We start from the raw sequence: 144179 nt of genomic DNA, 5'->3' as shown, positions 1-144179 counted from the left end.
TTCCCTGACAGCCTTGCCTATGTAATGAGGAAAATAATAATGACATGACTGGGCTTTCTCTACGCTGACAAGTGACATCTTGAGTTTTAAGAGCCTGCAGCATATTATCTGCAGGCTGTAACGCTCAATGGGCTTTGCATTTCACACATCTAACTTCCCATACACACGCTCAGAGCAGGAACCCAAAGAGATGCAAACTGTGTGCTGTTAAAAGAGAACCCAGTTTTTGGATGAGGGTCAGTACCTACTTACAGGCTGTGTTTTAGCTGAAGGTGCAAAGACACTTCAAATAATGAGCTGATCAGCACATCTAGTTAGGCTTGCAGCAGTTTTAGGGTTGATCCATGTAAAGTTTAGTACATTAACAGGGCCAAATAATATCACAGCAAAGCTGAAATCTCCCCAACATCAGTATTGCTAAACCAGGGAAAAAATCCTACCTTTTCCATTTGCCTAATTCTCTTTGGTTTCTTTTTCCTTTAAGACACTGCCATTGAAGTTTATACATCACATCACATCATCTAAGGGAACCTGAGAGGAAGAGTGAACATTAGCAAGTATATGTATGCATCTTACTTATCTATCTGTTAACTATTGAAGAAGCTGCACATTATCAAGATGGGCTCTAGCAGAGTGGTTAATTTTTAAAATTTTTTTAATTATTTTTTTCTCTGGTACACCAATCCCCTGGAAAGCTCTCCAGCAAATCACAGGCATGGCCATGGATATACACTAGCAGGCTAAAGGCTGGAACCTCAAAAATCAGCGTAAACCAGCAGGTTCTAAACACACCTGGTCAGCAAGGACAGTCAGAAGTACAGTTCAGCTGCAAACTCGCATCCTGCGTTGCCATGACTGTGGAGAGAACAGTTGTGCACAGACTGAAAGGGTTTATCCTGTCTACTGAATGAAACAACAGTCTATCCAGGGCTGCTGTTGACAATTCTCAGCAGTAAAAGTAGCTGTTAAATCTTGAATTAGTTTGAAGTCAGGCTCATTAAATTTGGAAATGAGCTACAAAGATGTTTTCAAAAATGATGAGAGAGTGAGTCAATTTTTAATTACTTATCAAGGAGGGGTTTTCAGAAGAGGTCATCTTCACAACAATGCAAAGCAATAGATGTAACACATTTACAGTTGGTTTTGTTTTCATGACAAACACCCAGAATCTGAAGGGAGTACAGAGATCAAAAATGGCTTGCTTTGACCAATATTTATGCAATATTCTGTCTTCCAGCACAAAGACAGAAAAAAAGCACAAATGTAATAGTCTGTCCTTCTTAAAGAAAACAATCCATATATTTATATACAAGCAAAAATAATGAGACCTTCTGTTCAAGTCAGCTTAAAAAACTTCCTTCCTCTTCAATCATACAAAGACATGCTTTGGTCAAAATCTGGCACTTGTAGAGCAAGTTCAACTGCTGGAAGATTCTGCAGGTTGTTACTTGTAGCTCTCCTTGTTCATTCTCACTTTTAATCTGGCTGCATCCATCCAATGACAGTAAATCAATAGCAACAAAGTGATGCACTGAAATTATCATTCATGCCAGCATGTTTTATGGCACTGAGTGCATTAGGTTCTGGCTTGCCTTGGAGCTGGAGCTCACCCTGGGCAGCTGCTCCCACTGACCTGCTGGGGTTCCTAAGCAGAGGGCATCCCTGCCTGGCAAGGCCCTGGCAGCAGCAGTGTTAGGAGGAGCAGATGCCCACACCACCTGCAGTGAATTTTGGGAGGCAATTTCCCTTCCCCACCACCTTTAAGCAATTCCTCCTCCTCTGATGTAGGTAATCCAGAAATCTTTGTTAACATGTGCAGAAGCTTTTTGTTTGTTTGTTTGCTTATTTTGTTTGGGTGTTTTTTTAGGGAAATATCTGTCCATATATTATCTCATAAACAAAGTGCTACCTTATACCTCACCTCTCCATGGGGGTTGCTCTCTCATCCCACCCGTCTCTGTGATCAGGAGACCTTAATATAACCTGAAACATAAATAATGCACATCACACAAACACTTTCTCTCAAAAACTTGGGTCTGGCTTTACCAAGTATCTTTTAATGCATTTCATTCGGACCAGAGGGCATCCCTGTATGTACCAACCCCTTCACACAGTCATAACCACAGGACCAGATGGCTTTCGACCTTCACCTCAACACCACTACCAAACCTGTTACACCATGACCTGCTGGCACCAGAGTGTTCTGCCCAAGGCAGCAGAGTAGATCATCCCCACCACAGAGCACCACTGGGTGGTTGCTTTCAGCAGATGACAGGGGATTTTTATTTCCAGAACAACAGAAAATGGAGATTTTGAGGCTATGAGAAAACATGTCAAAACGAGAACCTTTTGCCTCTGAATAATTCTTTTCTTTAAAGTTACATTAGCTTCAATAACAAATAACTGGGGAAAAGAGGCTTCAGTAAACCTAGGAAAGATGTGACATGACACTTCAGCATAGAGAAAGAAGTGATGTGTGAGAGAATGGAGAAAGGAACATTTTACATTTTTACATCTTATTATAGTACACATATCATAATTATTATAGTATTACACAGCTGAGCTCCCTGATTAGGCCAAACTGGGATTTAACCCTGACTTTCAATCTTTCCCTCACCTTTCCTCCTTTGAACACAAATGATTGGTATTGTTATTCCAGAGCATGAGACCTGGATATATGTGCTAGTACTCAGCAAAGAGATTGCAGAACATATCAGTACCAACAATGTTGTCTGCCACATTGGTGAAACATCCTGACATATTTTGAGGTGCATTTCAGTGACAGTCTGGCTTCACAAGGCCCAAACCAGTTTATTTGATTATTTTCAGGGCATATTCCCTCAGCACACAAACGATATCAAATTCTGACAACCTATTACTGAGAAGTATATACTTTCTGATAAGATGATCTAAGGCTCTGAATTTGGAATATTTTCTATGTTACTAGAATTAAAAGTATTGAGAATGAAAAGTTCCAATTAATTCAATCCCCAGTATAAGGTTTCACATTGTCAATTTTTCTACTCAGAACCAGAGAAGTGACAAAACCAGTTAAAAGAAAATAAGAAATAGAACTTAGCTCTAAGTACCACAACAATCTGCAATGCTCCTGTGGTTTGGTAAATGTAATCTCCTGATAGACCTCGCTTACAAGGTTGCCTGTCTGAAAAAAGTAAATCATGGAGTGATTAATTAGAAAACATATCAATGAATAACTTAAAAGAGATTCTAATTTGAAAACTAAGTACTGACCATATTGCCTCTTATTGCTAGAAATTCTGAAGAAGCTACCAGAAATCAAATCCACTTTTACTCTTTTAAGGTTGAGCTCTGCTATAAAGAAAAGTCATGAGGAGAAATAATTTTTAATTTTACTTTGGTTAAGTATCAACACAGAATGTTTATTATAAACTCTTGAATTTGGAGGCTTTCACATTTCATTCTAAAGGCTTATCAGGACTTGGAGATTTTTAGGCTCAATTTCAAAGGCCAGCATCAGCTTTTAAAGCTTTCCAAAGTGTCATGAAGAATAAAGCTGCATGATTTAGGTGGGTAAGTGAAGGTCCCAGTAAAAACGCATTGGCTTCTTCATAATCCTGGAAGGAATGGCCTCCAGCACTCCCAGTTTGAATTTCAAATTCTCCAGGCATCTAAACTTGTAGTCTTCCCAACATCTCCAGCATTTCGTTTTCCTCTTTTAGGGAAAGCACCAGCCCCACAGCCATTTCTTGGGATGCAAATCAACAGGCATCTGGAAACTACTGAGGCACAGCCCTTGCTCAGACCCAAGGGAAGCCTTCAGCAAAACACTACGGGATATATTTTTTCCACTTCTGGTTTTTTGAATTTGCCTTGCCTGAAGGACACGGCGGCACTGGCTGGACCAGAAGTGCCTCCCCCAGCCCCCTTCATGCCTCACTGCACACGCTCCTGCAGCAGGTGGGGGACAAGGCATGAATTATCTCCAGATGAACCTGCTGCTATTTCGCTTACTAACTAAAGCTCAAACCACCAAGCTGGTACATCAAAGACGATTCCACTACCTTCACTTTTAGTCAATTTATGAAGAAGAGTGCACTTTTTTAAAACACAGACCAAAGGTACCCAGCCTCAGCAGATGGCACAGAAATATGCACTGCAAGTGCACAGATCCAGGCTCCTGCAGCTCTGATTCCATGGCAGTGAGTTCACTTTCATTCCTGCTCTCTCTCTCAGCTTATTCAAAGTAGCTGCTCATAGACTGGTCTGTGCTTCTGCTTCCTTAAAATGCTCATCAGATGTGTCTAACCTTACCCTGCATTATCTCTTTCACCAAGATTTAACTTCATGCAGAAACTGGCTTATATGTCTGTGTCCTAAATCTGGGTTCCAGATTGTGGGCTTGTACAACTAATGTCAAAAAGTTAAGTGTTGTAACACTTAAATTCAAGATAACTTGGATTTTTATTTTACCACATTTTGCAGCCTCCTACTAATCCATATAATTATTTACATCTCAATATAAAATTCTTAATTTAAAGTACAAAAAAGTACCAGGAAGAAAATAGCTTATCTATGTTTAGACCTAATTCAGGTTGATATTTTTAAACATATTCATAAATATGGCAATTCAATTTCTAATCCCAAATCCATCAATATATTTAGGTTATCCACTGTTTAGACACTTCACTTAAATCAAAATCAGTGGCATTCAATGGTACCAGTATGTGAACAGACCCTTATTATGATTAAGTTCACATGAATATTCAGTATCTGCTGTATGCAGGGCTTGCTGCACAACTCATTAGATCAGAGAGTTGTATATATGGAATATTTGTGACCTTTGAACAGTCACAACTCATTCACAGCAACTTGCTACATTCATTCTTGAAACTCTTAGTGTGCCTACACATCCCTTATATATACTTGTTAGGTACATAGGCCCACACACAGAGCACACACTGTACATGAACTGCACTCTGGTGATACAGAGCACTGGATACAACAGCATTTGTGCAGAAACTATTTACTAAGTTAGAAGACTTGGAAGATTTACTACAATGAAAAGCAAAGTCATGTCAGGATGTGGTTGGTTTGATAAATAATGGAAGGAGATTTCATAACACAGAACTCTATTATCCCTTCAGCATAAAGTGTGAGGGAGAAGGAGAGCTAATAACACAGTGGCATAAATTCCTCCTAATGGAGAGGCAGGCAGATTCTTGCCCCAAGGGAAGCAGGGTTAGGGTTTGTACAAGGACTAACAGCTAGGAGTTACTCCAGGTTTACCAGCTGGTGAAGAACTCAGCACAGCCTGCCTTTGCCACTCATGCTGTGACAGTAGAAGGCACTGGCAGAAGGGGCACAACTGGAGGGTGAGGCTGCTCAGATCCCAGACATCAGAAGCTACCCAGGCTGCTTGATAGTCCCCCGGCCAGCTCTGCACTGTTAGCAAGTGATGATATAGTGCACAACTTGTCATGATTTCATTTAAAAACCAAATCAATAAATGAAATTACATTATTCTCGAGGATTGAAAACCCCTTCAAGGCTTAGCTGCTGTCAGAACACCACGCTTCTGGGCATAGGGCTGGAAAAAATACAGGAATTTGTGGTGAAAACAAAATGCATTTAAGATTTTTTAAAAAGTTTACTTCATTCAGCCTGCAATTCTGTTTTTGTAACCCCTCAGGGTTCAGCCACGGTATGTTTTGTCAGTTCTGTCTCTTCAACCATCGACCACTGTCTTCAGGTTCATTTCTGAGCGGGGACGTGGGGGTGTGATGTAATGAATATATGCAGTCTAGTTGTTTGAACGATTCAGTGTTATCTGGGTATCCCTGTGCCATCTATCATCTGGAAATTTAGACTGCTTTTCAGATCACTCAAAGGAATTAGAGCTCTTCAGGACATAATTTCTTACCCTGCAATTTATTTCCCTGGCAAAAGCATAAAGAGAAATTCAATCTGTTTTCACTGAAAGTCCAAAAAGTATTAGACTAAATACTTACACTCAGACAGCTGTACATAAAGGTGTCTGGCTCCACATATCTTAATTTTCTTCTCCTGAAATCAAGAGTAATCATTGTGTGGACGTGGTATAAAAGCATGTTGAAAGTGAGCCTCAGCTCAGCCGAAGCAGAGATCTTTTCCTTTTGATGCAATACAATACAATCAACGTCTGTGGGAAACAAAAGTTTCTCGTAAGGGCTTATAGAGCACAAATAAAAGAGCGGCCCAAGGGGTGGATAATCCGTTTACACAGAACTTACTGTACTCATGTTATCAAGAGGAAAAACAGCAGCAGAAATTAGGCTGAAGTGAAATTTCATTGTAGTATTGGTAAGTAGGTGATCAAAGAGACCACATTGTGTTGAGAACCCCCACTCTTGGCAGGCTGCTGGAGAGCACTGCCGGCACTTGTCATCTCAGCACACACAGGGCTGAGCAGGTACTTTCAGGTTCCATGTTACAGTTTCGCCTGTCACTGAAGGCAGCCAAAGTCCTTGAACTGCTACTGCTCTTACAAAATCCCCCAGGAGAATCTAGTAGCAACTAAAAGGACCGGGAGGATTAAGCACATTGGAAACACTCTACATACTGTAATTTGAAACACTCCAACTCCCATCTCCTGCCGTCGCCTCTGTGGCAGCAGCTGCTCACACTGCTGCCACCACTGTACCTGTACCTGTCACCATCCTCTCCCTCATGACATGGGGTCAAGAAGGAACAGCAGCAGTAGAAAAAACAGAGTGGTTTTTTTTTTCAAATGGCCATTTATTAATGAGCTAAGCATTCCTTGGTTAATTATTTGTTAACTTCCCTAGGTCTGACCATGGTCCCAGGGGATGCCCACTTCTGTGATATGTAAAGCTCTGAAGTACTATCCCCCCTGTCTGTCCCAGCAGCATTGCATCATAAAATACAAAATTTTCTACTATGTTTGCAATATGGTCTAGTTGCCATTTCTTTTAACAATACTGTGCCCTAACATGAAGCATCTATTGTTGCTTCAGTCATACAGTTGCTCAGATCAAATGTTAGTAACCTAGACTGACATCAGAGGACTGAGGTCAAAGATGTTTCCTCAGGGGCACAAATGCCTGTAAATAACTGTATTGTGTTTAAAGGTCCGAGAGCAGCTGCTTTATCACTATCACCTGTCCAGCGCCTGCCTTAAAAGTGCTCTCCTGTAAAGAGGCTTCAACTGCACTTGCTTTATTCAACGGCTAGTATGGAAACAGATTTTTATCCCACAGTAGCTACTGTCTGGAGACATTTGCTTGGAATATACTTAATTAAAAAAACAAAAAAAGCCTTAAGAGAAATAACCCCATTATATTTCTAAATCCATCATTTTGGTCATAATTCTGCCAATACTTTATGGGTATTCCCTTGTAGTGTTTGCTTAATACAGAAATCAGGTTGTCTTTGCATTCAGGGAGTGTCACGGACCAGCAGGTGTTATTCTGAGCAAGGACTGACAAACCACAGGTTGCCATTTCACCATTACAGCATCCTCGCTCCCCGTGCTCTATATTCTCTATTGCTATTGCCAAAGTAATGAAGCATCTGAGATCAAAGATGGTAAAAAATTCAGTATCACTGCTATGGATTCTTCTGTTCCAGCTGCTTTGCTTCTCAGTTCAAATTACATTCCTCTGCATAGGCACAATATCATAAGCTATTGCATCAGAAGTGATTAAGATGTTATAAAAAAATGAAGGATTATCAAGCTGAGGGAATCCTGGCTGGTGTAGAGAGATGAACAGATGAGTAATTGTGATTGTGTATGTAAAATAAAGAAGTAAAATACATCTTCAACAAAATAAACCACCAGCTGTGACACAAATTAGCATTCATCTCTTGACTTTCCTGCGGCTACAAAGACTTACCTCAGGCGAAGATGTTTCATGGTTTAGCCTTGTCATGTATCATCAGTAACTTCTTTACAAATTATCAACTGTCTGCCCTTGTGGCCAAGAAGGCCAATGGTATCCTGGGGTGCATTAGGAAGAACATCACCAGCAGGTTGAGAGAGATGATCCTGCCTGTCTCCTGAGGCCCGGTGAGGCACATCTGGAGTGCTGTGTCCAGGTCTGGGCTCCTGGGACGGGTCCAATGGACAGTAACAAAGATGATTAGGGACTGAAGCAACTCTCTTACAAGAACAGGCTGAGGGAACGGGGCCTGTTCAGCCTCAAGAAGAGATGACAGAGGGGATATCTCATCGATGTCTGTAAGTGTCTGGGGAGAGTGTCAAGAGCTCCTCTCAGTGGTGCCAAGCAATAGGACAAGAGTCAACAGCAGGAAACTGATGCACAGGAAGTTGCACTTCAATATGAGAAAGAACTTCTTCACTATGAGGGTGACCAACCACTGGAACAGGTTGCCTGGGGAGGGTGTGAAGTCTCTGTCACTGGAGATACTCAAGAACTGTCTGGTTGCAATCCTGTGCCACATGCTCTGGGATGATCCTGCTTGAGCAGGGCGGTTGGACCAGATGACACCCAATGGTCCATCCCAACCTGCCCCACTCTGTGATTCTTTTCTACGTCATTACAATTGTCTCTTCACAGCAGCATCAGCAACACTCTTCAACATACACGCAGCCTCCTCCCCTGGTTGTCCTCAATTTCAGCCTTATACTACAGTGACTCTCTCATAAGACAGTCTTTCCTGAAAAATGAAACACATTTGAAACAGAAGTTATTTAGAGCTCTGCCAGTTATTCACCAAGGATCTGACATATTTGCTTTAAATAACTGTTCTTCCTCTTCTAAACAGTTTTGGCTTTTATCATATTTAGCAAGCAATAAATTTTCCAAATTCTTAGACTCCATTTCCAGCCCTTTACCTTCCTGTGCCTACTGTTCAATGCTTCCATATAATGAGACTGTGTTTTCTCACAGATAATGCTCCAAAGAGCAAATGACAGCTTTTCAGCTCTCTCACATGGCTAACAGTCTCAGTTTACTAGGAATAAATGACTGCACCCCTCATTTATCACACACATTGAACATGTGCCTTTGCATTTTTCTCTCCAGGTCAGCTGGAGAAACCACAAGCCAGGCAAAGACAGAGGACACAAGCAAGTGCATGTATACAGGTAGTGTTTAGCACAAGAGTAACTACTCTGCAAAGTAGCATCGCTCAGGTAATTCTTCACAATCCAGCAAACACAATCTACAGCTCTAGAAAAAACTCTATAGCAAAGTCCAAGATTCCAATACTAAATCAATACCCTCCAGGAACTGCCTATTCTGTACTTTAAAACAGATATTTTCTAACAATCCTTTTGCATTTCAAACAAATTTTCCATTCCAGGCAAAAAGAAAATGGCTGAAGTCAAAATGTGTCCCAGTTAACATTTGCCAACACAAAGTGACAGTAGGTGGGTATTTCTTGTATATTTACAGCATCATGACTTGCAAGGTACTTGAACACAGGCATCAACTGGGTCATCATGTCCAATTCTCTGCTGTCTCAGGCAATAACACTGTATAAATCAGTTCATACAGCCTACTTGATGGTTCTTACACCACTAGCAATCCCTAGATAACATATTGCTTTATATAATGTGTAAAACTGAGTATCAAAAAGTATCAAAACTGTGACAGTCTCTACTTCAATAAGTTTCCTACCTGTATTTGTGATGCTGCAATACACTTGTAGCCCTACATCACACCAATAGAGCTACTATAAGGTAACAAAGCAAAAGAATCTAGTTAAAACGTTGAGACCAGTATCACCTTGTTTAATTTATATGTTTAATATTCTAGTTTGCTAATTATCTACTTGCATACACAGCCTTCTCAGGAGATCATGTTATTAAAAGTTAGTTTGCACATGCTAATGATACACCCAGCTACCTTGCCAGTTGTACATATAATTGCCATAAATGGCACAAACAAAAAATTTTGGCCATCTACCAGCTAGAATTACCCCATGCAGATTTTTGAAAAGCTGCTTCCTATCCTGCACATCTTAGACTAAACTGTTGCCAGAATAACACAAGTCAAACTCCACTCCTATGAATCCCTGTTTGAAAGGTATGTGAAAAGATGAGGAGGAATACCAAAGAGTGTAAGTGGACTTGTGTCCAGTTATACTGGAGTCAGTTTCAATGGATTCAGTGAAAACAGTAGATGATGCTTGGATTGTTTTCCCCCTGCTTTCCAGCATACTGACATATGCTGAGCTTTATTGCTTCTGAAAGCATCCTTGCAGCCATTCAGTGAGACTTTAAAACCTTCCAGTGACGCAATCCTTATTGCACATCAGTTGTTATTGAAATCTCTCATGCATACTTGGGTTGAGCAATGTTAAATATGGCTAAAAAATGTTACTGTGCTGATGGCAATATTATTCACATTACAACTCTGCCAAGAGACCCCTCCAGGCTGAAGCCACACTGAGCCAGACACTGCATGTGCTGATAGCAAGAACTCGTGCCTAGCCCTGGGAACACACCATTCTCACTGACCATGCAGAAGAAACAAGAGGAAAAGTGAAGTTACAATATCTTGCTTAAAGGTCAAATCACATCTTTTGAATCACAGGCCAGTATCCCTTAACAAACTTAGTCCTTTAGCCTGGATATGCACTGAGCAATGAGACACAACACAGAGCAAAGCTACCTTAAATCACATCTCAAAGATTTCTTCAGTGCCTGCAGGCTCTCAAAGTCATAGTCTTGGTGCTGCATCCTCCACTTTTAACCCTCAGCAGTGCCAGGTTCTCCAGATGGGAAACACCTAAGGTGCAGTGGATCTCATAGTCCCTCTGTGAACAGAAGTACAGAGCCTGCCAAACTCTCCCTCCTCCCTGTCATTGGCAATCTTGCTGCAGACACAAAATGCAAAGTGGGGGAAACTGAAGGACCCTGCTTGTTGGGGTTTTTTTGTTTCCTCAGAACCTGAGGAAGTTAAACCACTTCCAATGGGCTAAACCCATTCACTCAGTTATATTATCTGACATTTCATCCATGTTTCTGTTTCTAAGAGCAACAAAATCCCATGATGGAAAAAATGAATGAGCACTCTCATCCTGGTTATCCCACTGGACACAGAGACTGACTGAAACAAATGCAAAGTAAATTGCCTATATAACATCAGAGGAAGCTGAGTCCCACAACAAACAAGCATTAAATCTGCTTTTTCACTACCTAAACCCCAAGATCTCCAAGAAAGAAATAACAAAAGAATGTTTAAAAGCATGCTGAGTTACAGCCTGTTTAGAGGCCTACTGTGCAAGGGTCTACCACACAAATAAATATGATGATTTCTTTTTTTCACTTTTCAGAATGGATTGAGGTAAATGAGACTATTTTAACTCATTCAAAGCTAAAACAGCCTGTCTCGACAGTTCCTTCAGAAATATCTTGCTTTTCTCTATTACCTTCACCTGTAGCATAGCTGCCCTCCTGCCATAAAAGTAAGCACATTACTGTAGTCAGCAAATGACACAATTCTACAATATCACCACCTCTGTTTCAACCCACTCTTTGAGGAATTATTAGTTTCTTCACCACTGAGAACACTGCTCATATCATGTACATTTCAATGCTACCACCTCAGATTCAGAATATTTACTTTGCTTTTATGTCCCATTTTGAATATGTGTTCGACTCCCAACTCATTCACTTCTCAGCACCTGAACAGGCAAACACACCACGGTTCATCTGGATCATCACTAAGTCTGCAATTCAGTGACTAGCTCCTCCTGCTGATTCACAGGCTTAAAACTCAATAACCACCACTGGTTTCACAATTTTCAAAGCAATCTAATATCAAAGGGAGTCATTACATGAAGAAATTGTACTTCCTACAAATAGTAAACAAGGTTATTCAAAGATACACAAATACAAACTCTTGCAAGAGGCAGAAAATTAATTTCTGATCCATGCACAGCTGACCTAAGCTGCAGGATGACAATTTACACTTGTACAAGATTGGACATTCACCCAGTATTTCTGTTGCTTGCACTGCCTGATAATTTCCTCCACAGCTTGTGTTGCTGGTATCCATGGCAGCTGCTCATCTCACCAGGGGCCTGCCCAAAGCACCCCCTAAGTGGGGACACAAAGAAAGTATGTACAGGGTAGAGGGAAAAAATAGCACTCAGAAGGGCTTGAAGTCAAAAGGGTTGCACTTTGATATTTAATTAGAAAAAGCACATTAATTAGAGAATATCAAAAGTGAAATAGGTCAGAAGACATAGACATAAGTGATAATTAATGTACCACTAAAATAAATGCTAAAAGCCAAAAGCAAAACAACCCCCTAAACAGTAATTCTGTCAATAATGAGTAAATAGTGAATCCTGCATGCTACTGAGGCTTTTTTGCCTGTGTTCTCCTCATGTACAGGCAATAGCATTATTAAGAGCCAGTCAAAGGATATTTTGGCACTAGCCATAGAGCAGCAGAGAAGAGATCATGTCCTGGGTGGTTTGGGTTTTTTTCCCCAGGAATTCTTTCCTTAATTCTAGCTTATGCCAGCTTTTCCTGAACATAATTCAGTCACAGAGAGGGAACAAAAAATGTTACAAAAATTTCAAATTAAGATTCCACCAGTGAAGACAAGTATTTTGAAGTCAGTGTCTCAGCTAGCAGAGGCCAGGGCTGGCAGGGAGCACAGAGGCAAAGCCAGTTTACCTCCACAGAAAACTTCCAGACTTCAGGCATCACAGGTTTGGGGATTTATTTAGGCTGGGAGACTGCTAGTGCGGACAACCAACACAGTTACCAATAGCATGGAAACCTCCCATGGCATTTCTAGTACAAATTGGAGCAAGGGAATCCATCCCTCAGTACTGCACCCCCTGATTACCTGCACGGCTTTTTCCTCCTGAACTTCCTCTTGCAGTAAAAACTAGTGGAAGGTGTGAAAATAAATGTCTGACCAAACAGTTGTATAATAGGAGGCCATTAAAGACTCTGACTAGTTCACAGAGAGAGACCTATTGTTTACAGTACAAGATTGATTAAGGCGTAAAACAATGTTTTATAGGGCTGTTTCTGTCACACTTTTAAAATCCTCCACTAGAACAAACGACATCAAGAAAATGCAAGTGCTGTATTTCATAGATGAGGTAATTGAAGAGTATCCAGTTAGCAAAATCATTGAAAAAAACTGAAAACTTGTCCCTAACTGCAAACCTGAGAGAAAATAAAGCTGGGTAGAGCAATTTCTGTTACCACTACTAAGAGATAAGGCAGGAATTTCATGGAGAGGATTAATAACAAAGCAAAGCAGACAGGTTATCACAATGTTTGAGATGGTATTTTTTTCTCCATTTTATTATTTCTATTAATAAACTAGGCCAGAGAGTAAGACACATGGTTTGAGAAATTATCCTGATCATCTACCTACTTTTGAATTGTGACAAAAAATACCACTGCAGTACCTCACATGAAAGCCAATTAATTTCCTGTAGCAAATCTCAACAGATCTATGGGATCCAGGAACAACTTGAAACTTTTGAGCTGAGACAGGCTGTGAACTCTTGTGAAATACTTTTTCTGGAAACCTGGCACCTGTATATCCCATAGTCTCACACGCCTCCACATCTCCCAGAGATGAGATTCAGTGCAATCCCAAGGTCCAGGAGGTCTGAGTAATGATCTTCCTTCCAAGGTGCTCATTAGAAAGTGCTAATCCTTTTCATGGGTAGGTGGCAAAGTAAAAGTTGCTTCCAACAGCTTTATTACTAATTTTTGCATTCCCTTTACTCCTATTTTATTTTCATCTGTTTTGAATTGTCTATGATTAAAACAGGAGGATAAAAAAAATACAAAACAAAACCAAAAACTTACTTGAGTGAGTTATAGAAAAGACAAAAACCCAAACCAAAAAAATTACAAAATTCTTGCCTGAGAGGAAAATTTGTAGAAGATTTTACTTTCACTAGTAACTCATGAAGCACTGTAGTGATTAGCCATTAATTATCCATTAATAACAGAACTATTTAATCATCTTAAATTGGATGGGTGCTTAAACTTGGGGAAAGTCTTTTGGGAAGAGTACCTTATAAACAGACACTTTGGTTTTGCTTTCCTTTGAGGACTCAATTCCTAATTCAAAATCTATTAAGGCCAGCACTTTCTGCTCACAAAATATGAGAAAATAGATTTTTTTCCCCATTATTTCAGAATCTGAAGTTGCATAGCATCTCTTTTATCTAAAGCTCTCCCTTCAATATTTGATCAGGCGGGGCCTTGGCCTGGTTGGAGTGTAAACCAATCAATAGCAATGTTTCTGCACCTTTGCTAGAAAAGAAGAAATTCCACAGTGAAGTCTCTGGGGGAAATGTCAGTATAAAGCAAATTTAAAAATCATCCCCATCAGGTCTGAATATACAAGCCAAAAGAAAGTACTTTTCTATTTGCTTTTCTGAGACTGAAAGGTTCAATAAATGCCAACAGATAAGAATTTGTTGAAACAAACTTATTCTGAATTCAAATCTTTGAACAAAATACTGTGCATTCTATGTGTGTTTTTTCCTCCTTGCTCTTGCACCATAAGAAGTTCAAATCTCCCAGGCAATTGTATCATGTATTAAATCTATAGAAAAAGGGGCTTGAACTCAAATCTCTCTCTCATTCAAACGGAAAAAGCAGTAAAAGCCTAAGCCTTATGTTTCAAAACTTCAAGCCTTCCTCTTGAAACTTCAGGACAGCTGAGATCACCTCCTAGGGCTTCACAGGAGGAAAACCACTTCAGGCTGAGAACATGTTCAGGAAGCTGGTCCTGACCCCTCCTCGAGCTCTTGCCCTGCTCCTTTCTGTCACGTGCATCTGCTGTGTGAGCTCTCTGCTAACACTCCCTCAACTGCATCCCTACTCTAATAGAAGATCCTTCCCCACAGCCTTCCTTCCTCTCATTATAACAAAACATGAGGTTCTTGTGATGTTCTCAATGGTACTGAAAAATTTTGAAAACTGATGAGCTATGGCTGTAACAAAACCTGAATGCCAACTGCTGGGGTGGAATTTGAGGATCTACCTTGTACCATTTCCTAAGCATGGGCTTCCATTTCTGATTTCTCCTGCCTGCAGAAACAGCACAGTAATTCTCAGGTCTGTATGAAGTTTAATCAATTAAGTTTGAGTAATTTGTGTCTTTAAAACATCTCAAGATTATTATACAACAGGCAGTATAGAGCTGCATCAATACATTAAGTTACATGAATTGCATTTGCCCAAGACTAACTAGAAGAACAAGAATTTAAAGAGAGAAAGTGTGAAAGTATTAAATAAACAAGTCCTTAATTTAATACTACAAAGCAACATAGTTAGAGTTATTACAGCCTGAGGTAACTGATAAACAATCAGTATTTCACCTGAACAGATTTACTGTAGTGAAATTACTGAAACTACAATACCCAATGCTGTTCTTTAGAGAGAATTGAATGCCAGGGAAAGCACTTTTTTACATAAGCACTGCCTTGCCTATAAAGTTAACACAAACACCCTGCTCCAGTACATACCCAATTATTTTAATCAGATACTCCAAGCAACCCCCCCCAGCCATGTACATTGTACCCAGCGACCACACTGATAAGTGCTGATCACAAAATGCTAATTGCATTCCATTAAAAATACTGTACGATTTCAAATACTGTATGCCATTTCTCTCTAATTGGTCCAAAAGGAATACTATCCCTTACCTTTCGTTTCCATGTGAAGTTCAAAATTGTTCCGGAACTTGACAAAGACAAACACTTTGATGTTTCTTTGCATTAGGAAAATCTTTACCCAATAAATTACAATTATGTAAATATTAGCCCCCTTGGGGTATAAGTGCCTCTTTGAGGCATAAGATGATTAGAGCAGGAAAATTATTAGATTTGTCCATGACCATGCTATCCCTTCCTTCCTCAGGAAATTCTGTTATCAAAGAGTTTAATCCTATTCCCACTGAAGCAAGTAAATTTGGCCACTGAGTTAAATGGAAAGAAAATTCATTTCCCCTATTCAGGCAGTACCCTAAAATCCTAGATGATGGTAACATCCCTGGCACGAATATTTAGCTACAGTTTTTAACACTGTCCTTTCACAATTGTGAGTGCTTTTACTGCTAACCTTCCCTTTCTCCTGACAGGAAATCTCAAGCTTATCTGAAGAACAGCAAAATGTTGCTAAACTCAGGACAGCAAGGACACACCCCCCATGATCCCACACCGTGGTCAGTGCAGAGGCATTGCCTGTGATGAGGCAGCACAAACAACATTGCTTTGGACATGAACACTGAGTGGGTGATGGCTTGAGCTGCTGCTTGCGAGGCTGCGACAGCGATTACAGGCTTTGTGTGAGACAGGCAACGTGGCTGCATGAGAACAGGAGGGCATACAAAGAAAAATATGTTGGTTTTCGTAACTCTGATTACATCAACAAGCTCTTCCTGTCCCCTTTGCAAAAGACACAGTTTGTACTCTGCTCCTGGAGGCTTTATATTAGGCTTAAGAGTCTGAGGCAGCAAGTAGCTTCCCTCCTTTGCTTGTGTGATTATAAAAGGCTCCAACAGAGTTTAACCTCCTCTCCCTCGGAGCAGACCAGCTGGCTTGTGATTTGGTGTAGCTGTTTCCCTATAGGTTTTCTCGTTGTTGAAAACCTTAAGACAGACATTCTCAAGGTATGCAAAGGAAGACAGTGCCTCTTACCAGCAAGCACCGTGGATTTGAGCCTGTTTGTAAACGTACCAGACTTCAGTGACGGAAGGAGGAAGCATTATCTGAAGTTTAAAAGTAGATGCCTAAGAGAGTATAGTCTCCTGAATCATTTACACATAACTGTTCTGAAACACATTTAGAGGAATGAATTAGGGTAGAGATTACTGTGGAGTTTTTAAGGAAGGTTGTTGGGTTTTTTTTATACATAGAAAAAATGAAAAGTGAATGGTGCTACATGTTCATATTATACCAGAGAGCAGATACCCACTTCACCAAAGGATTACAGTACCTTATGTGTCCAGTACAGAAATAGGACAACATGCCAGATTCCAGATGTGTAGTGAAGCTTTGCAAGTTTGAACCATTCTCCAGAAGGAAGATTATGATTTCACAGGTTTCAAGTCTTGTCACCTGCTTTCAGTCCACAACACCCGCTTAAAGTATTTTTTACACACACATGCCTACATGAAACTAATGTATTTCTTTAGAAGCACAACAATATTATCAAGAATGTTGGGCATTGTCTGTGTATTTTTAAGGACCTGGCTCTGAGGGGGGTTTAGAGGTTGAAAGTTAATATGTAGTAGTATATACACTGAACTTCAGGAAACTTCTGGGTAGGGCTCACAGAAGTGCTCAGCCAATGCTTCACTTGCTTTATTGTCCTAAAAAACCCCTGTGCCAAATGTACTTGATGACAGATATGTTGAATCCATGAGGTAGTGTGTCTACACTGAAGGGGAAGAGCAGCAAACCCCATACCCTGAAGTTAGGACTCTGCTCCTGGTTCAGATAAGGGTCATAAAACAATAACACAAAGTTATTTTTCAGGAGCAGTGAACCATATACTGTTGTTCAGCAGCCTCTTGATGAGCCACTTTAAGACTAATTCAGGTTAGGACCCAAGATCACTCACATTTCTGTGTTGGAACATCAAGGTCAGCAGTGCTCCTGAATTGATACCAAACTGATGGACCTAGAAAAGTCATGGAGCATTATGGGAATATTTGATGTTTATACCATCAGATGAGGACTCTTGCCAGACCAGTTGTGGAATGCAGGTTTCACTTGTATTTCCATTTTGTTACACACACACTAATATGTGTATATATAGATATACTTACTATGTTACACACAGATTAATCTCATTTCCCTCCCTCCCTTAATGCATACAGAATTGGTACTCATGAAGATAATTTTCTAGAGTTCACCATGAAGATATTAAGCCAGTGGTGTGGTGTCTGCTGACCTGAAGAGCAGCTCCCACTCATTTGATCCTACAATTTGCCAATTCTGGAAGCAGTACTTGAGTATCTGCAAAAAGTTATAAGTTTTGCCCCAGAAATCCCTTGCAGCAGAGAGGGAGAGATGAACTCCCAAGGGCTGCAGAAGAACTCTGGGAAGGAGGATATTCCCCTACTGCCAGTGACCCACAGGTCTGGCTCTGCCCCAGTGCACAAGCCTGCTGGAGTATCTATTGTAACTGATACATGCACTTGAGTACAAAGGAGATTAAATTATCTTTCTAGTCTACTGAATATGACTCAGTCACTCAACTTCTTTTTAAAAAAAAAGGTTTTGTAGAGGAAGAGCACAAAAGCTCTGCCAATCATGTTTGTTTAACTTGCCCCAGAACCTCCTTTATACAAGAGAAGCTGTAAAATATTCTTTTCAGCTTGTTTACCTGAGGTTTCACAAACTCCATAGCATTTTGAAAGTCTAAAAGCATATAATGAGAATGTCTTTGTGAAGCATCGCTAAAGAACTCGAATACATTTTCACAGTGGCCTGTAAGTACCTTCCTTTAACAGGTAATTTTAGCATGACAAATATTTTACAAAACCTTATCTTGACAGCCTTCCTCAGGTACTTCGCCTCTCCACTGCTGGCAGCCCCTTGACTGCAAAGGAAAGCATACCCAGAACTCTTCTAACTTGAGAAACATGGCTCTGCTTTCTCAGGAAAGGAATGATCCCCCTCTAGAGAGATGACTGCAGGTACATTCAGATATTTATGCACCATTCAAATCGAGAATTTGTTCAATCTTACTATTGCGTGATAAAGTTGACTAAGATGAAAACTACAGACTTTGGCCCAGTCAGTCTAACACAGTGGGTATTTCAGAGAAATCCATCACATGCACTAAAATGACCTCCACACTGCAATTAGTGCTGCCAATAAGCTGCTGCTTAACTCCATTCTTATTGTGCTTACTGAGGGTAATATAAATTCTGCATCTGATTTTATCTAATTTCAATGTGCCCTTTGCAGGTTAAGTTAGGGAGAGGAAAACAGGATCTGCTACTTATTCTGTTCTCTTCAGTAGCATCTCAGAGAGAAGAAAAATCAAACAAGCTGCTTTAGCAAAAATAAAACATTTGGAAGCATGCTTTCATTTTTCCCATTTCTTCAGCTTGATAGGGATCTGCCAATGCTTTATACTGTAACTACTTGCACTGCTATGAATTTTAACTTTCTCAGCAGTAGTATCACATGCTTTTAAATTGCTTTGGAAACTTTCTAGCCAAACAATGCTATCTGATCTTAATCAACTTTCCTCATCCTTTTTCAAAGTGTTGATATTGTACCAATGTACAAATCTGCAAATATTGTGGCAGCTGTTTGGACTGTTACGAAAAAGAAAAAAATACATTTAACCAGCATATATTGTTAATTTGTGGCCTTCAACAAATCAGTATCAAAAACATGTTAGCACAAAAAATATAATAAATGAAAATCAAAGGTCTTTACGACTATTCACTGCTCTTGACAAGTTCCATCCTCACTTACAATTCACAAGATCTGGGATCTATCTTCCAAATGTCAAAGCTATTTCTCTGTACCATTCCTCTCAGCAATGCAGCTTCTCCTCTCCTGGTGATTTTCAGATAGCCCAAAATTTCCAAATTACAAAAATAAGAAGAGCTGTTTTGGACTCCATTCTTTCTTTTCCTCTGTACAGACAAGAGGAGAAGTTTGACTTAAAGACAATTTCTCTATGCTTATACATTTGGTAGCATTCCTTAAATAGACACTAGGTGATGTTTGTTACTATAATAATCAAAAGACAACAGAACAAGGTAATAATATCTTGCTGTGAGCAGACTAAACTTGATTCCCCAGTACAACCAGGTAGCTTAAAATCTGATATATCTTTCTTAAAATTAGAAGAGAATAGACCAAAACCAGCACTAAGAGAGCTCTTGGGATACACAGGTTGGAAGGAAAAGTAACTACATTAGAAATGTCCCAGATCCCTTTCAGCAGTGAAAATTAATGGAACATTGTCAATTAGCCTGAAACACTTAGTATAATGTATTTAGAATTTGCATGATAGATGGTTTATGTAACTCCATAACAAAGCTCAGCACAAGAAAATTGGTTTCTTCAACTTCTGTAACTATGTTCTTCACACAGATAAAACAAAGAAAAACTAAAATCCATATAACAACATTTTCCAGGGATAAATTTGGGCATTTCCTCCTGCATTTAGACTTTCAAATATTATCCATAAAAAGGCCTTGTTAAAAAGCCCAAAGGGACAGTCTGAGCCTATGTGCAGCTCACATGCCTAGCAGTGCCTCAGCAGCAGCTCATGAGCTTAATTTAAACCTGGGTCTCAGACTTGGAGAAATGGGTTCTAGATTTCCAAAGCTGTCATTGCCATACTGTTCTCTCCAGGCAACACCATCAGATAAGAAACAGGTGAGTGACAAGGCAATTCAGTGAGCTGCACTGAGATCGTGGGCTCTGGGCAAAGTGTCAGCATCTCACTCAGGAGATGGGCCTTGCCAGAAAACTAAAGGAGAAACTTCCCCCTGGCTAAAGACACTTTTCTTCCTGTAAAACTGCAGTAAGAGGACACACAGGACTAAAGATTGGGTTTGTGCAATGGAAAAAATGGCTTGTGATTTATGAATAACATCTTGGGACCCAAATTAAAATACCTCAAATAACTGAGGGGGATTTTTGGATTTGGACTACAGGGAACTTTAAAGAAATCCCTAGTCCTTGTACCATCTTTAGACTAATTCAATATCAGTGTGTTCCCCAATGCACCTTCAGCCATCTGGCAAACTCCTTATGGAGGAGGAAGTCAAATACATAATACATTTAAAAATATAAACTATTCATCAACAGGCAAGACCTCCCTCGGGTTGCTCATTAAGAAGCCACATACTGGTACGGTTATAAAGTTGTAACTGAATGTCTTGTCTTCACTTTTACACGATTCACTTTAGAAAGAAATGAAATTAAACCAAACTTAAGTTCCTCCACTTATACCTGCTTTCAAATGAAAAAAAGACTTGTCTTGTCTGATCTGAACTTTATGAAAGGCCCTGACAACACCTTTGTCAAATAAAACTTTTTATTGAATGTGAATTCATTTCTGTTTGTCACCAGTATAGCTCCCCCTTTTTCATGAGTTTTGTGCTATTAAGGGTAAAATCAATGTTGTGTGATTTCTTGAGTGTAGACTTCCCCCGCCAAAAATGACCAGTGACCTGAAAAATACTAGAAAACCTAGAGAGACCTACAGATGGTCCTTCTGTGGCAGTCCAAGATGTTTAAAATCACCCTCCTCCTTGTGCAAAACCCAAACAAAAACAAATAAAGCATCAGATGCCATTGCATATACCACAATTGCACACTCAGTTTGTCACTTCTAATCACATAATTAAATCACAACCAGGTTACACGAAGCAAGACACATTATCAGGTCCCAACTGTTCCCTTGGAGAAGAATTTTGAGCTGGGGGCTACAGAGTATGTGGGAGACTTGTTAGCACTATCTTCTCCCTACTTTTCCTGCAAGGATATTCCTACAGTGGGTGCAGAACCTTCCCAGAAACTTCTCATGCCTGCCCGGAGCTGGAGCAGAGACCACCAACAGGTAAATGCAAGGGATAAGGCCAAGCTGAGACTTGGACTGAGAGAGCATGTGGGATAACTTGCCAAAGGAAATGAGCAGACTGGTAGAGTTTCAGGTGGAGAGAAGACAGGGTGGCCCAAAGAGAAGGCAGGTCAGCTGAGGCAGCATGGGCTTACCTTGAGGAGGACACTGCAGTGGTGTGGAGAGAAGAGCTAGTGGAAAGAAGTCAACCACAGAGATTGAATTTGAAGCTAGATAGATTTGAAACAGATGAAATAAAAAAAAAAAAAAGAAAAAAATATGTTTATTTAGTTCTCTGTATACAATTAAAACATAAATCATCTCACTTCATAAATTACTCTGGACAAGAGTCCCACTTCCTAAGATATTTAGATCTACATAAATTCAGTATCAAGGCTATGGTTGATAAAATATTTTTTAAAAATTCACTCCATACCAAACATTCATAATGCACTCATTCAAATGGGCCTGAAGATGATGAAAATACTGTTTTCCTATCTACAGTTTTGAATTCCATATTTAATAGTGGCATTTATTAAATATTAATTTGGAAATGCATAATTTACACCCATGGTTATCATAGGTGAATAATTCTGTCATTAATGACCTTGCTTGAGTGTTTACCACTATTCATGACACCTTAGTCAAGTGAAGGTTTAATTGTATAACTCTTCAATATGCCTGAGTTTGCCAACAGTATTGACACCTTCCATGTTAGGAATCACTAAGGTGCCCCTGTGACCACACCTGGAAGCCACCAAGAGCCCAAGGTAGAAGGAAGTCAAATTCCTTCCCATCTACATCCCTGGAGATATCATAAAGCAATGGAAAGGCCTGCAGGAATTTATGATGAGAGGGAGTAAGAACATTTCTATATCTGCATTAACCAGAACTGATTTTATGAATGCCCCACATCCAGCTCTGTGCTGAGCCAAGTTAGGCTGAAGCACCTTTGGCAGTGATTTATCCCAATCTATTGGATGCTGCACTGAAGCAGCCTGTCAGTGGTCACTCAGACAGTAACCAGAGCTCAAATGAGACAGTAACTAACAGAGGAGTTGAAAAAACAGTTTTATTTGAGACAATTCTTTCTTCTCAATTTGCAGTTACTGAGGTGTAGAAGACAATATGGGACATGGATTTTAGAAAGAAATTACCAGGAGGTGAATACATAAGAATTGACTGGTGTACAGGCACTTATTGAGCTGCAGATGCCAATATGAAGCTGCACAAAGCAAGAAGGATATCTCTGGGCTCCCTGGTTGGTGCTCCTGGCTCAGACCTGCCTGGCCAGCATGAGCAGTGCAATGCAGAAAACTCCCTGCCCTGCATGGATCTCTAAAGAGCTTTGAGCCTGAGGTCCTGCTGCATTTCAATGCGCTGTGACATGGGGAATAATATTATTTCCTTACATTAGCAGGTGATGCAGAACATTCATGTTGGATTAAGCATTGAAGTCAATGTGAATTAAGAATTTCCACTTTAGGATTTCCAATTTATAACTTCATAGGGTCAGATACCCTGAACAAATTAAATAGGTATTAAAATCCCATAGGAGGGAGGGAAGGGAGGGAAGGAAGGAAGGGAGGGAAGGGAGGGAGGGAGGAAGGGAGGGAGGGAGGGAAGGGAGGGAGGAAGGGAAGGGAGGGAAGGAAGGGAAGGGAAGGGAAGGGAAGGGAAGGGAAGGGAAGGGAAGGGAAGGGAAGGGAAGGGAAGGGAAGGGAAGGGAAGGGAAGGGAAGGGAAGGGAAGGGAAGGGAAGGGAAGGGAAGGGAAGGGAAGGGAAGGGAAGGGAAGGGAAGGGAAGGGAAGGGAAGGGAAGGGAAGGGAAGGGAAGGGAAGGGAAGGGAAGGGAAGGGAAGGGAAGGGAAGGGAAGGGAAGGGAAGGGAAGGGAAGGGAAGGGAAGGGAAGGGAAGGGAAGGGAAGGGAAGGGAAGGGAAGGGAAGGGAAGGGAAGGGAAGGGAAGGGAAGGGAAGGGAAGGGAAGGGAAGGGAAGGGAAGGGAAGGGAAGGGAAGGGAAGGGAAGGAAGGAAGGAAGGAAGGAAGGAAGGAAGGAAGGAAGGAAGGAAGGAAGGAAGGAAGGAAGGAAAGGGAAAGAAAGGGAAAGAAAGGGAAAGAAAGGGAAAGAAAGGGAAAGAAAGGGAAAGAAAGGGAAAGAAAGGGAAAGAAAGGGAAAGAAAGGGAAAGAAAGGGAAAGAAAGGGAAAGAAAGGGAAAGAAAGGGAAAGAAAGGGAAAGAAAGGGAAAGAAAGGGAAAGAAAAAAAGAAAAAAAGAAAAAAAAGAAAAAAAGAAAAAAGAAAAAAGAAAAAAGAAAAAAGAAAAAAAGAAAAAAAAAGAAAAAAGAAAAAAAAAAGAAAGAAAAAAAAAGAAAAAAAGAAAGAAAGAAAGAAAGAAGAATATAACTAAAAACCATTCCCAGTCATTTGCTTGTAACTTATGCAGCTCAAATACTAGAGGGCAACTGTTGAATGAACAGATTGAATTTGCATGTTTCCCTCATTTAGTCCTTTTCCTACAACAATCAAGGAAAACAGCAGAAAAAAGCCCAGCAGCAGAGTTTCATTTACAATTCCCACCCTTCAGTCTGAGGTATTACAGACAAATAACAAACCTTTTAACATTTCCAATGCTGCCATCTCCCAGTTGTAAGGCAATCATAAAATGCAATGGAAAATATCTTTGAAAATGTGTTTTGAAATTTGTAAGCAGTTACACTGACATAAGACTGAGGCAGTGCCACTGAAATCCATTAAGTTTGACTGGCACAAAGTTGGACAAGATCACAATAACAATGTCCAAAAGTTTGCAAGAAGGAATGTCAAATATCAAGCTTTAAATTAAACCTTTTTGATTTCCATTTTCAAAACTTTAAAAATACCCTCTAGCAAGTGGCAAATGATCAGCTGCAAATGCCTCATTCCCAGGCAGCCACACAGTTTAATTCCACAACCTTCTTGCTTCAAAATTAACAGTCAACAAAAATTAATCATGTGTTCTTAACTTAATCTGTCATAGAAAAATTCCTACATCCACATCAAATGAATGGTCTTGTGTTGAAAAGATTTTCTGGTGATTTAAGAGTCACTTTCTGCAAGTTGAAATTGAAAAACCACCAATAGCACCAATTTTTCTTCTTTTATTTTCTGTCTATAAAATACACCAATACTGGATTGAGAAAATAATTATCCATAATGAACCATAAACTAGCTGGAAAAATGCAAATAGATACACAAGATAACAAAAAATACTTTCTTTCCAAAAGTATCTGAATGTATTCACTTAATTTGTATTTAAAACTCCCTGAAATGTCATAAATTTGAACTTCTGGCCCACAGATTTTGGCCTGAATACTGAACATCTCTACCAGGCCAACCTTCATATCTTATCCATCTTCAAGGGAGATAGAATGCAATAAAAAATAGTTTCTCTTCCTTAAATTAAAATCCAGGCTAAACCAGCTCCAGTCACAAGAAAACTGTGCTTTTTGTTCCCTGTCCTGAGAGATTTCCCTGCCTAAAGACAAGGAAATATCCTCTTCAACCCCTGCCCTGTTTACTTGTGTTGTTCATCTCTTTCTTCTTACAAGGGAGTGCTGCCAGTCCACAGTCAAGAGGCACCTCTGCCATCCAGGCACAGATTCTGCCTGTACTGGTGTTATCAGTGCCTGCTGCATCATGAGTCTCCTCATGCCAGGGATGGTGCTTGCAGCACCTCACACTGATAAGAAAAATTCAAATTAGGCCACAGAAGGGTCCATGTGATGCTACACGACCATGAAAAGAGACAAGCAACCACCTGGCCTGCTTTTAACTGAGAGCAGAGGGTGACAGTAAGAGTTCAATATCCTCTTCATTTCTGTACTGTACATTATCAAGGCACAAAATAGGGAGATTAAATAAACACAGACATGTACAGCATGTAACAAGCAGAAGGGAGTCCACGATTTCTGACATACTCTGGTCCCTGCCTTCTACAAAGCTTGTAATCTAAGGCACAAGATATGTAATAAGCAAAAGTAATAAGTGTCAGAGTAAGGGCATAGGTATCAGATTTTAGTTTAGATTTTCTGCATACAAAAATCCCTAAGCAGAATGATTCTAGAGTTGAGTGGTACAGCATATATTTGAAAATACAGTAATGTATTACTTTAGTCACAAACAAAAGTAACTTTCTCAGTTTCTGTAACTTCTTTTACAGCAGCCTAAAGTGACTAACATATAAATAAATTCTAGGAACTGTCAATCAGATAGTTCCTGTGTAATCTGTCCTAAAGTGAGTGTGTGAACTTCTCTCCAGTCTGATAGACGTAGTGTGAAATACTGTAAAAAAGGAGAATCACATTTTACACTCGAATTTTCCACTGATTTATCAATAAGCTGGTCTAATGCCACTTTTTCTAACTCCATGAGGCCACATACCACACTGCCATAACCCAGTTTGCAGCTGAGGTGACAGCAGAGAGAGCACAGCTTTTCCATATGTGGCTTGGCAATGCGTGATCCAGCCTTCGGAAGTCAGCAGCTCCTCCTTCCCGCTGCTAATGAGCAGGAACTGTGCCTGTGGCAGGTAAATGCTGTGTCTCTTCTACCAACAAGTACAAAACAAAAGCATGTCCAGACCAGAGTCCATCTAGCCCAGACCTGACCCAGTCTGTACCTGGGTTTTTTTTAAGGATTTTATAGAAGCGACTGAGAACTGAACACTTTCACTGGAGGCTGTCAGGCAGTCCCCAAAATTCCCCTTTTCCAAACTGCCTTTCCAGTTTTGCTACTGCCCTCTTACTACATCCCTCTTCACCCCACAGCATTTGCTGCCACACTGGCAGTACCACAGCAGCTCCGAAAGACTCACTTGTGAGAAGAGCACGCAGCAAACTGCTTCGTGCTGAGTATCACTGACACTTCAAATCCTGACTCTGCTCCACTTTTCTGGGATCCTGCTGTAGCTGAAACACTTAAGAATGCTTTGCAGTGCTCTCAGGAAAGGGAGAGGAGAACAAGGCAGTAAGAGGATGCTCAAGGAAATACACAAGGAAAGTAAGGAACATTGCGATGTGTTCTCCCAGCACACGGTGATGTGTAGCTCGGGCCAACTTCTGAGACAGAGAACATCTTTATACTTAGCCTTAAGAGAGTTCCTCATCCATTAACTTCTTTGATCTGCTCTTGAAAGCTGTGTAAGCTTTCAGAATTTATGTTGTCTTTTTGCAAAGATTTCCACAGCCTGATTACATTGGGTGAAGAACACAGAAGCAAAAATGAAGATTAAGCTTCTGCTGTGGGCTTATTTTCTCTGAGTGTTCCTTCTACACCTTGATCATCTATCAGCCTTACTCTCTAGCTTCCTGATTCTGACATATTTGAAAAAAAAAAAGAGTTATTATTCATCTTTTTTCCCAGTCCCCTGTCTCATGCATTTATATTTAACCTTCTAGAGTCAACCAGTCATTGTATCTTTCCCATTTGAATGCAGATTTGCCCCTTAGTAGGATATTTCTTTTTTTCAGTCCCCTTATTCTCCTCTAACAACAACACTTTCTAATTTTGTTTTCCAAAACATTGTGATAAGTAAGTTAATTCTGTTTTTCTAGTTTGGCATCCTTGGATGGTTCCCATCCTGCCTGTAAAATATTTATTTTGGTTTTAAAACAATTCAACATCTATTTAAGTGTTAACTGCCAGAATTTTAATCACTTTTTTTATTCAGGTAAGTCTGTCCCTCCTGTGTAGACTTCTGCTACTCCAGACACTTCCCTAACCCTGAAGAAATTGCTCCCCTCATCCTTGTGGGCTCTCTCCACAATTCCATCTGCACATGGAAGCTTAACCACTCCATCTCCTTACCTGTGCTTACTTGCAAGTGGAACCCCAGGCTGAAGACTGTAGGAAAGAGTCAAGTGCAGTATGAAAATCTCAGCCTCAGGTGGCTGTGACTATACTGGCTATTTCCATTATGCCAGGTTAAGCACCACAGTGTGGGACCAGCGTACTTGGGGGAGTTTGTTACTGAAGGATGTTCCTACCTGGCTTGCCCTGTCCCAGTGCAGCATTTCTGCCATGCCAGGAACTCAATGGGCTGATCCAGGACACGCAGTGGATCGTATTGATTGAGTCCATCATCAGCAAATTTGCTGATGACACCAAGTTGGGAGGGAGAGTCGACCTGCTGGAAGGCAGGAGGGCTCTGCAGAGGGATCTGGATAGACTTGAGAGATGGGCTGATTCCAATGGGATGAAGTTCAATAAGGCCAAGTGCCGGGTCCTGCCCTTTGGCCACACCAACCCCCTGCAGCGCTCCAGGCTGGGCACAGAGTGGCTGGAGAGCAGCCAGGCAGAAAGGGACCTGGGGGGACTAATTGACAGGAAGCTCAGCATGAGCCAACAGTGTGCCCAGGTGGCCAAGAAGGCCAATGGGATCCTGTCCTGGATCAAAAATAGCATGGCCAGCAGGCCCAAGGCAGTGACCCTTCCCCTGTACTCTGCATTGGTGAGGCCACACCTTGAGTGTTGTGTTCAGTTCTGGACCCCTCAGTTCAGGAAAGAGATTGAGGGGCTGGAGCAGGTCCAGAGAAGAGCAACAAGGCTGGTGAAGGGATTGGAGCACAAATCCTATGGGGAGAGGCTGAGGGAGCTGGGGGTGTTTAGCCTGGAGAAGAGGAGGCTCAGAGGTGACCTCGTCACTGTCTAGAACTCCCTGAAGGGAAGTTCTGGCCAGGTAGGGGTTGGTCTCTTCTCCCAGGCACTCAGCAATAGGACAAGGGGGCACGGGCTCAAGCTCTGCCAGGGGAAATTTCAGTTGGAGAAGATCAGAAAAAAATTCTTTCCAGGGAGAGTAATCAGGCATTGGAATGGGCTGCCCAGAGAGGGGGTGGATTCACCATCCCTGGAAGTTTTTAAACTGAGATTGGCTGTGGCACTGAGTGCCATGATCTGGTAAAGGGACTGGAGTTGGCCCAAGGGTTGGACTTGATGATCTCGGAGGTCTTTTCCAACCCAATCGATTCTATGATTCTATATTCCTTGCTCTCACTCATCAATGTTAGCAATGTTTCTGCATGTGTTGACTTTACTTCAGAGCACACAGTTGCTGTCATTGCTGCCTTGAGAGGCAGAACCAAACACTGTCCAGGGAAACATCATAATGTAAGAGTGGAGGACTATGGAAGTGTTCATATTTCCCTTTGAAACATGAAGCCATGACACTGAGAAGTGTAACCTCTTCATACCAATTTTTGTCTGCCATTTGATTTATTTAGAAGCAAATCTCAATCCTTTTTTCACTTACCAAACCACATAGTCTCTGAAGATTTATATCAAAGGACTACTGATTTGTAGTCCACTAAGTATGACAGCAATGACACCTCAACTTATCAGTTGTATGGGGGGAAAAAAGGAGACAAAACAGGTGTGCAAAAGTAAACAGCAGTTTGATGCTTATTAGAAACAAAGCATGCCCTGAACTACAGTCCACACAACAATTTAATCAGCAGGGAACACAATGGCAAATGAGGGCAAAATTAAGCCCCAGTGTTAATAAACATTTGGCAACCTTTCATTTGTTTCAAAACAGTGGCTTTCCCACCACTTACGTAGAACCAAAGCAGTAGTAAAAATATTGTTATCTATTTCTTTAAAGCTACAATAAGTATAGAGTAGTACAGGAAGGATCTAAAGAGTAAAGACACTTTGCCACCACTACACCTATGAATTTGAGACATCCTTATCAACACCCTGCTGATTCAAATGCTCTTAAACGAGAAGCTCTCCCAAAGTCATCCTGTAGCTTTGAACCAAGACGTTTTTCACACTCTTTTCAAATGTGCTTTCCCTAAGCAATCATTACTACTTCAAATGAAGAAAAGGAAGGAATAAAAGTTCAACCTCTCATTGGTGCTGGAAAGCATCTCATGATTCTTTCAATGCAAGAGCAGGGATTGGATTAGAAGGGAGTAAATTCTCCCAACTAAATGTAACATTTGGTAGATACTAAAATGGCATTTGTGAGTTAGTACTTCCAGAGCAAAACATACACAAAGGAAAAAATGGGGGAAACTACACTGGAGTCTGTGCACACAAAGTAATTCAATATTTTGCCCCCCTCATCTGCTTTATTACAGAAACAAGTGGCTAAATAAGCAGAATTGTGATTTGTCACTTTTATTGTACCGTATTGTATATTTTATTTATTTTGTTGTGTTTTAAAGTTCTGAGTTTGTGAACACAAGTAACAGCAATGACAGTAACACTTCCTAAGTTTTAGTCCTGTCAAACATGAACAAATTATTATAGTTGGTGGTCCAGACTTAAAACCTTATTAAACTATGTTGAATCCATGCACTAAAGTGCCTTTCCCTCCATCTTCTCATTAGTTTCACAACAAGGATGAGGCTTTCTTACTATCAATTACCTCTTTGTAGTCAGATTAATTTCTCCCATTTTGGACTTTGTTTTTACAGGTATTGTCTAGAATAATGCCAATAATACAGGAATAATTTAAAACATTTTAAACACAAAAAGAACTTCTACAGTGCCCAAAGAAATTTCATGTTATAAAATTTGCTCAGATAGTTCTCAAATAATGTTAAAACAATACAAAGGAAGCACAAGTAGATCCTGTGCTAAAGCCAAAGGGTTCCTCCAGAGCTTGCACTGTATTGTTTTCTGGGATTCTACACTGAATACAAATTTAAATACTGGAAAAGCAAAGATTAAAGGATTCTTCATGTACAGCAAACTGTACTATAGAGACAGAAATAAGGAAATTTCTATTACATATTAGATTAGATACAAAATAGTAATCTTTGATCTATTAACCCAGTTGCCTTGATAACAAGTCTGCTTTCATTTTTGATTTTGTTCCTGAAGTCCTGTTCCTCCAGTAAGTTAAAAGCTTTTGAGTCTGCTTTAATTCAGAACGCTTTTTGCCTATTTTTGAACTCACATCTCAAGTAAACAGGCTTGTTTGCATGATGAGTGCTAACAGCAGTCCCCATGAACACAGTTTTTTACAGGCAAAACACCGGTTGCCATTCAATATTACTTATTCATATTACTTCTATGAATAATGAATGCAACTTACCAAATGCTGAAGAACTTTAAAATGCTTTATTATTCTTAAGAGCCCGGAAACACTCTGAGGAAAAAATATATATAAAAGTATGATGCTCCTTTAAGTATCTATTTCTATTTAACAATGCTAATATTGGTACTTCACGCTTTTAGCAACAGAAGCCCATGTTTATTTAATTACTAATAGCTCACAAAAACCAGAGCATGGTTCTATGTTGATCATATCTACGTTATGCTAAAAAAATGGTTAAGAAATGATGATTCTTACTCACCATTATGGTTTCCACTGGATGTTCAGTCATATCCGTGTGTAGTTTATTTATTTACAGAAAATACCAGTATGTATGGTACTCCAGCCAAAATGGAGATACAGGAGGGTGAGAATAGATGGATTTTGCAAGAGAGCCCTGGGGATTAAGGAAAAGCAGCCTCTGTTATACACATGCCAGTTTAAGTGAAGGCAATGGGTTTAGTGCAGGGCTACTTGACAGCCTGTTTTTCACTTATTGAAAAGTCTGCAGTGAAAAATTCCCACCATCATTTTTGGAGCCCAAACTCAATTTAGCAAGGATTGGCAAGCAAAGTATCTGCCACGCTTTTGCATTCTTCTTTAATGCTGGCAGTAAATCCTTACACACAGCCCATTCATTTGGCTCTCCCCAGGCTACAGACCATCATGCAAGTTGGCACTTCATTCAAGGAGGTAACTGCAAGCGGTCCCAGGGTTTAAACACCCCCAAGTTGGAACAATTATGAAAGCACAAGCCCCTTAGAGACTCTTAAAATTATAAGAGAATGCCACAATCAAAAGCCTATTAGTGTTGCACTCAACAATCAAATATTCTTGCAATGTTCCTTTGGCCACATTCAGACGACTCTGCTGGAGCCCAATTACTTCTGCCAGGAGGAACCAATGAGGCTCTCTCTTCTTCCTGATTTACAGAAAGATCAACAACAACATTCCTCCTGGACCTTTACCTTCTCCCACTTTAGCTCTCCAAATCCACATGATTTTACTATCAAGTTCTTTTCACAGTTTATACCAGAAACAAGGTTTAAAAAGTTTTTGACCCAAACATTAAGAAAGGTAAGCAGCTTGTGAACAAAAGGTTGGACCATTACTTTAAAATACAACAAATATTTTTGAAGATTGTAAGTACTTGAGAAATAGGTATGCTGTAATATATCTGTTCCTGTCTGCTTCAAGTTAATAAAACTGAAGGAACCAGATGTCTTTGAGATTATTGCAGATTTTCACTGTCTGTAACAATCAAGCCACAGTAGGGAACTTATGGGGTAAGAGAAAACTGTAAACTTAAATTTCAAGTGCATATAAACTAATCATATATTTAAAGCATACACTACCCATATCATTTTGTAGTCATTGTTCTATCAAGTTATTTTTTTAAGGAAATACACTTATTTCCTTAACGAAAAGAGTTTTGAATTGAAAAATCTTGGCAAGACATTAAGGCATAGTCCTCAAAAGAGTACTTTTAAAAGCTCAATCCCATGCCAGAAATGTCACAGCAGAAGCAAGAGAGACAAGCATGCAAAGCTCTTAGCATTTGAGGGAGAATCTGATAGCATGTGGACAAAACTAAGGGGATTTTTGAAAAGCCCAAAGAAAAGATTTGCTGTTCATTAGAGAGAAGCAGTCAGTAGTTTTCAGATAGAAAGGCCATTCAAATATTGTAAGTTTAGAGATTGGTCTTTGCTTTGAAAATCAATGCAAACAGCCAGAGATTCAGTAATCTAATAACAGAGCATTCATATCTCCAAGCAAAATCCCACGGGCCCTTCCCACCTGGAGCATGTCAGCTCTGCACTCACAGCCTGAGGTGTGCAGTTAAAAGCAGCACTGCTTAGTGCTCCTTAACTAACATTTCCCAAATGCTCTGGATCCCTGTCTCCAGTTATCAGATTGAACTGGGCTCCCACACGAGTTTCAGTAGGAATGTGCTCTCCTCAGGGGCACTTGGCTCTATGTCAGGTGCTGGGAACACGGTAAGAGACAGGTTTCTTCTGTAATAATGGTCTTTCATCAACAGAATCATGCTGCCTATTACCACTAGAGAAAAAATAATCATATGGAGCCACAACAGCCTTCTGTAAATCCAGCATTTTAAGGATCACAAAGCTGTACAGCACTTCTATCAGAAACCTCCAGGAACTCTTTTCACAAAAGAGATAATTTACTTAATTTAGTTACAGTCTATGGGCACAGGATTTGGAATAACCATATTTCACTTTAACATTCCATTTTGGGTGTCATAATTAGAGGGAAAATTGTTTTAGAAATAATACTTAAATAAATTTAAAATAAAAGTTCACAAAATAAGCCTTATTGATATTCCTAAAAGAATTCCTGAACTGACGAAAAGAAATCTACCAATGACCCCTACTACCAAATGTATAAAGAGCAATGAATAAGGTTATATCACTCGAATTAAAACCCTCAATACTGACCAATACAGTTCTTCCCAAATGTTCTTTGGCAAATTCTCCTGCTTCTGTCTTCATAACACATTGATTAACATAGTGGTTATTTTTACACTTTTGATTAAAGCAATTCATACTTCTGAATTTGTATAAACCTTTAGACAGCTTTAAACAAATGAGGCTCTACATGAGCAACAGTATTTTTTGCAGTGACAATAATTGCTACTGTCATTTAAATGGGGCTCAGTTGGCATTTTCTATTAAACTGTTACAAAAGAGAATCTTTTTTCCATTTAAGTTTTTGTTCTTAAGGTATGGGCAAAATTAATTCTTAGCCAGATCTAAGGAAATAAGATTTATGTATTGAAACTCTATCACTTCAATGACTTGTAAATCCATTTGCAACTTTCCATGAAATGCAATGGAGACGGAAAAATCCCAGGTATTGGAAGTGCTTATAAACTTTATAAGGTGTTCAGAGACCTTTCCAGTCCCCAGTGATGTCAAGAAAGGCCACAGGACGAACTTACTCTCCAAGAGCTGCAATATGACTTTAGTTTTCAAACATGAGTTCTACCTATTAAGGAATAACTTGGTTTTTTTTAAACTTTCTGACCTTACTTTTCATCACCAGAGGAGTGCTTAAGTGACATCACATCTCTTACTGCTTAGGCAGCAATTGATACAAAACATCAGTTACAGGAAGGCATTGTTCAAAAGCATTCTGTCTAGCTATCTGAGCAGCACTCATGTTTCCAGTTCAGTCCTCAGGTGGCAGATTTCTGGCCCCTGCTGAATGTGAGATACCAAACATTTCTTTATCAACTACCTGCTGAGTGCAAAGGTGAACCAAAGGAACATCCCTTTCACTAAGCTCTCTAGATCAAAATTTTACATTAAGCATCAGAAGCTTGCTTAGACTGCAGCCACCACGTGCTTTCTAGATAACCAGGGGATTTTTCCCTCCAAAGCTCCTTATCCACCCTCGTGCATGAGCACTAGATGTGTTTCAGTGCTATTTCACAGGAAGGTTCACCCCCTGCACCTTTGGCAAACAGCCCAAGGTAATACTTGAACAGGAGAGCAGCACTGACGTTTGGTGGAATTTCATCACAAGGGAGAAAATCCATCCTTACTTGAATCAGGCAGCCAGGGACCTGTCCAATTCTAAATCATCACTGGAAAAAATAACAGTTTATATCATAAACAGCTGAAATCACCAAAGAATTTCTTTTTTGTATGTGTGTGTGGTGTTTTGTTTTTGGTTTTTGTTTTTTATGAATATAACTGAAAGACGAGGTTTTCTTTCAATTTATCTTTGAGAAGAGTGAACAAACTGTTCATAGACTATACAAACAAAAGGGTCTCCAGTTTGCCCTCAGCCTTTGGGAATACATCTCTTACACAGGCACACACTGCTAACAAACAGCTGATTCTTAAAAGCACTTTGATTACGGTGCATGCTGATTCATGGATGCTTACTAGAGAAGACACCTTGGCCTCTCAGGATCTAGATATCTGAATCTAAACATAATTACAGTTATTATTCTAATACTTGCTATCCAACCTTCTCTGCCGGAGACTGCAGCCATAGATCAAAGAAAGAGGCAGCAATGTGACATCAAGCATTGTTCTTTTTTACAAACAAAAAGTTGCCCCAAGTATACAAAATGCCTTTGGAAACTGAATTTATTAATCATAGTGAGATTTTCAAAGTGTTGTTTCCATTTCAACCAGTAAGGAACAGAATTCAGAGAAAATAGTTCTGGCTGTGACCATAATTAGGCCTGTAAGAATCACGCTTTTTATAACATTCCAATATAATGTCTTACACTCTAATAGAGACTGAAATTCTATTTCCTGTAGTTTCAGGAACTTCTACCTCACTTCAAAGCTGCCTTCTAGAGCTATCAGTATCGATATTCAAATGATTAATGATGATCAGAAGCTTCTTCTGACTTCTATTAATTGCCCAAGAGCACTTGTGATGGCAATGGTAAGATACACTCAGCCCTACCATGACACAAACTGCACCCCGGGGCAAAGTTGTCCACACCGGTTTGTGTTCCTAAGTAGTCTGGCACAGCAGTAAAGTCTGAGGCATTGACTTCAAACACTTAACAGGTTTGCCTGTGCAAGCTGCAGTTGTAACAACTAACCAATATTCAACTAATAAATAAAACTTAGGGATCATCTCTAAAACAGAACTATAAATGACAAAGTGCAAATACATTTAATTGGTCCACATTTCATAGGAATTGGATTATATTAAAAATAAAATCTAATTTCTTATTTAATAACCAAAAAAATGTGCAACAGCAAAGAGTCAATGGTTTAATATAGAAAAATAAAATTCCACTGTATCTGAAGCTAAGAACATTTACTGCAGGGTTATTAAGACTAAAAATTGAAAAATGGACTCCTAACAACATTCTTTTAAGTCTAGACAGTGTATTTTACTCCCTCTCTCTCACACACAATTAACCTGGGAAAACTCTGGTGGTTTTCTAAGTCTTGATGGTTTCTTTATGTACCAATATATTTCTTACTATTGACAGTATGTGAGGCCAGTAAAGTACATTCAAGGCAATAAAAGCTATTTTTAGAAGGCAAAAAGAACAAACTGACAAGGGGGAAAACTGCAGCTATGAGAACTTATAAGAACATATGCAATATGTAACAAACCAGGTCATCCTTGTTGGAATGAACTGCAAACATGAGAGCATTAAGCAGAGAGCTTACAGAAAGGATAAGAAATGAGGCTGCTAGTTCAAGGGAACAGACAGACTGAACTGTAAGCTACTCATTTTCACTTTTCAGTTGCACACATCACAATCCATTTGTTTTAATAGTTTTAATTCCCTTATTTTAAAGCAGGTCTCTACAGCTCATTCTGATGCCTAACATGGTACTGTCTCTCTTTTGCTTTCTTCTCCCAGTTTTGAGGTAATTTCTTTAAACATCCTTCACTGATTTGATTTGATTTCGGTTTTATATTCTCTTCACTTTCATACTAATATCACATCTCTGTATTTACTCTTGTCCCAGATGCCTACATTATCTCCTTTATCATGGAATTTATCTTTTCATCCTTAAATCTACTGATGTGCTCTCTAGTCTAATTCCTTTTTGCTTTCTGTGATGCAGCCTGACCCTTTTATCAGCTATGCCATCACTTTTCTGTCATTCTTCTCTCTCCAAAATGACTCCTGAGAGACTGAAGACCTGAAACTGAGATCCCCTGAAGATCATCAGTGTCTGGAGAAGAAAAATTACAGTTCTTGACATCTAAAAAGATCCTCTTTCAAGGCTCTTCACTTTTAGAGAACCAGAGAGTTTACAATACCATGAGAGTATTCTGCAGCTGTAGTTGCATTTGATATTCTTTTGGGGAATGTGAGGACTTGAAAACTCTTTTGTTGCTTGAAAATCTAAGTAACTGAATGATGAGAGGTGACTCATTAGCCTCTCCCAGCACAAAAGAGAAGAATCACAGGAGGCTGGAAGAATAAGGAACAGCTAAAAGGAATAATGCTTGTCTACTAGTACTCAAAAAACAGACTATATGGGCATGTGAAAGCCTGCCAGTCAACTGGGCATGAAGGTTTTTATAAAAAACCCGAGAATGGAATTTCAGTGTACGGTCACGTGAAATGAGTTCCTGGGTAAAATAAAGCCAAAATTCAGTAATAAGCCTCAGAAGTGTCTTTAAAGAGAGCATATATTTAAGACTGCAGTGAGTTATGGCTATGTCCAAAGTACAAAGAGAATCTCTCCTGGTGGTTTATGACACACATTAAATTATAAATTAACAGATGTCAGTGAGTATTTTCAGAAAATACCTTTAATATCCTTCAAATCAGTGCTATTCTAAAGAGACATCATTTTTCAACACAGAACAAAATCACTCTTAATCCTTGCGTAGCTTCAACAACTCAGCTGTTAATCACAGTGTTGTGACATATATCTCCCCATATAAAAAGCTGAAGTATCAAAAGAAAACAAAATAAAAATCATAGCTGATCAGAGTTATGATGTTTTTAAATATTCCCACTTGAAATCTAAACACAACTGCACTTGTCAGGCTTTTACCCCTCTATTTCATGGCACATAATAACCAAGAATCAAATCCTTTCAGTTTTATCATCTGGCTGTTCACTGTATAATCTATACACAACAGTAATCTCTCAGAATGTCATCACACTAAACTAGAGGTACCAACATATCACTTGTTACAGGACTCAAAATGCCCTTTTGGCTTTTCCCTGCTTCAGAAGAGAGAAGCAGATCCATCTTGGGCATCACAAACTCTTGCCAAAAAATTTGAAACCATTGTCACCTCTTATAAAACCAAGCAACCTAAAAATACTATTAAATGTTTATCTTGCCACTACCAGATGGCATGTGGTGGGGCAGAGCGTGACTCCTGGAGGGTGCCCCAAGCCACAGCACACCAAGGAGCCTGCTCACCTCCCACCAAAGCAGAAGGAAACTAGAGAACGCTTTAAAGATAAACCTGGGCTGGGTTTCACATCATGCACTCTGATACACCAGAAGGGAAAAGACAATTCCTCAGACAGATTCAGTGCCACTTACAGTTCCACACCCAGAAACACATTAAGTCTCCCCAAAAGCAATGGGATGAGTGAATTTTAATGATGCTCACACACACATGTACCTCTTCTTCACCATATTAAACAGCCTTAAAATCAAGTCCCATTAAAACTGGTTTCTTAAATCCACTTATGAAAACAAACAATTTCTAATACTTCCTTTGTTCTATAGACATCATCCTTAGTCTCTTCATCCTTCAAAGACACACAGATCCTTCAGGTTATATCACAGTGGAATGAGGCAGACTGTACATACAATACATACTATGTTAACATCATAAAGTTGTCAGCGTTAAATACTGACTACTGACATTACACTGCTGGTCACAAAAACATTCTTTCTTAAATGAGAAAATGCATCTATTTAATAATATATAATAGATATTTACTTTAAATCAATGTTTTAGTATCAAGAGTTTCAGAAAATGAAAACATATAATTCCAAGCTAACATAACGAGGAGTATTTTAGGATATGGGATCAACATGTTACCCTTGAAAAAAAGGCTTATTTCAGGACTTTTTAAAGTGGCTTCTGTCCACAGGATCCACACCATGGTTCTGGTTTTGTCTCTCCTTTCAGGCTGCCATGCACTTTCAGCTGTTCTGGGAATTGAGAGAAAAGCTTTTACTTGAATATTCTTTCAAAAAGATAAAACAACATTCTTGTTATAAGACAATTTTTGATCTATGAATAGTTATCCACAGTTCTCCCAAGGGGTCAAGTCTTGTACACTAATCAACAAATTACATCCTTTTACTAATATTGATTAAGATCATACATTGCTTTTGAGATTGATTATCTGAAATGATACAGGAAAGGGTTGGGTTAAAGAATGAAGTAGAATAATGTAGATAAAAGCATAGTATGTCTACAGTACTGACTATGTTTTTTCTTTTTATTTACTTATAAAAATATTCTACATGCTGAAGCTATTTTTCTACAAAATTTCTTCCAGGTGAGCAATTACAATCCTTTAGGTTTCTTCTCTAAGTTTATTAGGTATTGAGAGAATTATCTTGTAATATCTTGTCACGATTTCCCCGCTGTGCAATCTTAGCGTGCTTGTAACTAAACATCACTTCTAATGTGGACTCCTAATTACCAGCTGTATTGCAGCTCAACCAGGGAAGGGATTATTAATGCAAAAAACTTCCTCAAAGGTTAATGATTAATAGGAGGGAAATCACAGTACTTTTTTTCTGTTTACATTCAAACCTCGTTAAGTATCATGTTTTGAAGAGGCTTTTAACTTTCAGTTGGGTTCATTGTTACTGCTGCCAGTTGGATTTTACAGTTCTCTCAAAATACTCTATTTATTGTGTACATTACTACACCCTCCAAATGCACACAGTGTGGTTCTGACCAAGCAATCAGGTATGGCATAGCAGAAAAGACTGCAATAGCTGCACAAAAAGCTTTCTAATCACTGTACTATCTCCTGAAAATGTAATAAAGTTTCCTTTCGAGGTGGAGGAGTAGATCTATTGCTATTGCAAAGGCTGAAGCTACTCTAGACAACAACAAAGTGACATTAGGAAGAAGTTACACATCGTCTTGCAAGGTCAACACAACACCAAAGAGAGAAGTAAATATAATCTCAAATTTAAATCATTATCTTCTATAAAACCACCTACTGTCCATGCACATGATTTGAGAAGCAGTCTCTAGTTATGAACTCCTTCAGGTGCCAGTGGTTGCACTGCCAGCACTTCACTTTCTACCAGGTAACTTCAGACTCCTGCACTGAGAGTGGGTGTCACAAACTTTATGAGAGACCTCCTTCCTGAAGGAGTATCATAGAATCATAGAATCGATTGGGTTGGAAAAGACCTCTGAGATCATCAAGTCCAACCCTTGGTAAAACTCCAGTCCCTTTACCAGATCTGGCACTCAGTGCCACGGCCAATCTCCGTTTAAAACCCTCCAGGGATGGTGTCTCCAAATATAACATTGTGGTGGCTATTATTAACTTTTTATAACATAAATCATTTAAGGTTCAGTATTACTAAATGTCCCCAATGCCAACATCTTTCTACTACAGTAAATACGAAACTGGAAATATTAAGGGCAGGGATGTAGAAATCCACTGTATGTGGGATTTAGGCAAGCAGTTTATCCAAGGAATGACCTGCCTGAGCCACAGGAGCCAGTTATTTAACCAAGAACAGAACAAGTGCCCTTTGGTGGAGCAGGAGGAACCACAGCAGGCGTGGGAAGGAGCCAGCAGAGTTCATGTCTGCACTGATGGCTAAAGCAGCAACCAGTTTGAACACAAAGAAATACAAGCCAGGGTACAAACACAGAGATCCCACAGACCAAGCTCCATCTGTTGGCGTGGGTGAAGTGGAGGGATGGTAAGCGCACTGATGGTTGTTTTCACCTCCAAACTACCACCAGCAGTTCTGCAGAGGAAGAGGCATGTTCAGCAATCCCATCCAGCAAACTCCATTTGCTCCCTTCCCCATGGGGTGAGGGTTCAAGGTTGCTCTGGGAAATGACACTTGTGGCAGGTATTGCCCACTGGAAAACAAGCAGGTGTCCTCCTGGATCAAAAATGTCCCTCTGAAAAAGGGGTAGTGGAAATGCTTTCCAAAAGGAAAATGTGAGTTTGACTGATCTTATCAGACAAGAAGGTGCCTGGGTTTACATCTGGAAAGGACTGCATATCCAGTTGATTCTGGCACACTCTGTTCCTTTTTGTAGTGCTTCTCAAAACATGGAAACAAGCAAAAGTTAACTAGAAGCTAAGGATGCTAATATAAATGTAATTTTCCTTCAAAAATTGCTTCCTGTAAATTTCAAACGTAACAAAAATTATATGCTGAAAAAAATTTAAAAAGTATTTGTCAGTTACTGTTGAAAAAGTGGGGTTTTTGAGTCTAAACACCCATTATTATTATTATTTATAATGTAAAGCACAGGGATTTCACAATCAGAAACAAGTCATCACATTACCATAAACTTAACTCACAAATTCTTTTTCTCGAATCACTGCATTCACATTCAGAAACGAAAAACACCTTTTTCTATTTTCATTATGCATCTGAATATCCTTTATGAAAAGTTGCACCCCCAACATGCCATGCACTGAGAACACACACAATCAGCATTTCACCAGTGCTAATTTCTTTATTCCTTTTGGAAAATGTCAGGTACCAACTAGATCTCTTTTTCTGAGATAGGAGCTGCTTCCCAAAGTTTATACCTGAAGAGTTTTCCCTGACACTCAGAGTAGCCTGGCAGAAATGACACAAAACAACTAACTATTAAAACATAAGTTATTTTACCTTCACTCTTTCTTGCCTACAGCATTAACCACATATCTAGTACAAAATTGTGGTGCAGCTTAGAGATTTTTTTCCCCTATTTTTGTATACCAACTTCCCAAAGAGAGAAGTATAACTTTAAAACAGCCTAAAGCATAAAACTGTGGTCTTTGTGCTATCATAAATACAGACAGGACTGCTTACTACCCTTCAGGGTGCCAAGAGAATTCACATGTGCAGTGTTACCTTCACTTTATCTGAAGAAAGCATTTTATAGCATTATCTGTTTTTACAGTGACTTTTAAAGATAGTTAAGTTTTAGCATGCTTTTCAACAGCCAAATGACAGCTTAGCAGAGGATTACCTGGTCTCCTCTCTGTTGGTTATTTCTTATTCTCACACCAAGGAACACTGCTCTGAAAATGCTGGTAGCACTGTGTAAACATGACTGATTATTTGCACTGCTGCAATACCATATAGCAGCCCCAGCTCTGGAATTCATGAGCAGACATTCTGACTGAAGGATTCCCCAAGGGCTGGGCACAGCAGCCTCCCTCCCACAGTCATTAGTGTGAGGCATTAGACAAAGCACATGCCCTTGTGCACAGCATGGAAAGGGAGCGACCTGCACAGCACGTTTTGTACCAGCGAGTCCCACTAAGCAGTGCCTTTGCATCACAGAGCAGCTTAATAAGAGGACTATCTGGCATGATGCAGCTGCTCATGACAGCCCTCCCGGACTCATCTGACAGAGAAATTAAAACAGTGTGGTGCAGAATAATGCAAAAAGCCATATGCCTGCTTCTGTGCCTAAACAAAGCATGGGATCATTTTCCAAAAGCCCTTTCCCAAATCTCTCTGGCTGCTGGATGATCATTGTGAGTACCTTCATCTGGATGCTCCCAGGTAGTGCACAAGCATTAGAGAGGGAGCTGCAGAGTTCTGTGTGAAGCCCATGATTAAGCAAGCTAATGATCTGAGATGATGATCTGTGGCAGAACTGGTTTCATTTTTTTTTTTTTAACTGGCTTTAGAATTCTCAAAGAAATGTTTTGCATTAGAGAGAAAAAGGCCCTGGTAAGTAATTTGCGCTTGCTGATAGATGTTAAATGCCTCTCAAAAACCATATGAGTCCCTGAAATGCTACAGATTATTACAGCCAGCATTTCTTCCAGTTAATGTATCCAACCAACAGCAAAAATCAGAGAATAAATTTAAGATGGAAAAGGACCTTTGGACTTCATACAATCAGATACCTTCCTTCAAAGCAAACCAGGGTTTGTCAGTCAGGACCCTGGAAACGGACAGCAGTGATTTCAGCCCAACTGTGTCTCTTCCAGGACTGGAAACAATAATGTGCACAAGTAGTCTCTTAGAAGGGTTTAAATTCATGAGATTTTAAAACCAAAAAAGGGTTCATTTTATATGGCACCAGTCTCAGCTGCTGTAGCCCTTGCAAAAATGCATATAGAAAACAACTGATATTTTAAACACAGACTAAATCATCTGGGAGTTCTAAAAGCCTGGAATGCCCTAAATTGAAATGACCCAAGAGTACCTCCCAGCAGTGAGGGTTCAGCTCCCCCCTGGCTTCCCTTTCCCTCAGCCTCCTCAGAGGGGTGACATTTCCAACAGCTCCTTCTCCTGCAATGAGCAGTGCCGAGGCCGCGGGCACCGTGTGGCTGTGCAGCAGCTCTGGGCTCTGACCAGGCAGAGAGAACTGCCTGGTAACATCAACTGTGTCTGTCCTGAGTGAAATACCAACACAGCTACAGTGTACTTTCAGCATACCCAGCAAAAATACCCATTCTTCCTCGTGATTTGGTTTTGTAAAGCATTTCCACAGTAAACAAACATTCCTGATGGGAACTGTGTCAACAGGATTGTTGAAAACTGTTGGACCAGACACCCTGATCACATTTTCAAACTCCTTTACAATCTTTTTTACAAAAAAAAAAAGGAGCTATCAGGACTTTTTGCCATCTGATTATTACCTCCATGTAAATTTTTGCTTATTATATGGTTTAGTTTTAAACTTTTATTGAAAGGAAAACATTGTCCCTTGAATAATTATGAGACTTTCTAAAATAACATTTCCCTTTCCTACCCATATACTCATATGCAGGCTTTACTTCCATTGGAATATTCATGGGGTATAAATAATAAAAAAAGCATGAAAGCTGCTAGAGTGTAGGTAGAAAATTTACTCTCCTTTTTAGTTCTTAACTTTCACTTAACTTCCTTATAACCGTACAATAACTCGCAGCAAAATCTGTCCTTTGAGGAAAACCTCTGAGCAGCATTTCCAGTTAACAATGTACTCCATCTTTTAAATCTACACACTGCCACAGGATATTAATGTAACAGTCCCATCTCTGATATCATCCACTGCTGGTTATTAAGAGCAGGAGCTGGGGAAGGTAAGAAATTTTTGCAAAATTAAGTGAAGGAAAATTTTTGTGCTTAAGCAGATGGTATGTGCAGGAAATTTTAAAACAAACTTAATTCCAGTCTCTCCCAGGACAGTTCTCTCTGCACCAAACATAGCCCATTTTCCAAAACATTGTTCTCATTTACTTCTCATGAGCTGGGTAGATTTCCACAGGCTCTTAAATTTCATTTGAGCCTCTACAGACATGAACCGAGCAGACAAAGACTTGAGCTAAAAAACCCCAAAACGACAAAACCACAACTGTAAGAAATGAATATTTATGTTCAAAAATTATGGCTCAGATAGTATTTTCTCCAGACTGCTGAGGGTTCTTTTAGTAACTAATCAGCAAACAAATATTGCCTTATAAACCATTACTACTCTATCTGCATAATTAATAGTGTACAGCATTCTTGAAAAAGTACAACTCAAGGTAAATCTACTAATATTTTGTGAATAATTTAAGGACTAACCCTCTCAGAGTACTGTAGTGTAGCTTTGCTATTTATAGTAACCTGAATTGAAATAACACAGCTTTATTCATAGCCTGGTGGCTAACCCCAGGATTTTCAAAGCAGATAGTGAGCACTTTCATGAAGGTTTGGAAAAATTAGAATATTTCCAAACTCCTTTATAACCTCATTTTGCTTCACAAAACTTTGATATGATGTTTTATTCCAATTTCTTTTCCCTTTTTAAGCCACTTGCCAAAATACAATGGACCCTCTCCAAAGTCACAAAGCCAATCTTTCAGAAGAAGCTGTTAGCAATCTAGGAAAAATATTTATATTGTGGATACTCTTTGGGGGAGACTTCAGAAGTTGACTACAAATAGCTTACAAAACTTCTTTTGCAAGACTGCTGGTGAATGTTTTTGCCATGTTTGACTTTCCCCTGGCAGAGCCAGCACAACAGGACATGCTGCTTAGTAAGTTAGTCATCGTGAACATCTTTGCCTTTTAGAGCACAGAACATTAAGTTAAACTGAGCTTGCACTGCGAAAGGCATCAGAGTTTCACCAAGAGACTTTTACAAGATGCAGTCAACATTTGACGTTACTTGTCCTTTCTTCAACTAATATGTTCTGACATTACATTGCTACAATAGAATCAGTCATCCACGTCTATTTTTAAGCTATCCAGGTTTAGAGTCAAATGATCCTTCCATTACTATAAATCTGATTCTTTTAAACATAACAACAAGCAACTGTATTATTAATTCATTCTAATAAAACAAATCTGCTTTCAAAGCAGTGACCCCACTGAATCAGGTGAATGGAAGGACTGGTAAAAAAAAAAAAAGGAAACAACAAGAAAGATTTTCAATGGGGTTGCCATTTCTTCCAAATGCTTTGGACCAGCCATGAGGCCTTGTCTGACCCACCTCGCCTGATTAAAGTCCCAAAGGCATTGAGTTTAACAGACTGAAGTGCCCACTTAGCATGATTCTGACCATTCTCCTATGCCTTGAACGACTCCAAGATGCCTCAAGGATAATACAATGCTGAAAACCACTATCCTGCTTCATGACATCAAAGCAAGAATGACAACAAATCCCAACAATCTTTTCTAGCAGAGTTTTGTGTTGTAGTTAAGTTTTAGAGCTAAATCCTTTCAGACCAGTTTGCAGAATAACAGACTCACAGAACCAACATTTATCACAGAATCATAGAAAGGTTTGTGTTGGGCAGGACCTTTGAAGTTCATCTAGTCCAACCCCCTTTCAGTGAGCAGGGAACGTTGTTCAGAGCCCCATCCAACCTGGCCTTGAATGTTTCCAGGGACAGGGCATCTGTTTCTTCCCGTGTTTCTCCACCCTCACTGTACGACATTTCTTCTTTATATCTAATCTACCTCTTTCAGGATAAAATCATCACCCCTTTATTTCAACATGAAATACTAAAAAGTCTGTCCTCACCTTGTAGGCCTTCCTAAGATACTGAAAAGCCACAGTAAGGTCTCCCAAGAGCCTTCTCCTCTCTAGGCTGAACAACCCCAACTCTGTCAGCCTTGGGCACAGGGACTTCACTCCATCCTCCCTGTGTGTCTGGCACAAGCTCAGTCCAAAACTGGATACACAACTACTCGTTTTGCAAGCCCTGAACAGAGGGGAAGGGTGGGAATAGTGCCAGTTTCACTCTTACTAACACAGCCCAGGTCACACTGCTCAACAGAAAGAAACTAGAACATATTTAGGATCCTACAGTTGTACTACGTTACAAACACACATTGTTGCTAAACCTTCAAAAATGTTTTATTTGAAATAAAACTACAGTCTGTAAATAATGTGAGCAATTACTATTTAAAAACATATAGAAGGCAAGGAATAAAATCCAACAGAAAAGACTGAGCAGAATTTTCCCCTTGGGCACAGTCTTTAGTAACAGATTCGGTCAATCATTCTTTGAAATTCTGCCATCAGGACAAACAGAACATGTGTCCAGGAAATTTAGAGTGATGGTGCCTTGAAAACAAAGTAAAGAGCCTTTCTGAAACATTCATATCTCTATCAGGCATTTAACAGATGTCTCTAACTCCTGAGAGAACCAGATGCAAGGACTGGAACAAGATGCTCTGTGCATTATTCTCTCACCTCCCCTGTTGAAATTCCTGCCTGTGTTCACGCAGGTAACAGCTTTTATGCTCTTACAAACATCACTGAATCAAAGTGGTTTGAAATACAATGGTAGCTGTGCAATAGTTATCCAGCCTAAAGGGGAACTCACAGGTACCTCAGAGGAGGCTTTGCTATGCCAGGACAGATGACTGTGGAACATTATTTAATACCACTTAGCATGTGCTGCCCACAAAAACTTTTCCCCATCCTGCAGCAAACTGACATTTCAGAGACCCATGGGCCCAGTGTCTTTGCCAGTTCCAGCACTAAAAGTGGGCTGCACACAAGTCAAGTAAAGATGTACAGAAAAATGAATTACTGAATTATTCCTAGCCAGATGATACAGCATTGCTCACCTGCAAGCATGTTTTGATGGCTTTTGGTGGTCCAGCAGGTAGTCATCTTTGAAGTCTAAAAAAGACACTGAAGATTCCTGTGTCAATCAGCCTCAAAGGCAAAGCTTTGCCAAATCTTTCTTGCATGTGCAAGAGAAAGTTTCAGGAGTGCAGAGAAAGAAGAGACAGAAGCTGCCAATGTAGAAAAGACAGAAGCAGCATTTTTTTTCTAGCAAGACTCCACTACATATTTGTAATTATATTTACTCAGAAATAATGTAGGCATTTAGAGTGATAATAAAATTACAAATGCAGTACATTGCAAAAAGCGTTTCCATAGCTATTTCAGTGCTCTTCATAAGATGAATTATTAACATCATATTACTGCATTTTTGCAGGCAGGACTGTGGATTCATGAATTTACCACTGACAATACAGAAATGCTGTGCACATTTGCAAGCAACAGTCTTAAAATGGTGGCAACAAAGCAAGAGCATCTCTTGTTTGCAATTGTTAAAAGTTAAGCATCATCCTGTCAAGGAGAAACAACACATGATTTTACTTCTTTCTAACCCAGACAGTTCAAATTTTCAATGAGAAGTACTGTCACAAGTTATTTACAAGTGGGCCACACAGACTTTCCCTTGCCAAAATTATTCAGCAAACGTGTAAATAATTTTGAAAAGCATCTGGCTCAAAGTTATCAAGTTTTGCACACGGATGGCATTTTATGCAAATTGCCTTGTAAACACATCAGTATGTCTCAAAATAAGACATATCAATGGACAAACTGTTCTAAGTTTACCAGCTGTAGCAGATGGCAGGATGCAGAATGTCTGCAGCCTGCCAGATCGAGGGCTTCATCTCGAGAGGGCAGCCTTGGAAGGCGTGGCACAAAGGATGCCAACAGCCACTGCTTCCTCCCCACCCACCTATCCTTTTCTGCTTCTACATTCCACATCCAAGTCCAGTAGATTTAACTGTCAAAAAGATTCAGGTATGAAAAAAAGACATTCAGACCTAACCAGGCAGTCCAGTAAGGCTGGCCATAGTAACAGGTAAATGCCTCAGCACATAGGTGTAACTGCTACTTAAATGAAATACTCTCTGGCAAAGACCAAGAGCATCTCTGGGGGATAAAAATAAGAAAAAGGTATATGAAACAAAGTAAATCTTGAGTAGGATTACTTACTGCTGGAAATCTGTAGTTCTGAAGCCTCCTGAGCCTCATCATGAGGCTACTAGACACTAGACCAGGCTACCATTCACTCTGGCTCTACAATTTTTTCCTCCATAAGTCTACCAAATTACTTTTTTAACTCTCAGTTTTATCCTCTACTGCATCATGCAACAGTAAATCCCACAACTCAATTGACTATTTTAAAGAAAAACCATACCAAAACATGCTCAAAAGCCCCAAATCTTTGTTTTAACAGTATTGCTCAGGAGTTTCGTATCAAAGCCCCAGGAAAAGCAGCATTGCCAAACAGAAAAAGCATTACAACTGAAGTTTATCACAGAATATCTCAAATTGGAAAGTGCCTATAAGGATCATCAAGTCCCACTCCCTGCGGCTCTCAGGACTACACAAAACTAAACCACATGACTAAGAGCATCATCTAGACAAGACACTCCCTGAACTCTGACAGGCTTGGTTCTTTTCCGCATTAACTTTGCACATCTCTATAGAAAAATGTTAGCATAGCCTCATGGAGAAGACAAAAACCACTGGAGATACTGAGTCTAGTCAAACCAGGTATGAGAATAAAACTTTAGTTTCCAAACCAGCCTGCTCCCAACATGCTTCCCCCAGTCTGCAGACACCCAAATAAATGTGGAAGTCTCATCTCCTTCCCCCAGGCCGGCACAAAGCAAGCGCAATCTTTGCCAGCAGTGCTTTGGGCACAGTTGATATCTGTTGAGCAGCACTCTCCTAACTCCCAGAGCTTAAGAAAAATCTACTTCTCTCTCACATGATCTTAAGCACAAAAGCAGAAATGGATTTTTTTGTGGTGCTTGCTCCCCAGTTTAAACTGACAGTTCAATTATAGTAGCATCATTTCTTCTGACTTGTGCTGGATCTCACTGTTAGACTTCAAGAAGGGGAAAGCCTGCAGAGATCCCTTTTCCCCTTGCCACGCCTTCAGATGAGCATTTTGAGGAGTGTAATGTATTCACTGTTCCCTCTCAGGACTTGCATGACCATGAGAGCCTATGTGAAGATCAGGGACTACATGATTAGGTTTGCTGAGGAGGTGATGGTGAGGGATGGGAGAAATCATGGCTAAGGCTGCAGGATAAATACTGCAGTGCTTCGGAAGTTCCTCCCTCATCTCACAGCAAAGACAGCCTTTTCACAGAAGCTCTAGAAGACAGAGGAAAGAAGAATTTGTCCTTGAAGAACAACCCCCTCTCAGAAGGGAAAAGCATTTCACACTTCCATCAAGTCCAAAGGCTCCATCCACCCCTTGACATATTACTTCACCTAGAGATATAAAGTCTGTAGCTAGGGCCCAAAAGTTATGTTATTTTTCAGTTTTAATACAATTTCTTGTTGATGTGCACTCAAATTATGTATGCTCTTAAAACACAAAACGGTAGCATCCACCACAGCACTGCTTTATTAAAAGAATCTGTCATATTTAGAACCTTTTAAGGACCCTTGCAATTCTTCTCATTCCATGATTCAATATGTTGCAGTACAGGCTACAAATTATAGAACACATAGCAATATAAAGAAACAAAAAATTCAGTCAACCCTGAGTACTCATGTCCCAGCAGAGTTTTTCAACTTGTATCTCACACAGATGATGCCAACAGCTCAAAAGGGAATTAGGCAAGAAGAAATTTCCAAGGAATTTGTCTGCTTTGAAGCCAACATGGTTATCATGTGCTGATTCTTAAATCCTGCTTTCTGAATGTGTAAGAGCATCCATTTCTGTTTGGTTCAGAAATTGCTTTTAAAAAATTTAAATAAATACCAATTTTCTTGTAATGGAGAGCAACCCTTTAATCTGATGATAATTTTCAACTTTTTCTACCAGTTTACTGTGTGCTGCACCCAGCTCTCTGCATGGGAAGTTTGATTTTGATTTACAGCATATCTTAAAGTAATTAAGGTCCTTTTCCATTCATCAAGAAAACAGCTACAGGAAATTGTCCAAGTCTTATAGATGTTTTCCCTGACTCTTCAGGAAAGGCTCTAATATTTGATTACATTTCATATTTATGCTTACTTACTGTTGGTTTATATAAGTGCATGTAAGAGCACTACCAGACACCTTCTATCCTGCTCCTGCATCACTCAGAGTTGGTCTAAATAAAAATCAAATAACATTATCCAAATAACATTTCTTATCTAATGATTTCTGACTAATCACCATAAATTATAGAAAGTCTCAAACGAACTTACTTCAAGTGTTAAATAGGAAAAATAACAGCAATTGTTAGCACATTTATTTCCACGTGGCAAGCAAAAGAAGAAGCTGGATGATATATTAATGCACTGGCTGTTTCCCAACACACTCTTGAACACATCTGTTGTATCTCTCCCCTGCAAAAATACTTTGACAAGTAGAATCAGCACTTCCATTGCTTCTTACACAGCAACAATCCAGCACTTCTGTTATTACCCAGAAATGGATTGTAGCAAACAGCCTCAGGGCAGCCAACACACCATCCTGACTTCTCTTTTTAAATCAGCAAGAAAGATCAATCTAATATTTCTAAGAAATGACAAACTTCCAGAATTCTTTAGTTCTAGTGCAATGTTTCACAAATTCACTGCTTCAGTTCCTGTAAAACCAGGAGAGGTCAGTGGGATATGTAACAGTTGGTGAATTATCTTCTCCTGGCACTACAGCAGCAGCAACAAATACACTGCAAGAACCAGGAAATCAGTTGTTTTCTTTGCACAAGCACCCCAACAGAGTTCTGCTTTCCTCAGTGATCTAACAATGCACTATTTATAAAAAGACAATGTTTAAAAATAATAAAACTTACAGAACTGGTCAATTTAGAATTTAACAGACTGTACAGCATTAAGTGCTGCAAACTAAATAACGGGGGATGGCTGAAATAACACATTTCTTTCAGACACTATTAAAACCCCATACATGTCCCTTAGGGCCAACTTAAAAATGCACTTATGCTCAGGAGACCTTTAATCTATGAATAGTCTATCAAAGTCACCAAGTTTAAACAGAGTAAAAACCTTTCCACAGACTGAGGGCTTCCCAATCTGCCTTTCCTACACACTTACATCTCTTACATAGGAAACAGGGGAAGTTCTGTATCAAATTTTACATTTTCATTAATTTCAACTGTGTTCACCTCGAGCACTTTGGAAAGCAAGCTCAGTTACAATCTCCTGGAAAAGCTTTTTAGAGACAGTATTTGCAAAACCTCTCAAAACCTAAGTGTTAGGCTAATCCAATAAAACACTCAAAGCATCTCAAACAAAAAAAGTTTCATATTGAAAATGCCACCTTGCTGATAAGTAGCTTCTTGTAACCTTGACTCATGTAAACAATTCACATTATTATGAGGGAAACAGTTTAAAAGTTCCAAGGTTTTTATAAAATCCAAAGAAAACTATGTATTGCTGTTAGAACAATACACTGGCTTTTGTTTTCCAGCTTCTTTTCCCTGATCCCTCTGGGTGGGATAAAATTATTTTAAGCCAAGCAGCAGTTAGTTACTAATATAACTCTGCATACCAAAGGAAAACAGACTCATTAAAATACATCTAGCTGTAGAGATCCTCTGCAAAGCAAAGATCCAAGTAATAAAATGCTGACTTCAAAATGAAAGCAGAGCCGCATTACACAAACTTCAACTGAAATTCAAAGCATCATTTCAATACATTTCTAATATGTAATATATTTTTAATTCTAATATTAATGTTTCTTTTTCTATGTGGTTGAATACTCACACCAGTACCATATACAGAAACTGGAAGTGGTTCAAAACCTTAGATCCATAGAGGTAGAGTTTGAGCTGAAAATGAAGGAACATCAGACCACCGTGAGCGAGCAGAGACTTTGTTATGCAGTCTGAGCTCCACTTAGTACACCCATTCAGCATTGAGGGCTATTCCCAATAGGTCCAAAATCCTGATAGTATTACTCAGAAAAATTAAATTAGTCTTTACCAAACCACTTTGATACAAGTTATTCCAAGGCTTGTTAGATAAATCCTGAACCATTAAAATGCTTTAGCAGCAACTGGGAAAGAGTGAGACAATTCACAATTGATTTCTGTGGAAGCCCAATTAAATTACATGGAGTTATACATCTAATTCAGAAAGGGCAACAACAAGTCAATGCTGTGTGCTTTTTAAAGAAAAAAAATCTCTAATCGCCTCTTCTTACAACACTCTCCTCCAGTTTCCATAGAGAAAAATCCAATTGATACAGGCACATAGATGCTCTTGCAGAAGTTTGTAGATAAACAGGTTGTTGGGGTTTTTTTGGCAAGTACTTTGTCAAAAGTTTTGGGGTTTTGATCTTTCTTTCCAGAGAGGCCTAAAAAAATAAGATTCTACTATGGGCCTTGTAAATTCTGCACATAAGTCTTCATCTATGGCAACTCCAGCTTTATTAGGACCATACACTACATGCATGCAGATTTTTGCCTATTACAATGCCATTTTAAGCTTCCATGGCCTTTTCCATCAGCTGAGCAGCTGGATGCCTTTGGATTTGTCACTTTTGAACATAACTCCCTGACATTTCCTCAATGGTGAGCACCAAAAGATGACACATCATTTCACAAATACCACATGACCTGTCCTGGTGGGGTTGTACAGGGCTCCATCCCAGGCCCTGTGCTCTCCTACATCTTGAGGACTTGGATGCAGGACTGGAGAGGATACTAAGTTTGCAGATGATACACCAGTGGAGTAGCTATGGACAGGGAGGCCCTGTAGAGAGATGGGCAATCACCAACCACAGGAAGTTCAACAAAGGAAAGAGCAGGATTCTGCTCCTGGAATGGGGCAGCCTGGGATATACAGACAGACTGGGGCATGAGAGGCTGGAAAGCAGTGTCACAGAAAGGGGCCTGGGGGTCCTGGTGGAGGGCAAGTTGAACATGAGTCAGCAGTGCCCTGGCAGCCAGGAGGGACCACCCTGTCCTGGGGGGCATCAGGCACAGCATCACCAGCTGGGTGAGGGAGGGGATTGTCCCACTCTGCTCTGCACAGGGGTGGCCCCACCTGCAGTTTTGTGTGCAATTTGGGGCACCACAATATAGGAAAGATATTAAGCTCTTGGAAAGTATCCAAAGGAGGGCAACGAAGATGGTGAAGGGCCTTGAGGGGAAGCATGTGAGGAGCAGCTGAGGGCACTTGGTGTGTTCAGCTGGAGGAGACTGAGGGGAGACCTCACTGCAGTTACATCTTCCTCGTGAGGGGAAGAGGAGGGGCAGGCACTGATCTGTGCTCTGTGGTGACCAGTGACAGGACTGAGGGAATGGCCTGAAGTTGTGTCAGGGGAGGTTTAGGTTGGATATTAGAAAAAGGTTCTTCCCCCAGAGGGTGGCTGGGCACTGAACAGTGTCCCCAGGGCAGTGAGCACAGCACCACTGACAGAGTTCAGGAAGTCTTTGGACAACACTCTCAGGCACATGGTGTGACTCTTGGGGCTGTCCTGCACAGGGCTTTGATCATCCTTCTCGGGTCTCTTCCAACTCAGAATGGTCTGTGATAATAAAAATTAAGGAATATTTAGGCAGGCATATTTTTCTACATTTATTGCTGCACAATTTGTTATTCCTTGTTATATTATCAGTCAAGAAAAAGAAACAGTGGCAACTGTTTTATATAAGTGAAAGAACACCACGGTACACAATTTGGTCATTGTGCCCATTCCTGTCACTTTCAAAGTTTAACCACAAATACTGCAGCACATTAAATGCTAATAGGAACTCGTGTCCATTTCTCCATGGATAACTTTATTTGAACACACAGAAACCCCTTAACAAGCTTTGCACTGCACAACAAGACACTAAGGAGTTACTTAATATTTTTATTTCATATTACAAAAAGCTACCTTCTGGAACATCAATGGCACTGAAAGCCATTGTTTATCAGGACACATGCAAGTACCAAATGCCAGGTTCTGAGCTGGGAAGGCACAGAAAGAACATGTCTGCAAACTATACCAGTGCCAAACCAACTCCTTGCCACCCAACACAATGACATACAACTCGCCCAAATACCCAAATCCACTTTCAGATCCACCAACCCTTTTTGGTCAAACCGTTGCTAGATCTACAGCAACCTGCTCAAAGCAGAACCCAACAGTGCAAAGTCTGAACTTTCAAAATTGTAATTCTGTGGACACAGTCACAAGGTCTTTGATGATGAACTGCTGTTGCTTGGCATAGTGATAGGAAAACGTCCGCTGACCAGAAAAAATCAGAGAAAGAGCAGTGTGTGCTTCGACTCAGTGATCACCAAGAGCTTCCAAGAGCCCAACAAAAACTGGGGCACACAACAAGGAGTGAAAAGAAAATACACATTACAAGCAAGGCAATTCTTTCTAATTTTTAGTAGCTCAGGAATTTAACAGAATAGAGCAGCCATGGAGACTGCCTTTTCCAAAGGAGACAAAGTGGATTTCCTGGAATGCTAATTAAAAAATTTTTAATATAGAAATGATCTGCCAGTTGGACAGCCTAAGTCCCACAATAAAAATCATTGTGTGAAATACAGTCAGCTCTAGAGGCTCATGGGCAACGCAAATATAGCTGCTGTTCTAGAATGGTGCAACACTCTCCTGGCAATGAAACCAGCTATTGCTATAGAAAACATTCAGGAGTTCACTTGAAGAAAAAAGAAAATATATTCTTGTGCACAGAGATACACAGGTTTGGTGCTAGTCTGTTCAACCAGAGCATTTTCAGATTGTCTTAGTGTGTGATTCCTCTGAGAAACTTAAACTGATACTAGATTTTTGTTCACCTAGAGTTTTCACAAGTGAAACCCCATACCAGTACACTGCTCTGCTCAGTCCTATAAATGCATTTGTTCTGGACCTCTTACAAATCTACTGTGGAAGCAAACCTTGTGGCTTCACCTCTCTAAACAAAGGAAGGTATAGAATACATTAGGAGTTAAGAAGGTCAGATTTTTATTGTAAGACATCATAGGTGGCATCTGAAAAGGAATCAAAGATACACCAAAAGGTGAAAAAAAAGAATTTTTCTGCATGGCAGGAACACTTTCACTGGCTTAGAATACACGTATTACTGCATATGTATATGTGCATTTTGTACTGGAGAATGCTCCCACTAAACTGTCATGTTTTTAATGCCTAAAGTCAAGTCATAAGGTCAGTAATTGTGGTACAGAACAAGTCCAATTAGGCTCACTGCAGGTTGTCATTTTCCCTTGCATTAAACACTGCAGTATACAAGCAATATTCTAAAAAATAAAGATGCTTAGTGACAAAACTCTCAAGACTGCATCTGCCTAGTTGGCACTTGTTACCACAGCTCTGTTAGTAAAAATCACCTGTCATACTATGTCTTTTAAACAGACTATGGCTACTCTGTTATACTTGTTAAAGTGTTTCTTTACCTACTGAATCTACAGTTTTAGGACTCTTAGCACCTTCCCATGTCTATTCTCCTCACACTGCAGCATTAGTATCTCCATAATAACACCTACCTCAGTGACATGTATTACAAATGAGCTCTTTACCACTAATAGCCTAGGTTTTATAGAAAGAACATATTCTATAAGGCTTTTATTTCAAATATTTGCATAGAAATAACCTTGCACTGAAGAGAAGAATGGATAAAAGACAGAATCTCCACAAGCTGCCAGGAGCAGGAGGTGAAGGGAACACCTTATGCTTTGATTTCTAATTAGAATGCAAGACGTTTGAGGCAAATAGTAGATTCAAGCTGGTCAATTAAGAGTGCTGTTATTGTTCTTCCACTATAAGACCCCCTCAACTTTGCAAAAAGACAGAAAATCATTACAAGATGGTTAATGCTTCAGTGCCTAGGTAGCCATCCTTTGGGAAAGAAAAAGCTTGTTTGTATCAAAATACAGGCAACAGATACAACCAGAGTAATTTTATCTTCTGGTTTCCAAGGAGACAAGTGACCTCTGTATAGTTCTCCTAAGAAGTGTATCGAAGTCGTATCACAGTAAGCAAAACCATGAAACCCATAAGAAATTAACTGAATGCCAGAGACAATCTGCCTCTCAAACTGAAGTTCGTCTGAGGCACAACAACTTGAGTAGTTTACCAATACAGCTTCACTTTTGATGACAGGCCACAAGCTTCCTTGAACAGAGAATTCTGTGTAAGAGATACTGCAAATCTTTACATGATGGAATGGAAAACACAGGCCAGATAGTACACTACAACTAACAAATGGTCAGGGCAATAACCTCAGTTTAGCACCTAGGGGGCAAACCTTCCTGTGATCCAAAATCCATCCTTCCACAGTCCATCAGCAATTCTATGAAGCAAACATTTATGTTGTATCAGTAATTCTCTAATTTAGTATTCCAGAATCTCAGGGGGGTTCTGCTTTCTTCCTCAGCCAAGCTCAGGAAACCTACTGGAGCCCACTGGATGTATAATCACATTTTCAATGCCCTCCTAATCTACAAAAAGCAGATTTGTTTTGGCAAAGCACACAGTTAAAGAGATTCTCTGTCTCCCCCACTTCCGTATCAAGTAACACTCATGTTTACAACATACTAAGGAAAAGCTGAGCTAGGTTTTTCTTGGAGAAACTGCTTCAAGCTTCTCCAGTTAAAGTTTACTATCCATTCCCAGTTATCTGCACACATTTGGACTTCCTTGTGTCCCTTACCCTCCTTTTCCTGCTGTCTTTCCTCCAGGTAGAATGCTGTAAAGCAGAGGTGGAGATGGTGATCTGCAGGACTCTGGGGTGCTGCTGTGAGCAAAGAGCAAGCAAAGAGCAAGCATGGGATAAATCATGGCTAATTCCAGTCTGTCCTAATCTATCTCATCTGACAGTAATAAAAAGAAACCAAGATATCATGAAAATATGTGAGAGCCCTAGATACCAGTTCTACTTTGTAACTGTGCAGTAGATTAACTGGTTCGCTGGGGCATTTTCAAGATTAGCTTTAGAGCCCTCTACTATTTCTGTGGTAGGACTAGGAAAGTTGCTTTAAGAGATTCACAGCTGTTGATGCAAGTTCCTGCATCCTAAACATCTATCTGGGAACAGACTAATGAAAAATTTAGGAAATGTGAGGAGAAAAACTTTTGTTTCAGGAGACAGGAAAAAAAAAGATGGAAGAAACAGTTATTTTAGACTTGACTAATAAAGCATTTTAGAATATAAATGTGTGAAGGTGTTTTGAAAGAGATCATGAGAGACAGCACCCATGATTCTGCAGAAAATAAGAAGTGAGAAAAGCTGAACAGGAACAAGACAGCTATAGGTCAAACTCACAGGTGCTTTAGATGAAGTGCAATGCTAAACAAACAGAGGAGAAAAACATCAGCATGTAATGCCAGAATTGGGGGTTTGAAGTACAAAACAGATTAGTGAAGAGACACAAACAGCAGTAAGAAAGGCAAAAACCCAAGACCTAAAAAAACACAAGTCCAGGACTTCTCCAGTAAGGTAAACTACAAATGCAAAACCCCCAAACATTTTCAATACCTGTATTGCTTAATCTTCAAAGAAGACTGAGAGATCAGATATTGAACACAACTCGTAATAAGAGAAAACAGAAGTTTCTAATAAAAAATCCCACAAAAAACCCCAAAACAACCAAACAACAACTAAAAAAAAACCCCAAAACAACCAAAAACCCAACCAAAAACCAACACCACCAAAATTCCAACATACACAATGATAAAGAAATCTTGCTGAAAAAAAAGATACAGTTATTCTATTCCCTTTGCTCCCACAGCTGAAAAAACACACAAAAGAGAAAGTAACAGAAGAAAACTAACATTGCAGGGGCTTGGTGAATGCTCATGGTGCCTCTGCCACTGAGCAGGACTTTGATCCTCTCCTACTCAACAGCAGAATGGTCAGTCAGGTTTTCTACTCCTTGCTACCCATGACGTTTTATAATCAGCCAGCTGTAATCCAGACTTCATTCCACTACAGAATTCTACATTTTCACATCCTTTTTTTCCCCATACACATATCTTGGTCTACCTCTTGACCAGTCCAGCATGTCTCATGCTCTTGCTGGATTTGCAATTCACTCCTTTCCAACTGTTTGCATAAAGGACATTCTTTCACTTTGTATAGGGCAAACAGAGCCAGTACTCACAGAAACTTATTTTTAGAGAAAAAAAGTGCTGAGGTTACCATTTTTGTGTTTCCCTGTCTCTGAGGTTCTCTGAGAAATTTATGTAGCTCATTCATAGAACATCTCCCTGCTACTGCAAGCTCTCTCATTACCCAGCTAGAAAAGAAAATGAAGCAAATCAGAAATCAAGTGTTGATTATTCACAGTCCTGTGCTCACTCTTCATTCTCCTTGGAAGCAAAGCCTCACCTAATTACAAGATGTTTAGTGCTCACAGCTGTGTGGCACAACGGGACACAGGTGTGCAGGGAGAAATACAGGCACCTTGCACTGATATCTCCGTGACAGGGCATTTTCCAGAAGTCCTGTGCTGATGAGCATTTCATGATACACAAGGTTACATAAATAGTCAGATAGACCAAGGCAGATAAGAAGGGATGTAACACACACTGACAAACACATTTTGGGGTACAAGTCTTACAGTCAGCAGAAAGCCCAAGGCAAATGGTATTTGATTAAGGTAAATCATATAGCATGGAGCAAGGCTAAGCAAGGTTATCAAACCTTTCCATTTCATAAAAAACCCTGTATACAGCAGTAATTTTTTTTCTTTAAAAAAAGATCTGACTGTATGAACCTTAGCCATAGAATTCCCACTAAGACTGCTGTTTTTACAAAGGGCTCTTCTCTCTCCCACTGGCAAGCAACAAAGGATCTGTCTGTGTTCAAAAGTCCTCAAACTAAAAGCACAGTAACAGATTCAAAAACATGAATGTGTCATAGAGCTATATATCAAAAAGCTGCAGTATAAGTTGGCTAAGAGTGCATTTTTTTATTGACAATAACTAAAGCCCTTTAGGTCTGTGCCCTTACCAATAAACAGGTGAGTTATATTTGCAGCTGCATGTCCATCCCTGAGGGAAGTAAAGGACCTGCTTGGCCTGCTACAGAGTATTACAGAATTTTTTTATGTTACCTCTAATTTATCTTAGGAAAGCACAGGATCCCTGCAGCAGAAAGTCTTGCAGGGACTCACAGCTGCTGGGTGTAACCTCTTAGCTTAACATCACTGAACATCATTGTCTTCAGCCACCAGCCTGTTGATCTTTTAAGGCAGCAGGATCCTGGCAAGGCCTCAGCACTCAGAGCATCTGTAGCACTCCAGGAATCTTAGGAATTGCCAGTCTTCTGTTAGGCTTCTCATCATCCTTTGTAGAAGAGAGTTTAAAGTTGGCAATAACCATGCAAATGCAGTTAGCCTCAATATAAAACATTTCCTGAAATCTCTTAATTAAAAAAATATAAACCAACAGGAGGTCAGTAATGTCTGACAAGATCGCATTCAGTCTGAAAATTTGAGATCTTGAAACCAACTCTGAAAATTCAAGATTTGGAAACGTTTTCCATTACTGAAGTTGTGCTAACACACTGAGTTTATAGATTAATTCTGATCTGGGCTTTAGGCTCCCAATCTACTCTGAGAACATCAACCCTCCAAGTTAAGTTCTGCTATTTACCGGTTGGATATTGTACTAAATTCATAATGAGTCCTTTGGAAAATTGATAATCTTAGTTTTTGCAAGACAGACTATGTGTTATAAATACAGTTTATCATCAAAAGGACTAAATATTTAAAAATTCTACTATTGAAGTGGTTGAAGGAACATACTTGGGCAGCTGCCTTAAGAAACCTCCCTTCTTGAGAAGTACTTTCTGGTGAATCAGTGAACATGTTCTTACAGTGAATTTAATCTATATGGAAAATCATGGCATGTATAGAGCATTTTTGAAAAGCTCATCCTGTGTCCACTGAGGAAGGCTGTCCCACATACATATGTGCTGCTCACTTGGATGACAGCCAGCCTTTCAGAGATCAGCTGCCATGTGGAGATCATAGCAGGTTGACATATTTTTCAAGAGAGCACAGTACACAAAGTACTCCCAGTGCTTCTCCTTAAGAGCCCTTCATGATAAAACCCAGCCCAAAGGGAAGGGTGGGAGTGGAGAGCTTGAGCCTTTTTCCTTCCACTCTGAAAAAGTAATCTAATTGCAAAGGGAAGTCTGCACACAAACAAATATTTCTATTTATTTGCACTATTAGTGTATATGATAGCCTTCTGTAAAAGAGATAATGATCTCTAAGAATAAAACTGTGTATATGTATATTGAGTTGTTTATGTAAATACATTATTTCTGCATGCTTTCCAATCAAAATTTTAGTTATGATTTGTACTGCTTAGTTATGAACTCAATTTATTTATTTGCCAAAGTAAACACAGCATAGAAATTAAGTCATATATTTCTAGGCCAGAGGTGTCAAGGAGAAGGTTTGAGTTTCAGAAAACATAATAAAGAACTAAATTCAGTAATTCATACACCTGAAGATTAGGAGGGGGACTTATCGGTGGATGAGACAGCTCTGAGGGTTTCTCCCCAGAGCTGGGAAAGGCTCCTTCTGCGCCCAGCCCACCTGAGACCCTAATGAGACTGGAGCTGTGAAGGAAGAATGGCTGGAGACCAGGAGGTTCAGTGGCAGAAGAAGAAAGGCTTCTTTGAGCGCCTCGTTTATATAACCTGAGGCAGGGAAGGTTCTGGAAGAGTGGGCGATACGAGGCTTCCTATTGGTCAAGGGACATGCAAATGAGGGATCAAATATAGACCAATAGAGTAAAGGGGTGGAATGTTACAACAACCAATGATAGAACAAGGATAACAACCAGTCAGAGAATGGGGATAAGAACCAATGAAGCACTTTAGCCAATGGGAAGAAATGGTGGGAGAGAAGCCCTAGGGGATTATGGAAAGCAGAAACTTGGATAGGGGATGACTAAGGGAAAATACAAAAGGGAAGACATGTTTGTGATGCACGTTTTATTATACCACTGAGGTATCAATATAAGGGGCATTGGAATCTGTGTCCTTGTAGACCCTGTGTAAAATATCAATATTGGGAGCATTGGGGTTTGTAAGGTTTGCATCCTCATCAACCCAGTGTCTGTAGTACTCTTGCCGTTTCATAAAACCAGGTCTGCTCCCACGGGTGCTAATAAGTACTAAGGTTAGGGATCAGCATAGGAGGGACTGTAAGCCTAGAATTATTATTATTGGATTAGACCTCTACTCTGGAGAAATATTACTTGAGTGTCTACCTAGAGAAACAGTTTGGTATCACTGGGCTAAGTTTATTACTTGGAATAAGGCTCAGACAAAACATTGAATAGGGATGAGAAAAGCAAGGGCCAGACTTAAGATTATGCTATCCATGATAAATGAGGAAAAAGCTCTTTATATAGTAACTCAGAATATGTTTAACCTAGACTCATTGCTCCAGATGGACATTTTCCAGAGAACAATAATCCAAAATGTAACTCTACTCCAGTTTCAATATGAGTAAGAGATACTGCTTTCTTCCATCTGATATATTAATGGTGTAAGAACAAGTTAAAGATTTATAATGGAAATGGCAAGTGTGAGTCACATGACCAGAGATATATTAAGGGATGAGGGGACAAAAATCTTCAGGACTACATCTTAGAAAGAGTTTCTAGCATGGAAAGACAAATAACAGCTCAATGGTCATGGCTTAGGCTGTAGTTAGGGACAGCTCAAGAGAGGAGAGCCCATGCAGCTAAGTGGGCAATAAATCATGAAAGACAAGCAGGACCGCAGGTAAAAGCATGATAAAAATGTATTAGTAAGGTAGAAGCCATACCAGAAATATGTGTTGCACTTGCCCCATTTTAGCCCTGTAGGTCTTAAAAATTCCATCACTCATTTGACCTCCTCCCAAATCCTGCAAAATGGAGTGTATTTTCCTGTCCTGTCCACAGCACTCACTTCAGCCCGATGAGCCCTCCAAGGCTCAGCACTACTTTTGGCTCTGCAGATGCTCCTGAAATGAGAGCCGGAGGAAGCAGGGCTAAATGAGCTGTCAGTCCAATTCAGACAAGTACTAACTAGCCCTACAACCACACTTAGATTTAGCTTTCAGGGAGCAGGAGTGAGGTGAATGCTGCAGGCTGAGAGCCTTTGGGGTGATGTGAGGACTGTGGGACAGAGGTGTAAACGTGCTGCCGGTGGCAGTAAGGTATGTCACATCCCACTGCATTGCTGGAAGATGGATTTTAGGTTAAGGATAGAGCTTGAAAAAGGAGAGCATATGCAACTGAGTGATAGACCTTGACATGCTCACATGGCTAAAATAAGAGCTTGAAGAAACAGGAAGAAATGTAATGTCACTCTGAAAGCTGGTAGGAGACTCATGGATACAGCTTAGGCTGTGACTGGTGAGGGAAAAAGAAACTCCAGAGGTGAAAGTGGTGGTGGATTGTCACAGATTTAAAATTAAGACACATGAAACAAGATATTAAGCAGTTACTACTCCTACTATAGCAGATGCAGAGCCTCTGGCAATAATCCAGAGGAGAGGTTAGGCTGGTTTAAAGTTGGGATTGCATCGGTTGAAAACTGAAATTAATGGTGATTCTTTATAACATCACAGGGGAAAAATGAAGACTAGAAGAAGCAGAGGGAATGAATCTATCACTCTATTTAAGACAGATACCAGTTTATGTTAGCAATAAGACTGGATTTAGAGTAGGCTAAACCATGGGAGATGAGAGCCCACAGAAGGCTGCTATTGCTTCTCCAGTGCTAAGCAAGGTGTAGGGCTGGTTCAGTCAGCATTTGTCCAACAGGGTAGGCTCTGCATTCTCAGAGATCAAGTACAATGGGAAAGATCTAAAGGCCTGGCAGAAACATCTGCCATAAAAGACTGCAACTTCAGACTCAACTAATGCTGTACGTGAATATCACGCAAAATCAGTGCTTCCTAAAAGAGTCAGTAGCCCTCAATAAAGTGCTCTTGATTTACCATTTTATGGAGGTCTTGAAAAATCTTAAGCAGTACAGATGGTAGAAAAAAACATTGGCTTCAGATTTCAAGTCCTACCTCTCCAAAACTTGTAAGTGTCTCTTGAAGGCAGACCCTGTGAGGTTGAAACAGTTACAGGCTTGGACTTAGAAGAAAGAAGAGAACATTTTGCCTTAGAAGGGAAAAGACCTCCACCCTCTCCACAACAGCTTTGAACCACTTTTTTCTTTTAGGCAGGGATGCTGTTAAATATATCTGGCATTAAGATATGCAGATGATTATACAATACATAAGAATTGCCTGTAATCTTATGATTCTGTGAACTCATGAAGATGACTGATGAATGCTTTTGTTCTGGTAGAGACTGAAGAGTAAGTTAGCTTTAATTTGGTTAAAATCAGGTTAGTTGTGCTTCCTTCCCTTATGATTTACTAAGATTAGCAGTAAAGAAACGAAGTGTAACCACCAGTTGTTCTTTGAAAATGCAGATCTTTTGTTTTCTATATCCTAATTAAAAACAAAACCCAAAATGACAACAAAACCAAACCATGGCTTTCGTAGCACCTTACACCTCGGAAAGAAAATTTCTATGATTACTAGTGGGAAAAAATAGGAGTAAAGAATCTCCTTAAAAAGAAGTCTGTTCGAATCCATTAGATTTCCACATACAGAAGTAGACATGCAGATGACAATCCCATTCTAAAGTTTCACTCTTTTATCTAACACCATATGAGGTTATTACAGTGTTATGATGTTTTAGTCTTTTCTCTTGGTATTTACAGTTCTTCTGATGATCCATACACCTCCTCTTCCCCCAAGACTTTAAGTACCTATGCTCATAGTGGTTATAACCCAGTCTAGTAGAGTGTAGTTATATACATCTCACTGGTTTTAATTTCACAACTTTCTTTCATATTTCCAATGCTCTTAGACTCACAGTACTTCCTCTGTATTGCTTTGTGTGGCCCTACACCCCCTCTGCTCTTGCTGATTTTATTCAGAGTTGATGCTCAGCATCTTTCAGAACATAATCTTATTTTATAGACATAGGCTCTAATACTTCCTTAGGGCTTGTCTGGTTATTGCTGTGCTCGTTGGTTGAGATGAACATACAGTGCTCAAAAAGTCAATGATGTGGCACCACTGAGTCTCTCCTGCAGCTGCTGCAATCAGGAGCTAGAATGGATGTAGCAGTGACAATAACCAAAGGAGAAGCAGCTTGTCACCCCCTTCATCCCATGGTACAGAACATCTGCTGAATCTGCTGAACCATCCATTAATGGGAATTAGCCCTTCAGCACCTCCCAAGAGGAGACTACAAGTCTTACAGTTTAACTAGGCCCCCAAAGCAGAACTCTATCACCCCAGACAGCCCAGTCTCTTGAGTTCAGGTTGCCCTCAGTTTAAGAGCAAATACAACCTTTTGCAAATACAACCTTTTCAAAACAGCTAGAGCATTATTTTCCCTGCCTCTATTCATTAAGTTGGTTTGGACCACTCAGGGGGATATCAGAGATGACTTTGAAAGAATAAATTCCAGACTTGAGACAGAGAATCACATTTTTGGGAACCAGAATTGCATTGCATAATCTTGCTATTAAGAATTCTTTCAGGTAAGTCTGCAACTTCATCTGGCTGGGAAAAAAAGAAGCCCATACACTATTCTGAGACAGTGAGATATATTGGCATTATTACACTCACAACATAACTATAAGAAAACTATTTTATGACTGTGCATAGTCAAACATAAAATGCATGACTAAGCCTGGAAATCTTACAAAATGCAATCAGTGAAAGACAAAATACTGAAAGCCACCCATTTCCTGAGGCCATATAAAAGTATTATGAAGAAGACAAAAGAGTACTAGAAACTATAAAAATGGGGTGTAAAAAGATATTTGAAACTGTTTTGTTTGCAACCATTCACCCTTTAATTTTTTTTCCTTAGACATAAACAAATGTTGCCACACTCCAGGGCTTCTGTTTAAAACAAAGAAATAAAAACTGCCAACTGCAAAATATTTATTATGTTGCCTTAGATCTACAAGGTATACCAGAAAGCTACAAATTTTGCAAGAAAATTAAAGTTAACATGGAGAGCTGAAAGGAACAGTAAGCATGATATATATTGAAATGAATCCTCACTAGTATTTGCTGAAGTAAAACAAGGTGTATTGAAAGAGACCTCCCTGTTATTTTTCACTTCTTCCCCTGAAAAAAATAATGAAGGTGATCTCCTGCGTACTTATGGAATTATAGAGAATTGGTCTGGCTGGTGTTTTAGAATATTTAATCCCTTTACATCAGCAAAGGGATTCAGTTGCAAAGAAAGCAGGCAGCAGAGTGAATGCTGTAATCTTTTCCTTTAAAAACACAGTTGGCACAGAAATTGTCCATTTTACTCAGGAGGATGCAATTACATTTCAGCTTTCATGTAAAGCTGCTTCGCGAAATTGCAAAGCCTGTGCATGAACAGAAACAGAACAGCAGGGAAAAAACAAAGCTATAGCTGGATATGGATCATTTCTCCTTCTGCACATGGTTGGAGGGAAAAATAGCTGGGTGCACTGGGTGAGGACAATCTGCAGTGAGCAAGGGCTCATATCAGCCCTCCTGCCCTAATGGCAACACGGAGTCCAGGACTGAAGGGTTCAGACTCCTGAGGAAAGCAGATAATCCCAGCCCTCATGTCTTTAAATAAAGATTTATGAGCTACACAAGAGATAAAATGATGATCAAGAAAGCACAACAAAAAGTAAAGAGTAATGGGAAGTCATCTTAAGTCTCAAGAGAGAAAGAAGAGTCTTGCTAGTCAACCCAAATCCAGCTGCTGGGACTAAACCAGAGGAGCCCCACTCACTGTTCGCTCTGCCAAAGCCTTTGAGAGACTGCAGCACAAACTGCCAGGAGTGCTATAACTGAACATGTTTCTGTAAGGAAATGCCAGTCTTCTCATTTGATTTAGGAATGGTAATAAGAAAAATAAACTTTATGAGGGAGTGGAGAAGAAAAGAATTTAAAAGATAGATCTTCCTTCCTCTCTTGCAGCTGGATATAGCAAAACCAGCTGTCAGGAAACTCACTTAGAAGGAGTTCTCAGGCATTTGCTTCAGGGTGTTCTCTTCCCAAGATGTGTTCCAACCACTGAAGTCTTGGGCTAAATGAAGACAGTCCCACTTTTACTAGCAAAACCAAAAAAAACCCCAAAACAGGATAAAAAAGGGACTATGTTTTCTGCCCAGCTGGAACAGGAGCTATCATGAAATAACTTCAAACTTAAAAAGGTTGGAAAGATATTTCTCATCCAACTCTTGTTGTACCATAATGAACAAAAGGAAAGTTTGAATTCAGACAGAAACTATAAACATAATCTTAGTTTAAGAAATTACACTCTGATTATATAAGGCTAAAGAAAGTTAATTAAAATTTATTAACCAATGTTAGTTTCTATGTGATAAATTGCAAACTGATCCAGAAGAGACTGTTTCTATGTTCACACAAATACAGCTTATGTTGTAAGACATAAATGAATTAATGTCTTAATCTGATAATTATCAATGTCTTTGCCATATAGTTTCAGATACTTTGATCAAATGTTAAAACACTCCTTAGACAGGCAGATGAGCACTTGGAAAAAACAAGGTGCTCACATTTTATTAGAATTTCTCCTTGTTTTATGAGTATCAAGTTGTGAGACAGAATAAAAAGTTCAAAGATCTTTTTGATGAATATCTTAAAAATATCTAGCTGGTATCGATAATAAGATTAAATTTCTGTACCTTTGATATTTGGCATGTCTGCCAAGAAAGAGAAAAGTTATTACCAATAACCTCTTTGTTATATAATAGAGAGAAATTTGAGCCACTATTGACCATTCAGTGAGGAGAAATACCACTGAAATAATCATATCACACATTCCTTAGTTTGCTCACGTTTGTACTTTGATAAAGTATACACTGAAAAACAGACATACCTGTCTGGTTTAATAATTTTGTATTTGAAGTCCACTGTGTGATTCAGAAGGAGGAACTTTAAAGTTTAGTTTCATCTCCTAAGCCTTTGGCTCTATGTAACAGTTCTGAAGTGAAGTGAATCCACTATTTACAGTGAACACCTAAAGGACAATTTGAGATCCATCTTGAACAAAAATCTCCAGGCCCCACACAGACAAATCTCAGCACTGACTTCTGCCATCTCCTGAAATATTTCTGTTGCACTAAACACGGGCACCCATAAAGATCCCTTTGCTTTTACCCAGCTTGATGAGTAAAGGTTATTACACAGTGTAAAGAAAGTCACCAGTCTTCACAATGGATTTGGTGGGAGCTGCACTGGATGTTGAATGGCCTGAGATGGGCTGTTTTCAAAGCAGTTAGAAAAAGGTTTTATATTTTGCCTAAACTCAATCTATATTGAACAGCAGCTGCAAAGGTATGACTATTTACTCAAGAAAATATATTTTAAATCAAAATACATTTTGCTAATCTAAACCACTTCTAAGACATCAATGTAAAATGCTTTTGCATTATTTTCATTCAAGACAGAAATTCATTGCTCACTTAAATTCTTTCCTTATCTGGTTAGATAGCCTTCTCTTGCCCAGAAAACTGCATTTACTTTATTATATGCTGTGTTGTTTGTATTTTGCCCCATTTTTCTATGAAATCACACTTATTTTCTATTTAAAGAAGCCAGAAAACCTAAACATTTTTCCACAGTCATAAGATCATTCTCTTTCTTTAGAAAAGCTTATGAAACCTTCTATTTATTTTAGTATTTTCTCCCAGATCATGCTTACAAATAATTGGAGTTTTTGTTTCTCTTCTCTGGACACTCTACAGTTTGTCTATATCTGCAATTGCAGTATGCAAAACTTGCATTAGATGAAGCCTCAGCAATTTCAAATCAGGATAATTACGTCCTTTGTCTTCCATGCAATATTCCCGACCAACTGTAGAACCACATTTATCTCTTTTTGCAATAGTTTCACATTGTCAGCTCCCTCTGTCTGTTTTCCCCCTGCCCCTAAGGTTGTGTTCCAAGTCCTGCTCCAGTCAGTTCTTCACACAGCGCAAGTTCAGGGTGGATAATGCATTCCTCACCTTCTGCTTCCTGATATGAGGGACAGGGGCCATCAGCTTTTGCACATAATCCATGCAGACAGGCACACACCTCAGCAAAATTCAGAACAGCTGCATTAGTGACCAAGGAACTTGCTGGAGTCAACCCACTCCCAGCACCACAGCAGAGGCAGCCCAAGGGAATGTTGGGACCAGCACCAGAATTGATATTTTCCCTGTTTCCTTCAGACTGAAAGGCAAACCCCATCATCCACCTGGAATGCTGTTTCAAATTCTCTTCCAAAGACAGGCACTCTTCCAGGAGGTTCAAATCAAAAAACAAAGCAGACAAAACAGCAGGATCTCAATACAGTGGCATCTCACTTTGATCACGCCCCAAAAAGGCAAGGCCAGGAGTCAGTTCATCACAGAAAATATTTTTGCCCACAGGTTCTGGCTCACAGAACAACTTAACAGCTCACTTACAGATGGCCTGTGCCCTCCTTGCTAGAGCAACCTTAACTCTTCTGGCTGAAAAGATATCACTGTTGAAAAGAACTGAAAAGTGACAGAGCCTAAAGAAGAATGAAGATGGCTCTTCAAGCTGACAGTGGCTGACATGGACTGGGGACCACCCCTGTGACAGCGTCAATATTCAACCAGGAAAGCATCGATCATGAATCTCAATTTCCTTTGTGGATTTTAATTCCTGGAGTAACTAATAACAAGACAAAACCCTTCTCACACAGCAAACGAGGTGCTTACCTAGTTTCTTAGCAAAAAAACCATATGTTTTCCAGACATTAATCATTTGTGAGAATTTATTTTTAACATGAATTCTGGTATAATACCAAAGTTGAACTGCTACCAATTGTCAGTTTTCCTTAGATTTAGGCAACAATGTATTTTGGGAGTATGACTCAGGAAAGCATTCACATGACCAAGTAAAGCAGGTGGCCAGGACCTACCACATAGCATCAACTTCATCAGAACATCCTCAGAGAAGGAAAAATAGCTCTTAGCTGTCTGGGGAGATGATCAGAGGCTGCAAGAAAAACTGTTCTAAAGCATGGGTCATAATTCTAACAATAATAAAGCAAACTGCAGAGTCTTTTGCCTCAGCATCACAAAGTAATACATTTGGGAAAAGCACTGCTCTTCTGATGAAAGTATTTATACTGTGTTGCAAGTTAAGTCTGGGAAAAAATCATTTACATATGGGGTCTCAGTCCTAAGTTTTAATTATGCCTGTGCCAAAGAAACAGCTTACCTGGTTTTCCCTCAAAAACATCTCACACAGCAGCACAGCTCATTATTCACCTGATGTTTCAACTGCAACAGAGGAAATCAGTTGTTTGTTAGTCTGTTGGGAAGGGAGATGTCCAAGACACCACGTAACTCCCCACCTTGTGCAGGTTTTTGGCAAGCCTGTGTCCTGTCCTTGCACAGGAGCAGGAGGCTGGCAGCCTTCCACTGAGGTGCTGCAAGTTACACTCTGCCCAAAGCACCGGGTTAAGCTGCAATTCCTTCATCTCCTTCTTCCAGTGAAGAAGAGGAATTTGAACAAAGCTATTTCTGTCAGTTGTTTGCTTAGTAACAAGGCTGTGCCCAAGTCAGCTTTTAAAAAAGCTGGGGGGTTTCAGGATAAGTTGTTTTGTTTCAGGATAACAAGTTTTCATCTTTATCCAGAGATTTGAGAAAAGGATCCTACTGTCTCTACTGAAAGCAGCACTCCAGGAGCATCACCATAGGCAGTCCTGATTCAGACTGATCCTCGGGAAGCATCTGACTTTAGGGACATGGATTGTTCCCTTTAATTATAACCAGAAGTATTGTGGTACTTGAAACAAGGTACAGGCACGTGCTTCAACTCTGGTTTGAATTCATGCTTGTGAGAAGAGGGATTGCACACACAAAATCTTCCTTGAGTCCACAACAGCTACCATTTCTATATTTCCTAGTTCAAGAACACCTGGCAGAAAGCATATTCTTAATGCAATTAACTGACTATTTTTAACCAATACTGCCTTCTGGATTGACTTTAGCTTACTGGATTATATGTTATTCAAAACTAAAGATAGATCTAAAAGGAGTAAAAATTTTCATCAATCCACAAGGGGACCTGTGAATTTATTTCACTTGCAAGCAGATCCCATCTGATCTGTCACTTAATTAAAAATGTTTTCTAGATGTAACTACACTTCAGAGAGGGCCACGACTACAGAACATATTTAGGCAAGGTTTCTGTTATCTTTTAAGGTTCAAGGCTAAGGAACTACATCCTCCTCCCTGAAAGCTACTTTCTTAACACTCTCTTTCAAACCCATCTTAAAACCACAAAACATTTTTATTCCTTCTTTTGGCTAGGAAATGCTAACCTGTAGTTGTAAGCTCCTGAGTGGTAATACATTAGCAGAGCTTTCCTGCAGTTCACATTATGACTGAGCTCTTATATATTTACTCATACGAACTGTACCACTCAGTGAGATTGTCAATAAGAGTTAATTATATAAAGGTTCTACATAACAATTTTCAGACTAATTTTTGTTGCAGTCTATTTTTCTTTTTGAACTAGGAAAAAAATGCTTTAGAGATAATAACATTTACTTTCTTCAGTGATGTCAAGGTTTGCTATGCAGGGTTCAGTTTTATATAGTCCTAAGTATTAGCTAGACTCTTAGAATCTTTTGAGGTTTTACTAGACAAGCTACTTTCAGTCAAATTTATCACATTATCATTCCACCTTGCAGAAAATGGGCTCTATTGTTTATGCATTTACAAATGCTCAAATGATAAAGTTGGAGGGTTTTACTTGTTGACTGCAGATGCATAAAATACAAGATCAGCTTCTATTGTGTTATTGTCTGGCTCCCACTACCTTGTTAATGTATAACAAGGAGATTCTTTTCAGATATCAAGCTTTCATCTTCCTTCAGAATTTGGACATTTCAGCACAAGAGTGGAGGGCAATTCAAACAGTTCCTCAGAAAAGAACAGTGCAGTGGCTGTTCAGGTTAATGTAGAAACACTCTTTTCATCAGATTCTTCTTCTGAACAGTCCACCAAGCAATGTAAATGTCAATATTTTTGGTCTTTATCCGTGAAAAGCTCTACCTATTAGAGAGGGGGCAGTGTTGTGTCTCCAGCACAGCTACAGTTATAGAACAACTTAGGGAACACACTTGGGCAGTAAAAGAAAAACATCACAGGTGATGATTTAACTATTGGACTACTCTTTACTTGCAAGGTGAAACTAAAGCCTTCCTGTGATTATGTCTGGGATATCAATTTCACTCTTTCACACCATGTCTTAATGTGTATTTGTAAGATTAAAACTTCAGTAACAAAAGCAGCATCAACTGACAGGCAAACATTAAGGGAAAATGTCATAAATAATACCTCATAGAAGAGGAAAAAAAAACCCACCAGACCTTGGAAAACAGAAAAGATGGCTTCATACTCAGCATGCTGACTCCATCAGCTTTTATTTGGCTGTCTTCAACATTCAGGTCCAGGGTTCAATTCTCCTTTAGAGTTGCACAGATACCTGCAGAACTTCAGCTAGTAGGAATTCAGTGTAACATGTTAGCTATGGCTCCCCTTGGTAGCAGCAGGAAGGTACTTCAGAGGTTCTTTATATGGTTATTTTCAAGACCAGAGAGTTGGTGTTCAGGAATAGAAAGCCAGACAAAATTGAAGCATCCAAAGGGAGATAAAAACCACCAGCTGCAGAGACAGGACTTTAAATCCATGTGAGCAGTCAATAACAAAAACCACAAACCACAGGCTTGGGAATTCGACAATTCTCCTCAAGCTCAATTCACTCTCAAGACTGAATTATTCAGTAAACTTTTTTTTTTCTCCCGGTAGAGTCTGCAAAAGCTGTCAAGGAAGAGACTGTTAAATTAGAATTAAAATCAAATCAAAAGAGCTGCGTTTTCCTCTCTCTTCCTCAAGTTTTAAGGAAGCTTTCTTAAGATAGATGGAAATAACATATGACAAGTTACAGAACCCAGAGCACTCTCTCTTAACAAAGTGAAGGATATAAATACCAAAAAAAAAATGTTTATCTGCTATAAAGAGGTCATGGAAGTGATCCATCCCATGAAAGAGCTTGGATTCATGTTACACTGTTTACAGCCTTCTGGGCAGTATTTCCTACTTTGAGCTTGCACTTCTTTCTCTTCCATAGGCCGTAAAGTTTTGCTCAATGGCAACATGGGGATAAAAACCTAAAAAAAACCCAACCAAAAATTCCCACTGATGAGCTACAGTAGATTTCTGTAGCTGTCTTGTTTTTTCTCATAACCTTCATTCAGACAACTCATTCATTATCTACACCCCTTCGGCTCACTCTATAAAATGTAGCTGGGTCCCAGTTGTACCAGGACATTGCCTGTCAGATGTGTACTCCTAATCCTTTAGTACATCGCAGCTTCCAGTGACACTTGATGGTATCTAAGGGATCTGACAGATTTTTCCCCTGCTTAATGCAGGATAGACTCTTTGCTCTTCCTTCAGCACCTGCTGTGAGAAAGCAACCTCCAAAACTCAAAAATGACATTTCACCCATTCTGACACAGAAACAGCTTTGCAGGCCTCCTGAAGAGGAAAGAACAAAGCTTTGTACAGTTCTGCCATTTAGCACTGTTTTTATGCACTATGCCTTAAACATCGGAACAGATGTCAATAAATGACATGATTTAAAATAAAAAGCTCTAAGATTTTATAAATACTATAATGAAAACACACCACCATCCCTTCTTTCATTGCTGTACTTAACAGTATCTCAAAATCTTCAAGACTATGCCATATTATTAGCTGTACCCAAGAAGATTTATTTTTTAATATTAAGATTCTGAAAATCACTTTCCCTTTAGTTAACACTAACCTGTTTCCATATGAACTCTAGAAGCTGAAATCAGGGTACACCTATTTGCTAATTACTCTTCCCTTAAAAGCATTCCTAAAGCATTCTGTGAATAACTAACTCATCTCAAGAAAGAAGCTGCTCAGAAAAGCATCATCTCACAGACTCCCAGTAGTAGCTACTCACATTTCTATTCCTTATATGTTCACCTGAGCATTTTCTACTTTTCAGAAGCATAAAACGATACACCCATTAAGAACAGAAGGGAAAGAGTATGTGCATATATGAGAGAGAGTGAGGCAGAAAGTCTGGCACAGCCAGTAACAGAAAGATTTGATAGGTGGATCAATCTCTGAGCCTACAACAGCATTTGGAGTGGACTTTGGGTGACTGCCTTTAGCACAATGGCATCCTTTAACCACAGCAATGTTGTCTTCATTCTCTGTGGTTTTGTTCTACTCATTAATTACAGATTCACACACTTTCACTTTTGGAGAAAAATAATAATCCTGCTTGTTGGGTTGCATTAGTAACTGAGTAGCTCTACACGTTTTCTTGATTTCTTGAAATACACATGGCACCCTTCTTCCCTTTTGTTAAAGAAAAAAAAGTGGTATCATGATGAACTACACCCACCTCTTTGTGGGCAAGTGTAATTCAAGCAATTATAAATACAAATATTTGATAAGTTCTGGTTGCAGCATAGCCACAATAAAAATTCTGATGCAAGATGCCTCATTTTCTTCTAGAAGTGCATTCGTTTCATGAACGCCTCAGCTCTGAAGATGACTCCATTGCCAGCAACCCTTGTGTTAGTGCCAGAACACTGGAGAAAAGCTTTCTTTTAAGACAAGAAAGAAGAACATGTCAAATCATGATGACAGAACAACTCTTGTAGGTCAAACAGTGTAGCAAGCTTGGGGATTTTTTTTCTAACTTCTGACTACACTGTGTTGTGTGAGGGCAGCTCTGAGTCAAACAGAAAAAATAGAGTTATGGTCAGCATGAGTTGTAACTCTCAACATAAAGTTAATAAGAGCATCCCACTGCATCATGCAATGCCCTTCTAGGTGTACAGTTAACTAGTACAGCATTCTCTAGGGATCTCAAACATAACATGGTCCCCTGAATTGGGAAATCTGCATCAGACAAAAGAGTAAATTCATCCCAGCTAGGGGTGTCTGCAAGAAGAGAAACATGCAAGTACTGATAACAAAATGGCAGATATAATCCAGTTTTCACAGACAACCTCAGAAAGGAAATGTTGTACTTGCTTTGAGACACAGATGATTACATTTACTGCTGCTGTCTCCAGAGATATGGGCATTCGCTCACGCAGTGCACTTAGAGCTCAGAGCTTTTGAGAATAGATGCCTTTGTTTATGAGCAGTGATGTCCAAATAGTTTCATGGTCTCTCCTCCACCAGACTGAAAAATTTCCAGCTCTAACCACCTGTATTACAAACATCTGAGCACCTTCAAAATGCTGATATTTAAAAATGAAGTAAGATACTTTAGTTATAGGTGAAGGATACAGAAATTACCGCTTCATCACCAGGATGTCAGGAGTTCACTCTGCAGCAAGCCTGAATCCCAAGCTAGCAATGAGCTTGTGGTCCCACAGGGTAAAAAGTACACTCTGGTAAATGCTTTAATACCACTTTGCTGTTGATATATTGGTCTATCTTGGACAGAGTACAAGCTATAGAACAGCCCAACCATCTCGGTCAGAGCCAAACTACCAAAATATAGCCAAATAATCTGCCTAAATGAGTCACAATGCACAAATTGTACAGCAATTCAAAATCTGATCACACATGATCACTGGACTAATTTGACTGTAATTCACAGGTATCTCTGTCAGTGGTCTTTGACAGCTCCTCTGTCTTTCCTCCTTGTTATGACAAATTACCAGCATTGGCCAGGATTTGATTTTGTGTTACAGATGAAAAAGTTTCTGCCCCTAGAGAGCTTACATATGTATGAATAATTCCCTAGCCCTCCTGAACCTGTTTTTTCCTAAAAGACATTTTGGTTGCTCAAGATTTACCAAATTCCTTAAATTTTACCCCTTCTTCACTAAAATAGGAAAATCATCAGGACTGCTAAAGCCTGATTCTTAGTTTCAGAGAAAGAGCTGTGACTGACAAGTGCCTCTTAAAAATTGTCCTTCTCCCTGCATGATTGGAGAAACAAGCCAATCATGTTGGTTTTCCAGCACCAACGTATATGTTTGTGCAGCATTCATTGAGGCTGGTAGGAAGTTTCCCTGCGCTTAGATGTGAAAACATACACTGATGTCATCAAAATCTCTGGCCTTTAGAAACATGTCAACAACTCTAATATCTATATACTATTTTATTATCTATTATTAATTCTTAATAACCACAAGCCAGCATGAACAAGTTGCCTGATTACTGATGGAATTATACCTGGCTTAAAAAGCCATGTTTTACAGATATCATTTTTTATTAAAAGTGAGAGGAGAAAAAACCATGTCTTTGAGACATAAGCAATGCTATCAAAGCACTAAGAGACAAGTTATACTAGTCAACAACTTTTCTTATGAACATCCACTCCTTTCCCGGAATACATTTCATTTCAACAATAAATTTTTTTCTTTAAAATACTTCTACTAGAAAATTATCCTATTTCTAGAACTGTTATCTGCAGTCTTTAAACAGCAGGCTGAACATCCACACCAGTTTGAACTTTCTGAGCTCATCATGGCCTCTGATATTTGCTTTAAGTAATACAAAAGGGAGAGAGAGGGCAAAAAAATGAAGTTGAATGGAGCAGCCAGTTCTCAGCTTTTCCCCTTATGACACCCACCAGCCTCCCAGCCTACAAACCCAGAAAGCAAAGCAGCACCCTAGGAATCTCCTACTTGTCAGGATAAACATGCCTAATGGCAGACATTTCCTCAGCCCCCACCTCCTCCGGGAAAGGCTCTCCTGCCCCACCTCCCCTCAGGCTCGGGCTGGGTATCAGATGCCTGAGGTTTCTCAGGCGTGCTTTAACTCTTTTTAACCCCTCAGTCGCCCAGGCCAAAATATGACTCTACTCAAAGCAGACTTCCGTTCTGTCCAGGGTACATCTCTAACATTTTACCCTCCCGGCTCTCCCGACTGGAGGGCGAGGGGATGGAGCTGCATTTCCAGACGCTGAGCTGAGGGAACGGGAGAATTCCTGGGCAGGAGCGGGCACTGAGGCACAAGGGCGCCCGGCACGGGGCACACCGTGCGGGGCCGGCGGCGGAGGGCCGGGCCAGCCGGCGATGGGGCGGGGGAGGACGGGGCGCTGTCCGTCAGGACCAGCACCCGGCACGATCCCTCGCCAGCCCCTGCGCCGCCGCTGAAGTTCCCGGGCGCGGGCGAGCGGCTGTGCTCGGGGGGTGCGGGCAGCGGGGCGGCGGGGCAGACCTGCCCCCGGGGCGGAGAGGGGCGCGGCGGCCGCGGGCAGAGCTGCGCAGCGGCCGCGCCGCCGCTCCCGCCTCCGCGCTCAACTGGTGGGACCCCCGTTGCGCCCCCGGCAGCGGCGCGGGGGGAGCGGCGGGCGGGCGGCCCGGCCCGGCCCGGCCCGGCGGGGCGGGCGCCGCTGGCTGGGTATGCGGGCGGCGGCCCGGCGGCTGCAGGCGGGCGGCGCCTGACCGCACGGCTCCGCTCCGCTCCCGAGGATGCTGCGGGGCGATGCCCGGCGACAGGGAGGACGAGATCTGCCAGAAAGCGCTGCAGCTGCTGGCCGAGCTGTGCTCCGTCGGGGCGGTGGAGAACGAGAACTGCCGGGATTTCATCTACTACCTGCGGGACAGAGCCCGGCCCCGTCTCAGCGACTCAGGTACGGCCGCTGCCCTCGGGGGCGCGGGCACCGGCGGCCTCCCCCGGCGCCGGCTGCGGGAGGAGAGCGAGCCCCGCCGGGCATCCCTGGGCGGCCCGGTGTCGCGGGGCGAGGCCTGCCGGCGCTGCCCGGGAGCGAGCGGCCGCGGAGCGGGGACGGTGGAAGGGAGGGGTGCTCCCGGGAGCGCGGGGCTGGCGGGGATTTGCCCGGCATGGCCAGGGGAGGACGCTGGTCCGGGCTCGGCTGCTGCCGGTGCTGCCGGCGCTGAGCTGCAGCGCCCGATGCTGGGGGTGATACGGAGCCCGAGCCCGCAGCGCTGCCGGAGCCCGTGCGAGCCGCCGGTGCGGCAGCGCGGGGGGCGGGCGGGCAAGTTTCGGCCGGCGCCGCTCGCCCGGAGCGGTCGGAGCCGCCGTGCTCGGCGCTGCCGCGGCTTTGCTGCAGTACCGGGGCTGCCCCGGGGCTCCCGTGGCTCTCCCGGTGCTTGGGGTTGAGCGCAGGGGCGAGGGGGTCGGAGCTCTGTTTAACCGGAACGCGATTTAACCTAACTTCTCAATTCTGTGTGTCACAAGCTAAAAAGCCTATTCCTTACAGTTCTGTGTGTACAAGCAGAGGTTGTAGGTCTGACAAGATGTACACTGGGTGGTTTTGTGTGTATATGCCAGGATTATGATTGCCTTCTCGCATCTTGGCATAACACTCCTACAAAAAAACTTTAACTCAAGGAAGCTTTCTCATAAGGAAGCTGAGCTCCAGCTGCATGAAAATGTGAAAAGATTGAGGATGTGCTCTATGTCTTTGGCCATCAGGGAAAAGCAAATTGCAGTTTAAAGTAGGAGCTTACTATATTTATTTTTATATCAAGATGGGTGTGCTCAGTGTGAGGAGAAATTTAGATAGTTGATAAACCTTTGCAGTACTGGGAAGCCTTGCTATTAAATTAGCTGGTATTCATTTCTTTATAATCTCTGAAAGCAGTCAGTTCATTTAGCACAGGGAGTCCAATGACACTATTCTTGAATATTTTTCTGTAATTCGGTCAGTCTGAAGTAACACTCAGAGTGCAACTTACTGACAAATCCTTGCATATGCTAAAAGGCCTGCAAGAAACAAGTAAAACTAAGAGAAAAAATCTTGAGGCAGAAAAAGATCTGCTACCACAATAAATGAATAAGGAATTTTCCGTCATTCAATTTGCTTGTATCCAAAGCTATTTACAGCCATTCCAGCTTTTCAGTACTTGAAATATTCAAATTGAAGTGATTCATGCAATGTTTGATAAGGATTCTTTAAAAATAGGCAAATTTAATTGTTGGTTCATATAGGCAGATTTAATTACTTTGTTCATATAAGCAGTAATTTTTGCAACAGACACCTGTGATTTTCAGTAATTTTCATTTACTAAAGGATCAATCACATATTTGTATATCAGGTCATAGTTTCAAAAATGTCTGCTTAAATCAGTGTTCACTTCGGATACTAAACTACTTGAAATGCATATGGAGACTTTAACCTCAGCTACTTGGATAACAGCTTTTCAGATTTCTTTCAGAAGATACCTGCTTTTTTCTCTGTGAGCCTCAGGCAAAAAGAGTACCTGGCATCTGTTTGGGAGCATTTTTAAAACATGGTGTGCTCAGTAAAAATTTATCACCTCTACCTTAAGATGAAAAAAATGTGTATTTATTTCTACCTGTTTTCCTTCGACTGTTATTATACAACAGCCTTCCAGTATTGTTGCAAACCTGCTCGATTACACAGAGCAGCAGTCCCTAACCTTCGCCAGCCAATGTGCAACAACAGTGAGCAATTATGCTGCAGGCAGCATCCTTCTATTGGCCTCAATTTTAACGTTTTTATTTTTTGCAGCTGCAGTCAGTCTCAGAGGGGCTCACAGGCAACATGTTATCCATAAACCTTGACCTGGAAAGCACTTCTGTAAGGTGACAATGTCAGGAATTTATTAATTTGCTTCGTCTTATATTCCTTTGATTAAAACACATATATTGTCCCAGTAAACTGGCTGCCCATGTGGTTTGTTTAGCTGGTCCTTAGGTGTGATGGTGTGGCCTGTAAGAAGGCAGTGTCTGTGACTTCCAGAATGAAGCAGTATAATTCGCACAGGTCAGTACACTGACCAAATCCAGCTTGCTCTGTGTAGTTTCATTGACTTAACAAGGGCAAAAATGCATTTAAAAGCCCGGACTTTTTTAATGCTTTCCCTTTCCCAGCAGTAGTGGGCTGTGAAGAAAACCGGGGCTGAAAGACAGTGTCTCCTTGGCAGAACTGGGCAAGGATGATGCTATCTTGTACCAACTTACTGCCCCCCAAGGTGTGAAGATGATGTGCATTAGCCAAACTGAGTAACTTGCTCTTAGACCAGCAAAAGAGCAATCTAAATGTGAACAGTTGAGTGCAGCTAGAAAACACACAGGATTAGGTTTTGTACAGGAATTAAAGCATGGGGAAATGCTTAGAAAACTTTTTTGAAATAAAGTGGCTGCTTGCCTAAACCCAACAATATGGTGGATACAGATGATTTTACAGCACGTTTGGTTGGAGACATTGATGTATGATGTCTCTGTCCCTCGTCAGTATTTAGAAAAATCACGCCCTAACTGAGAGAGAGAGTGAGCTGAAGGGTTGCTGAGCCTGATGCCAGTGTTTGGCTACAAGCTCAGCCTCCTGGCACCCCTCAGTCCCAGCACTGAGCAGCCAGATCCCTGAAGATCTGCTTGTTTCTGTCCTGACATCTGATGCAGTTGACTTTGTGGGTCCCCACTGTCTGAATATGTGGTGTGGGACTCAGACCAGGAGGGATGAGGGCAGGAGGGGACTGGATGCTTGTGGTATGCACCACATCTTTATTTTTCCTGTAATTTGCCCTATTGTGGGAAGCACTGCACGTGCTTTGAGCATAAGTTTAAGGACTAATGAGGCTTAGGGCGCTGGTCCACTGGATATAAAGGGTGACATGGGTGAGTCAGATTTTAAAGCTCTTCAGAAAACTAAAAATGCAAATTAGTCATTTAGTGAAAAAGCTTCAATTAGTTCAATAAGAGTTATAAGTCAGAGCAACCTTGAAAATCCCAATAGGCATCCTCAAGCATTTTGGTACCTTAATAAGCTGACTCGTTTTCTGTTGTCATTGTAAAATGTCAATAATATTTCTGTATCACAAGAGAGTTTTATGAGGATAAATTGCAAAGTCTGAACACATACAAAGTATGTAACACATTCATAAAGGAGAGTCATATGAACCTCTTGGACATGTTCAAGTGAAAACCTTGTTTGTCATATGGGCTTTTGAACACCATCACTCAAGATCATGTAATATTACCCCATGACACCAAATAAAGCAAATATTGTGGATGAGGAATGGAAGTTGCTTGAGCAGAAGAATTATATCCATGTGTAAAAAAACCTCCAAATTAAAAAAAAATAAAAGAGCAAAGAAAATCATGAAGGCAGAAAATCTTAATGGAGAGACTGACCATTAAAAGAGGAAATAAGATGAAGAAACTGCTTATGAAGATAAGGGTTATAAAAAAAGTCCAGGCCATTAATCATAATATATTTTAATTAATTTTGTAGCAGAAAAATGAATAGAAATAAAAAGTGAAATTTGCTCTCCTTTTCTGCTGTGTCGGATTGCATGTCTTGAGGATGAGCCAGTAAGATCTTAAAATATTCTTAATTATGTTCTTTAAAATTGACTAATAAATGCTAAAGCAGAATGTGTGATGAAGGTTGTGGGTATGGAGATGGCCATTAAGCATAAAGTATGTTACAGGTCATAAGTGTGAGAGCAATACTGTACAGTGACACTCAGATTTTAGTGCTGATGGAGGTAAAGACAGTTGACAATCAAGAAATTAAAAAATGTGGGCATGGAAATGGATGGGATATTGAAGACAAAATGTATGTGAAAGTGCAGCTGTGGTCTTGCAAAGGAATATGAGAATCTTAAGAACCAGTACTTTATTTATTTATTTTAGTGTATACTTTCAACTTCAGGAAAGCGAAAAATACAAAGAAACAAAACCCCTAACCCATTATACATGGCCTCCAAACCCACTGGTGGAATGTGAGAGCAAAGGTTTTCCATGGAGAGTATCATTCCAATAGACTGTTCATTCCTTAGGAAGCTAATCCTTGCAACTAGATAGTATCCCAGCAAGTTTCCCTTTAATTCAGAACTGAGTTTAAAAACAAAACCTGTCTTCAGAAAGTAGTTTAAGTTCTTAAAAGGGTGTTGTTAACTTCTTGTCACTCATCTATTCCCCACCTCACCACCACCAAGTCTTCCAGGAAGGTACCAAGCTGCTGGGTTTCATCAGGATGCTAAGTACATCTGGATTTATCTAGATAAATGCAAAAAAGCATTTACAAGTTGTAACAACATGAAAAAGATTTGAGTGGGTGAAATAACTCTCAGTATGTTTTTTATTTTCACTTTACTCACTACAAGCCATTGCTTTCCATATTTTTAATTTTCTTTTCCTTCTGCAAGAGGGATATAAGATGATGCTGCTCCCAGTTGATAGTATTCACTGTGTTGTGCCAAGACTTTACAGGACAGAGGACAAGTAGGAATCACATTCACTGACATGAGGTCAAATGAACGAACATGTGTGAGACCCAAGTTCCTTGGGTTTCAAGAACTAAAGTGGTGTTTCAAGAGTTTAAAAAAATACAGTGATGTTATGTATTTTAGGCTAAAAATATGTATTCTTTTACTCTTTTGAAAAGCCAGGATCGAGTTTGAAGATGGTAAAAGTAATCACTTCCTGTTGCTTGTATTCTAAGATGCTCTGCTAGTTTAATTCCCTTTAAACAAAGAGACTCTCAGAGATTTTCCCTTAATACTGGAAGAGTTTAGTGTTGGTTTTCCCTGGGAAACCTGTTTTTAACATAACTAAACTTTGAAACAAACTAGAAAAGGGGAAATTATGTTTCAAGAAAAGGGACTATCTGTGTGCTTAGTAATGGTTTGAAGCTGTAAAGTAATTTACATAAAAGTAAATTGAAGTTTTTACTGCACGTAACTTTTTCCTAGAATATGTTTTTGTTCTTTTTACAGTTAACCTAAACATGTATAGATGTTTAAGTTACTGACCTCCAAAATGAGAGAAGAGGAAGACTACAACGATAGTTCTTAAGATAAAACTGAGCTTTGGTGAGGCTGAAGCACAGTCCTGTTAAATACTCTGCAGACATGAAAGGACAGATCCTTGCACTACTGAAAACACTTTTGATTTTTGCAGTGGTGCAGAGCAGCTGCAGTGTTCTTTAGCAGCACTTCAAGCTGGGAAGACAAACATGAGGAGGTTTTCTGCAGTCCCTCTGTTTGGCACTGCTGCCCTGTGGCTGCTCTTGGGTGCTGTGGGGAGGAGGGCAGGTTCCAGTCTGTCTGGGAAAGACAAGAGGAAGGTGGCTGCCTGCCCTTCTTGGCCTCTGCATCCAGATGCTGCAGAGAGGTGGAAAGTAAGAGCTTTCTGGAGTTTCCATTTCCATTTTAGTTTTACTTCTCACTTATATGGGAATTATACCAAATATCTGTTGTTTACAGTCTGGCGTTATGCACAGAAACTATAACATAACAATGTTTTATGCTGTGTTAAGTAGCCCGATGCCAACTACACCCTTTGGATTTAACAGAAAAAAGTATGTTTACTCATATATGATATATATCAAAATGATCCTTATTTACTGAAGTCATTGCAAGCTCATTTGTGAAATAACACTAAAAGTTAGAATAACATACCAATTGAATCAGAAATCAGTTATCATTATAGTCATCACACAGTTCATGCAAATCTCTTCCAAATGTGTACTGAATGTTAAAAAAAAAATGGTTATTTTGAACTGTGAGTAACAAAATATATATCACTGAAAATAACCTGAAGAGTAATGACAGTAACATCAACCTTTGGAAATTAGGATGGCTAAATAGCCCACAGTCTTACACCTGAATTCCCTTGTTAAATGCCAGTTTTGCTGATGAGGAGCAGTAGGCTAAATTGAGCCCTTGTGCATACAAACTTATTAGCACTAAAATTTGATCACTGAATTTGTCATAACTCTTATTTCAATGGGATTTGCAACATTCCTCCTTGATACAGAGGGAGAGGGAAAAGAAGTTGCTAATTATATTTTCCTAAGAATTATCTGTAAACTTTCCACAGGCAACAGTTTAAATTTAGCACACAAAGCACTGATCACTTAGTAGAGGTGTTACTATAATGGATTTATGGGTCATTAATTCCTAAAAAAATATAAACCTGTGTTCCAATAATGCTGTTTTTCAGTCCTGGCAGTTTCTGAATTGTTGTGTATTTGTGTGATCCATATAGTTAGTGACCCAAGTACAAATGATCAGCCACATGTTCCCCCAGATAGCTTTGTGGAAAATTCCTTTCCAAACTAATTTGTGTGAGTTTAATTACACTGACAATTCAGAGACCTAGAAATGTAAATCCAAAATTATTGCTGTCATAACAGCAAGTCTGGTTAAGCTCAGTCTTGAGGTTGTGCAGTGCTGGACCAACTTTGGTGTGTAATATCTATAGGCTGGACATAAACTGTAGTTCATGTATTTATGTTTAAACCCACATTTCTGGGTTTTAGTTCTTCCCACACTGAAAATAATGGTCACTGTTGATTTAGTGCAAAGCTGTACTTAAGAACATTGCACTGTACATCTTTTGCTGTATTTTGTCATTATTTTAAGCTCTTCTGGGGCTTGATTTAGCCCAAAGAGATAAAGAGAGATTATTTTGATGTAAAGCTTTATGTCCTTTTCATATTGCTAACAAATTTTTAGTTGAAGGGATAAGAATCTAGAATAATTAATTACTGATGGAAGGAATTTCCATTGAATTGTTGTCAGTTGCAACTTATAGAACCTGCAATTCCTAAAGTTCGTCATCTGACAGGATAATTTTTTGTAGCACTGCTAAGCAGTGAGTACTTGATCCATTTATATGGAGCATCCAGAAAAAAGTGTTAAGTATAACAGGTGGTGATTTGCATATTTGTTACATTAGCTATTGTAATCAGACTGAATTCTGGGGGTTTAAACTACTCACCAGGTTCAGCTGCATTTATTTTTTTAGTATTTTAGACATTCATTAGCCAAGTGAGATCAGTTTGGCTTCCTTTGGCAGGCATGCACACTCCAGGATTTGGTCCTGTGTACCTCCCGTGGTTAGCTGGAATTCAGAATTACACTGGATGTGGTCGAAACGGGCACACATGTCTGTCTGTTTTAAGCCAATTTACAGCTGATGTGTGCCTACCAAAGATAAATGTTGGAAGAGTCCATATTCTGTCACAAAAAACTTTCAGGTTATTTTTGTAAGTCCACAATACTCACAAAAAATCAGGCAGTAATGATTTGGAGTGAAAATTTTCAAAAGCTGTTTAAAGTAATAAGAATGAGGATTTGAAATAGAATAATTTCTTCCAATATGCTTTCTCACTTTCTTTTTCCCCCCAGTTTAGTTTTACACATGCAGAGAAACACAGCTTTGCTGACTTTCCTTGGAAACAGGTTTCTTCAGTTTCGTTTCATTTCCACATCAGGAAGTTATTTAAAAGTATCGTAATTGTATCTCACTGTCTGTGAAACTCACCAAATACTTCCTTTCCCCCTGTGAGAGCCCTTTATTGTGTGTATACAAAACACTAAATACTTCTCTTTGAAGTTTCTCCATGTAAACCAGCCATCATCATTCCCACCAGGTTACTTTGTGTCTGGCTGCTCCATTCCTTTCCTACATTGTATGTGTATAGACCGGTGTTTCAGATGTTTTTCTCTCTGGGTGTTCCCACTCCATTTCTCAAGCAGTGGCTCATTTTAGTTATTGCCCCATTTCTTATATTTTTAATTCATCTGTGTTTTAGTTCTCTGACTTCAACAGCATGGTTTGCTTTCTTCTCTCATTTAGCTTGTGTAATTGTGTTGCTGTGTAATCAATCAGTGCACAAAGTCTGACCCATCTCACACTCAGGTTGTCTCTCTGAGCATCTGGACACAGCTCTGCAAAGTTCTCTTTAGAGTTTCCTTTCAAAACTTTTTTTTTCCTAATTCTCAAGAGATTCATGGCTGTGGGGTGATGGTTTCACCAATACCTATTAAGATACTACAAAAGGTGTTTCTCACATGTGTCAAATTTCGTAAATAATTAGAACTTGTAATTCAGTACACATTAGCCTGCTATTATGAAAAGGAGTGTACAATGCTAATTAGAAAATGATCAATGAGACCAACAGTCTTATGATCTTGTTTCCATTTGCAGCAGATGTTTTACCCATTTAGAAGAGAAGTCTATTTTTTCCCCCTAGAGAAGTTAAATTAATAAAATTAATTCTAAGTTATTCTCTCTCTTTTTTGGGAAGCCAACCAAAAATAGCTGCTCATTATGCCGAGGTCTCAGTGCACAGCATAAAGGAAGAGGATGTTTCCCGAGCCTGGCTGCAGGGACGTGCAGCAGGTGGAGAGTTGGTTCTTGCTCTGTGCTGTTCTATCCCCTGCTGTGTGGCTGGTGGAGGGTGTGTGTAGCAGTGGTGTTATGGCAGTGCTTACCTGCTCAAAACAGATTTTAGATCCATTAGAAACCAAATGCAAGAGAAAACAGGTCTGGTATTACTTAAAAATATGTAAAGCTCTGAACAGAAAATTGTCTTATTGTTACTATTTTTTTTCAAGCTTTATCAATTTGCTTGGGCACAAATATAAACCAATAGCTCAAATTTTGTTTAATTCTATGATTGCGCTCTCTTCTGCAGCAGATTTTGTCATCAAGAAAGGCTCCTGTTTCTGCAGATGCCACTAAGGCATCCATGGCAACAAAAGTCTAACATAAACTTTTCCTCTTTTTTTTCTTTTTTTTCCTTTTTTTTTTTTAAGTGGACAAATATTAAAGATAATTAATGAGTGAAAAGAAATAGAGCCCAGAAATTAGGCTTAGCTGGTGAACAGAAAGGTGAGGCATTGACCTATTTTTTTCTGTTTTATTTGTTTGTTCTAAATTCAGAGCTGTTTCACAGATAGAGAAGGGTGAAACCTTATGATGCAGCAGGGACGTGCCTGATGCCTGTCACTTGTGCTGCTCAGGAGATGGACATGAGGAGCAGAACAGGCAGCCGAGCCTCTAAAGAGAGCAATATTCCTCATATTCCTGAGGGCCCAAAGAGCACCAAGCAGGTTTGCTGTTACCCGGAAATTAGAGTTAGCTGAGTTGAAGGCAGGGATTTCGAGGACCTGCCTGGAGTGACATGGTAGACAGGAAAGGTTGTGGATATACTGTGTTGTACCTCTGTTGTGAGAATTTTTATTTCTGTTTTATATTACACTAAAATTTGCCATTGAATGTAAAAGCCTTTTGAGCTTCTTTGTGGAGTTCACTGTATTAAAAAAGGTAAAGTAGATCTGACCAAATGCTTTAGCTGTCTGGGGGTCCCAGGAGATGCTCGTTGCTTTGTTTGTTGATTGGGTTGGGGTTTTTTTGAGGGCTCAGTAGCTTGCTAAGTCATTCTGAGAAAGCATGATTTGGCACTGACACTGGGGCTGGGGCTGATCAGGAAAGAGAAAGCTTGGCCCTTGTGGCTTCATCTAATAAGCAATACCTGTCACCTTGACTCTTTCCTATGCAGCAGCATCACTGTTCCTGCCAGCTTCTCTCAGCTGCAGAAGGTGTAACATTTTTATATCTGCTCTCGTTCTCAAGTTAATGTCTTGTTCCTGCCTACCTTATTCGTTCTGTACCTGTCTCTTTTTCTGTTGTCATTGTGTTATAAAGAGCGAATTGACTAGTCAAGATGATTTCTTTCCTACTGCTGCTAGGAGCCAGTGATGATAAAATAGCTAAAAGCAGTTCCCAAAATAGCAGTGCACAGGTATAGGTTTGCCAGAGCGATTTGATAGTGATTACTCTATCCGTCCTTCTGTAGCGTAGTGTTACAAGTCAGACCCAGCACTGTGAACAAAAACTGCTCTTTCTTCTTTTGATGTATTTTTCTTCCTTCTTTTCTGTTTTTCTTGGAAGCTGGAAACCAGAACAGACCTTAATAGCAACAAAAACAGCAATATCTTCAGCCACCTTGACTTCTTTTCCTTCCCAGATTAGGGGGATGCAGTTTTTTACCTTCAGGAACATCTAAAATTCAGTCTTGGGATTCACTTCTTGTCCTAGAGACTCTGTGCAACTAGAGAAGGAACAGTAATTTTGTTAAAATGGAAGGCAAGGGATTTGACATTTTCAGTCTTTTGGCAGTTTTACCCCCTTCTTTTCTGTGCTGTGCCCCTCTGTGTGAGGAAGATCTCCAGTGGTAGTTGTTGCCATGGCACTAAGCAGGGCGAGGTGTCTACTCCAGTCTTAAAACCATGTTTATGGTCGTATTGTGAAAAATTATCTCTTCTGACAAGTTGGGCTTGTTTACCCAGAATTAGTACAGCACCACGTCTCTTCTTCCAAAGAGGAGAGAGGCTCTTCAGGTCATTCCCTGTGTGTCAAGGCAAATGTGAGCTTCAGCAGTGCTGGGAGAGCCTTAGAATTAGCTCTGTCCTTCCACTCCCTCGTTAGCTGTTCAAATGAACAACCGCTTCACGCCCTGCCGAGCAGCTGATTGGCCTTGGAGGGAAGAAGCATCTGAAGCAGTATTAATGTTTCATTCAAAATCATGAGAGCCAGGGAGGAGGGGAATTAGGGAATTCAAAACCCCAGATCAGTACTGCCTTTTATTTCACCAGGCCCTTTTCTCTTGAGCAGCATCCCTAATTGTCTCCCAGACTGGATTTCCTCTCAGGACAGTCTTGCTGACTTGGTAAGATGTTTTTGCCAAGGGTAAATTTAACAGCTCTCTTCCCTTTGCTTTTCTTTCTCCATTGTCTGCTTCTTCTGCCCAGCCCTGTTAACAGTATCTGCTCTGACATACGCTCGATAGGAGATGGAGGAGCAAAGAAGCTGTGCAGTCGCTCCATCCTCTGCTGTTTTCCCTTCTCAAGTCATCACTGCTGCATCAAGACCTATGAAAATCCCTTTTTATTTTCTCAGTAAGCAAAGCGGATCAGAAAACTGAAAAATTAGAGCCTTAAAATGCTGTCTCAAAGATATATGAGCGAACTAGATGTGATAAAGCAATCAGTAAAGGAGTGTAGTGGAATGCATGACAGCAAGAACAGCCAGCTGCATCTGGGAAATACACAAGTCCTTGGACTCCAACAGCATCAAACAGCCAAAGCTTTAAAAGATGAGCAATTCTTACTTTTCTGTAGCAGTCCCAGCAGTTTGGAACATGGTTGGCAACCATTTATTGCAATCATAGAGTCATTGATGTTAAAAGAAACATCACCTCAAAGTGGGTATTCACATAAGATCTTGGATTCTTTGTACATAGTATAGCACGTGCCAGGGTTGTTAAATCTGGAAATGTTTCTAATAAATAAAAATAGTTTTCTTAGGAGTAGAAAAAATGTTAGATACAGAAGTGTTGCATAATTAACCTTGATGAACAGGGAAGGACCATTTTTACAACATTTCAAGGAGTGTTGTTCCCAGTAAATGGAAGCAAATAGATCCTAAATCCCTGAGCACTTCTGAGATAAATGTTAGTGGTTTTGATTTTAAAAGCCCAAATGTTTCTTATTCTTTTACCTGTTAGCCTTTGGAAAAAATAAAAAGGGGGAAAAGGAAGCTTTGACAGAGTATTTCCTGAGTCAGCAGTTGAATGGAAGGAATGATGCTGACGCACTTGGTTCAAGGTAATGGAAGGACTTAGCCCCAGATAAGGAGGGCTGTGAACATCAGTAACAGCACAGGTGGTGTCTGGTTGTAAATCCTGCAAATCAAACATTCCTCAGCAATATGTTAATGCAAATATGTTTGGTTCAGGGATGTCGTTTAGAGACAGGAGTATGGTTTAGTTGGCTGGAATAGATTACTAGTTGGGGACTGGGAAAACTGAGGCTCTTTTTCCAGCTGTGCCAGGCACTTGGGATATGATCTTGTAGAAATCTGTCAGTGTCGTTTTTCCCCGCCCTTTCAGCTGCTTTTCTAGCACTGATATGCAGTTAAAATTCTGTCTAATGCCCTGTATGTAATCAGCAGAGAAAGCAGGGCATGTCTCGAGTGTGATGTCAGCAAACCACTGAGCAGGAAACTGCCTAAAAAGCAGCCAAGAGAAAACAGTGGGCCCAAGGACTTAGGTGGAAAGGAGCTTGCCTGAATATGGCTCTCTCTATTTTCATAGCAAACAGAAGACAAGAACCTGGGCTTTGTTGGGGCCTCTCAGCACTTTATTCTTATAAATAATAAACAGAATGTATTTTCTTCCTGTGTAGGTTAGCAAATAGAGATGTGCCTCTGCTATCAGCAAGAAAGCCATAATTGAGAGGCAGTGATTTGGTAGAATACACATTCAAATGGGAATAAATAAAAACATAAGGAGGATTTCAAAACTTCTATTTCTGTGCTGGGCTTGATAGGTTTAACTATGTAATTTATTCATGATACCTCTTTGCAAGCTCAGATTTACATTTTCAGACTTAAATCATGCCACACACTGTACCCTGCATCTGACAAAACAACAGTGCTAACAGGTACCTTTTGATTAGTTTTTGCACATCCCAGCATTTTGCTGTTTAATGTCTCATTTTTGGCTTAAGGGTTTCAAACATTTGCTTTCATGACCTGGGTAGGATTGCAAATGCACATCTCAGTGTGATGCTATTGAAGACTGAAACTGAAAGGACTGTGATCCTCTTCACATTATTGTAGCAGAAATGCACAACACAAAGTCTTTTTCTTGGAGGGGGAAAACTTTTTCATGTGCCCCATTCTCCAGTTTGTGTCCCCCCTCACACTTGGGATTAAACAGTGTATTTTTACTGGCTCAATTTACTTCTTCTTAAGGATCTGTTTATGAATTCATTTTACCTCAACATGTATTTTGTGCTCATGTTTAGGAAACTTATAGGATTAATAACTCAACCCTTACATGACTGTCCTCTAGAGAAATTAACCACTGTAAACTCTACTCAACAACCCACTTACAGCCTGACTTGCACAAGTCTGGAAGTTTGGAACATGCAGCTCTTTGAAATGCTTTGAATCCCCTTTTTCTCTGTTAAGTGAATGTAATCTTAAAAGGGGAATGTTTTCTGTTTTCTTAACATTCACATTTTAGTCATTCAATAAACTGTTCCTTTTTTTCCTACATTCATCTCAATTTCTATAATTTTGGAGGAAAACTGTCAGATTTCAAAAGCTGCTGAGAGGGGAATGGATTCACAGTGATAGAAAGCAGGTTTAGATTAGATAGTAGGAAGCAATTCTTTGCTGTGAAGGTGGTGAGACACTGGGTGTGGCTGCTCCATCCATGGAAGTGTTCAAGGCCAGGCTGGATGGAGCTCTAAACAGCCCTTTCTAGTGGAAGGTTGGAACGAGATGATCTTTAGGGTCCCTTCCAAGCTAAACCATTCTATGATTCTGTAAACCAGAGCCACTAAATCTGGCCTCATGGCTTCTGTAGCACCTACTTTGACTCCAATATCTCTTGAATAAAATTTTCAGAGAAATGTACATGAATGAAACAACTTGTACTGCAGTGAAATCGAGTGGGAATTTGAAATAAAAGCCCTTCATGTGATTTTTTTTTAAATCTAAACATAGTTATTTGTGCTGATAAAATAAGAAATTACTGCATCTGTTCAAAACTCTTATCCCAGTTTAATGTGAGCAATTTTGAATGATCTCAGCTAATTTATTCCGTTTTCTCTTATTTGAATAACAAATGTATGCTGTAACAAGCATGATTATGACAACAAATTTTTTATTAGAAGTATAAAAATGTGGTCAGTTTTCCCCTCAATGCTATGGACTGTCTGCAAAAGTTAAAATTTGCAGTTTGAAGGGTAATCTTTGCTAACTTAGTGAGGCAAATACAAGTTGTTAAATGTCAACCTGAAGTGGGATCACAGGCACTTCTGAGAAAAGGACATATACAAGCCCCTGACTCTAAAGAGAAGATTTAAAATAATGTTCATGTAATTCAGATTTAGGTATATTTTTTTCATAATATAATCAAACTATCAGAAGTGTGATTTTATTTTGTTTATTTTTTTAACCTCATTTTCTTTATTTATTTTGAGGGGCCATGGGGAATTAGGATAAGCAATAGACATCAGTGGAGGCCTTGTTTACCTGTGTTGGGTTACAAAGAAAGAAATACCAAGGTTTCAAAAAAATCATGCTAAAATCATTCCATTGAGGTAACTGAAAAAGTTAGCAAATCCCATTCAGTTATCAAATGGGTTGCAGCTGTTTCTAGGGAAATGAGAAGAAACCCCCATTACTATTTTTAGTTCCTTTTGTTTTTTTCTGGTCAAGAATAAAAAATTTAGAGACCAGATGATTAAAAAAAAGCAGCAAGAAATTTACCATCGGTTTGGTTTTCGCTTAGAAATAGCAGAGTTCCTGGAGTTCTTCAAACCCCAGGAATTCCCCACATTTGAGAGCAGTCCAGCTGAGTGAGTCTTGGGGGAGAAGAGAATACAAGAAAATTCAGTGTTTCCACACTGTTTGCTTAAGTATCCCCCTGCAGGGGTGTTATGGTTTCTGGGAACAAGGGGCTGACACCAACAAATCCTTCTTTACATTTTTCATAATTCTGACAGGAAGATATGAAGAGCGGTTGTTCTCCCCTTGGAACAGGTCTAGGGAAGAGCAGGTGTGAGTCTGCAAAAAGAAGGTTGCAAAGCTGGTAGTCCCTTCCCTCTGTGCCATTTCTTTGTGTGCACCCACCTGGAATAGAAACATAGAATCATAGAATCGATTGGGTTGGAAAAGACCTCTGAGATCATCAAGTCCAACCCTTGGGCCAACTCCAGTCCCTTTACCAGATCATGGCACTCAGTGCCATGGCCAGTCTCAGGTTAAAAACCTTCAGGGATGGGAAATCCAACCCCTCTCTGGGCAGCCCATTCCAATGCCTGATTACTCTCTCTGGAAAGAATTTTTTTCTGATCTCCAACTTCAATTTCCCCTGGCAGAGCTTGAGCCTGTGCCCCCTTGTCCTATTGCTGAGTGCCTGGGAGAAGAGACCAACCCCCACCTGGCCAGAACTTCCCTTCAGGTCGTTATAGAACCAGAAGAACCAGTGTGTGTATGATATGAAAAGTGTATATCACGGATTGTACTGAACTTGTCTTAACAAATGATGCTGTATGCCAGGGTTGTAATTTCTCTCTCTGGTAAGGTTGTCTATCCTCTTTTTCTTGGTTATTGCTTGAGTGAACCTAATATGTCAGAAATTCTGTTTTAGAAGAAGTCAGATCCTGTGCAACTGGTGGTGTTTCACTGCAGAGTAACCCCCAGAGGGGTTTGTAATCCCCTGGTACCAACATCGTCTAATAGTGAGCCAAACTGAATAATAAGCTCAGTGCTATGAATACAGCCTCACACTCAGCCTCATTCTGCTTTAGTTAGCATTGCCTAGTAATTAATTATTATTCTGTATTTATGCTATCAATGACATGCAGAGGCTGCCCTAAACACTCTCCAGCCGCTGGCAGCAGCACTATGTATGTATATATGCAGAGATTTTGTTCTCCCTCTGTAAATGTGTTCACTGTCTCTTAAAGTTGTTACTAAGTCTTCCCTGTAGCTGAACACAAGACAGTCCTTGCTGGACATCTGTCAAAGATGCACAGTGACACATGGCTTACTAATTACTATTAATGTTTACAGGATTTGGAATGTTGTAATTGATTTTGGCACTGAAAGTACAGTCTAGTAAATTGCTTGTCACCTTCATTTCATCTTCGATCTCATTGAGAATCTCATATGCAATTAACTGTAATTGCTACACTGTATTTATTCTAAAGTGCACAGTACATTACTGTTTTGTTGTTTGGATCTCAAAAATGGGGAGTTAATTGCTTACAAAAATACAATTCAAAATAAGAGGATCTTTGTAGTGAGGGACTTTTTACTTCAGAGTAGAAAAATATGAAGGTTTTAATGTAGTTCCTGTTACAAACTCACAGCCCTCCTGTACTTCAAATCTCAGTAACTTCAGGGACAGTGGCCTGTGCATAAAGATATGACAAGCAAATCTGCATTACCAGCATAGGCAGCACAATTCTTTGTTTATATGAAACTGGAGAGTAATTCTTGAAAGGAATGTATTTCCTCCACATACTCTTAGGTCACAAGGTGGAAGAAGCACTGAGTGGCTCACACAATTTCATCTGCCAGTTTATCCTGGCAATATTCTCTGTTTAAACAGCCAAAGCTCCAGAATTAGCATGGGCTGTCTAGAAAGCTCAATAAAAGAAAGAGCTTTGCCAAGAAACAGTCTCAGACAGAAAAAAGGTGAAACCCTTGGTACAGATAAACAACAGAAATCTGCAAAATTTTCCTTCCTAGGAATGGAGAGCTATTGTGTCTCCTGCTCTTACCCAGGAGTTGGATGTTGGAGCACAGGCCTGATTCTCAAATTTAGACTGACAGCACCTGCTCTTCTCATGTCATAGTGGATTCTTCAAGGAACAGCTAGTCATAAATTTTCTCCCTGTCCTTGTTAAAGCAGAAGATACTCTTTAATTGCTCATGTTAACAAACTAGCTGTTCTAATTTTTTTGAGAAAATAATTTCAGGAAATAAGATAAAGATCTAGCTGAATTAACTTAATTAAAGAAAATGCAAATCCAGAATAATTTTCTAGTAGAATGATAGTGTAGATTCTACTTGCTCCAAGCGCAAAATATCTCTAAGAGTCTGGACATGACGAATAGTGGCAATAATTGTACATCTAAACCATTAGAAATACCTTCTGTCAGAATGCTGGATGGAAACAGAAACTATTTATTTTGAATTTAACTACGCAAGTGAATAAGCAAACCTAAATAACCATGGACTGATTTCCAGCAGTTTCGAACTACTTGAGAGCTTACTTTTAATCCAGTTAATTATTTTGCTATTCTCCATTCAATTATCAGATTAAAGTTCTTATATAATATGTAAAATGGCCTTTTGATAATAAAACCTTCTAAAAGAAATACTCCAAAGTTTGCTTTAGAAGAAAGCATAGCAAGATTGAAATCTGCAGAATTCCAAGTTCTAAGAGGCCGTTAACTTTGATTACAGTTACATATTCCACAAGAAGATGGGATACATTATGAGGGGCATGCAAGACTGCTACGAATCTTTGCTGTAGGAATCATTTAGGATTGCACATACATAGCACTGCTTGGATTTTCTGCTTAGGTCTTCCAAAATTGTAAAATTTATCAAAACCTTCTGCTTCAGTTTTTTATTACAGATGTTGACTGTAATTGCTTTAGAATTTATTTGTAATTGCATAGGAAGGACACGGATCTGTTGGAGTGAGTCCAGAGGAGGTCACCAAGGTGATTGGAGGGATGGATCACCTCTCCTGCAAGGGAAGGCTGAGAAAATTGGTTTGTTCAGCTTGGAAAAGTGAAGGCTTCCCCTTTTTTTTAGGGATGACCTAACTGAGGTCTTCTAGTACCTAAAGGGAGCCTACATGAAAAATGGAGAGGGACTTTTTTGCAAGGGCAGGGAGTGACAGGACAAGGGGGAATGGATTCAAACTGAGAGAGAGGAGGTTTAGATTAGATATTAGGAAAAAATTCTTTACTGTGAGGGTGGTGAGGCCCAGGATGCCCATCCCTGGAAGTGTTCATGGCCAGGCTGGATGGGGCTCCGAGCAACCTGGTCTATGGGAAGGTGTCCCTGCCCATGGCAGGGGAGTTGGAATGAGATGATCTTTAAGTCCGCTTCCAACCAAAACCATTCCATGATTCTGTCATTCTGTGCTTCATGGTATTTCAGTCTTACCAGAATCTACCCCCAAAAATAAAATTCTTTTGTTTTACAACGTAAGAACTGATGCTCAGCATCTCTCCCTTTATGCTGCAGAGTTGGTGATGCAGCTTTTTGTCTGTCTTTCCTCCTACAAAGGTCTGTTCAGCATGTCAGTCCTTCACATGTTGACAAGGTGCCTGCTGCTCACAGCAAGCAGGTGTGCTGGGAGGGATGACAGCTTTCTCAGGACTCAGTTATTTAATTAACTCATTTATAACCAGATCATTCAGCAAAGCCACACCAGCTGTCTAGGGGTCAAAATCTTGCTTGTGTGGTAAGCAATGGTCGTTAAACTCCCTGCAGCCCTTCTATTTAGGTGTGTCCTGCTTCACTAGAGGCAACTGGAAAGTTGTTAGACTCACAATCAGAAGTGAGAAGATCCAGGAACCATTTTTAACTTTCCAACTGATTTACCAAATCTCACCTTAAGAACTGTGCTACATCTTCGTTTCTGCTCCTATTTGTAAAAAGACACTTAAATAACTTTGACGTCCCTCAGCGCCAAGGTGCCATGTCTAGACACCTTTGGATACCTGCAGGAGTGGTGACTCCAGCTCAGTCAAAACAGAGCAAGCTTCCTCACTGAAATGCTCCAGCCACACAGATCTCAGGGCTCTTGTCCCCCTCAACTGCTGTTTTACTCATCAGAATTTAGTAATTTTTTAAGCACCAAAGCCCTCGAGGTGGCATCATTTATGAAGCTCATGTGGGCCATCAATTTCTATGTGTCTATTGTATGCTTCAGAACCTTAGCTTTGCACCCACGCTGATGTATCTCAGACTTGGGATGTGCTGGTGTGTGTGTATCAGAGGTGAGGGATGGGCTGAGGGAGAAGGGCAGGAAGCAAAGGAGGAACCTTTAAATACACAGAGCAACATAAATTGGTGTGGGGCCATATGCCCGAGTCTGCAGTATTTGAAAAATGGAGTTATTAAGTGTGACTCCTCATTAGCAATGAGGGACACAGATCAAAATCTTCAGGACTTCCACTGAGCATTTTGAGGTGCCTCAAAGTAAAACACTGCTTCAAAGTGGTTGATACTGGTAAATAGGGTGCAACAGAGAGCCATTGCTATAAATGACTTTTTTATATGAACGTAAGAGCTTCTGATCCTTTCTCTGACCTTAGTCTCTGGTGCTCACAAGTTTCTTTAGTTGTGCAAAAATGCTCATGGTGTTTCTTAAATATCTAAACCAAGAACAATTCCTACTTTTCTTAGGTGCAGAATGTACCAAGAAGCCCCTTGCAGCATTTGAAATCTCCAGACAGATGCATGGCTAATGTATTCAGTTCAGTTACTGTCACCCTTAAAACCCTGAAATGCTGCAATGGTAGTATCTTGACCTTTATGTCAAGATGAATGAAAAATAGATTAATTTCTGATGCAGCAGCCTTTCCTGAAGGACTGAGTTTCTTGGAAAATGTCTGGTTTTACATAGAGGTGTAAGGGCAAAAATAACCTGTTTTCCATAAAAGCTGAAATATCTTAATCTTGACAGAATTTCTAGCCTTAATGAACTAGTTATTGATACTGTTCTTTGGCATTTATGTTTTATTATTCCATAGTACAATGCTATGGGTATTATTGACAGAAAGGTACAAGAGGGATGGCAAATTTAGAAGCTGACAGCACATAAAAGCTTAAGGTTTCATCTTTGTCCCTTGTCCTCCACCTGTGCCCTTGTAAAGATCTATTTTCCCTATGAATCCAACAGGTTCTCAGAAACTGCTGACCTTTGCCCGGTAGCTGATCTGTTGACTGTGCCCCTCTGACCATGGGGTAGGGCTACATTTCTCCAGATATAACTACCCGACTCCACTCAGGAATTGAAGGGCATAGGAATACATTATTCTTCATGAGTCACTGACAACAATTTGCATCCCATCTGTGAACTTTGGCATCTATATTTTGGAGAGTAGCAATCCCACAGTTACTTCAGTGGTGCTAAAGTGCACAGTTCAGGTTTATCATCCGCTGGCTTTTTTTCTCTTTTTAATCCATTATAGCTCAATCAAAGTGCTTAAAGCAGCTGTAGAGAGTCAAGCTCTGAACTTATCCCTCTGTCCACTACAATACAGTGTGCTCCCTGCCAGTTTGGTGAGAAACACAGGGATTTGGACACCTCCTGCACGTTGTGGAGTAGGAGTACTGACAGCCTCAGAGAGTAGCTGTTGGTAGGAAGATCATTACCATCCTTCTCAGCACCCAAACTGCAGTGCCTTCATTTCTGTAACCCTGTGCGGTTTGGGTTACACTCCACTGCTTTCTTCTTGGTAGCAAATACTGAGCAGGGTGGGTCCATTAATCTGGAATAGGGTGACATCTGTCACCTCCACACTGTGTTCAATATTTGTTTTGTTGGTCATAATTGAAATGTATCAGCTTTCCACTCCATAAAACTAGTTAAATACGAGAAGAAAACCTCCTCAGGCTGTCCTGTTATATTCACAACTAAGTACAACATGAAATGATTTAGTTCATAAGAAATTGACTTGTTGCTACTAGTTCTTTCTGCAGATTCCTTTTAGTATGATATCTTGCATGACTGTATAATTTAACCCAAACTCCCCAGAAATCCAGAAATGTTCAATTCTTACTCAAAACATACATTCTGTAGTACATGTTTTGCAAAACCAAGCAATTTGAAGTTCTCTGTGAGCGGTTTTGCCAAAATTAGGAAGGCTTCCAAGAGCATCACAGTTTTAAAATAATCCCTGTCTAGGAATGTAAAAGCAGAAGAGCAGTCTGAATGATAATTTTTACCAAATCTGTTTCTCGGTTCTGTTCTTTAGCTGCTACATTCTTCAGATGTTTCACTTTGGATTTCTCTTGATTTTCTGTTTTCATTTCTGCTTTACAGTTTTCTCTTAGACAGTGTTTCAGACAGACAAGACAGTTGGGCTCTGGGATCTTAAAGATCTTTTCCAGCCTAAATGATTCTATGATTTTATGATATCCAGAATTACCCACTTGTAAGTCTGTAGAAGCCGTGAGCTCATTTCTTTTGCTCTCTGGAAATGAAGTATGAATAGAAAAGAAGTGTATTCCCTATGTTTTTTTCAAATAGTGAATTCATAATAAACGTGATCGGACTGTGAATTATTAATTCATTATCTTTCTTAGTAGTAAATATCCCAGTCAGTAGAACTTCCATCACACCCTATACATATGGATCAGCCAGAAAATCTCCTTTTATCAAATGGGAACTCTAAGCTCACAAAGAACAACAGATACATAATACATTCACCATGGCTGAAATAGTTTTTAAAAATAAGTCAGTGTGAACAATACAGTGCATCTGGCTCCTCATCTGAGAAGGATAAATGCTTTCAGGGCTGTCTTTATTTCCCTTTATGCCACAATTCCTTCCTAAAAGAAGAATCAGGATATTTAATCACTGTAAGATGTTAGTGATTTGTCTGTAAAAAGCAATACAAGGCCTCTTTATCCATAGCAGTCTATGCAACCAACCTTTCTGAAGTCCCTTGTGAGGCTTCAGTACTTGTGACAACCTTTTTATGATCTGCTGGTACAGAGAAAGCAAATTAATTTTGGCTCTTCCTTAAATGTAAAGCAAGAATTGTAAATATTGAACCACTGTGATGTGCCAAAGTCCCATAATGTGGGCTTAGAGTAGTTGATTCTGAAAAGGAAGCTAATGAAGTAATTGACCTCATTTTCATTCCAAGCAATCTGACTTTAAAGAGAAACTTGCACTTCTATTCCTCATAAATGGCCCAGAAGAGTAATACTATCTTCCTATTTCTTAAAGAAAATCAAAATGAAGAAAGTAAAGTTGAAAAACAGATGATTTTTTGGGGTTATTCAAAATCATAAAGCCTAATGGGTTTTGCTGCACTTAGTAAGATTATAGGGAAAAGGAGCCAACCAGTAGGTGAAATTCAATCCTTCCAAGAGGAAAAAAATGGGAATTTGAAATAAAAATATAGATTTTTACCAGAACTACAAGAGCAACACAACTTCTATTAACCATTATGGCTGGCTCTGTGAAAGTATTTTTTAGTCATACTCATCACATTATAGATGTGTTTGTATATATATTTACATAGATATATCTTTATTAATGAGGAACAAATTTTGCTAAAGCTCCAACAGCCCTTCACATGTTTTGGTGGTCTATCCACATCTTAGAGTAACTTAATTCCACAAATTTTCTCACCAAAAAAAAACATCCAGTGAGATATTTGGATAAATACTATTCTTCCCCCTGCAAATACTGTGTCCTAAAGGAAAAAAAAAAAAGAAATCAATGAGAATTTTACTAAAACTATTGCTACTTCTGTATCATTTTATTAGCAAATCATATTATTAATGATTATTACAAAGCCACGTTATTAATATAAACGGGTGAGACTCCCACACAGAGTGTTGCATCCAGCTCTGGATCCCCAGCACAGGAAGGACATGGATCTGTTGGAGTGAGCCCAGAGGAGGCCACCAAGGTGATTAGTGGGATGGAGCACCTCTCCTCCACGGAAAGGCTGAGAGAACTGGGATTGTTCAGCCTGGAGAAGAGAAGGCTTTGGGGTGACCCAATTGCAGCCTCCCAGTACCTGAAGAGAGCCCACAGGAAAGATGGAGAGAGACTTGTTACAGGAGAATGGAGTGACAGGACAAGGGGAATGGATTCACACTGAGAGAGAGGAGGTTTAGATTAGATATTAGGAAAAAAACTTCTTTGCTGTGAGGGTGGTGAGGCACTGGAACAGGCTGCCCAGAGATGTTGTGGCTTCCCCATCCCTGGAAGTGTCCAAGGCCAGGCTGGGTGGAGCTCTGAGCAACCTGGTCTAGTGTAAGGTGTCCCTGTCCATCATGGCAGGGTTGAGAATAGAGGATCTTTAGGGTCCCTTCCAACCCCAACCATTGTATGACTCTATGATCTCTGAAACTGTTGTTTTGAGCACTTGGGTACAATATTACTGTACAAATGGAAAATTTGTACGAATGGAAATGCTTCTCTGTCATTTCCTTTGGCTCTCTCAAGCACTATTTATTGCCACTTACTGGGCTTTCAAGGACTGTAATGGAACTCAAAGCCTTTTGGCATGGTTCAAATAAGCTGTTTGCTCTTCTTCCATAGCCTGGAGACTTCCTGCTACTGGCTATATATTGCAGAAATAAATGGCAATTTCTCTTCATTATTATTCGTAAGGTCATAACATTCAAGATTAATATGTGTTCTGATGGCTTAGTCATTAAACTATTCAGAAATCTTGATGGTTTTGTAATTTTTAACACACACAATTTGTCCAAAAATTTCCACTAGAAAATTTCTCCTAGGTTAGTCTTTATTCATTCTCCATCATTCATTTAGCTACTAAAACCTTTAATTCTGCCAATTGGGAACATACAGAGTATTTGCCAAAAGGGATTGGTCATTTTCTATGGCTAGATGAGAAGTCAAGAAATCTGGCATAGTATCTTTAGCACTGGTGATCTCTCTTCTGTTACATTATTATCTGTGGATTTTTCCCCCAGTTTATAGTATTTTTCCCTTTATAGGAGAAAACCAAAAGGATACAGTAACTTTGCATATTCCATGAGTTGTGCAAAGCATATTTTGAAAAAGAATGTGGTAATAACCAAAAAGAACCAAGAATGAGGCACAGCAACCTGGATCAATCTTCTTACAGCCGTGTTTATGCAGACATGAAACAGTTTTGTTTCTACTCTGCTTTGTTTGTGTCCATGTTGCTTTAGTTTTCAGGAGAGGAGCAGCATCATTCTTTGTCCTGAGATGCTGCTGCAAGATGCCAGAAAGAAAAATGCAAGCCCGTGAGCATATGACTCCCCTCAACTGTGTCTGTAAAAATTACTGCTATCAATGCTCGTTCACCAGCTGGCTGACCAGGAAAGGCTTTTGTGTCACTTACAAACTGTAGCAGGATATTACATGTCAGCTCAGTTGTCAAGAAAATTTGCATTAATGCAGACTAAATATTAGACATAAGTGTGCAAAAAATGCATTCTTTTTCTTACAAGTTCACATACAATTTTTTGGTAACTAATAAACTCTCTAATATGAAGTCACATGGCCTGAATTTCAAAACAAAAAAAAATTCTGTCTACATAACTTTCTTTCTTAATAAGCAAAACTTTCTGTTGATACAAAACAAAACAAAGAATATTTTATCATGTTTTGAGTACTTTTTTCTTGTTCATGAACAATTTGCTTTAAGTCTTTTTTTTTTCTTAAAGCTTTAATTTTGTGATGTTACCAATAACCTATTGTGTCAATCTTATGTCAGTTTTGAATTGTATCACAGCAGCTTCTGCTGGGGAAATATTCTGTGCAAACAAATCTCTTGCTGCTTTTGCACTTCTTGTTGGTGTGTAGTTTGTGCGGCCATTTAGTAATTCTGATTTCATATCGAAATTATGCTGTGGAATTTATGTACATTTAAACTAATTGACAAGCACCCTGATGAAGTCCTAGAATTGTATTTTATTGATCTGGTTCATTTAGGAGACATAGTTAATATTAGGCAATACCTAGGAAAAAACAGTAAACAAATTTGTAACCCAAGCCAAGCAGATGATGAGAACACACACAGTGATAAACTAGAATTTGTAACACTCTTCAGGAATTAAAAGACATACAAATCACTCAGAGGATCAGGACAGTGTCTTAACCAACACCAGAGCCTTACATACCCTAAAGCCTGGCTAGAAGATGAGGAACACAAAACCTGGGGAGAAAAAAAGTCACTAAAAGCTAGTGAGAGCCTCAAATACCAGTGAGAGGCAGTTGCAAATATATTTTCAGAGCATGGAGAATGTTCTCACTGTGTGAAGTCCTGAATGTTCTCATTTAGGCCTATTTTGTTGGTCCACACTCCTAAATGTCAAACAGATGAGAGTTGGAGCTTAATAAAATTAGTACAATCTGAGATTAACTCACTTGATTTTCAGCTGCCTTACTTTAAAGAATTTCTCAGAAAGTTTCTAAACACAGTATTAAAAATAATTAACAGTATTTTAGAAAGAATAATTTAGCTGAGAATTATTCCTTTGTCTCAGGAGTCTGCAAAGAGACACCTTCTGTCCTGAACAAGCGCCAGGTATGTTAATTAAGGGAAACCTGTGAAGCACAAATGAAACCACACTGCAATATTAGGTTAAAACTGCAATATTAGGTTAAAACTGCTTCAGATACTCAATCCTAAGAACATTTCTCTGGAAAAGCGAAAGTCTCAGAGTGCTGAGTGTCAAACCTCCCCCCCCGGCTTTTGTAGTACAGTTACTGAGCTGAATGATGGCTAACCCTCCATAGAAGTATTTGCACAAAAGAAAGACAATTTAGAATTTCAAAAGCACAGCTAGGATTTAAGCAGTAGGCACTGCTGTTTTCATTGTTTTTCAAGAAACTGGGTGTCTAGGCACTGTATATTCCTTAAAATCTCCCCCTAAGCAACAAAAAAGTAATTAAAAGATTTTTTTCCCTCAAGAGGTGGCAGTTTGAAATTTGTGCTGAATTTAGACTATCATATTCACAAAGTTTGACTGATCTGTCTCAATATATCTTAAAGTTTAGTAACATGATTATTTGTGACAAATTAATGTTATTATTTAATTAAATACCTTTTGAAATTTGTTGGGTTGTAAGTAAAGATTGATTGCATTGCAAGATTTTAAATTGCTAAGATTTGTTGCACTTCTTTCTAGCCAAATTTTCCCTAAAAGATCGATGGCTGTATTATAGTAATGCAGGAATATCTGAATGGTAATTTTAATGAAAAGAGGAGAGTGAATCAGCATAGAAAAGAAAGGTTGTTTATTTCAATAAGAACATGTTAAAAGAACTCTCCCAGTTAGGAATTTGGTAAAAGTCTTTCAGCCTCAAGTTAAACCAGATTACAGCCAGTTTGTTGGGAAAGGGGTTCTTTTGACAGAACACCAGTCACATCCAGACAGCCAACAACCTGATTATCTAAATAATTATATTATTGATCAGCAGTTCTTTTGATCAAATGTCTTGTCTGTGCCTGGTTGATGAGAAATTCCCACTTATGTTTCCTTTTCCATATGTTTGTTCGTATTTGAATCTTTTGGAGCCAGATGAATCCAAATAGATACAGCCTACAGAGACTGGGGAATGTTCATCTTTGGAGAAATTCTGTCTGGGCACTGTCCTGAGTAGCCTGTGCTGAGTGAACTTCCATGCTTGAACTCAGTGATCTGAAGGGTCCTTTCCCCAAACATTCTGTGGTTCTGTTCAATAAGAAAATCTGAAGACAAGACAATTTATATTCCTATCATAAATTCATTTGACATAATGAGAGAGATTTTTCTTTTCTGTGTAACAGATCTACTTTAAAGTGTAAGTTAAAAAATTCAGCAAAGATCCAGCAATGACTCCATCATCAGAGTCTTTTTGGTAAGATGACTGAGTCTTTTTTGTCATCAAACTGATGGTAATAAAATGTGTCACAGAGAGAAAAGCCATGCTCATATCTCCAGTCTGTGATAACAACTGATGATGTGATGCATAGGTAGAAAATTCTATTTCACTATTTCTGCATAATTTTTAACCTTGCCATTGCTACCCAAAAAAAAATGCCAGAACAAATTATGCTGATGAGCATAAGAAATTAATAAATTGAAAGTCAGTAGAGTCAAAAGGATTGAAACATGAAAACCTGGTCAAGTCCAACCCTTGGTCCAACTCCAGTCCCTTTACCAGATCATGGCACTCAGTGCCATGTCCAATCTCAGTTTAAAAACCTCCAGGGATGGGGAATCCACCCCCTCTCTGGGCAGGCCATTCCAATGCCTGATTACTCTCTCTGGAAAGAATTTTTTTCTGATCTCCAATTTCCCCTGGCAGAGCTTGAGCCTGTGCCCCCTTGTCCTATTGCTGAGTGCCTGGGAGAAGAGACCAACCCCCACCTGGCCAGAACTTCCCTTCAGGGAGTTCTAGACAGTGATGAGGTCACCTCTGAGCCTCCTCTTCTCCATGAGCAAGATACTCAGAGAGCCTGTGTGTCTGCGGCCTTACTGCAAACCATGGCTGAGTACTTGGTTGTTGGAAATGCAGGGCAATAATGGCAATGCCTTTTGAATCTTCTAACAATGAAGTTACAGGCTCAATAAACAAGGAATTAAAAAAAGTTTCTCAGTCTCCAGAGTGTTTGATGTGGGGCCACCCAAGAGATCTGTCCTCTTATTTTCTGTCAAAGAAAAGGCCTCCTTTAATAGTGTGGGAAAGCATTTTGCAGAGGATGTGTTTATAAAAATTAACTGTAAGTAAATGCTATTGCATTGATTGGTTCCTTTAACCCATTTTAAAAGAACATTTTTAACAAAAAATGTAGGCTTACTTTCTGTGGAGTAAATTATCCATTATCAACACCCTCTAGTACTGCCCAGGCATTGTGGCATGCTGGAATTTGGGAGCTCAGCTCTTACTGTAGACATCAACAGCTCAAGACACTTGGCTGGCATCCTGGTTGTGCCAGCAAAGACATCAGTGCGAGTCCCTGTGTCCCAGAGGCCTTTCTTGTGCTCAGGAGATTCTGCACTGCAAGGAATCAACAGCTTGTATGGACGCAGAGCAGGTTCAGAGAGTAGGTGTGTTAGTGAACTGGCCCAATGCTGAAGTGAGAACCACCAAAATGTGGCAGAACATGCACTCTGAATGGATACATTGCAGAAATGCCTGTGACCAGCTCAGCCTTGCCCACAGTGCTGCCTGCACTGGGTTCACAGTTGCAGTTCAGACTTAACACAGATACTGCTCTGGAAAACAGGTTGCTCTAATTCTTGGGAAAACAGAGTGAATTTAGAAGCATCTGGATTTTTGAGGAACGCTTTTTGTGCTGCAGATCTCATTTTTGTAAGGACAAACAAGTAAAGACTTCCCCTGCTCTCTCATTACAAAGCAGAGGAAATCACTGGCAACAGATCAGTACTGCTGCCACATGAGAATAGAGATAAACAGGCTTGGAAAAACTGAGACAGCTGGAAAGAGGGAGTAAAAACTATACAGAAAATATAGTATATAAAAGTACATGTGGTTAATGAAAAAGCAGCTCCAGGATGCAGCCAAAAATCTCTTCCCTTGGGACTGCACTCAACCCAGCTATTCATGCTGGATCTGCCCAGTTGTTGAAAATTGCCAGGCAGGTGTGGAGGATATGAAAATTACTGTCCAATGAAAGGTAACAGCTTAGAGCACTGCCCTTTAGTCCCACTCTGTTCCATAGAAGTCAGACAGGTGCATGATAGTCTCTTTTTCACCCACAGAAACAAGAACTTCATACAAAATCTTCTTTCTGACACAAAGGAGTCAAGAAGTAAAACCAAAATAATGAAAAAACAATTCCCTCTTAGGCTGTGACTTAAACTGTTTACTACTCAGCTTCTCTGGCAGTAAGTTCTCAGTGCAGAGGTGTGTTATTAAAGCCCTCCAAACTCTACAAATGAAAAGCAGATCATACTGCCCTCATGTATTTTTTTCTCATGGCACTTCTCTAGGACACTGTTCTCTGCTAGTCATCTTCAAGATCAGGGGACTGTTGGTCTGCCTTTCAAACTGTTCCTCACATTCACATATCCTGGACATTGGGCAGTCTCCGGTTCTCACCTTGTAATCTTCTGGCTGGTTGTGACAACTTCTAATTTCTCTTTTCTTTCATTTACTTGAATCAGTTCCTTGAAAAAAGAGGCCTTTCTGTAGGCCTCTGATGCATTTCTTCCTTCTTCTCCTGGGAATCTTAGACAAATTGGTTTCTCCTGAAGGTCTTACTTCAGTACTACATCCTGGATCCTCAGCTTTTTAATCAAACAGAGAGGTTGTGCTCTGCCTCCACTGCCAGACGTGTTTACCAATAAATATTCAAAAATTATCAGCAACAACCATTCTACTTTCTCCCAAATTGCCTTTTATGCATGGGAGGAATTTCTTTAATTAATTTCAGCTCTTAAACTCTTTGTTGTTATTCCAAACAGCTGCTTTGCTGTCCCCACTCTTAATGAACTTTGTCTTCACATGACTTGGAGAAGGACAGAAGGGGCTGTGCTGTTCAAAATTGTTTGAAATTGGTTTTCAGCATGCAGAATAAACTGGACAGCTCCTGTGTGAAATGGATTGTAGTGTCACTCCTCCCTCTGTGAAAATTTAATCTGTCTGGCTAGTGAGAATGAGACTCACAGCAGGGGCAGAAGGTATTGACTTTTCCACTTTTTAAAAGAAAAATATTCTTTTTTTTTTCCTTTCCAAATGCACTGAGGCAGTTTCATCTGAATTGTCATTCTTAAATAATTGTCTTAGCAGAAGCAGTACATTTCAGCCTCATGCCATCCTTTGAAAATTTAGGCTAGCTGTTGGCTTAGAGAGATGCAGCCTGACGTTCTGAACCTACACACAGTGTGAAGAATTGCTTTGATCAGCTTGTGTTTGTAATTTAAGGCAGTAAAATGGAATTCTCACTAATTGTGTTTAAGGCATGATGTATTGTGTAATCCACAGAGAGACTCGTTTCAGAAACACTGTAACCATAAAAACAGCTGTTCCACTGAATCATTTCCCCAACGTGCAACTTAAAACAAAGCAAAAAAGAGCAGAAACCTCTCCTGGTTGTGTTGATGGAGTAGAATAATGCTGGAAATGTGGGGAAAAACATTAGAAAACTCATCCCCATGTTCCTTTTTATACCAGAAGTTTGGAAATGGAAAAAAGAGCCTTTGGAGTGAGAAAAACCAACCAACCAAACCAAAACCAGAAAAATCTCAGTTTCTAAGAAATATTAGTATTGTTATTAAATTATGAATAGCAAGCCATGTATTGATAGTGAAAAATAATTTGAAAAGACAGGAATGAGTCTAAAATTAGAAGGAATGGAATTAAAGTAATAAACCAAGATGCACCAGTTGAATACCTAAAGAATTCATGTCACATATGTGCATATTTTCATGGTGTTGAAATATAATACAGTCTCTGGAAGAGAAGGTGGTAAGATCTGGTAAAGCAGGTGGAAGAAACTGCACTACATAAAAGGGGGGAAAAAAGAGCAAATGTACTGCAGGCACAGCTCTTTCACCAGTAGAAAGTTGAACGAGCAAGTGAACAACCCTTTTCATGTTTAAAATGACCTTTCATACCACCCAGCTTTTGGAGGGAAAATAGAAGCCAAGTCTACCAAGGTAAGCCTTACACTGAATTCCAAACAAATTTTCTTAGGGGGAAAAAAAAGTAGAACTTTTAATATATTTGTATTTTATGACTGTTGCAGAGACCAGAACTTAATTTTTGTGGATCTGCAGTCCAGTGATCTTTTACTTATTGATGCTTTGGAGATGCCGAGCTCCAGAGAGCACAAAGATGTGACCTGGATGTGTTTTCCTTGTTTGCAGATATCTCAATAAGCTTGCTGTCCTTAGTTGTCACAGCCTGTGGGCTCGCTCTGTTCGGGGTGTCTCTGTTCGTCTCCTGGAAGCTTTGCTGGATCCCCTGGCGAGAGCGTGGGCTGCCGTTCGGGGGCAAGGACAACAAGCAGGAATCGCTGAACTACACGGACACAGAGCCCAATGAGCGGGACTACAGCGAGGATTATCTGGGGCAGCCCACAGCCTACCCAGAGGCCTCCATGAAGATCAGCCACACCTCCCCTGATATTCCACTGGACACTCAGGAGGGAACCAAGGAGAACTGTGTGCCCAATGTGCGGATGCAGCGCCAGATCACTGAGCCAACCTCCTCTGCTCGGTCAGTAACTCCCATTTCGCTCTGATACTGATGAATACAGATACAGGCCGAAAAGCACAGCTTGATTAGCCAGTACGCTGCTCTGAGAAAAATGGATCATCTACTTGCCACATTCTTTTAAAGAAAAAAATTACACAAAAGTTATTCTTTGAGGTGCTCAAACCTCGTAAGTTGAAGGGACAGGATCATAATCATATTCTGCTCTTCTATAAATTACTATCTCATTCCTGCTTCTCCCTCAGAACCTGGATAACACAGAGCACTGTGTATCCTTTAAAAGCACCAGAACAGCCCAGATTTAGCTTGTAAAGCATATTCATTTGCACTTAGCACTGATGCTGAACTCTCAGTAATATATCCTCAAAGATTTTTAAAACAACCAAAGAAGAAAAGTAGGGCAAGCTAATGAAACACTTGCAAGAGTCAGAAATAGGATTAAAAATCATAGATTTTAGCCAAAGTCATGACTGTGGGGGAAAATGGGACTCAACAAGAGTCAGTGAAGTCTCCAGGGGAACTGGAGAAGCAATACACGAGGGAAAAGGAAAGGGGGAGGGTGGGAGTGTGTGCAGGGGCAGGTGATAAAAGGATTATGTTTCATACAGTAAGAAAAAGGATCAGCATGTGAAGAGCCAGTAAATATCTGAGCCAAAGCAGATGCACTTCAGCAGGAGAAGGTACAGCACTAGCCCAGTGGCTCTTTGCTAGCCTCCTTTCTGTCCATCTGGAAGAGCAAATTTAGCCAAGGCTCTTGCCTGCAGGCACAACTGAACACATCCTGTTCAGGAATTGCCAGTTGTCTCAGAATTTGAGAGGTTCCCAGGGCAGTACTAATCTCAGTCTGTAGAATAACTTGCCTCAGCATCCTGAGTGCATGAACAAGGCCTTCCCTCCTGTGTAGACCTTCCTTCTGGCCATGTTTCAGCAGGTATTACGCTGGCTCTCTGCCCACAGGGGCATCCTTGTTCAGGTCCCACCCCTGCCCTGTGCCTTTGCTGACACAGGCTTTGCTCTTTGCCCCTCTCTTTCAGTGCCTTTTACTTTTGCCCAGGTCTTCTCCAAAAGACTCTTTCATTGAGCAGGAGGGGCCCATCTCCCTTCTGCTGCATCCTTCAGCAGAGATGTCATCTTTGTCTCTGCTCCTTTCTGCCATAACTGGGGAGCCAGCTGTGCTTTCTCTCTGGCCACAGAGACCAGGCATCTGCCCCTGCTACAGCCTCTGCTAAGATGGCTCTGCAGTGCCCTCCTTTTTATTCCTCCACAGGATATTCTGCACCTCCCACTACAATGAAGGGCTTAACCGTTGAAAAATAATTCCTTTTTGGTGACATGATAATATTTTATCCTAGAAGTGACTAATGTATAGCTGTAAGATTATGTATTTGTTATTCAACAAGAGAAAAAATATTGGGACAGTACAGAAGAGGCTATTGCTGTTTACAGCATGTGTAAACAGATATTTACAAGGAATGAATGAACAATGATAGCAGAGGAACTTTTGCTGATTAGATTCAATATAAATAGCTTTGGAATAAACCTATGCTAGCATTTTCCACGTGCTCTTTCTGTGTTCAACTGCAGCTCATGGTACACCAATAACTAAGTGGCTGCTGCATATGAATAGAACAATAAAATGGAATCTTAGTCATATAAGGTTAGGATTTTACCTAATTCAGCTTTCACATCCACCTGCCCCAGCAGGATTTGCAAATTTGATTTCTGTTACCATTCATTAAGGAGAATGAGAAATAAGTGAGTGACTCCTGGTAATAAAGTTCACTGGACTGAAGATAAATGCAACTTTTCATCCTTGAGTAACAAAACTAAAGCAGCTTTTCAACCAAAGTACCACAGAGCTCATTACATCAGGTATGAGAGAAAAAAAGCAAAAACAATTGTTGGGGTGATCAACAAACCATTTCAGACCAGAACAGCTTATTTGTAAATGAAGTAATTGTAGAAATCAACAAGTAGTTAAAATGCAGAGATGTTAGGAAGCACCTTTCTTTGTGCAGCTTTACCCCTGAACCAGAAATCAGCAAGCTCCTCTGATCCTGCAGCCATTTGCATAATGCAACTCATTTCGTAGGCATTAGCTTAAAGATTCCTTCAGAAATGGCTACTGATAAAAACAGCTACTGTTCTTACTGCCAATAAGACACTCTCGCTGTACTTGCCAATAAGATAGAGATCCTTTGGATTTGCAATGGCCATGAATTTCCATTGGTCACCCTCTTCTGCCAGGTTTGGGCAGTACATACCATTAGCTTGGGCCATGGGAGCAGAAATGATGTGACATGAGCAGGCTGATGCTGAGTGTCAGCTCTCACAACTCTTGGGTCTCATGCTTTAGCCCTTCAGCAATTAAAAATCTGACCCTGCTGTACATTACAAAAGTATGTCAAATAAGAGCAGGATCTTTAGTGCATGTGCAGAGATTTTTACGATCCTCAACACACTCTGTTCCAATTCTTTCCTTTTCACTGAAGGCATAATTCGATCCGAAGACAGCTCAACCTCTCCAACCCTGACTTCAACATCCAGCAGGTTCAGAAGCAAGAGCAGCTGACGGGCATTGGCCGCATCAAGCCAGAGCTGTACAAACAGAGATCAGTGGACACGGACGATGGCCGGAGGAGTAACAGCAAGGCGTGTGGAAAACTGAACTTTATTCTCAAATATGACTGTGATTTAGAGCAGCTGATTGTGAAGATTCACAAGGCCATCAACCTGCCAGCAAAGGACTTCTCTGGAACTTCAGATCCCTATGTGAAGATATATCTGCTTCCTGACAGGAAAACAAAACACCAGACTAAAGTGCACAGAAAGACCCTAAATCCAGTATTTGATGAAGTTTTTTTATTTAGTGTCCCATACAATGATCTGAACACAAGGAAACTCCATTTCTCTGTATATGACTTTGACAGATTCTCCAGGCATGACTTGATTGGCCAAGTGGTAGTGGATAATTTTTTAGATCTGGCAGATTTTCCTAGGGAATGTAATATTTGGAAGGATATTGAATATGTCACCAACGTAAGTATTATAATTTTTCATTTTGAATTTCTTTTTTTTTTTCTGATTTCATTGCTTTAACGTGATTATAACTGAAATTGTCTGTTAAATTTAAGAAAAAAATATTCTCTCTCGTTCTCAAGCTTTGACCTTAATTCAAGGAAATTGACAGTACATTTTCAGTCCTCATTTCTTGTTCTTTGGTTTTATTAAAGCATGCTTTTGTAGGAAATCGTGGGTTTAGTCATTGCCCTGCTGATAGAGTAGAAATGCTGGAGAATGTTTTTCTCTTAATCTTATTTAATCTAAAACTTACTTAAGGAAATACTGCTTTTCTTACTTTGCCTGTCTTTCTGTATTTTGCATGATTTGTCATGCAAATTACAGCATACTAATCAGCCAGAACTGCAGATTCAACATTTCTTATGTAGACATTTCTCAGTCCTTCCAAAGTCTATATTCTCATAAATTCAGATAACCCCCCTCAGCTATAATCCAGTCAAAGACAGTTCAGACAATACTGTTCTGTGAAAGCAATGAAACACCCTGAATGAGTTTAACTCTTTGTTTGGCATCATTTTGTTCTGAGGGAAATGGGAATCTATAAAATAATTCTGTATTTCTGTTATTTCTGGTATCCAATTCTAAGCAGGAATCCAAATAGTGATTAGGTACAAACCCACAGAAATTAACTCTGAAAAAGAAAGAGCTTTCTTCTCAGAGCAGGAGCCAACCTCCTTGTAGTGCCATTAGAAACGAATCCTGCACATCCTCTGGAGAGCAGACCTTCAGTGAGAATGATACATTACAGAAATCCACAGAGGTGAAGGTACCAGTGCCAAGTGTCAGTAAATATTTCATTTGCTATGTCAAACCACACTCAAATGGAGTGCACATTTTAGAGTCAGATGAGCCAAACATCATTAACAGTAAGATCAAAGTGTAAGTTTGTTAGACCTCAGTTCAGGAAAGCATTTAAGCTTATGCCTAACTGAGAATAAGAAGCCATTAAAAAGTAAAGGATGTTCTGAGACAAAAAACTTTACTGAATTCAGCTTCTCATCTTTTACTTCTGTGGTCTGGTACCATGCTTGTATTACAGGCCAACTTGATGAAATCCTCTTTTTTGTTTGGAATTTCTTTTTGAAAATTGATGTTTTCCTTGCTCCAAGATGATTTCTCAGTCTTCTTGGTCAGTGTGTGGATCGTGTTATGCACCTGCTGCACAGTCCTGTCCTACCCTAGGATGGCTGTGCAGCAGCAGCATGAGCTGTTCCTCACTCTGGGTGCAGGCAGAGCTGTGGACACTTGGTGTCCAGGAGGAGGAACCTGGAGGAACTTCCTTTTGTATGGGAAGTTACTGCCTTTCAACCATAAGGGAAAAGCAAGGATGTGACAGAGCAGCTGACAGTCATTCCAAGTGAAAGGCTTCCTTCATACAGCATTAAGTGTCCCAAGATCAACTTCATTTTTTACAGTCAGCTGAAAGCTGAATGCACATGCACGCTGGAGTTACTTTGATATGTACGAGTCCTTTTTCCCTGCTTCAACTTAAGGCAGAAGATTTGCTCTGGTATTTTCTTTCAAATCACTTCTTCTTCCAAATTTCAAAAGCGATGCAGTGTATCATTCGTATTCAGATTTTCTGTAATCTCTGAAATTAAATTCAGGACTGCAACATGAGTCATTTATTAATTCCTACTGATACTAATTCCTGTGTGAAGTGTGACCCTGTTTATCCAAACAGAACACACAACCTGTCATCTAGACTTGTCACTGGATTTCCAGCTAGCAGAGACCTTTTCAAAGCAAGTGACTCACAGTACATAGGAGACACATCCAATTTGGGGTAATGTGAGCTCTGAGATAAGAGTATCAGATAAATGAAAGTGTGGAGTCCTCAGCTTACCCATTAACATTTCCAAAATTTCAAAGGTTAGAACTTACTCCATGAAGTTCTGAGAAACACTCCACGCATCATTTAAGAAAGCAAGTTCCAGCCCATTTTCCTGTCTGTGTCGCTCAGATATCTCGCAGAGTGACAGCAGAAGCTGAATCCTGTGGGCTAATCGTGAAGCTGCTGCAGTGAATACTCCTGTGGCTGCTCTCCAAGCCAGCAGGGAGTATTAGTGAATGTCAGAAATAAATTTCAGCAAAATTTGGAGCGCTGTGGGGCAGTTTATGGTTGCAAACCAAAATGGTATCAGCTGTAACAGGTTTTCAGTTGTTTTATCTTTGAATGTCTTGTTGTTTCACATAATAATAATTAGAGAATAGAAAAATTCTGGGTAAAATTACTGAAGGAAATTCAATTAATGCAGATCAACAAAGAGTGCACACAGGAAGGATGAATCAAGGAAATGTACGAGACAAAGGGAGGCTCCACACAAACTGCACGTGACGAGTTTATTGTACTTCTGAAGAGTACATTCATCTTAGTGCCTTCTGCATCTTATTACACTGCATAACCAGGGAGCCCAAAGGCCTTTATTTTACAAGCTTCATTTTGTTAAGTTCTAATCCATTTTGACATGGTAATATAAATGAATGTATCAAATCCTTCTCTGCCCAGCAAAATGTCCTACTTCAAGTAAGAACTGCAGCTTATGCCTGAAATGTCAGATTTACTGCAAGCAATGCCATTAAACTGACCTATTATGCCATGTACTTTCTTCTGTTTTCCAATAACACTGGAAGATTTTTTTTATCCCAAACCAGCAGTTTTCATTCTTTGCACAATAACATCTCTTACTATGCCAGAGTTAAAGAGGAATTATTTCATAATACAGATGCATGTCAGCATAAAAATTCTTTACATGCTTAAAAGCAATCTGCTGCCAAATACGAATCTCCAATATCAAAATGATTGTTCTTCTAATCCCAGCTCCTCTGAGCATAAAATCTCTTTCCTGTAACACTCACACGTTCTCCAAGCAGAAAAAAGGCAGTAGTGGGCTACAGAATGGTAGAAATAATTAAGTGGATCAACTTTAGATGAACATGAAATGAACGAGATAAGCTTTTCGTATATCTACCAGTCAGATTACACTGGTTTCTAGCTCATAAGAAAAAAATTATGTCTTTTATCTTTAGCCTGGGTTTCTCTTGTTGGCAAGTTTTGTTTAACAGCGTCTAAAACGTAATCAGGGTTTGGGGTGTGTTTTTTTGTTTGCATTTACAGTTTTCTTGGACTGATGACACATTTGAAGAGGAAAAAAGTGGTTAATATTTCCTTCGTTGCCATCCTCACACTCAAATGTGATAAGGAAAAAAATGGCTTTGTCACAAAATAAAATGAAAAGCTATGAAAGAAGGTGTCAGATATGGAGCAGGAAGGTGTCAGATAGTCCATGCTGGATAAAGAAGAAGCTTCTCTTTCCAAGGAGACCCACATGCATAACTTGCTGTGCACCCAGAAAGGAAAATCCTTTTTCAGGAATTGCTTGTTAAACATTACCGGGCAGTTACAGGGCACAGAGGCGATTGATTTCTGTGAACTGGAAATCTGGCTCTGGCTCATAATGGGTGCTTGGGTTCTCCAAGTGCTCAGCCTTTGGCACTTACTAAGCAGGTGAACTTTCTAGAGAAGAGTATATAAAAGTGGCAGGGAGGTAATTGGAGTAAGAAAGAACAATGTAACTTTCCATTCTTAACTGGGCTGGTGTTTTCTAAAATGATTAGTCAATTTAGGAGGCTATTTTTTGACTTTGTTGTAGTATATTTGGCTTCTGCCCCTATGCTATTTTTTGGTTGTCAGATATAGTTATGCTTAATATCTAGGCATGGTACAATGAAAACTGCTCTTTTAAGGAGTGTCTAACTTTACATATACACTTAAACAAAAATCTTATTTATAATACCCCATTGGCACCTTTCATGCTCCCCTGAACTAACCTGTCTTTGTGAGTATTTCTGTAACATTCTTTTCTGAAAGGATATTTACTACAAGATTTGCAGACATATACCTAATATTCTATAAAATGTTGCTACCTGATTGACAGCTACCATTTATCCTTATCTGTGATTCCTCTCAGGCTGCTTGGAGTATCCAGCCTCTATAAAGTTGGGAAGTAAATGCAAACTCAGATAAAGGCAGAAAGCAGTTGGTCACATTCAAACCACAGTTTATTCTTCACCTGCAATCAGTGGGAGGACTAGGAAGGATTCAAAGGGTTGCTCTGGTTTGAATATTGCTATTCTGAAGTACTTTGCTTTTGTTTCCAGCTAAGCATTGAAGAGTGGAGCATCCAGTCCTCAAGGTTACAAAACAATAGATTAGGGTACAAAATGAGCATGCAGATACAGAAGAAAATATTTCTGAAACTTAGAGAGAAAAGACTATAGAATAAGACCCTGGGTAATGCATACAAAATTTGAAAAATAACATGCGACAGACTTTAAGGAATGTGCATGATTCACTGAAACCCAAAAGATAGTTAGGGATAGTCCAAAGCTGTGAAGAAACATGAGCTGTGTATCAAGTTGTTCACTCTGACATCCAGAAAGAGCCAGCACATGCTGAAATTTTAAAGCCAAGAAATTGATTGCATCTCCCTGTAAGAATCTTCAAGCTCTTTCAGGGTCTGAGTAGTGGTCAAGAATATAAGTTTGTCAAATATTGATGAATTCCTTTTGCACAGAAGCAGGAAACAAAAACATGCTTAAAAAATAATGAATTTTGGATGCATGTTGGTATACATGCTAGTGTTTTGAGAAAGAGTTAAAAAGTAGGATGGTTATAAGTGTTTGAAATTCTGCATTTTAAAAATGCTAATTGTTCTTGCTGTTGTTCTCGAGTTTGCCCAAGAATGAAAGATTTGAGAATTTGTATTTTTAGGCATTTATGTTGTATAACTGAGATGCAACTGGAATCATAACGTCTCCAGAAGGGATTTTCAAGTTCTCTGTTTCCGAGATGTTAATGCCAATAGCAGTATGTGTGGAATAGAGGCAAAAAGACGCATTTTTTTTCAATCAGTTGTTTATGGAAAGCATAGTAAAAGTACAAAATACTGAAATCTGACCAAACCTTCCAGATTTTTTGCAGTCCAAAACTATTCTGATCTCAGAAGGAAGAAACTTCCTCAAAGATTTCATTGCTCAGGACCAGACTGTGAGCAATTCATTGTCTGCCAAATGCAGATGAATAGGTGCAGGTCATAATCCTTAGGGCTTAAATCCTCAAAACATGAGGAAAATAAACTTCCCTCTTTGAAAGAAATAGATAAATACTGTCCCCAATTCACAGACAGCAGAACAGGCTCAGACAACAAGGATGTGACTTGCTCAAGACACAACACTGCTAATAGCAAGAAGGAGAGCAGGTCCAGAATCTGCAGATTGCTGGCACCAGCCTTAATCCACTCTGTGTGGCACTGCTTATCTCCTTCGACAGAGTGCAGACACTGGAGCTGGCAGCGAGTCAGCCAAGTCCACCTACTCCAGTTCTAAAAACTGTTTAGCTTGTCAAGATGCTTTAGCTAGTATTTCTGAAATCCTGTTCTGGCAAGCTGCAGGGTTTAGAGAAGCGATGGCATTGAGCAAGAGCTCAGAAAAGAGTTTAAAATATTTACAATGCTGAACAAAATTTTTGAGTGAACAGTTTGAGGAGGAAGAGAAACAAACCAAATCTCTGCCTCTGTGTATGAATTCAAGTCCAAACCATCAATGTCAAGTGCCATATCTGTGTTTTAGGACTGTGGCAGTGAAAGACAAATACAAATTGATATTTTTTTCCTTATTTGTATTACATAAAACATATCTGGTATTAACCTGGTTGTCCCACTTGTTTAAAATGAGTGGGCTTTGGCATCAGGGGAACAACCAGTTATTGATGTGGAGATGTACCAAAATAATTGATTTGCAAATGCAAGTCTCTTTAAGGGAGAGAGATTTGCACACTCATGCATCTTGCCCAGGTTAAAGCATGGCAAAAGCTCAGGAGCAATAATTATTTCACGGGTAGACAACTTAAGGCAGTAAAAGCAAGAGGTAAGAGTCACCTCACTTAATAAATTTGTTGAAAAAAACCCAAACCAAAAAACCAACTCCACAACCAAACCCAGAAGTACTCAAAAACACAGAAAGCATAATTGCCTTCTAGAGGCAGATCAGTGGATATTTGTCTTCTCCAACATCACAAGGTCACCTTTTGTTGCTTGTTTTTTTCTGACTATTCTTAATCAAATGTATGAAGAAATAGAAGTGCATGAGTAATGAATCATTTCATAGATAAAAGATGATGGAAAGTCATAGATATTTAATGCTTTAGATTTCTAAGGGTCACCATAGTAAGGATGAAATAGAAATTAATTAGTCCTCAGCATGAGCATAACAGGTAAAGTACTCTGTAGAGTGGGGAGCAGCTGCAGCCAGGGTTTCGCTCACTTTTTTTTAATATTTTTATAACCATATATTTAAGGTTCATTTTCAAAACCAGCCTTTTCCTTTTGTCTTTTTTTTTTTTTCTGTTTTAGTCTAATAATTTTTCTAATGACTTTGTAGGAGAAGATTTTTCAGAAATGTCATACATTTAGATGACTGGAGCCAGCACTCAGCATGGCTAAACGAAGAACAGATACAGTTATGTACAATCACATAGGGCAGAGATAAAATATTAACAAGTATTTTCAGAAAAGTTAAAGACCTCCTATGCCTAATTCTGCTTGGAACAACTGGATAACTGTGAGAATAATATTCAGTAAAACTTAGGAAGGGTCAGAAGTAAAAAATAAGTCAAATGCATTGAAGAGCAGTGGTTTGTGATGCAGCTCTGTTGGTCCTGGGTCAGTGGTACAAAGACCCAAATCTTGGCTCTAAAAGGAACAAAGACTATTCTGTGCAAGTGATTCCCTAAAGCCTTGTAACTCCACAGGCATAGCCAGAAACAGGATGACTCTTGGAATATTACTGAAGCTTCAGCTAACATTTATTGGAGGTTTGGGAGTACTTTAAGCAAATGGTAATTCAGAGAGTTGTTTATCTGTGTATGTGCCACATGAAGTTTACAGAACCCAGAGCACGGCCATCAGATTTTCCGAGGGAGCTTTCTCAGTGGGGATATTTCTCTATCAAAAACCACACATACAAATAAACAACCAAACAAAAGAAAGCAAAGCAGACAAAAGAATTAAAAAGAAACCCAGGTAGCAGAAATGGCACCATTCCAGTCAAAGAATTTAAAAGAAAAAAAAAGCATTTCAAAGTTAGTGTTTTGAGAAGACTGAAATTTTGGAATAAGATGTTTTGATTTCTCATTTGGAATGCCATTCTATTATTATATTTTAAGATATCTTGAAAGCTGAAATAAGAAAAAAATTCTGGTTTATCAAAGCAAAATGTTTCAAATCAAGTGAAGGATATTTTGCTTCAAAATGGAAATAACTCAAAATTCCTTCTGAAATTGAAATCCTGCTTTCTACACTGGTTCTTCCCCTGCTCATCAGTGCCGCCTGTCCTTGAGTTCTCTCTTTTGTCCTTATATCCTGCAACTTCTCCTGGTGCAACAACCCCAGAACAGCAATAGGGTATGAAGACATTTTCCTCCACACATCAGCTGCCTGCTGAAAAGCTTAGACACAATCCTAAATTCCTGTTTCCTGGTTAGTGGAAGTGTCTGTAATGGTCCCTGTTCTACACGTCCCTCTTCTCCTTTCTTCTCATCCTCCTCTGCCAATTCCTTTTTTTCCAGAATTCTCTATCAACCAAGGATCTCGGAGAGCTCACAGTAACAAACTCATTGCACATACAGCAAAGCCAAAATGTGAACCCGGGCAGCCAAGCCTGTCCTTCAGTTACACCATCCAAAATTGTCAGTGGGAGCCACAAACACAAAAAAAAATATTGCTTTAGTATTTTCAATTCATAGGCAGGAATTATTGAAGATGAGCAAAGAGCAGTTGCACAGTGCTAAGACTAAAATAGCTGTATTGAGGGGATCTTGGTTGTAACCACTCTGCACATAATTCAGGATTAGACTGTGCCATAGCCTTTTTTCTACAGGGTTATATAACTTTCAATTTAAACATGTATTTAGCCAGGCAGGGGAAAAATCACTTCAAACACGCATTTAATTATTAAACAGTTTTGGGAATGCTTACTCTGTCTTTTTTTTTTCAGCAGAGGTCACAGAAAGCAATTCAATAGCTTATGGATTCATCAAAATTTCTGAACAATCCTACTGTTTAAATTAAGTTTCAGTATTTGGAACCAAACTTGAAAGTATTCTTCCCTCTGAGCATACTGTCCTTATGTGAAAAGCCTCAAGCCATTTTTAGCCTTTAATCCCCAGTAGATACCACAGCCAGCAGGCATCTTTCTCCACCAAACAGGGTATTTCAGGGTTTTACACTTTCCCTCTGCGTACAGTCTGTTTACCCAGTTGTCATGTTATTTTGCCATGGTCTTACATTTAAGCAATAAGTAGATTTTGTTGTTGGTGGTGGTTTTTACTTAAGGACTCGCTGTAACTGTGCCCTGAACTCTTGCCAGGACATCCTGGTTATTTGGGCAGCCAAGCTACTTGGGAAGCACCTCTGACACCCCACTCCCAACAGGCATCCTACACAATCTGCAGTGTGAATGTGCTGGGGTACAGTTTGACTTCATCCTTTCTAGTACACCTGTGCCCCAGGTAAGCAGGTAGAAAAGAAAGTGCCATTGTACACATCCTCTTTGGTCACCAAAAGATTTGTCTGGCCCCTTTCCAAGTCTTGTTGGAGGGTATGGCCTGGCTCACACTTTGACCTTGTGGGATTCCCGGGTCTGTAACCCAAGTCTTGAATTACTGGGTTATAACTGTAGTGCTGGGAGGCCTGGATTTTGTGCTTACCGGTTAAGTTACAGACCTTAGCAAAATTAAGATAAGGCCGTACCATTGGCTAAGTAATCACAAGGACTGTCCTCAGACCTCTCCACTGCCTTTGAGGGGGGAAACACTGGAAGCTGCAGCTGACTTGTGTCACACAGTATGTGTCTAATAGCTCTTCTAGCTTTTCTCCTTGTCTAGGAAACTTTTAGCAGTTTTTTTAAAGAAATAGTAGGTGGGACAACTGAACTGACATAAATGAGAGCAGAAATTTCAAAGGATACACTAACTATTTTGCTGAAATTTGGTTATATGGTCAGCAAGTATAATTCCAGATATTGTGGAGGCCCTAATGGTGTCCATGACATCTTTTTCTGGCTTCAGCACAGCCCTTCAGTGCGTGAGGGCCATGGCCCATGCTCTGTAGAGAACCCTGCTCAGGTTATTGCAGAAAGATACATAGCTATGCTCTTCCATTCTTTCACTTGGTGAAAAATAGCTTACTTGGCAGCCAAACTATCCATGGGAAAAGGGGCAGAAAGGCATCACTCTTTCATGGCAAGTGAGCCATTTTTCTGAGAGCAGATCTAAAGAAACAATGACAAAACTGAGCACCTATAACCTGACTGAAAGCTTCTTCATCAAGATTTATCAGCCCCAAGTTTATGACAGCTTTACAGCGGAGGTCTTCATTTTAACTCACTGTTTTATGTAATTTCTCCTCATGTTTACTCATTTCTTTGAACATTCAGAATATATGTGCATCAGGAATAATACAAAAAGTATAGTGTTTCCTGAAAAAATTGCCAAGCAGCCTCACTTTGTGCTTGTCTGGGAAAGATTAAATGACAGACACTCACAAATGCCTGCATTCTACACTGGCTGTCACAAACACTGAAAGGCAATTCATGATGCACACCCAAATTCTAAAATTATGGGTGCTGTATATTCTGTAGTTAGTCTCACTTAAGTCCCTGGAAGTATTCACAGGGATAAATGAGGCATGCAGGCTTTTGCAGTGTCTGAGCCTTGCTGTGGCTCCCTAGAAGAGAATTAGAGTGAGTGTTTCACACCATGTACTTTGGTGAAGTGACAGGCTCAAATGACGGGACTGCATTAGCAGTGTCTGTGGTGTGGTGACATTTGAGAGTTGTGTAGCTGCGTGTTCCTGGCCCTTCATTGCTTGATTAAACACCTTGCTCTATTTACTCAAGAAAACAGCCGGCACAAGCTATCTCTTACCTCAGTGAATGTTTAATCATTCACTACTCCTTTCATCAGGCAAATTCCAAATTAAAGCTACATATACCATCTGGAAGAAGATTTCTGACTAGTGATGGCATCTTGCTTGTGATGGGCATGGAAGCAGAAAACCATTGACAGCTGGAAGTTTTCACTGTTGATTATATGAACTATTGGGATAAAATTCCCTGCTCAGATACTTGGGCCAAATCAGGCATCTGAAAAATGGCAGTTTGTCATAACATCAGAAAACATAACCTTGCTTGCCTGGCAGCCACTTACTGACATCCTCAGCACGTGTGACTTTAATCCATTGCCCCTCCCACCTAACATCTCCTCTTCCATTTCCTGCAGTAAAATTATTTTAAAAGGAGCAGGGAATAGGAGATAAGCCACTTCATCCAATATCACTTTCCATTCTGCTGTCCAAACACTATGAAAGTGAACTCAGAAGAACAAAGGAACAGTGTCTCATACTGTATTTCGTGTGTTTGCTTTCAGAATTCATGGACCTCTGTGTTTTGTTTTCAAAGCATGCTGGGGTTTAATAAGTATTTTTAAAAGCCAGCTGTGGTTTAATCAACCATCTGATCTACATTATGATACCTCTTCTGAACAACCCCAACAATAAAATAAATATGTATGCAGTAAAGTGAAACAAAAGTGTGTACAAAAATGATAGAAAGAAAACAGCAGACTTTGGTTTTGAGCACCCTGGAGAGTTATTTGTGATCATCAGGAAGAAAGGAATCACTTTAAAATAATGAAAACCTTTCATGTCTGTACTCTGCTGAGCACAGACTCTTACAGCAAATGCTAATTTAACAATAAACTTCACTCTACTGGGACCACAACATTTTATGCAGGTAGAAATGAGTAGTGCTCAAGAAGAGCTTCTGACTCTACTGCAAAGTCAGGGAAGGAATTCCCACTGAAGCTCAGATTTCATGCATATCCTCTTGCTATAGTTTGGAAATAGTATCTTATAAACAGTACAAAAAGCCATATGAAATAATCTAAACAGATAACTTGAGATGTACATCAGAAAATGCACTAGAACAGCAGAACAAGCAAATTAGCATCCTATTCTCCTCTGTGGAAAAGCAATACATGACAGTGACCCATTCAACAAAGATTTGAAGGTACTCCTCCTCTCCCAAAACTTGATGGGTAAAATATGAGTGATGTATCAACTTTCTTCTGGGAGAAAGCAGATAGAAATCTGTCAGAAATTACCTGAGTTCTGCACTCACATCTTCAATTTTTGCCTGGCTACCACCATTCTAATGGAATGAAAACAGATTATTTTCCCTTGAGGTTTTCCTGACCAATTCCTTTTGATAGCTCAGCATTGTTTCTCATTTGCCAGCTCCTTTTCCAAATCCTTCACTTTACTCAATATAGATCATCAACATTCTTGGAAATTCTGTGAAAAACAGTTCATTCAATACACAGCTTTTAATATGAATTAATATACAAAAAGCTTTTCATCCTCCCTATAACAGTAAAACTTTTTTCATGAAAATACAGGTATTTAAAAAAGCAAACAAGTATCTCTAGCAGTAGATGCTCACTTTTTTCATCCCTATCCAGGCACTCTTGTTCTTCTCAAAAGTTACTTATTTCAGGAAGCCTTTCAATGCTAAATCAGCTCACACACAAAAGGATATTGTCCTTCTTTTCAGACAGTTTTGCTTCAGAAGTTGTGAGTCAGGTTGGTCAGAGATAACCACACTAAATTCTTTTCCAAAATATTGAAGCCAGTCCCTTTTAACGTGACAGATTTAGTACCCAAAATCAAATTAACAGAATCCTGAAATGAACTCACCATTTAGGACCAGTCAATTCACAACTCTGATTTCATCTGGAAACTATCAAATTATTTAAATTATAAGCAACTAAACTGAAAATTTGAGAAAAGCCATGCAACTGGGTTTGAGATACTGTTTGCTAAATCACTCTCAGGCTGGCTAAAAGTGCTACCTTTTTTCCTACCCATGGGCAAGTGTGTACTGAATAATACTATCTATTCTGAATATAAAAATAGCCATGTATAAGTCTGGGCAGCTCACCACACTCACCTCACACATGATTCCATCAGGAAGAACAGAACAAGCTGCAGAAAACAATAATTTTCCTCTCTAGGTGTGTTTCACATGTAAGGTAAAACAAGTTAGGAGAAATGTCTGCTGAGAGGAGGGAGTTCTGTTGACTCAGTTTATATGGACTTAAAGCATTAATGCACTTCTATATTTAGATCTCTCTTTATCTCACATCTTACACTACCCTCTGTGCATTCTTTAAGAGGGAAAACATGCTCACTGAAGTGGCCCTAAAATTGCCTCCAGTACACATTTAAATATAATAGGGAGGCACAAACCCATCTGAGAGGGAAAGAACAACTCTTGCAGGAAGGGAACTGTTACCACACTCTGCACAATCACATCTTCCCCTGCTCATGCTGTAGACACCTGGATGATACACTTAATTTCAGAGTCTACAGTTTCTAAAATGGATTTCTGTCTTCTTTCCTCACCTGCCTTCAGCTTCCTCACAGCCTTTTGTTTCATTTTAAAGCTCTTTTTCTTTCTGTACAGCTTTTAAGTAGATGTAGCACTGGGTTGGTAAACTGCTTAGCAGCTTCAAGATTCAAGTGTTCTGTTTATTTGTAGGGTAGGTGGGTGACGCACAGCAACAGCATAAATTCTCCATCACCAGATCCATAGCTTAAGTGTCCTAATGGCAGTGGGCCAGAACTGGCTCTGAAGAAAAGACGGTAGCTGGATTTGCATAAACTTTTGGGCAGCATCAGCAATTAAGATACTGAGAGACATGGAGCTGTTCCTGGAGTAGCATGGGAGATGTGGTAGAAGTAACCCCATGTTGCTGGATCACCACAGATACCATGGCGTTCACTGGGAGGTGAGGTGGGGAGGTTGCCCTGAGAGGGTGAGATGCCCACAGATCTCAGCAGGTTATGCAGTCAGCAAATCTTACAGAACAGACTGTTTTGAAAATGTCAGTTGCACCTCTGAGAGGGAACAGAAGAGCTTGCCTTCTCTCCATGCTTTCCTCCCCACCCTCAAAAAAGAACCACCAAACCCCCAACATCTTTCCTCATCCAAATGTGCAGTTTTCTTTGCAGCATGGTTTGAGACCCAAAGGATTAAAGCAGTCCTCTTGCTCCCATTGCTGGAATTGCGTTGTCTACTTAACATTTTATTGTCTTTCTCATTCTTCCTCCCTCTATTATTTTAATTTCTTTTGTATTTGGAAACCAGAGAGATTCTAAGTTATAAAATGAGGTAATTTTGCAGTATTGAAGATTTAGGGTTTCACCTCTTTTGACATATTTAATAACTGTATTATGTAGGAATAACCTTGATGTTCATGATTCTATTCTTCCATTTAACTTGCAATTAAAATGGAATGACTGTGCAATGACAAGCTAGGCAGTACAACTGCACACCTTTGCACCCCATCCAGTAACAGAATATTGCCAACAGTGAAGCAATCTCCTTACCTTGGCTGCTTCCCTTTGAAATTTGCAGAGATTTTCTTTTCTATATGACCCATTCAAATAAATTACTAGAAAGTAAATGAAACTTCTGTGGAAATGGCTTTTCTATTGTTAAAAGTGACTAATTTTATAAAGAAGTGTTACTAGGAAATGCATATTGAGAAATTTAGTTGTGCATTCAGTCTAATGGAAGGTTATGTGGAATGCTCTCAGACATGGTTTTAAGCCATAATTATCCACTTTCCCCTTTTCTCTGGTGGATGGAACTGCCTGTGGATGGTGCACTGGAGCCTGCAGGGCTGTTACTGTTTATGCACGTCAGGGATTACAAGCCAACTTTTTGTATTTAGTGGTACCACTTAATAGCAACCAAGTCAGTTTTAAAGGTAACAGGGTTTTGACATCAGGGAACTCTAGAAATGAAGCTGCTTTTTACCAGAAAACACATGAACTTCTCACTGTTCTCTGACCTTAGGGGGTGCAAGACATAACATGGCAAGGATGTCTTTAGAGAAATCAAACAAATGGACAAATTTCAATGGAAAGATGCTTGATCGTTGGCTTTAAAATCATAAGGATACCCAGGAAAAGTACCTATTCAAAAGAAAAAATAACTTTGAATTGCAATGAAGAAAATCACTTTGTAAGTCATGGAAAAAATGTAGGAGAAATAGATTCATAAGCCCATTGGCTATGAATTGGCACTGAACTTGAAAGGACCTGAACTCAGAAAATAGTGCTTTTGAAGAGTTCAACTTAGGTAATAACTCTTGTATTACTTTTTATTGGGATGAGAAGCCAAAATGGATCAGAAACAGAGAGAGAGAGAGAGAAAAGGTGCACCAGGGATTTCATTAAATGTGGATTTGATATCCAGAGATCACAGAATTGTTTAGGTTGGAAGAGACAGTTAGTTCAACTATTAACCCAGAACTGATAAGTCCACCACTAAACAATGTCTATTAGTGCCACATCTGCACATCTTTTAAGCCTCTCCAGGGGCATGTGACTCCACCAGCTCCCTGGGTAGCCTGTCCAATTCACTGGAATTTTTAAATGATCAGACAGAGTTTGGATTGATGGCAATACACTGTTCACTACCATTACTTTAGTGGTCTGTGAGAATCGAGTTTGACATTAACGTTCTGTGTTTAAAGCACATGATACTATTTGGACCATTCTCTTTTTCATATCGACTTCTTCAAAATTGTAGAGCAAACTTATACTAAAAGTAGATTTAGATTTGTAGAAGTGACCTTTTATTACCAATTTTGGGTATGAGCTGTGCTAAGCCTGAGCAGCAAGGAAGTCAGTTCAGAACACCCGAGTATAATGAATACATCCACAAAATGTTCTAAGTGCTTGCACAGACTGAGAAGAATTTTTTTTCCTGATACTGTGACCCTCTCCATCTTTTTTCAGTACTACCCAGGTATTAGTTTCTCTCCTGCTCAGAGTGATGTGCTCAGAATACATGATATAAGAGGCAGCTGCTTGACACAACACAAAATTCCTGCACTGAGAATGACATTCAGTGCTAAGGGAAGATGAGGAACTGTTAGTAGGGTCCAAAAACCTCTTAATATCTTGTAATTTCAGGACCACATCTAATTAGCCCTTTTTTGTACAGAATGGCTACTCTGCACGACTTTATCCTTAATTAAGACTGTGCCAGCAGGGCACAGGCACTGGCTGTTGCCTGGTGGGACATCAGGAGCCGCAGGGCACCCTGGAGCTCCTGGGCAAGACCTGGCCAGCCCGGTGCCATCCCAGCACCCCACCAGGGAGTGGGGCAGGTGGGGGCCTGGAGGCAGCCCCCAGTATCAGCCAGCTCCCCAGGGATGGGCCAAGCTCCTGGAGTCAGGCTGAAATGGGGAGCTGGGCCAGGGGCAGGTGGGGCCAGGAAGGGCTGTTGGTGCCCTTGGGGCCCTGACATGCTGATTGCTCAGTACATGAAGAGATAATTGAGTGGGATTAGCAGGCAGAGTATCTTTTGGTATTTTAGTGAGGCTCTAAGTTCACGTGCAGCCATCGTAACTCAAGGTAGAGTGAAAGGCCAATCCAATAATTTGCATACAGATCTAGTTTAAATTGACATTTTCATTTTAACACTCTAGGGAAAAAAAATTAACAGGCAAGACATTTTGGATTAAAATGTTTTGATTAGTTAACTTTCTTTTAAAATCAGCTTCCTCCCTGGCAATTTCTCTTGGATCTATTCGAAGTTTTAATTATTAGTGGTATATGGAGATAATTAAACATCATATCTTTCAATTTATGTCGGAATGGGAAGCAAGAGGTAACTGGCAAATGATAGAAATAATTTTATGCATTAGAATGGATTTGCTGCTTCATTTTCTTCAGGCTCAGGTATGCCTTGAGATAGTGAACACTTAACAGGTAATTTAGCTTCCCTTTCTTACAACAAGCTAGCATTTAGCCTGAAAGCATGAAGGGTTTATTTCCACATGTCTTTCCATCTGCATGATGTTCACCAAGAGTTTTCCTTGAGGTCTGCAAGGTTGGCCCACCCAGATCAGATTGCACAGTAAGGTACTGCACATTGCAATGCCATTAACCTCTGGTTTACTTGGGGTTTTTCAGTCTCAGTATTTCACAAAAAATGGAGGTCTAATCCAAATCAATTACAGCTTGTGGAGAAATTATGGGGTTTGACATGACAGATGCTGATGGACATTCATTAAAAGCTTTGGTCTTCCCTTGAGGCAACTACTGCCCAATTTTCCAGATTCCATAGTTAGATTGGTTTGCCACACTGCCCTCTGTGAGGCAGCCCCTGTCTGCCTGGCCTACCTGTCCTTTCATTTTTACCACCTTCACCTGACATCAGAACTCTTTATTTTTCCCAGCAGAAAGAAGCTCCCTCTTCATTTCCTTTTGAGAAAACAGTTGCCCTCCAAACACTTATTTTTATAAAGGGCAATTTGCATTTCATTGCTATTCCCAAACTTGTCAACATTTCTGAAGCACTACTGCCTTCCCTGCAAAGGGAAAGGTTTGAGTCAACTCTGTGCTAACGTGCTCTCCCTTAAAGCCTTAGCATTCAGAAATCATCCCACCCTCTCCAGGCTTCCCTCGCAACAGATTTTGGAAGCACAATACCAAAGGTGGCAACTTGTAAACTCTGACAAGGTGGAATACATTGAGGTGGGATGCACTGGGAGAAAGGGAGAAACAAACCTGTCCCCAGCACCTTGGTTGAGAACTCACGTCTTGCACGTTACTACATTGTCACTTTTACATATCAGATCATGAAGATCAGTGACTGTCTGATGTCAGGCATTTCCTACCCTACACACACACAGGCAACCCCTGTCTCCCAGCACCAACCACAATCATACAAGGCAGCCTGCAATGCCTGCAAAAGAAGAGCCAGAGCAGACTTTTTTGTATTATTAAGTGTATAATCAACTTTGGATTTTCTCAAAAGCAGTAAGTAGTAGAATTATAAAAAAGCAGTAACGATTCAAGAAACCAGAATATCTTTCAGAGGAACAGTTTAATTTGCAAGGAGAAACTTAAACTTCAATTAACTTTTGTCTCTGAACTACAATGCCATCTAGCAAGCCTTCAGAGCCAACCCTGTAGTCTCTCTTTGCTCTTCTTAATAACTGATGAGGGAGTTAAGAATTACTTGTAATAACTTTCTACAGAATTTTCTCATTCAGAGTGCCTCATTTCTGTTTTTCTCTGTGAAATAATTTCTGACACGGCCACACACACATAAACAGGACAAGTACTACAGTTTTTCCAGTCATGTCTCTACTAATTTTCATTAGCTCAATTCAGACCTTCTCTCCCATTCATCCATTTAGGTTGGAACAAATGAAGACATTATTTCTATCTCAATAGTTACAGGATAATTGATTAGATTCACTCTTAGACCCAAACAGCAAACCACTATAGTTGAGAACTGAGAATCTGTGAAAAGGATTCAAAGTCAGTAAAATCTATAGAATTTAAGCATATGTTTAAAATAAGTATGGGGATGAAGTTTATCTTTCCTGAATGGAGGCTTTTTTAAAAGGATCTTAATACAGAATAATTTATCAATAAAGTCTTAAGACTCACTAAGAACATTTATGTTCTGTAAATGCACTCAGATAACTGAGGAGGGTGTGCAGCTGACCTGTGAGAAAGGCAGTTTCACTTAAATCACTCCATCCTATTCATAGGATAGAATTCATGACAGTGGAGATGTCGGGTCTTTAGAGAACTACACTGACTGCCTACAGGAGAAGGCCTCTGTCCTTGCCTTACTAAGGACATTGTGGCAAGAAACATTGTGTGTATGTTCTTCTCAAAGACACAAAGTGGTTTTATTTGGAACTGTTCTGTGGGTACAGATGTTTGTCTGACTATGAGGACCTCCAGGTACCACCTTGGCATCACTAATATAAAGGCTAATAAAGTAAAATCAAGCTACATACTTAGTTATGCAACAAAGCTAAGTTGGACTTCATTGTCAGAGAGTTTTGTTGTTTTGTTTTTAATCAGAACACTCAACACCTTCAGTTGACTGGCTGACCTAGGGGCTTTTTCTACGCCTTTGCAAGGGTTTTTTGCTTATATTCTTTAGCTGATTGTGCTTTTCACTGTGTTAGTCATGCAAGAATCTCTCAGGTCCAGCATTTTTATCAGTGTGTGCTAAGTAGGAAATTCTGTGCCGCATACAAGCCCATGGAGAGTGTGCCGGCGATTCCACTTTCTGACCCTGCCTTTTGATGCATCCCATCAGACTAGTTGCTTTATATACACCTCATACAGTTGTATGGGCCCAAAAACTGGCAACAAGTCTGTGACTTGACATGAAAATGACCCAAAGCAGTGCAAAAGCCAGTGAATTACATGCAAACATGTCAGCTTTCTTATATTCCTTCACTGTAGTGAATCCAACCTTCAGAACTGTTTGTTAGTGTTCTTTCCCAGTAAGGGAAGTCAGACTCATTTTTGCATACCTAGCTCCATTTGCTTTCATTTTTCAAGAAAGTCATGAAGAAAAGAAATAGAGACAATAAAATGCAAGAAAATGAAATCACAGTGAGAAAATGATGCAATTTGCAGATTCACCTAAAACATGAAATACAGCCTGACATTGATGTATTGAAAGAATAATTGTAAAAGATAGGCCATTCCCATTTTCCACACTCTTTACTTAATCATATTTCTGTAGATATAAATTGACTGAGGCATTAATAAATACCTCCTTTACCAGAGTTCATTTCTTTGATTTAAGATGTCACGAAAATAGATTTTTCCAGTCATATCTTTTCTATTCATCTTAAAATGTGTAATGATAAAGCAAGTGGCTCTCTGCTAGTCACATGCAAATTCAATTGAAATCAAACGTTTCAAAAAAAATTGTATATATTTCTCCCAGATATAACTTAAAATTAATGATTTATATGATGGAATAATAAAGAATATAGGCTAACTTCATGAATTCTTCATGTTAGATACTTCAGATTTATTATCATTCCCAAAGAAATTAGAGATTTGTTTAATATGGGATTTGCATAATCTTTGTGTCCTGGACATGTACCTCAACTGAATTAATACCTGATCAGATTTCAGATTTCTCAACACAGATGAACAATTTAATTAATCCATATTCCAAAAAGCAGATAGCACTTCTTAAAGCATTTTTAATTCATACGGACTTAACACATATACCTGGTATACTTAAATCGTCCTTATCTTATCTGAGTGAACCGCCTCTAAAATAAATCCTTGCAAAATTCAAATCCCCACACTATCAAATATTAGAATGATGTACAGTAAAATTTATCTTGTGCTACAGCAATATAATTCTATTAATTCCAGGAAAGATTTGGAAATAACTAGGAAGAATATTTTTCTTTTAAGTATAACTATTTGCTCCTGAGCTAGGAGGGGAGAAAAAAGAGATACTTTAATTAAATAGTGATAATCTATCCTTTCTGTGCTTCAGAAACTCCAATGATATCATCTCATTTCTTGAAACCTCTGCTCTTTTTGTGTTTTCCAGTGTCCATGTAGAGCTGCTGAAGGAGGCAGTTTGCAAAGCTGCCCTTGCCTGAGCTGTACAGCTTTGCCATAGGGATGGGAATTTATCAGGTCTCTAAAATCACCAGTGCCTTGAAACCCTCTTTGAGCAATTAGTCACTTTAAGGGAAATAAGCAAGGGCATCTCTGCCTGTAAGTGCTCCCATTAATGCTAAGCTGGTGAGATGCATAAAAACACATGTGAGCACCTCACAATCCATAATCAGTGCTGCAACACACCAGAAAAGTGAAAAAGTAGTGTCTGTCTTTTTATAGCCAGAGAACTGAGGAACCCAGTATAATTGAGACATATGCTTTAATTAGAGTGGCACAGCCCTGCGTGGTGACAGGCCTCTCACAGCTTCTCTGCTCCAGAAATGCAAAACTCCACTTTCCAAAGAAGTGGGCACAAACCTCAAGAATGCCTAACTCACAGACAGCATATCTCCTTCCAGACCAGAGGCAGAAGCAGCAGATAATTTCTCTTGTTTTCCTCCGTCTCTTACTGCCTGCTTTGCATGACTTTACACACCCATTCTCATGTATTTATGAGAAGGGAGAGATCTGATCCCAAATGTCATCCCCATTTGCCAGAAAATCCCTACTGCCAGGTGACTTACAGGTTACACTGAGAAGGTTTGCTCCAGCCTGAGCTGCTTAATGCAGCCTCTGAAGCAGCAATCTGGGGGCCCATGATCACCATCCTCCTTAAGGTTACACAGCATGGAGCTGCTGACAGTACTAGGGAGTGATTTATCCTGCAGGCTGTTCTCCAGCAAAATGTCATAATTTTAAGTTCTATAAATACTGTGTGATCATAGAAAACCCTATTCATATTACTATTAGAATTCAGCATTTTTAAAGATGTACTTATTTTGTGTTAATTTTACAGGAGGAAAACCAGATATGTTTTCCAGGAAAAGCAGAAGCAATAAACCTTTCAGCAGAAGCCACAGAAAATTATTTAAATAATATGATTTTCAAAAGTATTCAAGTGTTATTTTATAAGCATCAAGTATTTCCACCAGAAATGGAGCAAGGAGGAAGGATAATGTGAGGGCATCTGTGGCTCTTTGCTCCTAATAGGAGTTGAATTTACCTCAAGGTTTCAGTATGGGACTCATTGTGCTTGCAGTTTCCAGGCAAACTTTGTGCTTTACACCTCTGGTTTGAAGTCTCCAGCTGGACTGAATACATACAACTCTCTTAGGTTACATTGGGATGTTTTTAAGGAAGAAACTTCGTGCTCTTGCCCTTTTGAATAAAGGACTGCATGAACAGGACAAGGGCTCAGAGACAGATCTAGACAGGATTATCAAACCAGGCTGTGCAGTTTGTTGTAAGGCACAGCTAACAACATCAAGGCACTCAGCCATCACCTCAAGCCTGGGGCCAAAGCCTGGGGCACTGGAAAAGCAAAGCAGATGCCAGTTTTGTTCTACCTTTTTTTAAAACACAGGAGTGAGCGGGTTATAGATAAAAAATAAAAGTAGTGTTTTCTTCCTTTTCTTATATATTTCATGCTGATCAGAAATGAAAGAAAGATAATATACAGCATATACATAAATTATAATTGCAATTTAATTATCTTCCAATTATTTTCTTTTAAGTTATTAATGAAATTGTCCAGCCTTCTGGTCTGGTTATATTAGTGCTGTCATGGTTGCACCATAACATGCACAGTAAGGTGTTACTACCACACTGAAAGGTTAGACACGAATTTGGAATGTACAAAATGCATGACTTGATAACTTACAATAATATGAAATCTTTTCCTATACAGGAGTTTTAAAATGTCTCTGTCAGGGTATTACTTACATGGCCACATTTTGTCCAGCACACATACTAACACATAAGTACTCGATTCAAACAGGAGTATAATCCCTGCAGAAGATCTTGTCCTTGACGCTTGTTAATTCTGTTCCTTGAAGCCATTTCTTGCTAATACCACACACCTTTAGTGACAATCTGAGGCTTAAGCCATGTAGCTCAGTGATTTTAAACTTGTGAAGATGTGCACTAATCCCCTCTGTGCTCTTTTACGTAGGCTTTGGTTCTGTTAAAAACTGAATTTGTAGTAAAGACCTGTGTTTGCTGGATGGAAGGGTTATGCCTGGTACATCTCTGGTCTCCAGTCAGAGCATGTTGCCTGTTCCACTGCAATTACTCAGAAAGATGAACACGTGCAAATTGTGTGGTGCAGTCACATTTTGGGGTACTCTTTGAAGAACATTCCCTCATTAAACCTTTCTGATTGAACCTTGAGGCCCCAACAGCAAAGTTTGCAATGTTTGGAACAGATGAAAATGTTGCCCTTTGGTTACAGGAAGAGAAGTAAACAGGGAGGAGTAGCCAGGGCATGGGGAAAGACTGTCAGAAAACCTGTCTTAGCAAAATGAAGGAAACATTTACAAGTAGCCAGTATGGTGGAGTAGTTATTCATTCCCTACAAATCAAAATGAAAGTGTGAGAAGACAGGGCTTCTTTTTTGGACTCAGGAGAATTTGCATGCCATAAAGTGCCTCTTTCGTGCTGATGCCTGCAAGTTTCCCTTCAGTGATGTTCTCAGTCTGCCCTGGTTAGATTCCTACTAGCACTGGCTTATAACACACAATCTCACAGTCATCTGTGACCTATTGCTACAACACCTACAACTTCCAGAACTGGAAAAGGGTGAAGAAATCACAGGCTCTATTTCCAGTATAACCATGATTTTCCCATATAATACCCAATGCAATTTTTCAAAAAATGTTAACAAAGTATTGTCATTGCAGCATTTCCTGAAAAACCCACCACTGTGCAGGTGACAGTTATTTTTCAAATGTAAGACAAAGTTTGTGGACAAGTATATTTTGTCATAATTCCTAACACTGCATTCAACATATGTGATAGGTTTGGGTTAGATACCAGAAAAAGGTTCTTCCCCCAGAGAGTGCACTGGAACAGGCTCCTGAGGGCAGTGGTCACAGCGGTCACAGCGCCAAGTCTGACAAGAAGTGTTTGGACAGTGCTGTCATGCATATGTGTGATTCTTGGAATGTCCTTCACAGGGCCAGGAGTTGTACTCAATGACCCTTGTGGGTTTCTTCCAACTCAGGACATTCTATAAGATTTTTCTTGGCATTTATGTATTAAAAATTGTATAGTAATGACTATGAACTCGGTAAGAGTGGCTAAAAGTTTTTAAAATGTTCATTCGTCATGACTAAGTGTGGAATGGAAATTCTTATATGTGGTAGTAAGAGTAAAGCATTTACAATACTCACAGAATGAATTCTTAGTCACCATGTGAAGCACTGGAGTTGAATACAGAGGGACATTGCCATGGCTGACAATACTGAAGAATGCCAAAATACACAGTTAAAACAACAGCTGTCTGATGGGTTTCTCCATGGTCAGGGAAAACCTGAGTGATACAACAATACTGTCTTCTCTAAAGGGTAGTGATCAATTCATTGAAAATAACCTCTCTATCAAAATTTTCCAGACTGAAAAATTCCCAAACATGGCTTCAGACAATAATTGCTTTAAATGGCTTTTGAAATCCTGTTCCCCTCAGAGCTGCAGCACGACTGAATTGCACAGGTACAAATCTCAGCACCTCAGAGCTGAGAAAATACACTTACATGCTGGAAGTTGCTCTTCGTCACAGTGAGAAGGATATGTGGAATCTTTGCTTCCTGTTCCCCTGATTATAGGTATCCAGCTCCAGCTGATCCCTGGGAAACATTCAGAGATTAATTATTCCTCCTGTAATGTTAAGTGCAGGTGTCAGCCAGGAGAAATTCCTCCTGGATATGCTGACATTGCTTTATACTGCAGGACTTCCTACAGCATCACCTTCTGAAACAGCACTTTGATCCTCCCACAAAGTGAGTCAGTGACACAGTTTGTTGCAGCAGGTCTGCTTCCAAGTATGCACCAGCGAGACACACTAAATAGGGTGACTTACATCAGCTACCTCAGAATTGTCACAGCCTCTATTGCTTTACAGCTGTCATGAAACACTGATCTTTAGAATGGGAAAGATGACAGCTGATGAAGTCAAGTCAGGGTTAAAAGCTGGTTATACCTGAAAAAGAGCCCATAATATCAGGCTTTTCCTTCCTTGGCAGCGTCTCTCTTAAATAACAGCACAAGGCAAGGACCTACTTTTGAATGAACATATGTTTTGGTTTTTTTCCTCGAATGAGCTGAGAGCTAAAGTGCAGATGCCTCTCTTGAGTGAGGGGTTGGATCTAGCAACCTCTAGAATTCCTTTTGACACTATGTTTTTTACAGGTCTGTGACAGCAACATTTTCTGTCCTGCTTATCTCCTCCTGAGGCTGGGTAATAGAAATGCTGCTGCTCTGGGCATTGGTCTGTACAGCAGCCTGAGACAAACTTGTGTTATGGACTGTTTCGAGGTGTTTTCCCTCACTTCTGTGTCATCTCCCACCCTTCATGTTTTGGTGACTGACACTTGGGAAAGGAGAGGAGTTATTGCACAAAGCTAAGTGGGCAAGATACACATGCTCCACAACAGCTGGATTTTCCTTCCCTGTAAAACCTGGACTGCAGCTTTGAATTTGCTGGACAGGGTGATTTTTTTTAAGTCAAGAATGAAATATTAGGTTACAGGACACAGTTCTAGGAAAGGTATGAATTCACTACTCAGTCGAAAAAAGTGCAAATCAAATCACAGAAAAGAATTAATACAATCCCTTATTCACCTTATTTTTTTATAAAAGAACTGGATTTTTTTTAATGCTGTGTAACTGCAAACAAGTTTTGCACATTTTCTACTACCTTTCTGAAACCCTGATGCCTTTAACACAGGAAAGGGTTGTAAACCATTTTATCAATGAAACAGATGGATAAGTTCACTTGAGGGAGCTTGTCTGCACAAGGCATGGGAAGTAATGCCCTTACTCTGCTTCTGGTGGAGACTGTCCCATTGCCACAGACACTTCAGACCTATCACACCTGAGTTTATGCAGACTTGAGAGTTGGAGAAGACTTTGCCTGTGCAACCGATGTTTTTTTTCTGGGAACCTCTCTCTGAGTATCATTCTGCAGACCAGAAAGAAAGACCAGAAGGAAAGGCACAGACATCTGTGGTTGCTTCCCAATGATACAGACAAATCACTACAAAACATAGACTAGAACAAAGGTTTTTCCAGTGCCTCACTTAAATGTGTGTCATCTCCAAGGACTGAGTGCGGGAAAGCACAGCCTTATTTACCCTCGAGAACTTGGGTGGTCCAGCAACAAAGGTAGTGACTCGAATCTTGTACACAAATGGATGTCTGTTTTTTCTACTATGCTTCAGAATGAGAATTCAGTTTTTGCATGTAAAACTGGGTCCTCAAAGGTATATTCTTATCTTAACTCCTGTTGCGGGCAGGAAAATTGTTATTATTGCCTCATATTTTCTCTCTTTTCTTGGAACAGGATAACGTGGATCTTGGTGACCTTATGTTTTCACTCTGCTACCTTCCAACAGCTGGTAGACTAACTATTACAATAATAAAGGCAAGAAATTTAAAAGCAATGGATATCACAGGAGCATCAGGTATGAATTAATTTATTGCTTAGTGTGGATTTCGGTCCCATTTCCCTACAGAGAGACACAGAGTTCAACTCTGTCAAATCCTAGAATGATTTTTGAGAACAGAGTTCTTATATTCTGAGCTCTTGAGTTACTTGAGTACAGGATTTATGAGAAATAAATAATCTATTTTAGTTTGCTCAGTTGCAAGCAAGAGTTGAAAATAATTTGTTCTTAAGTAGACTGTAAGATTATTATTTCTAAAGCCTCTGTGACTCAGAGTAGTATGAGGTGGCCAAATGCATTCCTAACACTGGGAATTTGTTTGAGCAGCAGACTTATGGCTATGGCACAGAGGCAGAGTGACCCTCTGTGCCAGTCTCCAAGAGCCACTGAGCCAATGCTGCTCTTGGTGACACATGGACAAAGCAGTGACCATCCCAGAGTCCTTTCAGCAACCCATTCAGAATTTAATAACAAAAATTATGAACTAATTTAAACAAGAATTCATAGAGGACTTTTAAATACTTGCAGGGAGTTGTAGAGCTCCCAGAAAGGGACTACAAATAAATAGCACCTTTTTTTCCCATTGTATTGAGGAGTTCAAAAATACAATTCTCTTGAAAAGTACAAGCCACTAATTGTTATACTTTGAATTATATTTAACCATAAATCAGTAAATCCCATTGTGAAAAACATTGTCATCTTCTGTCTGTGCTACAAATCTAACAAGTAATTAGGCTGCTATAAATAGGCTGACACACAGGCTGTTGTATAAAATACTCATGTATAACACGGTTCAGTGGATATTTTAATACCCTCTGAGAAGTTTGTACACAACATGGAGCTTCTTGAACCTAAATTGTTCATTATAAGCAGTCAATCAGGTAAAGCTTTCAAAGCTCCACTGCCTCCCAGGCATTCCATGGTAACAAAGAAGCTCAAATTCCGGTCAGGTCCAGAAGATGAATTCTGCAAGCAGGTATGGGCATACAAGAAGTCTGCTCCCTTCACTTGCCATTTATGTTTGCTTAGAAGCATCTGAAGAAAATGAACATTGTTCTTATGATTCACACAGATCCCTACGTGAAGGTTTCTTTAATGTGTGAAGGAAGGCGACTAAAGAAAAGAAAAACTTCCACCAAGAGGAACACCCTTAACCCCGTTTACAATGAAGCCATAGTCTTTGACGTCCCTCCAGAAAACATTGACCAAATTAACTTGTCGATAGCTGTTATGGATTATGACCGGTGAGATACCTGTGGCCGTACAATGACATCAACTATTGGCTTAGAAAATCTTACATGGCAGTTTTGCATCCAGAAAGAAAGTTATTATTATTTTTTTCCCTCTAAGTGGGGAATTAATTTCATGTTGATCTTGGTAAAAGACTCAAATTTTTTCTCTGCCAGGCAGAATTTCCTTTCTAAATGTTAAAATACGGATTTGCTTTCATAACTGACGTAACTAAGCTGCCTTTATGTTTACCAAAACTGAAGTAATTGAAGATAGTCAGACAGTCCTCACATTGATGTTGTGTTTGTGCACATTTACTCCAATTCCTCACACACATGCCTCCTTTTATACAATTATGGCTTAGAGTTTACATGTATTTGCAGCTAATTACAGAACACACAAAGAACCTTTTACAGTCTTCATGCAAAAATAAGAAACAAATGCACACAGGCACACAGTGTGTGCTGCAAGGAGGGCAGATACTAAATTGTTCTGATTAGTGGGAAATGCAAAAAGCAAACCCATGTATTTTATAGTACGCTATATTTTTTGGGCAAGAATGAACTATAAAATTCCGTGATTAATGTTTCCGATGAAATATGTAAATGATATGGGTCTAAAGGTAAAGTTTTAAGAAAAAAATATTATGGAACATTTTCACAGTGTAGGTCACAATGAGGTCATTGGAGTATGTCAAGTAGGCAACGAAGCAGAAAGTCTGGGTCGTGACCACTGGAATGAAATGCTCTCATATCCTCGGAAACCCATTGCTCACTGGCATCCTCTCGTGGAGGTAAGACTTCTATTTCCTGCTTCCCCACTACAGTAATTGTGAGTATTCCTCCATATGGCATTAGAAGTTGGATAAAATGATAGGAACAAACCCAAGATCTGCATGCATGAAGTAAATCCTAGAAAAGGGTTTGGAAACACTGGTATCAAAGTCAAACATAACATGCAAGTTAAGTCTGCTCTTTCAATTTTAGGGAAACAGAAAGTAGTTAATAATATAATTTATATGTATATGAAAACACCAAACATTATGCACTTGATTAAGGGTTTGGTTTTGGTTTTTAAATAAGATCTTGGGTAAATTTCACTAATTGATAAAACAAAATGGACCTTGTTTACAGACCAATCAAGACCTACTTTTTTATATATAACAACCTAATTTACTTCTTTTCTTGTAACAATATGTCATCCATGGCACTAGCACATCTCAAAGGATGCCTAACTGCACTGAAAAAATATGTTTAAGTGTCTCTGGAGATCTGAGGTGCTGATAAGAAGCGACACAATCAGAAAAGCTTTTCAAGGTTCCTATGGTTTTTTTTGTTTTGTTTTGTTTTGTTTTTTGTCTTTAGGGCCCTATTCAGCAGGAATGTTATGCAGGTCTTCTGCGCTTGGATGGCTGCCGAAGAGGCTTCCTCACCCTTTTAACCTATTCAGCAGAAATTTGGCATTCCTGTTGAACTCTTTCTTAGCCATATCCTCAGGGGCTATTCCACAGAGTCCAGTGGGGTAAAGATGTCCTTTTAATCCCTCTGTCTAATCCTCTCCCCAATACAGGGAACACTAATCCTGATTCATGAGACACAAAAATTCATCAAAGATTCAACTAAATTGCTTTCTAAGAGTTACCATGACTTACTTCCATTGTTGTTCTCACTGCCTCAAGTCAGGCAGTAAATCCCAGTGAAAAGAAGCTGTAGGGTTTACAAAATGCCACAGAGTTATCCCCTATGCTGAAGGACAGAAAAGACCATAGTATCCATACAAGCCAAGAATGATGCTGTAAGCACCTAATACATGGAGGTAGCCTCTCTGAGTATACTTTATGCCTCAGAGTGTGGCTGTGTTACTAGAGGTGCAACTGAAGATTTACCTACCCGGGTGTGAGCACTGACCCTAGGCCATTCCATAAATAATTTTCAGGCAATAGGAAAATGCTACAGACTGGGGAGAATACCACAGTGTTGCCCTGTGTCCATAAGCAAGTGCATTTACTGGTGCCTAGGGCCCACGGTGGCACAGTTTCAGCAGAGTGGCAGTGGGAAGGCACAGCATGGGTGCTGCCAATGTGCAAGTGTCTGTGAAAGAAGATGGAGCAAAGTGGGGTAGCTCTGCCTGTGTGTTTGTGCCCTCGGGGACAAGCTAGATACTGACTGAAGTGTCACGCTTGAAATGCCGAGCTGGTCATTTGGGAGCCGGGTTTAGAAAACACCTCACCAAGCTTTCAGCTGTAGCCAAGCATTGATAGGAATGGCTTGAAACAGCACACAAGGATTAGTGTAATCGTTACTACTGCCCAGAATATCCGAAGTATCTCTTAGCAGAAGTTGTCTACATCCTTATATCCAACCTGTCTTCCCTCTGTGATAAATTTCATTGCAGCCAGAGCCCACAATTAGGTTTTGACAGCTCTTCCCTTTTTACAGGCATCCTGTTCTTTTCATACATGCCTGGCTAACTTCTTTAGATTTCATTACTGTGGATTGCTTTTCATGTCACCGAGCTAAACAGAGACATATTTTTTTCCTTCCCAGGAATCAAGTGGGGGAGGGTGTCCAGCGCATCCAGGCTGTGCAGAGAAATATATACACAGCATATCATTTTGGTTCCTGAATCAGGATTAGACTCAGCGAGAGCTTCTGGAACCTCTGTGGCCACAGCCATAGGACCCTGACTATTTGCTGAATAGGACCCTCAGTCTTCTACTGTGTGAAGAGCTATTGGTTTCAAGTAGCTTAATGTTATCCACTTGTAGCATTAATTCTCCAGCTGACACTATTGCTACTAATAGATTATTTGTATGGTTGTAAGCAGTACCCAAATTCAAGTCATCATTTCTGTTCATTAGAATAACCCAGGTTTTACAAGCAAAATGATAGCAATGAAAACCAACAAATATGGGAAGCAGCAACAAACACAGTCCTTGTATTTGCAAAAAAAGGTGCAGTAGTGTGAATGGATAGCTTTCTAAATATTTTTTTTCAAGAATGATTGTCATCAGACTTTTTTTATGACAAGTTGCGTCCTCAGTCTCAGTGGGTGCCTCCTTTCACCTACATGAAAACAAATTAATATGGTTGCTTGCAGAAATCCTTCAAATCTGAAAAACTGTAAAAAAGTTCTGTCAGGTGAGAACAAGATGCATATGGTATTTGTAATGACAGTATGTTCCTTTAGAAAGGAGGTAACCATCTGTATAACATGAAGGTTGTTAGTCCCCAACCTTTGTAGATGATATTCCAGTCAGTGTTTCTTAGTTGTGTCCACAACATGGCAAAATGTTGGAAGCACTTTACAGGAGGCAATGCTTGATCATACAAACAAGCACACAGGTGTGCATGTGCACACACCCCCACCCTATGCCATTTTAAAATGCTGTTCCAAATACATAGTGTCTGTGAAGACTTCTTTTATTATTTGTGGTAGAATTAGCAGGGCTATTTTACATGGTGATATCTTGTAAATTCAGCCAAATTCTGACCATTTTAAGAAAATAAATCTAAGCACTGGATTCTTTCACGTAATAAAATCTATGTCCCAAAACAAGAGACCCTGAGGTAAATTTGTTGCCATTTATTTAGCTATGCTAAATAAGTTCTCTCTTCCTTCAAATTTTTCTGGAGAGAACTTGATTCAAGTTTTTGTATGGGAATTTTTGTTTAAAACGAACATGCAAAGTATGGGTATTTTATCCAATATAGTTGTCTGTTATGTACTTACAGGTAGGGAGCCCTGGTCTTTAAATATAGTTCAGAGAAGTTTATGTGCACACACATTGCTTCATGTCTTGTATGTGTTGAATGCTCACCAAGTGTTTTGGATTTGCAACTTTGCTGACACAGATATGCATGCCCAGATAGAAGAAATATTTAAAATTTTGACCCCAAGTCTGAAAAATTAGTTTTCTAGCCTATCTATGAGGACTTTCCAGAAAATCAGAATTACTAGTGGGTAAAGCACAGCTTGGCACTTGCAGGTAGTCTTGGATCTGTTGTAAATGTGTGCTGAAGCCATAAAGCAGAAGTCCCATAAGTACAGTGGTTTTCAAAAATCTCACGCCATGCTGTGGAGAATACAGCTACCATGGGCAAACCAAACACTTCAAAACCTTCCAAACACAATTTTAGGTTGGTAACAATTGGGCATTTCCAAAAGAATAAAACAAAAAAAATCTCGATTTGTCATGGCAAAATGATTTCACTGCACTTTGAGCTGAAGCTTCCTATCAGCAGGCCAGTGGTACGATGCATTGTGCATATCTGTTCCTGCATGATCCTCACCTCAGGCCAAACCCTGCACTCTTTAGCCAGGCTCATGTCCCAGGAGTCAACACGGGGAGATGGGCATGAGCAAAGAAGGAGGAGCTCTTCCTTTGGAGTGCAGTTCTTTGGTTTCCTGGACAAATGGTTACACATGCATCCCTCCCTGGAATGCAGAGCAGACAGCCACACCCTCTTCTGCTGCAACAATAGCAAAGGAGACTCCTGTGGAAGGGAAACACCTCCGCAGCAGGCTCAACTCGGGTGGTGTCTGTGGAAGAGGGCAGGAGCCTTTCTAGGATTTGTCCCCAGCAATTCAATGGAGCATCAACTGAAAAATAGTATCATTATAACTGCCAGTGGGTGGCAGTTCTTTTATCTTATTACCATACTCTGTTTATTCAATGCTCAAGGGTCTGGCATGAAAAGAATTATTTTGAACACAGTTCTACTAAAAAACAAGGAAGAAATCTGTGTGACCGTGAGCATTTAAAATGGAATCCAGCAGACCTCAAAGGCTTAGGGATGAGGAAAACCCCCTAAATTTATTATATTCTCCTAATTTTAGCTGTCTCATGACTTGCAAACTTTTACTCAGGCTGTGGCATTACTATGTGCTTTCTACAAATATCTGCCTTATCATAGTAGTGCGTCTGTGGAATGATAGCTATTTTCTGTAGTTGGATATTTCACTATTATACTCCACTTAACCAGAGATATTCCCTAGACCTGAAATATTTTCATGTTATGGTTCTAGTCTGCCAGTAGACTGTTGCTGTCTTTGGACTTTATTACGACATTACAACAGCTGTTGGAAGGAAAAGAGGGCAGATATACTGGAAACCCAGAGAAAACTATGGTCCTAATACTGTTCAGTCTTTCTTTTCTGAACTATGACTCTCAGAGGCAAATTAGTAGTAGACTCACAAGGATGATTGCAAAGCTGAAACCCTCATTTGTTTTCCTGTTTACTGTGAATGCATAATTATGCTGTATGAAATGTATCTTAGCTCTGAAGTGGAAGAGGAAATCCCTTAGAAGTGCATCTCTGCAAGATCTTAATCCCATTTCACTCATTAACAACATGCTATTAAATTTTAGTATTAAACTTCCAGTTTTCATAACATGTCACCATGTCAGATGTTGTTTTATGAAAAACCAGTGGGTGGCAATGTGAAAACCTTCCGAGTTACTGACACTGAGGCTGAGTACAATGGACAGTTGTGTGATATTCCCATGCCAAAGCAGTCACAGCACAACTTTTCTGCAGCTGGGTGCTCAAATATTTCTTTATCTATTTCCACTGAAATCACAAGACATTAAAAGCATTTCTGCTGTCTTTTGTTTCGCTTTTCCCTGTTTATCCTGGCAGTGCCCCTCAGTCTGGGCCAGTGAGTACCACCAGAGCAGGAAGCCAATACTTAGTGTAAAAGACCCAGTGCTCAAACTGTTCTTACCAGCCCTTGCACACCTTGGCTTTCTGTGCCACCAGATCCACAAAACACCAAAGCAGTACATGGGAGAAACTTGTTCCACAGATGTCCAATTTAACTACTGGTAGAGGAACTCCTGGTTCACTTCAAAATGAAACAGCAAAGGGCAATGCAAAAGAATGAAAAAGAAGGGGTTATTTTAGTCCACCCTTGGCTTGAGGAAGTGTTTGTTATGGGGGTTTTTGGTTGTTTTTATTCTTTGGTTTGGCTTGGTTTTATTTGTGTGTTTATAAACAAGCAAACACTTGTATCTATATTATCATGAGCACGCAAAGTCAGACACATAAGAGACATGTTTACGTGCTTATCACCTGGCAATTCGAGCACTGAGGGGACATATCTGCAATTGAACAAAAAAGCTTGCTGCAAACTGCCTTTTAGTTTAAAAGTAACAAACAATAAACAGGGACGGGGAAATTTAGTTGAAAAACCTATTTTACCCAGTTAAAAATCAATCTGAAATTACTGTTAATGCATTTTGTTTGAACAGAAAGAAGTGAAAAAAACAGATTAGGTGACCATCTGAAGTGTCATCAATTAAATGCTTTTTTCCCTTTAGAATAGTGCATTGTCAAGTGATTACATCTCAGTATCAAATGAGAAAACAGTGGCTTATCTAGAAGAAAAAACCATGTAGAGAAAGTAATCCACAATACTATAGAATTCAATATAAGCCACCTGTGCTGGGAAAAACAGCTGCAGGACAGACTTTGTAACAGCATCACCTTGAATCTTGCTGCAATTAGTGCCAGGCCTCGCTTGCAACCATAATTCTGTCCTGAAGTGACAGCCTTGCAGTAGGTGAAGTTAATTTCTAACACAGTGGGTTGGGCAAGGAGCTACAGCTGGAAGTTCTCCAGGGCCCTGCAGTTCTCTGAGAGGGCCTCCATCTCCTTGAAGGTCCGAACAGTGCCCTAATCCAGACGGCAGTGGTGGCCACTACCCGGGCAAGGTTTCCTCTGCTGGCCGAAGGCAGCACACGTGGCACAGAGGGGAAGATGACCTGAGGACTTGTAAGCATCTGGGCTGTTCATTTGTTCCTTTGTTTTGTCTGGGGTTTTTAGTTCCTCCTCCTTTTGCTCAGATGTAGACATTGTAAAACTGGAATGTTTTACTCAGTTGCATGCTGGCCAGCTGTCAGTTTTAATACCCATTGCAAAGGTGCGTGAAGAGAGGTGTGTTGTTTTGGTATACTTTTGGTTTTAATAACACATGAACATTGTACTATACTTTATTATTTCTTGTTCAATAAATAGTCCTGGTATCTCTATGTTTCATGTCTAATTTTGGAGAGTAGAGCCATACCTGTATCAAGGCTCTCTCAATTAGGTGGGCATTTTGTTTGTTTAGTAGAAATAATGCATGATTCCTTTCGCAGTGATGGTTTGAGGGACAAAAAATCTTAATTTTGTAATACGTATTACAATCTTCTAAACACAAGTAAAAATGTACTGTGATTTATTTATATAAATCTAGTCCGAACAAATAAGTTTTGATCTTAATAAAAACTCTGTAAGAAACTGTGCAATTGTAATTTATTACTATTTTGTATTTAATATATTAAAGTTCAGTTCATTATTGAGAAAACCAACAAACACTAGAAGTGTTTCTGCTCAGTTTTTCTCCATAGATGTTTGTGTTTTGATAAAATAAATAAGGCCAGACAGACAAAGCTATTACATGGCAGTTACTTTATAGCACTTGAACACAGGGGGGGTTCAGATACTGAAACCTCTTGTTTCATCCCATGTCCACAGTCATCACTACAAAAAGATTATTTGTCATATCAAACATGAATCTCATATACACTTACTATGGAGAAAAAAAATCAAGAAGCTACAAAAATGCTTCTATCACGTAACAGTGTGTTGTTACCAAAATTACTATTTCTCATGGCACATCGGCAAAATTAGCAGTCCTGTCATCACCTGACATGTAGGTCCAGGATAGTCCCAGGGGGCCCCTGGCAGAGCCCAGAAAAAAAAATGGAAAAGAGCACAGATGTATCTGGTATGACCACACAAACTGCACCTAGAAGGGCAACACTCCTTTTTTCTTGCCTTTTTGTTTTTCTTCACATCAACTGAAATTACATGTCCATCAGCAAAGATTTGACGTGCATGACTTCTAATTCAGTCTCCTGTCTCTGCAGGATAAGCTCATTCCCTCCT

At 39.8% G+C, this 144179-nt stretch overlaps 1 protein-coding gene across 3 annotated transcripts; it reads left to right on the top strand.

Annotated features, from left to right (window-relative positions):
• Nucleotides 1–76080: 76080 nt before the first annotated feature.
• Nucleotides 76081–143528, top strand: SYT9 (synaptotagmin 9). Of its 3 annotated transcripts, XM_071559029.1 has the most exons (8): nt 76081–76228; nt 106498–106849; nt 109339–109885; nt 134912–135032; nt 136087–136258; nt 136908–137037; nt 137609–137765; nt 138791–138862. In XM_071559029.1, the coding sequence occupies exons 1-7, from the start codon at nt 76081–76083 to the stop codon at nt 137714–137716; spliced, it is 1578 nt and encodes a 525-aa protein (XP_071415130.1). In that variant the 3' UTR covers nt 137717–137765; nt 138791–138862. The 3 variants fall into 3 exon arrangements, with proteins under 3 accessions (XP_071415130.1, XP_071415132.1, XP_071415131.1); XM_071559031.1 differs by lacking the exons at nt 137609–137765; nt 138791–138862 and adding an exon at nt 142909–143528; XM_071559030.1 differs by lacking the exon at nt 137609–137765 and having other exon boundaries at nt 138791–143528.
• The last annotated feature ends 651 nt before the right edge of the window (nt 143529–144179 follow it).

Source organism: Pithys albifrons, chromosome 6 (genome assembly GCF_047495875.1).
Source record: "Pithys albifrons albifrons isolate INPA30051 chromosome 6, PitAlb_v1, whole genome shotgun sequence".
NCBI classification, from domain to species: domain Eukaryota; kingdom Metazoa; phylum Chordata; class Aves; order Passeriformes; family Thamnophilidae; genus Pithys; species Pithys albifrons.
The sequence above is the reverse complement of the archived record's forward strand: the minus strand, read 5'-3'. Positions and strand labels throughout refer to the sequence as shown.

Bases quoted from the DNA above. Each gene is read 5' to 3' on its own strand.
- SYT9 (XM_071559029.1), top strand. From the start codon at position 76,081: ATGCCCGGCGACAGGGAGGACGAGATCTGCCAGAAAGCGCTGCAGCTG. The intron at 76,229-106,497 runs GTACGGCCGCTG...CCTTGTTTGCAG, and splicing joins GCCCCGTCTCAGCGACTCAG to ATATCTCAATAAGCTTGCTG. The intron at 136,259-136,907 runs GTGAGATACCTG...ACATTTTCACAG, and splicing joins GCTGTTATGGATTATGACCG to TGTAGGTCACAATGAGGTCA.